Consider the following 144,179-nt stretch of genomic DNA (forward strand, 5'->3'; position numbering starts at 1 on the left):
TGTGGAGAAGACCTGTGAACCCTTCTGGAGCACCTGAGATCACCATAGTTGTTTTTTTTTGGGGGGGGGGGGGCGTAGAATTAGTTTTGTATGTTGTGTATTGTGTTCTATTATTTGTCTCTGTCTTTTTCTTTTTAAGCCATTGTATTGTCAGTTTATTTTTTGATATATGAGTTTGACTGTCCTTCTGGTATCTTTCAACCCTATTTTACATGTTCATGGATATTTAATTTCGTGGTTTAGCCAAAAGTCTGCATACAACCCTATATAAATGAGTTTTTCACTGTACATTTAATTTCATGGTTAAACTATACCAACAAAATCGATGAAAATTGGTATCCAACGAATAATAATGAATCAACAGTATTCAAACATTGGTAAGCTGCTGTTGTCACACATTTCGGTTCACCACATGTTGTGTATGTTCAAAGCTTATATATATGGACCATGTGTTTTTGTTATTTTCATTACTGTTTGTTCTTGTTTGTATGTAGGCTTCAGGAGTAGTTTGTTGTTGTTGTTATAGTGATATAAGGTGAGTTACGCTGTTCACTATTGTGGGTTATCAACTTTGGCACAACTTTTTGGAATTTTGGGTCCTCAATGCTCTTCAACTATGTACTTGTTTGGCTTTATAACTTTTTTGTTCTGAGCATCACTGATGAGGTTTATGTAGACGAAACGTGCGTCCAGCGTATTAAATTATATTCCAGGTACCTTTGATAACTATTATCTAATTTTCTTTGTTATGCATTATCATTTTCTATATAAATATCAGTGCAGTAAAATTTCAACATCAAGAAATATATAATTTATTTTTTTGATCACAATTAAATTGTATATAACAATATATATCAGAGTACAAGGATTATACAGACCTTTCTCTTTGTAATGAACAAATAATATGCATGTAAACTTAGAAAGAAAAGGACAGAGGTGTTATTAACCCTGATATCAAAGGGAGATAAATATGTTTAATGATTTGCTGACAAAAACTATAAAATGATAATGAAAGTATATATTTCACTTCTAAGCAAAGGGGTAAAACATAAAATCACTGATGTGTTTGTATAAACCATTTACTAAAAAATAATATGAGCTTCTAAGTAACTTATATAATTGTTTCATAAGAATGAGAGTAGTTAGGAATGGAAAATCCACTACTAATAATTTTAAGTTATTCCCCTTTTAGCTTTTACAAAACAATTGGCCCCACAACACACTTTTGTGTGAAAAGTATCTAAATAAAGCATGGTGGTCAAGAGGAGATAACAAAGATTGATACCATAGAAAAGAATAAAGTGGCTTTCATGGCATACCATGTCCTTTTTATGTCTCAAAGCAAGGTTTATAAGACATCTGAAGTCGGTTTCTCAAAAATACTTAGGGCTAAGATTTATCATAAATTTACTGATTTGTTCATGAGTTACGATCAATCTTAATCATAAAATTTTTCTTGTGAATCAGACTCCTGCTATTTTCAGTAGATATATATAAAGATTTAAGATATCAATTTTAAAAATCTAAGATATCAATTTAAAAAATCTAAGATATCAATTTAAAAAATCTAAGATATCAATTTAAAAAATCTAAGATATCAATTTTAAAAATCTAAGACATCATGTAAAGGAAAGGAAATTTCTTTTAAAGTTAAATAAGTACAAATACAGCATGCTATAGGTTTTATCTTTTATAAAATATGATATCAGCAAGATAATCAATACAAATATTGATAAAATAGTATAATATTTCTAATTTAGAATTTTTATCATATAGGGAGACAGACTGTTTCCACTCCATGCAAACCTTACTTATTCCCATATATCCGTCAGATACGTCGTTTCCATTTTCAAAATATTCTCATACCTGCCAACTTTTCAAAATGTCCATGGGGGTTTTATATGCAAGATGGCTCTTGTAATTCTCAAAAAGCTTCAAGGGGGTCTTCAAATGAATTTGTATGTTGTTTTTTGGGCTTCTTCATACTTTTATAAGCCTTTAGGCATTGTAAAATTAATTGTTTTGTTTAAAATTGTGGACAAAATTGCTCTTTCAAAATTTCCATTTAGGAGCCTCCATGGGGAAATTCCCAGCAAATGGTGACAGTTGGCAGGTATGTATTCTCGGTTATATTCAGAATTTTCTGAGTGCATCCACACACATATCGTAACACAGGTGTTTACAACTATTTAACGATTAACATGCATTCACATGTGTTCATAAATTTCTCAATATACAATAAAACATATAAACAAATATCAATAATTTTATTCCATATAGATTTCATGTCATGAAAAAAATTAGTTTGATACCAGCTGACTAAAATTCTTAAGAGACATAAAGCTTGTACAAAATACTAAACTAAAAACTGTTCCTAGGTACAGTGCAACCTGTGTTATCCCACACACTTGGTTCAGGGAGATAACTCTTTAAATCATTAATGTGTTTGTAAATGTCAAGTTTCATCAACGTATTTTAAGCATTTATCTGAAACAGATTGAAAATAATCTATGTAAAATAGAAGCTTAGAATATATTTATGATGATGGTTGACACAAACGTACTGATGATTTTAAGAGTTATTTCCTTTAACCTAGGTCTACCTCCTTTAATCAGGATGTTGGAATACACAGGTGTTGGATGAGGCCGGTTACACTGTACAATGTGTACCAGTTTATTACAAAACATCTTATGTCATGTAAAGCTTATGAGTACAATTTAGATAATAATTTTAAGGACTACCCTTAATCTCATAAGCATTACAACATTGTTGGACTACCATTTTGATCCTTAATCTAAAAACTCAAATGAACACAATACTGTTATAACAAAGTAAATAGAGCATGACTGAAGTTATGGGGATGATTTTAATCTCATGATCAGCATGTATTTCAATAGGCAGATCCAGGGGGTGGGGGCCTGGGCCTCCTTTTGTTGGAAAAATTTGGTTGATTATATAGGGAATCACTGAAGCATGACTGGAGCGGGCCCCCCTTAGGTCAGTCACTGGGCCCCCCTTATGAAAAGTTCTTGATCCGCCACTTATTTCATAGCATACTAAATATCGAGTGAAGAGTTGCCTAATTGACAATCACATCACATCTTATCACTGTAAATTGAGAAATTATTGCATGCACTTATAATGGTGATTTTGTCATTTTAAGGTGGTACCCAACACTTTAACTAAAATGAATTTGGCTTGTTCAAGTTTTATAAAATTTTAATAAAGTATTTACTTTGAACCTTTGACAAAAATATAAAACTTTGAAAAAATTTGAACCAACCATTTTATCAGAAAAATTACACTTTGACAAACACCTATTTTGATCATTGAGAAGCTTTATATTCCCTTAACATCACACGTTAAAAAACGTTTAGCTGATTTTACAGAGTTATCTCCCTGTAGTGTAAGATACCACCTTAAACAAGAATGCGATTTTAATCTTTGCAAATTGAGAAAAATCCTGTTTGATTCATATAAATAATTTCAAATTGCAAGTTTAAATTATTGCAATTGTAACCCTGTCACATTTTTCACAAAATTAAAAACTCCACAATAATTTCTGAATTTACAGTAACTATCTTTGGATGACAAAAGTTTAAATATTTCTACATCGCCATCACTGAAAACAGTCAAGACTGTCATCAGAGTACCTTTAAACTATCTCTTTATTTAACTTTGAAACCACACGAGACAAAATTTCTGACTAGATCTCTTTTTGGCACAAAGCTTGAAATATTTTAAAGCAATTTCTTAACTACTCTGGATTCATAATAAGTATTTTTACTATCTATATTCATGCGTAGTAATTTTCATGGATATAGTGGGTTATATACCACTAACTTTGGCATTCCATGAAATAAAATTTTTCTAAAGAGTACATATAATTTTGTCAAAAACATTGTATCTACCATAATAGAATTCTAACTCAATCCATTGGTTAGTACTTATCAAAATACATGAATACACAGTATACTTTCATTCTATTACACTACAAATTATACAAAAATAAGAAAATTTGTCTTGAGCAAACCTAAGCTGTCATCCATTTCTCATCAAGTTTAACACAACCATGATTAAATCAGATCTTATTTTGTAAAAAAAATAAAAAGATGAATGAATAAAATGATCACATGTCATCCATTTCTCGTAAAGTGGCATACAACCATTACTTTACCAGGTCTTGTCTCATAGAAAATGAAATAATGAATCTATGAAATTTGACATTTGATGTTATAAAAGAATATTATCCACATTGAATTGCAAAACAAACTTATGTTATCATATTTGTATATTCAAAAAAATGTTTTGGTCTAAATAAAAAATAACCTGAGAGGAGAAATATTTCCCAAATACACATCTGTGTTTGTTGAATGCAATTGGATAATAATTCAATGGAGGGGATATAATTTATGCATGAAAATTAGACAACAAATGAAATGACCGTAGCTACCAATTAAGAGATAACTGTATTGTCTTTGAAGCTTTAAGGACGTCCATCGGTAGTTTTACTGTCGCAAATTTAGTTTACCTGGCGACGCAGAGCGGAGACAGGTAAACGGGTATTTGCGACAGTAAAACTACCGATGGACGTCCGAAAAGCTTCAAATACAATACAGTTATCTCTATTCTAATGCAAAACAAGTTTATAATTAAATTTCAATTATTATTTCAGTGTAAAATCTTCATAAAAGAAAATTCCGCGAAAAAATGTTATCTTCTTTGGTCCCTACACTAGGTGACGTCATAGGTATGCTTCCGGCGTCAAACATTAACACCGGGTGTTTTCTGGCTTCTGTGCCGCTTCAGAATGTAATAAAATTTGATAAAAAGAAGATTTTTAGGCGCAACAAGTGAGTTTTTTGTTTATTATTGTAGAAATAACATGTCAATATATTCCGAAATTCAAATGTCGGCTTCCTTAGTTACAGACAAGGAGATAGAGAATTTTACGCTTGCTGTCATCCAATCAGAACAATTGTTACAAAATAATTGCATTAGAATCATACATGAAAACAATGACACAACTTGATCTAAAGACAGATGATGAAAAATGATGATGATCAAGACGAATAACATCTCATTTCTACAATTTGTAAACATGCTGACCTCACCCATGACACACTCGTTCAACTTTATCTTGGTACATGCATCTTGTCAGGGCTTTGGCCTTATCCATGTCTTATAGAAATTATTGATGAATCACAGACATTTGAGAAGTTTTGGTGAACAATTTAAAAAAGAATGTGTCCATAGTACAGGGATGCCCAACCTGCACAGTTTAGTGGACTGTGAAATTAGGGTCATGACTCTAATTTGGGATTAAAATTAGAAAATTAGAAAGATCATATCATAGAAAACATGTGTAGTAAGTTTCAAATTGATTGGACTTCAACTCCCTCAAAAACTACCTTGACCAAAAACTTGAACCTGTAACTGAACGGGACAGTTGGACAAACAAACAGTCCAATAGACCCAAAAACATAATGCCCCTAAATGGGACTGAAAAGAATGATAAGTAAGAATTGCAGTAAGTATAGTAAGGTAAGTAATAGTATACACAAACAGTAACAATGGCAGGACTGAGTACAACAAAACAATAGATAATTTCAATACCACTGAATATTGTTATATAACAAAACCATGAACATTAAAATAACGAACGCTTCACATATAAGCACTATCGGATAGAAATTAACCTTATATAAGTGCTTATGTTAACATGTTTAAGACTTTGATTAATTTTTGTCCTTTTTTATAGAGTTCTTATACTAAGAACTCCATTTTCAAACAGTTAGACTTTCAGTAGTGATTTTAAACCTAAAATAGGTTAACAGATGTTTTGATATTGATTAGCATAAGGTCAATTTCTATCCAAATGCAGCTTATATAAAGATAATTGTCATTGACCACATGTCCAAGAGTTTAATGATGATCTAATGATTAAAGTAAATAATTGAAAATGATCAAGTATTCATCAATTTTAACAACCTCACAACATGTATTATGTGACCCCCAGGGCCTTATTGCACCTTGGTAGCATGCTGATATTTTTAAACTGTGATGATATTTAAATAGATTTTATATCAAAATTATTATAAATGTGGTCATATAGCTTCATGGAAATAAATCCCATTATTGAATTTATTTATTCCAACATTTAAAAAAAAAATCTTGTTTCAGTTAAATTTTTAGATAACAGAGTTCTTGCAATATGTTCTTCCTCAAAGTGAGTTTTATATTCATAAAATATTTACTAATATTGTTGAATTTTCCACAATTAATACAGCTGAACAACAACAACATTCATGCATTTTAAAATCTACTACAATTCAAATAAAAGCATTTATTTTATTTTTTCTTCTTCTAATTAAATTATATTTGGACCTTTAGGTCACATCATAACTCATAAAATTTGTTCGCAAAAAAATCTAAAAATAAAAATATCCCATTATAAACTGTTGCTGTTTGATAAAAAATTTTGGGATGAAAAACAGATTAGAACCAAATTTGTATTAAATATTTGAAACTATATGATAAGGGACAAAACAGATAACCCCACATGTTGTTAAATTCAAAGGACAATAATTGATCATAATTGGTAGATATCAATCAAAATTCAGCTCAATAACATGAGAAATAAAAATTCTGGCAGCTGTTGGATTTAGGAATACAGGACTGACTGATTGGCAGACTTTAAAACACCCACTAGATTTAAATAAGTTGAAGATATTAAGCGAATAAGCCACATGTAAATTACCCTCACATATTATAATATAAGTTAATAAGTTTTACAAATACAAACAATATTTTTTTATCAGTGAAACAAAACACAAAAAAAAATATATATTTTGGTTCTTTAGCTCAACCTTCATAGAAAAAGTCAAATATCTATTCATCACTGATACAATAAGTTTGTTCTTGAGCTCAACCTTAGAAAGAGTCTTGTTTTTTTTAAATATTTATGGACAATCTCATTGAGTGTGTAGGTAAAAGTTATATCTTTGGTTAGCTTGTTTTCTAGGTGAACCATGAAGTAATTATTAGGTTAAGTAAACTATCCTCCTTAGAGTAGACTAGCCCTATAGCTAACCAATCTATCTGTCTGTAGGACTAGTTTACTTCGAAAGGAGAGTAGTATACCTAACCTTATAACGACCTCACAGTTCAGCTAGCAAACAATCTAACCAAAGATATAACCTTTACCTACACACTCAATGCGATTGGCTGTAGATCTTATAACAAAATAAGTAATCTCTTATAATACCAGGTTCCAGGTATATGTTTAATTTGTACAGGTACATGAGTACTTTAAATGTGTAATTCAGACAACGACATGTACATGCATTTTCAAGGTCATGAAGGTTAACAAATGGCTACCTTGAGGAGAAACTGTGTTAGTTATTCTGGTAAGGTCCCTTTTTGATTAAATTGCTCCTCATAAGTTCATGAAGTTTATAGATCTTAGGTGATAAGTATTCCTTTTGAAGTGTGAACCAGATTCCAAAAGGGACATTTCATGATTCCTAAGTAGAAGTTATTTGTAAATTATACCTATGGGTAAGCCTTGTATTACACTTGTTTTGACATAAACTATACATCTCAGATACACTTTCATTTGCGGATTTTTTGGCATATCTCATTTGATTGTAAAAAATATTATCTTTTTGGTGACACTATGTACACAATTTAAACAAGAGATTTACCCTAAAAGACCCCAAACCCTTCATGTTACCAAAACCGCAATACCACAGCTTTTTTCTCACAAAATCACAAATACAATATAGGTTTAACATAAATGACAACTGGAACCACATTTGTACAATTTTCATCAACTTTTTTCTGTATGTCTTTTTCTTTGTTTTTGTTCAGATTTTAATAATTCTTCTTCTTTTTTCCTCCAGAAACCCTCATTTTGATGCATGTGCATTGTATTGTCTGCCACATGAGGGTCTGGGGCTCCATAGTTTGGTGGATTGGACTCCGGATCATAGCCAAGAATTCTCAACATTGGAGCAATGGTAGCCATGTCCTTGATAACGTCTGCTGGTAAATGTCCTACCCACTTGGCCATCGCATCAATATTTACTGGACGTATTACCTGGTCAGATGACTTTTCTGTCCTGAAATTAAAATAATTTTGCAATTAATTCTTCCATTAATAAAGCTGCGATTAATAAAAGAACAGAGTTCTAATATCACCTGAGTCGCATATATTTTATCTATACAATAGGAAATTATATCTTTTTTAGGTACAGCTATTTACAAAAATAAATTGAAGAAATACAAGCTTCAAATATAGGGTCGGGTTGTTGTCTCTTTAAAACATTCCCCAATTTCCATTTTCAATTTTATTCAGAGCACAACATGTATAAATATTTACATGGGGCATAACTCTTAATTGTACAAAATTCTATGAACAGTTTTATTGACCAAGATTGGAAATTTTTTAAATTATAAATGGCTGTCTTGTTGAAGTCTGTCCTTTGATAAAGTTTATTCATATCTCTTACCAAAAAGTACTAAAAGTATGTGTACCGTGGTACAATCAAAGTACTTGTACAAGCACTGAAGGTTAAAGATTGCTTTAATTTGTCAGGTGGAAGTATATCCAAAAATTGGTTGTGGTTGATTCATCTACAATTCCTGACAAAGGGATGACTGCCTTTGTCGAATAACAAAAAAATAAAAAATCAACCAAAATAAAATTTGAACTTCATTTGAAACTTGCCATGATATAACAAATAACAAACCATTATCTTAATGCCTGAAGAAAAGAGTTTAAATCTGATTTGCATGACTGGCAGATGGACAGACAGACAGACGGAAATGAGTGCAAACCTGAAGTACTATTTTCCATTACAACTATACATACTTAGATAGTGAGATCTCTTTTCCAATATAATCTTCATGATGAAGAACTGTATCATTCCATGGAATTTCTAAAAATCTTAGAATTCTTTTCATCCACAATTCAGGGTGCAATGTCAACTGTTCATAATACACAGGTAAACAGTGTCTAGCCCCTACATGTAAACATTGAGCATACATTGACTCCATGGCGCGGTTCCACTTCGACAGACAATTTCTATAACTTGTTAAATCAAACCCTGTAATGGTTATCCTACGTGAGATGATAGAATGTACTGTTGCCCGTCCATCACGTATCATAAACAAGAACTTTGAATTTGGGAATATTTTTTTTAAGTAGACACTGGATTTCAGAGTAAATGGATCTTTATTACACAATCTTGGAGCTGCTTCACCATGCTTTGCTATCACTTCTAACACAAAAGCTGAAATAGCAGAATCAATTACAAAATCTGAAATTCCTGCTTCTTGTAACCGTCTTTTTTCAGTTTCTGATTTATACCATTGAGCTCGCATTCCAAGTATTCTTGGAACAATGCGTGTTTCTTCTCCACAGCGTACATCTGGATGGGCATCTATCATAGCCCTCATTAGAGTTGTACCACTTCTCGGCATCCCACCAATAAAGATTAAAGGACTTTCCCTGCCATATTCGATTGCCTTTCCTTGTTGGGTATAGACATATTTCTCATGTTCTGACGGGACCATGATCATATTTGGCTTTTTATCACATTGTAGAAAATTATAACAAATTAGAAGAACACTGATAAAACAAACAACAACATAACACATGGATTTCTTCAACTTCATCCCCATCATACAGTCACAACATGTTTGTTCATCTCTGTCTATATTGTACCTACAAAATAAGTGTGGAAACATAAAAATACCATCTTACTTGATCATTAAAATAACAACCAAATTAAACTCATAATAAATTCTTACAAACAGGATTCAAGATGAACATAATTTCAATTTTCAAAATACTTTTTTTTTAATTATTATAATTCATGAAATTGGTTGTTTAAATCTACACTTTTAAAACTATGTAGTAGATAAAGGGATTCATTTTATTCACAACCGTAGATGGTTTTCAATTTTTATGTTTTTTCTTTATTTACTAGTATGCACATTGTAAGATTTGAAATATTCAAATTTTAAATATAAGTTTATTATTTATTAAATGTTTAACTAACATATTCATTTATTCTTGTAAGAATAAGAAACACAGTTTTTACTATTTATTTATGAAAGCGCTAATGTAACGTTGCGCTCTTTTGAACAACACATTTTCCCGTTTCTGTTTTATGACGTTACGCCTTTGACGTGCGCTTCGTCGTCTAGACTTTATTTTGATAACATACGGATGCACATTATTTTATTAGACAGATCAAAGTTGGTAAGAAACTTTTTATGTATACTATCTTTTTATTATATTAAAACTTATTTAAAGAGAGAAAACATTGTATACTATTTATTAGAAATATGCGTAACTTTTAATTATTATTTTAAACGTAATTTAGCTTACGAGAGAAATTATGATACATGAATGAAATGGTTTTTATTGTTTGTTTAGTTTAATATGAATACTTAAACTTTAACATGTACATCTTATTATAATTTATGTATTTTTACTTATGTGAAACTATTCTTTATTTGTAGAGAATCGATTGTTAGCGACCAAATGATTTTTATAAAAGAATAAAAGATAGATACATGGTTAACTCGCATACTCATCTCTTCGCCCTAAGTTAAACTTTATGTGATTCGTACACACATTCCTTACATCATGTATGCCATGTATGTTTTTCTTTTTATTTCATTCATTTATTTCAAATTCTTTAATTACCGGTACTTTTTTCTGTGAGGTTGGACAAGCTTTGACAAATGTTTATGAATTTAAATAGATTATTTAGGGGTCAGCTGAAGGACGCTTCCGGGTGCGGGAATTTCTCGCTACATTGAAGACCTGTTGGTGACCTTCTGCTGTTGTTTTTTTATTTGGTCGGGTTTTTGTCTCTTTGACACATTCCCCATTTTCATTCTCAATTTTACTATTGTTGAAGATCGTACTGTGACCTATACATTTGCTATAATGGTTTTCTTTTACAAATTGTTACTTGAATGGGGAGTTGTCTCACTGACACTCATACCACATCTTCTTATTCGTGCATCTATGATTAAAATAAAAAAACATTTAAAACTAGAGGCTCCAAAGAGCCTGTGTCGCTCACCTTGGTCTATGTGAATATTAAACAAAGGACGCATTTGAATTCATGACAAAATTGTGTTTTGGTGATGGTGATGTGTTTGTATATCTTACTTTACTGAACATTATTGCTGCTTACAATCATTCTATCTATATTGAACTTGGCCTAAGAGCTTCAGTGGGAAATGTTAGTTTAAATTTACAAATTTTATGAAAATTGTTAAAAATTGACTATAAAGGGCAATAACTCCTTATGGGGTCAATTGACCATTTAGGTCATGTTGACTTATTTTTAGGTCTTACTTTGCTGTACATTGTTTCCCTTTACAATTTATCTCTATCTATAATAATATTCAAGATAATAACAAACCAGATGCTCCGCAGGGCGTAGCTTTATACGACCGCAGAGGTTGAACCCTGAACGGTTGGGGCAAGTATGGACACAACATTCAAGCTGGATTCAGCTCTAAATTTGGATTGTGATTAAATAGTTGACACAGCATAGGTTTCTGACACAGAATGAATGTGTTCTAATGAACTTAAAATTTTGGTTTTCTCTTAGAGCAATTCACTATGCTGTTGAATATTAATCCTCTCAAAAAAATGTTTGAAGAAATTTTCATTTTATTTATGAAATTTCATTTCAAATGAGAAAATTGAACCCATTTTTTTTTTATTACATCCCCCTTTCCCTTATTCCAAATTAATCTCAATTAAATTTCTAATGGAGTTTGCAACAATAACTACTCATTTAAATACATCATAAAATATTAAGATGAAAAAAAACTGCTTGTTATCACTGAATGGTAAAGATTATTTTAATTTATCAGTTGGTAGTAAAAAGTGAATATACATTGTATATAACAAAGATTTGAGTTGATTCTGGACAAAGAAAGATAACTCCAATTAAAAAAATATATTGATATTTCACAATATTGTGCAATTAGATATTTCTTGCTTACTATTCTGGACAAAGAAAGATAACTCTTATTAAAAAAAATATTGCTATTTCACAATATTGTGCAATTAGATATGTCTTGCCATTGTGCAATACTGTGCAATTGAAAAGACTTGCTATTGCACAATACTTAATATAATATTTTAGATCCTGATTTGGACCAACTTGAAAACTGGGCCCATAATCAAAAATCTAAGTACATGTTTGGATTCAGCATATCAAAGAACCCCAAGATTTCAATTTTTGTTAAAATCAAACTAAGTTTAATTTTGGACCCTTTGGACTTTAATGTAGACCAATTTGAAAACAGGACCAAAAATGAAGAATCTACATACACAGTTAGATTTGGCATATCAAAGAACCCCATTTATTCAATTTTTAATGAAATCAAACAAAGTTTAATTTTGGACCCTGATTTGGACCAACTTGAAAACTGGGCCAATAATCAGGAATCTAAATACATTTTTAGATTCAGCATATCAAAGAACCCAACCGATTAATTTTTTGTCAAAATCAAACTAAGTTTAATTTTGGACCCTTTGGACCTTAATGTAGACCAATTCGAAAATGGACCAAAAATTAAGAATCTACATACACAGTTAGATTCCACATATCAAAGAACCCCAATTATTCAATTCTTGATGAAATCAAACAAAGTTTAATTTTGGACCCTTTGGGCCCCTTTTTCCTAAACTGTTAGGACCAAAACTCCCAAAATCATTACCAACCTTCCTTTTATGGTCATAAAACTTGTGTTTAAATTTCATAGATTTCTATTTACTTGTACTAAAGTTATGGTGGGAAAACCAAGAAAAATGCTTATTTGGGTCCCTTTTTGGCCCCTAATTCCTAAACTGTTGGGACCTAAACTCCCAAAATCAATATCAACCTTCCTTTTGTGGTCATTAACATTGTGTATAAATTTCATTGATTTCTATAAACTTAAACTAAAGTTATAGTCCAGTCAATCTAGCATAAATTTGACCCTAACCCGAAAGTAATTGCAACAGAAGATTTTAAAGTTTTAATGTTTAGCATTATACCTCAAATTTACACAGAAAAAAAGTCCCATAAAATCTAACTTGAGGAAGACTAAAAAAATCACCATTTAAAATTCCTATGGAGATTTGCATTGAAAAGGGAGATAACTCTTGCAAAAAAGACAGAAATATCAATAAAAATTGATACAAAATTATATCTTTACCGTTTCTTTTCATCAGAATGTATTTATTCTTGATTTTTAAGCGATCTTTAAAGTATAACAAACAACTCTTTAGGTGTTTTCAAATCTTTTATCAAGCTATAATCTAAATTTCGTACTTCAATAGTTCACCATTTATTGAGTTTTTCAACATGTCAAGGTAAAGAACCGCAAATTTAATCAAAATAATTAAGCATGTATTCTTGTTTTTGTGGTTTAAAGTTTCTTTAGATAGGTAAGTTGCTGAAACAATATAATATGCAGATATAAACAATACCAAATTTTCACATTATTTTTTCAAAATGGTCACAAAGCTTTAAATTTGCAATTTCTTAAATGGAAAATGCATGAAAAAAATTAAACTACCCATAACTCTTCAGTTTTGTACATTTAATGAGTAGAAGATTATATCATTTAGTCAAATACAAACTTACAACCCCCTTCAAAGTATCTTACTATATATAAATTTTATGAAAAACAACCAAAATCTGACAAAAAAAGACTCATTTTTGTAAGAGTTATCTCCCCTTCCAATGTTAATTTCCATAGGAAATTAAAAATGTTGATTTTGAGTTTTCCACAAGTTAGATTTTATGGGACTTTTTTCTGTGTATATAAAGGGCATAATGCTATAGACTAGAACTAAAACATTTTCTGTTGCAATTAGTTTGAGGTTAAATCTTAGATTGACTGGACTATTATTGTGCGAAAACCAAGAACAATGCTTATTTGGGCCCTTTTTTGGCCCCTAATTCCTAAACTGTTGAAACCAAAACTCCCAAAATCAATCCCAACCTTTCTTTTGTGGTCATAAACCTTTTGTCAACATTTCATAGATTTCTATAAACTTAAACTAAAGTTATAGCGCGAAAACCAATAAAATGCTTATTTGGGCCCTTTTTGGCCCCTAATTCCTAAAATGTTTGGACCAAAACTCCCAAAATCAATACCAACCTTCCTTTTGTGGTCATAAACCTTGTGTTAAAATTTCATAGATTTCTATTCACTTTTACTAAAGTTAGAGTGCAAAAACTAAAAGTATTCGGACGACGACGACGACGACGACGACGACAACGTGATAGCAATATACGACGAAAATTTTTTCAAAATTTGCGGTCGTATAAAATGGCAAAATTTCCTTAAAATGACTAATTCAGGGGCAGCAACCTAACAGCAATTTGTCCAATCCATCTGAAAATTTCATGGCAAATAGATCTTGACCTGATTAACAATTTTACTCCCTGTTAGATTTGCTCTAAATGCTTTGGTTTTTGAGTTATAAGCAAAAAACTGCATTTTACCCCTATGTTCTATTTTTAGCCATGGCGGCCATCTTTGTTGGTTGTCCGGGTCACGCCACACAATTTTTAAACTAGATACCCCCATGATGATTGCGGCCAAGTTTGTTTAAATTTGGCCTGGTAGTTTCAGAGGAGAAGATTTTTGTAAAAGATTACCAAGATTTACGAAAAATGGTTAAAAATTGACTATAAAGGACAATAACTCCTAAAGTGGTCAACTGACCATTTTGGTTATGTTGACTTATTTGTAGATCTTACTTTGCTGAACATTATTGCTGTTTACAGTTTATCTCTATCTATAATAATATTCAAGATAATAACAAAAAACAGCAAAATTTCCCTAAAACTACCAATTCAGGGGCAGCAACCCAACAACAGGTTGTCCGATTCATCTGAAAATTTCAGGGCAGTTAGATCTTGACCTGATGAACATTTTTACCCACGTCAGATTTGCTCTAAATGCTTTGGTTTTTGAGTTATAAGCCAAAAACTGCATTTTACCCCTATGTTCTATTTTTAGCAGTGGCGGCCATCTTGGTTGGTTGGCGGGGTCACGCCACACAATTTTTTAACTAGATACCCCAATGATGATTATGGCCAAGTTTGGATTAATTTGGCCCAGCAGTTTCAGAGGAGAAGATTTTTGTAAAAGTTAACGACGACGGACGCAGGACGACGGACGCCGACGGACGACGACGGACGCAGGACGCCAAGTGATGAGAAAAGCTCACTTGGCCCTTCGGGCCAGGTGAGCTAAAAAATATTTGATTGAGAGAACAATCTTATGTATTAGCATGATTAGTTTAACTTACAACAGACTTAAATAAAAATTAACATGATTAATTTATACATTATAATATTGAGAATGGAAATGGGGAATGTGTCAAAGAGACAACCCCACAATATAGCTGACAACAGCAGAAGGTCACCAACAAGTCTTCAATGCAGCGAAAAATTCCTGCACTCAGTAGTTCAGTGATAATGAACGCCATACTTTTAATTGTATACAAGAAACTAAAAGTTAAAACAATACAAGACAAACAAAGCCCAGAGGCTCCTGACTTGGGACAGGCAAACAAATGTGGCGAGGTTAAACATGTTTATGAGATAACAACCCTCCCTCTATACCTCTAGCCAATGCTCAAAAGTAAACGCATAACAATACATACATTAAAATTCAGTTCAAAAGAAGTCTGAGTCTAATGTCAGTCTAATTGTTTATTAGTTCCCAATTTAAGGCTTTCTACAGTCAAATCTTTACCTATCATGATTTTCAAGAAAAAAAAGATATCCCTGCATTTTACCCTTTACTTTATCCAAACTTTTTTCTTTTTATAATCATCGTAATGTAAACTTACATGACACAAGGCAGGGGTGGATCCAGCCATTTCAAAAAGGGGGGGGGGGGGGGGGGGGGGGGGGGAGAGGGGGGTGTTCCATCTACATGCTCCCATTCAAAATCAAAGCGCTGTAAGCACTGTAGGCAGTTAACCAAAAAACCAAGGCAAACATAATTATGAAAACTGTGGCAATGTTGCTTCAACTTTTTTTAAAGATTTAAAAGAACAAACATTAAACATTCTAATGCAACAACGTTTGTAACGTTCATTTTGATTGGATAACGTCACCTTTTTACATGGCATCAATTGACAATTGATGCTATGGACCATATGCGCAAGTGCAGACGGCATATGACAGATTTTAATAACATGTTTAAACGTTGTTTTCTATCAGTTTCATTAAAATGGAGATAACAATATTGTATTTTAAGCTCCAACGGCATCAATTCGGGATTTGATGGTCGCAAATACCACCTATATTTCATATGATTTGTTATATTGTCCCATACATGAATATATATGGTTAAGGGGTGGGGATCTTGATCATTACCAAGTTCTCAAACTTGAGGGTGTACAGTGACCCTAGGGACCCCCTTATAATTCTTTTGATTTGTAATACTAGTATTGTCCCATACATGTTCATTGTGTCTTTTTGTGACGGGATGTATAAGTACCCGGCCATGTCCACTTGTATATTTTGTCTATCTGATGAGTTGAGCCTTTTTCAACTGATTTTTATAGTTCGTTCTTATGTTGTACTATTATACCAATGTCCAAGGTTAGAGGGAGGGTTGGGATTCCGCTAACATGTTTAACATTATTAATGTATGTGCCTGTCCCAAGTCAGGAGCCTGTTATTCAGTGGTTGTCGTTTGTTTATGTGTTACATATTTATTTTTCTTTAATTTTTTTTACATAAATAAGGCCGTTAGTTTTCTCGTTTGAATTGTTTTACATTGTCTTATCGGGGCCTTTTACAGCTGATCTATGCAGTATGGGCTTTGCTCATTGTTGAAGGCCGTATGGACTGGTGACCTATAGTTGTAAAGGTTTGTGTCATTTTGGTCTTTTGTGGGTAGTTGTCTCCTTGGCAATCATACCACATCTTCTTTTTTTATATGAATATATATGGTTTAAGATTGGGGATCTCGAACGTTTTCAAATTCTCAAACAGTAGGGGAAGCGTGACCCCACAAACTTCACCTATATTTCATATGATTTGTTATATTGTCCTTTATATGAATATATATGATTTAGGGTGGGGATCTCGATCCATTTTCAAGTTTTCAAATAGGAGGGGTGGGGTGACCCCCAGGGACTCCCCCTACATATTTCATTTGATTTGTTATATTGTCCAAAACATGAAGTTTTATGGTTTAGGGGTAGGGATTTCAACCTTCACCAAGTTCTCAAACAGGAGGGGTGGGGTGACCCCCAGGGACTCCCCCATGTTTCATTTTATTATATATATTGTTCCATACATGAATAAATATGGTTAAGGGGTTGGGATCTCGACTGTTTCTAAGTTCCTAAACATGAGGGGTGGGGTGACCCGAGGGACTTCCCCTATATTTCATTTGATTAGTTATTTAGTCTCATACATGAATTTATATGGTCGAGGGGTGGGGATCTCATAAGTTTCAAAGTTATCAAACAGAAGGGGTAGAGTGGCCCAATGGACTCCACCTATATATCATATGATTTGCTTACATTGAGGTGTCATATAATATAGTTGCACTAGTTGTGCCTGTCCCAATTCTGAAGCCTGTAATTCAGTGGTTGTTGTTTGTTTATGTGTTACATATTTGTTTTTAGATAATTTTTTTATATAAATAAGGCCGTAAGTTTTCTTGTTTGAATTGTTTTACATTGTATTATCGGGGCCTTTTATGGCTGACTATGCGGTAAAAAGCTTTGCTCATTATTGAAGGCAGAACGATGACCTGTGGTTGTTAATGTCTGTGTCATTTTGGTCTCTTGAGGACAGTTGTCTCAATGGCAATCATACAAACATCTTCTTTTTTATATAAGAAACTTCCAGCTATTTTAACTGACCCATCAAAATTGAGAAGAAAAAAATACCTCTTGAAATTGCAGTAATATGTTTAACTTTAAAAGCATCTAACATGCATTACTAACATTTATCACTGATAAAGAAAATTTAAACTGTCACCAGGAACATGTATATTGTTAGGTATACTGTTCCCAGCTGTCACATTGTATTGGATTTTGACATTAAAATTTGTCAAAAAGTATCATTTTGATTGTCTGTATGAAATATTTTCTGCTGTTTCTTTCTTTAACATTTTTCTTTTGCATTTCAATTCTAGTGTTTATATTCAGTTACTATGCATAGATGTATTTTGTCACATGTCTGTTTTTTTTGTAGTTGACAGCCAAACCCGGAATTTCCCTTATCCGCTTCCGGAATCAGATCCGATATTTGTCTTCACGGCAGCCATTTTTTTGTGTTCACAATGTTGTTTTTGTCAATCAGATACGATTTTAGTCGAATTTACACATTATTTGTCGGCGATTTTCTGTCTAAAGCTAGCGGTTGAACAAAATGAACATCTCTGTCATGAAAAATAATGATGAAAATAAGTTGAGATCGATCTATTAGGAGACTTTGGTAAAAATATTTGCAGTTATTTTTTTATTTTCTTTCAAGGTCCGTCGGGCGTAGTTAGTAACCAAGTAGAAAGTCCGACTGCAAAAGTGGGAGGTCGCAGATCTCGGACAACCGCTTATCTGAAACCCTGCGTCCAAATTGAAAAGATACGAAAATTTCATCTTCGAATTCAAAATGGCCGCCAACAGCGTGAATAGTTGAACTTATTTTCAGACTACTGACATAGTTGACTACGTATTGATGACAAACAATATTCCTACAACTTCTGCCATTTGGGAAATCTAACTACTTGTCTTTAGAGATTTTCGGCGATTAAATATCAAATACATTTGTTCTTTGACATATTAGCCAAAAGCTCAGGGGATAATAAACTACATAAGGATTCTTAATGTGCTCTACTTCCTATGTGCAACTTCAAAACTTTTGGGAAAATCGACGATCATTTAAGGTTTTTCTGGTAATATTTTTTATAAACCAGAACTAAAAGTATGAATAAACTGTCCAATAAGTGATAAATAACATAATATCCAGCTAGATAATAACAATGGCACATATTTCAGCATTTTTAGGGAAGAACACAAAGCCAGGGTGCTCGCATAAGGCAGCTTAACTGCCTAAAAATGCATTAATCCGACCCCCCCCCTCAATCTGTCAATGCACATGATGCAAGGTTCCAATGTATAAAATGGGTGTTATTGTATTTATGAAGTATTTTATTATTTCCTAGTGCTACTTTTAGAATATATGCATATTTTTTTACAAATATTAATTACATGAACTATGTCACAACAAATGTTACAATGTGTACTGCCCTGTCATTAATGTCTACATAAACAAATTATACAATTAATAATGTGATTTATTTACTTTACTTTACATTTTCTATTGGGTGTTTTTTTACTTTAATAAGGTGATGAATATCAACCTTTAAGTATTAAAAAAAAAGTTTTATTAGTTAGGTATATAAATAACAATGAGGTTTCAAAGGGCAGGATGAATATTTGACTTTAATAGGTTAACATGTTTGAAATCCATTTACATTCTAACATATAAAAGTTAATATGTAACCAGAATTGTACCTGTTTTCATACAAAAAATATTTTGTTAACTGAGCAAAAAAATAAAGCAACAAATGTAATTAAGTTGAAATTTAAAAAAATGCTTCGCTAGCACAGCCTGATACGACCACAGAGGTTGAACCCTGAACAGTTGGGTCAAATATGGACACAATATTAAAGCTTGATACTGTCTGAATTTGGATTGTGATCTAATTTTTGACATTATATAGGTTTCTGACACATAAAAAATGTCAAGATCTTCCAAATCTATTGTGCAATACTGTGCAATTAAAGATTTCTTTTCGATAATTTTCAAAAATTAAAAATTAAAAAAAAATTGGAACCCAAAAACTTTGTGAATCCCACCCTTGGAGCAATCACCCCAACACTCCATCCCTGTCTTTCCTTTGTATTATGGAACCTTGTAGTACAGTTTCAGAGAGATCCACACACTTAAACACAAGTTATTGTCGGAAACTAGAACCAGATGCTCTGCAGGGCGCAGCTTTAAAGGACTGCAGATTTCTAACCCTGAACAGTTGGGGCAAGTATGGACACAACATGCAAGCTTGATACAGCTCTGAATTGGAATTGTGATTAAAAAGTTGACACAACATAGGTTTCTGACACAGAATGAATGTGGTCTAAGAACTTATACTTAAAAACTTAAAATTTTTAAATTGAATATTTACCTATTCTGGTCCAATATCCAAAATCTAAATACATGGTTAGATTCAGCATATCAAAGAACCCAAAGAATTCAATTTTTGATGAAATCAAACAAAAGTTAAATTTTGGACCCTTTAGACCTCAATGTGAACCAATTTGATAACCAGGCCCACATATCAAAAATCTATAAAAAAATGTTTAGATTCAGCATATCAAAGATCCCCAAGGATTCAATTTTTGTTCATATCCAACAAAGTTTAATTTTGGACCACAATTTGGACCAACTTGAAAACTGGCCCCATAATGCAAAAATCTTAAAACATGTTTAGATTCAGCAAATCAAAGAATCCCAAGAATTAAATTTTTGTTAAAATCAAATCAAGTTTAATTTTGGACCTTAATGTAGACCAATTTGAAACAAGACTAAAAATTAATAATCTACATACAAAGTTAGATTTGGCATATCAAAGAACCTCAATTATTCAATTTTTTTATGAAATCATACAAAGTTTAACTTTGGACCCTTCGGCCCCTAATTCCTAAACTGTTGGGAACAAAACTCCCAAAATCAATCCCAACCTTCCTTTTATAGTCATAAACCTTGTGTTTAAATTTCATAGATTTTTATTTACTTATACTAAAGTTATTGTGCAAAAACCAAGAAAAATGCTTATTTGGGCCTTTTTTTTACCTCTAATTCTTAAACTGTTGGGACCAAAACTCCCAAAATCAATCCCAACTTTTCTTTTGTTGTCATAAACCTTGTGTTTAAATTTCATAGATTAATATTTACTTATACTTAAGTTATAGTGCAAAAACCAATGTGTTTTCAAGTCAATGTATCCAGAAGTTTTAAATGTGTCCAACAATATACAAGGATGCAGTTTTCCATGTGTTCTAAGATATATCCGAATGATAATAACCTGAATATCTGAATTTGATACAAATTAGTTTTCTATGTTCCAATCATAGTCTGTGTCCATCTAATTTAAAATAACTACTGTTTCTTACCTGAATTTGTATCGATGGAGTGTGCCATCAGTTCCCCACTGTTTTCCACTTTTGGTTTTCATTCAATTCTAAAATGAATTAAACATTGTTAAAATGGTCATTTATTTTGTGTAGTTGAAGCATGTATGATAAATAGGATGTATTTACCTTTATGACAAGAGGTGTTCCTGTGTCATACTGATCATTAATTTCAGATGTGCTTATATACTTGATTACATGTTTTAATTAAACTTTTTGTTTTTACCTAAGGGTAAAATTAACCTGTATTTTACATATGTCATATGTAAATTTATTCATGGTTCTCAAATATCTGGAGCAAAAAAATTGGCAATTACATTTTTTTCATCCGATCTATATCATGCATGTTAATTGTCCAAATCTTTTATGTAATTGTATATATACTGAAGATCTTCAGGTAGACACATCTTTATTTGTATTGTCATAATAGCATCGATGATATGTAAAAATTTCCTTTTGAAAAATATACCGTGGATTTATTATCATATTGTGAAGTTTTATGGGTACAGGTGAACAGCAAATTTTAAATTTTCATAGAAATGAAAAAGAATATCTACGTTTGTAATCAGACTTTTGTAAAACCATGAAATTAAATATCTATGAATTTTTTTTTGGGTAAATTTAACCTTTCTGATCCTATGAAAATAAATGAATCCTCTGTAAGCATGATAGGAAAAACATTGGCAGCCAGGTTTGCTAATAATACGACTAAAAAAACAAAACACAAAACAGATTTGAAAAAAAACATTTGTTTGGCCTAAGAATTTTCCATGTGTGTAATATAATTATCCTTATTCCAGGTTGGCATTCTGATTTTTGTTTGGCCTAAGAGTTTTCTACGTATGTAACATAACCATATGCATTCTAGGTTGACATTCTGATTTATAATTACTATCATGACTATAAGAACCTTTAAACTCATATTCCTAAGACGTGTTAAAAATATGATATATACTACATGATCTTGTTTATACATTGATATCTGTAATTGTTTAGTAGTGTTCATTTATAACTACATGTATATAATGTCACAAATAATCAAACTTAATATATATAATAGTAGATGTGGGGTAAATGACAGCCACCAAACAGCAAAAATACATATAAAGGTTAATGTCTTTAGGTCTCTATGTTTTACAATATGTCAAAATTAAGATCTCAAAAGTGTAGAACATTTGATAACTAGTCAGCTACCCAAACAGGCGGCATAACTCTTGAACAGAAACTGTAAAACAAATCAAGACTATTACTATTATCCAGAAACCAACAAAAACAATAAACAACAATTATTCTTTTAAAGATATTTTAGGGGCATAACCATGATAATACTGAATCAGGAATTAACAAATCAGATAAAATCTGAACTCCCTTTTAGATCATGTAATTTAGGCACTGGGGGGGGGGGGGGGGGGGCTATGGATTTTTTTTCTGTACAACCTTTTTTTTTCGCCTGTGGCGAAAAACAATCTATTTTTTCCGCGACAAGTGAAAAACAATTTTTTTCTTTCAATTTGTGCATTACATATAGTGGCAGCTGAGGGTGTAACAAACAATTCAAATTGTTTTTCTCCAAAAACTAGAAACAAACTTTTTCTTATCATTTTTAAAATATCAACATGCAAGTGACAAAACTCTTGAAAGGTACAGAAAAAAGAAATCAGAAAAACAGCAGGCAATTAATGAGCATAAAATATACTTACAAGAAAAATAAACAAATAATTATCCATTTTTGTTTAAACAGAAGTTTATCCCATCAGTAACCATTCTATCATTACCACAGAGTATTACATTGTGTATCATCTGCAGCAACAGCCAATCAATATAACTGTTTCACACAGAGTTGTATCAAATTTGACACTGTTAAACAAATCAATATCTATAAACACAATGTCACAATTGTTACTTCATAGTCCAGGTGCTGTCTTTACTGTACTTTTTACCTGAAAGTTCATATAATCGTTTATAAATGACTTCCTTAATCATGTTAATGGCACATTTAGAGATCAACTATTTATCATTTACACTAAATTTTGAGAAAAAAAAAAATCCGCTTTTGTAAGCTTCATTAGGAATGTTTGATATTGGTTTAGTTTATCAACACTATTCTCTGATCATTTATACTTATGTTCCCACTATTCTCTATTCTTTAAATTTAGGTACCACTAAATTCATTTTTTGGCCTATTATTCTCTAATATTTTTTTTAATTTTGTTTTTTAATTTATTAAGTTAAAATACAGAATAGGAAAGTGGTGTTAATAAAAAGCTATAAAAAAATCCAAATGACTATTCAAACTGAATCATTTTCTATCTTTACAAAATTTTGTATAAACATAAAACATCAACCATTCTATTCTTTTTGACCTTCATCGTGCTCATATATTACATGTACTTTAAAGTATGTAAACTTGTATCAATGGCAATAAGTCATGTTATCCTGTAATTAATATTACCTGAAGTTAAGAACCTTTTTACATGTATGAACTGCTATTGAATTATTCAATAGGGAAAGAGACAATCTTAATTTCAGGCCACATTAATTAGACGCAGATTAATTGCCATTTATTATAATATGTTTTACATATAATATTTTATGTACATGTAATATACATAATATATAGGGGTCAGATTTGTTTTGGAATACAGAATAGATGTTAGAATGAAAGTACAATGACTTTAATGACAGTGCCTCAAAATAGTCGTCAAAAGGCTCTGTGTTGAAGGCCATAGTTTGACCTATAATGGTTTACAAATTGTGACTTGGATGAAGAGTTGTCTCATTGCAGTGGCGGATCCAAGGGGAGGGTTCCAGGGTTTGGAACCCCCCTTTTTTTGGACGTTCAACGCATTTGAATAGGGACATATAGTTGGAACCCCACCCTTGTTGTGGGTTGGGAACCCCCCTTTCAAAATGGCTGGATCCGCCCCTGCATTGGCACTTAGACAAACCACATCTTCTTATATCTATCTATCTATGTACTGATAGCTATGAACCTATATAGAAAATACCATTGATCTTTCACAAGAAGTTTTTATCAAACTAAAACTTACATTCAAAATTGCTAATTACCTCTCAGTTGCTGAACCATGACCTCAGGGCAGAACTGAACCTCCAACTAGGCATACTTTTAATATGATCAAGATTCTATGAAAATGAAGAACTGTGGATTCATTATTTATGAAGATACCAATTTCGTTGATTATAGAAGTCATCTATGTTCATGGAGCTTTAATTTCATGGTTTTGCAGAAGTCTGAATACATTCCTCTGGAAAATGTGTTATTCGTCAAACATTTAATTTAGTGGTTCACCTCACACCTGTACCCACGAAAATAAGTATCAGACGAATATAATGAATCCACAGTAACTCACATCTTCCTATTTTTATAAACAACAGATGAACCAAAGAGAGACATGTACACCTTGACCAATGAACCATGAAAATTAGGTCAAGGTCATAGGAACCCTGCCAGACTGGAATACCTTACAGTAATTTCATACACGAAATAAAAGAGGTCCTATCACTTATAGTATCTGAGGAAAAGATAAAACCACAAAATAACTCTATTATAATTTTGGTCCAATTACTAACTTATAGATCTTATTCTACTGAGCTCTTTTGTTATTTACTGTTTCCATCTCAATTTATTATTAAGTACTTTATAACACATATGGGTGTAATTATCTTTCAAGGGAATTAACACCTGCTAAGACAAATAACAATTTGAATATACATATGTTGCAAAATTGAAGAAATTAAATTGCTGAACCTTTTTGCTATATATTTTTGTTCTTTATCTACTTCAGTTTCTAAAAAAACACATTAAATAGTTATGCATGTTCAATAACTCCAATAAGGAATCAGTTGACAATTATTGCAATGTTGACCTATTTGTATTTATTATTGTGCTGAATACCTTTGTTATCTAAAAGTTCTCTCTATTCATTATGGATATTAAAAACAAATCTTTCAAGGGCAATAACTCCTATAAGGCGTAAAAGGAAAATTTCAGCAAAGCTGACTTATTTGAAGATTCTCTCAAAAGATTGTCTGTTGTGCCGAACATTTTTTATATTTACAATTTCTCTCCATTATGGGTTTTGCAAAAATGGGTAAAAATCATCTTGAAGGGCAATAACTCCTACTAAAGTACAGGTTTCATTCCATATTTCAAACATGTTTTATCTATGAATATGGTTAAATATTTAATCAATCCATTGCATAAAATTCACTTAAAATTTCAGGATTTCTAAAATCAAATCTCCAAGATGTCACTGAATAACACATAGAAATTGTATTTTTTCATCTTTTGATTTAACAAAGTATGTTTTCACAGCTGGACCAAATTGTTATTTTCCAATAGTTCAAAAAGAAAGCTTTCACTGTTTAGTAATCATTAAAATTTACATGTATGCCGTCTTTTGAAATCTGAATCTTTAACATGTTTAATATTTGCTTTTAAAATGGAAAAATCAATTATTTGCTAATATGTCAAGAAAATAGAATGTTAATGAAATATAATTTTCTAAAATGACAATTAAAATGTTATTCATAATTAAGGGTTTCCTCCTTGAAAAGGAAGATTTTTTGGTTGCTTTTTTTTCCAACGTTTATTCTGTGAGGAGACCTGCAATTTTGTCCAAATTCAATATGAATAGGGCAAATAAAAGTAAAAGGTAGACATAGTGAGGTGTTCTTGTGGTATGGGTAGGCAAGTGCTAAAAATCAAAGTGATAATAAACAGCTGCGCCATGAGCGCATGATACGCCCCACGTCTTGTGTGGAAGTTTTATGCAATAATCATAAATAGTTTCTGAAAATCACTCTTGAAAAGAATGGAATAGTAGTTTCAATAATTCCATATTTAAGGTATGGTGTGGACAAAAATGAACATTAGTATAGCAGACAATAACAAATACTACAGGTCTTTAGTAGGAATTTGAAAAGCACTTTATCAGTCGAGTTAAATATGAATTAATGAGAGTGGGTCAACAATTTGCTTAAATTGCAATTAAATCTGAACTAAATACATGATATAATGTTCCCTGTTACATGCTTCACCTTTCACATAATTATAATTAGAAACAAAAGTCACCAAACAAAGATTCTTCAAATAAAAATATCATTTCTCCTTGTAGGACATAGGACCAACAGAAACTAAGATCTTTATTGTCTCCAAAAAATATTTTTCAAAGGTTGTATTGGGGACATAATAAATTTGTAAGTTGATACATTCTAAAAGGGTTGTTTTGGGACATATTATAAATTGAAACATAGGGATACTAATTTCTTCTCCTTTAGTTTAAGAATTGCTTTAAAATGGTAAAATACCTAAATCCATTTATCAGTAAAATACGAAAAACCTACTTTTTTTAAAATAAAAAAAAATATTTTAAAAATTTTGCCCTTGATATTGTCTTTTGGTCATAAACAATCTTCTGTCCAACTTTCCTACAATTCCACGAAGGTTTGAGAAAGTTATTGATGTCTAAAAAAAAATTTAACATATTGACATCATGTGGACATAGAAAATAATAAAATAGCTCACATATATTTTCACTAGCAACAGTTTGAATGGAACTTTTTGTCTGATTTCTTTTCTTAAAGGATTATCATGAGAGGAATGGTAAGAAACTGACTGATGATCTTATATGTTAAATCATTCTAATGAAATTGGAAATGGGGAATATGTCAAAGAGATAACAACCCAAACCAAAGAGCAGACAACAGCCGAAGACCATTCTTAAAATATTTATAAAATGTTTTATTTCTGAATATGGTTGACAAATAAATCAGCTGTCAACAAACATGACAAACCTCCCAACACACCAAGACAAGGGGAGACTCCGCCCAACACATCAAGACAAGGGGGAGACTCTGCCCAACACACCAAGACAAGGGGGAGACTCCGCCCAACACACCAAGACAAGGGGGAGACTCCGCCCAACACACCAAGACAAGGGGAGACTCCGCCCAACACACCAAGACAAGAGGGAGACTCCACCCAACACACCAAGACAGGGGGAGACTCCGCCCAACACCAAGACAAGGGGGAGACTCCACCCAACACACCAAGATAAGGGGGAGACTCCCTCTTTTTTATTTAAAGAAGAATGTGTCCCCAGTCCACAGATGCCCCATCCACACTATTATTTTCTATGTTCAGTGGACCGTGGAAATGGGGAAAAATCTCTAATTTGGCATTAAAATTAGAAAGATCATATCATAGGGAACATGTGTACTAAGTTTCAAGTTGATAGCACTTCAACTTATTAAAAACTACCTCAACCAAAAACTTAAACCTGAAGCGGGATGAACAAACAGACGGACGGACCAACAGACCAGAAAAAATAATGCCTATAAATGGGGCATAAAATTTAATCGCCCCTTAGAAGTTATTACCAGTCATGCCTGTGGTGGATCCTATGTGAAAAGGGAAATGAAAACAAATCCCCAATGTTAACTCAATTTCTGATTTCGATTTACACTGTCATGTATCATGTGTATTGCAAAAAAAAAATCTTATAAATTGAATAGATCAAGGGATTTGTATAGTAAAATCATTGAACAGATTAAAAACATCCAAGTTCAACAAGAAAATTAACACAGTTGTACACAAGAAATGAGGTGTAAACTTGACAGTCAACCATGAAAGATGAAAATCCTTGATATTGAACTTGACCTTGATTTTGCCATCCGTAACAATATATTCAAAAATTCATGATAGTATAATTTGAAAAGTATTAGTTCAATTGTTCAAAGCTTATTGTATGAAAATGACATAAAGTGTTTATTTTCTAGCTATATATTGCATACATGTATTTAGAACAATAACTGCCCTGATCTTTTCATCAAACATAACAAATCAAAATTTGAAAAGCATTGGTTTATAAGTTCTTACACTTTTTAGCTCCAAAATGTTGGAAGGTAGGTAAGAATTTCATATGGGACCCAACCACATTTAAAGAAGACAATAATGTATTACATAGATATAGGAAGATGTGGTGTGAGTGCCAATGAGACAACTCTCCATCCAAATAACAATTTAAAAATTAAACCATTATAGGTTAAAGTACAGCCTTCAACACAGTTTATTTTGTGGGGTTGCCATATGGAATGCTATATGAAAAATATGCATCTGTTTCAAGAATATCATTATGTACATGATGTATTGCATCATTTTACAAAATCAAGATCTGAAACATGTAAATTTATGTTTAACATGTTTAACACAAAAAAAAAATGCAATTTATTTATCTTTTGATTTAATCAGAAATATATTTTCACAGCTGCAACATATTTTTGTTTTTAGATTTTTAAGATATCTTTCCACATTTAAACATTCTACATGTATCATTTGTCTTTGAAATGTAAGTCTTTGATGTTTGCTTTCAAACAAGAAAAATCAATTGTTTGCCTATAAAAGGGAAAGGCAATGTTGTTTCAAAACTAAATGTAGTTTTTCTAATAGGAACAATGATATGACCAATGAAATTAAGTATATATGTATTAAAACTGTTTAATGTGTCCTCATTAAGAAAAATCAATTGTTTGCCTATACATGTTATAAAAGGAAAAGCCAATGTTGTTATGAAATTAAATGTTGCTTTTTCTAATAGGACCAATGAAAACAAGTTTATTAGGTATTAAAACTGTTAGACATGTTAGATAGCTGTCATGAAGTTCTTTTTATTTTGCTCATGTTTTCTCATGATTATATGTGAAGACCTGCTAACCCTTATTGAATATGTCAATCTGAATCAAAACATCAGGAGGTCATTAAGAAGTAAAAAATATAGAAGGTACTAGGTATTTTCAAAGTTTGTACTACCAGTATCTATTATGGGCGTGGCCACTATAACTTATATTCTCCCCACCTTTACCACTATTAAAATATTGGCATCTTATTAAAGTTGATTGATTCAATGGTGTATGCTTATTTTCCAGTGGCAAATGTTTCATTGATATCAGGAAGGCAAGGAAACTACAACTTACCACTATTAGTCTATTTCTATAAATACAAAAGCCAATATAGGAAAGTTTTTACATCTGTCAGGACAATGCAACATGAAACTCTGGAAACTGTATGTTGTTCCTTTAATTTCCACAACACCTTGCAGGTTAACATTGCTTCAAGGAATAACAGACTTACTGAAACATCCTGTAACCAGATGCTCCGCAGGGCGCAGCTTTATACAACCACAGAGGTCAAACACTGAACAGTTGGGCAAGTATGGACACAACATTCAAGCTTGATACTGTCTGAATTTGAAATGTGATCAAATTTTTGACATAACATAGGTTTCTGACACAAATTAAATGTGGTCAAAGATCTTACAAATCTATTTCTCATTTTACTGTCAGTTTGCAAATGAAGATTTCATCTTGAAAATTTTTGAAAAAATAAATATTAATCCCGTTAAAAAATTGTAAACAAAAAATCCCCCCCCCCCCCCCCCCCTTGGAGCAATAACTCAAAAACTCAATTCCAGCCTTTTCTTTGAAGTACAATTTAAGAGAGATCCATACACTAAAACACAAGTTTTTGTCTGGAACTAGGAAAATGCTTCTGTTGGCCCTTTTTTATAGCCCCTAATTCCTACATGTTTGGGGCATTGAGCACAAAACTCAATTCCATCCTTCCTTTTGTTATATGGAACATTGTGGTACAATTTTAGACAGATTTATACACTTACAGACAACATGGACAAGTTGGAAACTAAAAAAATGCTGGTTTTGGGCCCCTTTTTGGTCCTTAATTCCTAAACTGTTGGTCCCATAACCCCTGAAATAAATCACAACCTTCTACTTGTGGTATTTAACAGTGTGGTACAATTTCAGATTAATTGAAATGTTCATACACAAGTTATTATCCTCAAACTAGAAAAAAAATGCTTGTTTTGGACACTTTTGGGCCCCTAATTCCTAAACGTTAGGGACCATCATCCCCAAATTAATCCCAGCCTTCCTTTTGTGAGATTGAACATTCTTAAAAAAAATTCATAAAGATCCATTTACTTAAACTAAAATTATTGTCTGGAAACCAATGTGTCTTCGGAAGCCGAGGACGACGCAGACGACAACATGATACCATTATACCATCCCAAAATATTTTTTTGCTGTCGTTTAAAAAGTACAGACTTAATTACTGACAGATCCACTAAAATTCAGACTTACTGACACATCCACCCTAAATCAGAATTTCTAACAGATTCACTCAAAAATATAGATTTACTGACAGATCCAATAAAAACCAGACTTACTGACATATTCCCTCAAAAACAGACTTTCAAACAGATTCACTCAATAAGGATCTTTCTGACAGATTAACTCAAAAACAGTATACTGAATAATACACTCAAATACAGACTAACTGACACATATACTCAAAACAGAAGAATTACTGAAACATCAACTCGAAAACAGACTAAGGAACACAGCAATTCAAAACAGACATGTTCACTCAAAAACAGACATACTGACTACTGAGACATTCATTCCAAAACAGAGTTACTGACAGATACACTTAGACATTCACTCAAAAACAAACTTACTAAAGGGGACAAAAAAACCAGAGAGACAGATACTCTGAGACATTCACTCAAAACCAGACTTACTGACAGATACACTTAGAATTTCACTCAAAACCAGACTTACTGATGTACACACTAAGACATTCACTCAAAAACAGACTGCCACATACAATCAAATCAAAGACAGATTTACTGACGTGACACATTCAATCAAAGACAGGTTTACTGACACATTCAATCAAAGACAGGTTTACTGACACATTCAATCAAATCAAAGACAGATTTACTGATGTGACACATTCAATTAAAGACAGGTTTTCTGATATATTCAATCAAAGACAGGTTTACTGACATATTCAATCAAAGACAGGTTTACTGACACATTCAATCAAAGACAGGTTTACTGACACATTCAATCAAAGACAGGTTTACTGACATATTCAATCAAAGACAGGTTTACTGACATATATTCAATCAAAGACAGGTTTACTGACACACGTAATCAAGGACAGATTTACTAACAAAGACAAAATCAAACAAAGACAGATTTACTGACACATTAAGTCAAATACAGGTTTGCTGACAAATTCAATCAAAAATCAAAGACAGATTTACTAACTTAGACACATTCAATCTAAGGCAGATTTACTGACACATTAAGTCAAATACTGGTTTACTGACACATTCAATTGTAGACAGATTAACTAACAAAGACCCAATCAATCTAAGACAGATTTACTGACACATTAAGTCAAATACAGGTTTACTGACACATTCAATCGTAGACAGATTAACTAACAAAGACACATTCAATTAAACATGTTAAAGACAGATTTACTGACATATATTCAATCAGACAGGTTTACTGACACATGTATTCAATCAAGGACAGATTCACTAACTTTCAATAAAGGACAGGATTACTGACACATTCAATCGAGGACAGACTTCTGACATGTGCAATCAAGGACAGACTTAATGACAAATTCAAGCAAAGACAGGTTTACTGATAGTCCAAATAAGTATGACATCTTGAAAGGCTATTATATTTTTTTCCTTTGACATTGCTGGAAGGCGTCAAAGCAAAATTTTAAAATAGTCTTTCAAGACATCATAATTATTTGGACTCTTTTACTGACACCATTGATAAAGGACAGACTTGCTGACACATTCAATCAAGGACAGACTTACAAAATGACTTACTGACACATTTAATCAAAGACAGACTTACTGACACATTCAATCAAAGACAAATTTATTGACATGTTTATTTAAAAAGACTTACTGAAACAAAATTTCAACATTCACATCCAATATTGGACAAGCACTAGTTGTTTGATTTGTTTCCCATAATCATACCCATGATTCAACAACGTTTTGCCTTCATTCATTCTATTACTATGAAAAACGGTTTGCCTTTTACTTGTCCCGATTCTAAGCATATCCCCAGACATGATAGAACCACAGAAATAATTATTGGTAAGAATATGTATGCCCTGACATGACATGAGCCTGACAAGTGACTTGTCACTTGAAGTGTATTTTGTCATCATGTTTTAACCCCACTCACATTCTTTACCTGTTCAATATGCCCTAGACTATGTTACTGTATGACCACCACATGTAAACCATTTTCCATAATGACATGTCTTGGAATGTGTGTGAGCTCTGATTTCAACATATGATTAATTAATTCCTTTTGTGGCCAATTACATACAAAGGTACACAACTCTTTACTAAAAATTTTAAAGTCTAAAATAGGTAAAGTATGACCCGAACTTATGTTTTTTTTCTTTCTGAAATACAGTTTGTGCTTTATCTTTCAACCCCAAAAAATAATAAGTTTTAAGTCAATGGCTTACCATCTTTATTTCATGTAAAAAATGCTTATATACTTTTTAAAATTAAAAGGAATGAACTTTTCCCATTTGGAACATCTCAAGCTTTTTCTTTACCTTTATGTAAAAACACGTGACCGACGCAGTATTTACGAAATCCGCCATTTGCCGAACACAGCACGTTGAGGTACTTTTCATTACAAGCTTCAAGTTTAGATGTGTGCATTTAGTGTTAAAAATCTCTTTGTACTCTTATTAAGTACTTTTATCAGGTTGTCTGCATCAGTGTTTTAAGAACGAAATGAAGTTCAATTCAATATTTCCAAGCTTTATTTTTAAAAGTCGGCATGTCCCAGAACAATAACACAAGCTCATTGAGCTTTTATAACCAACAAATACATGCATAATTTTACACAATACTAATATTAAAACATACAGGACATATTCATATACTTCATACACATGTTGATTTATAGAACTTTGATACAGATTTTTGATTTATCCTACCGTGGTCTAAAATCGGTCATCTTGCTGGTTCGTTAGGTAATTGTGTTTGAACTTAACACTCAGGGAAACTATGCATTGACGTCACTACGCTACTTCTGGAGTACTTAAAAAAACAGTGCAGAATACATTTAATGTTTAATATTTGATTGTGTTTGTTAGTTTGTACTAACATGACTAACCAGATTGATTACACTGACAGTTTAAAAGAAAATGTTGTATCCTAAAGGGTTTTTATTTTAAGATATGGGACATGGAAGTGAATATGAACAGACAAAATGAATTGCGTTTTTAAATCCATTAAAAAAATAAAATATTCAGGTATTACATGCGCCCCCAGCACTCAGTTCTGGATCATTTAAGAATTCGGTAACTCCTCTGTATATTTGGTTTTGGCATTTAATCTTATAAATAAAAAATGGCATGCTAGTAACAATTTCTAACAATAAGCATTTTACTTTAAAAAATAAATATGTTTGTCTGTATGCATTTTCTCTTTTACTGTAAAATGATAGATAGAATGCCTTTATTATTTTACACTAGAATGGAGATATATGTATTGACGTTTAAGCCTGTCACAACTGAGAATACCTAGAGAAGGCTTCAGTATTCAGTTTTTTCCCCCACATGTGCCATATCTACAATCCCAACTTCCTAAGTGTTATAATATTATAATGTTACATTTATTACAATCCCACTTGTCATTCAATTAACAAGTAATATTTATTACAACCCCACATTTTATCCCAATAAAATATTACATTTATTTTAATCCCACAAATTATCCCATTAATATTTTATATTTATAACAAACGAAGTGTTTTGATAATAAAATGTTAGTATTTATTACAATCCCACTTGTTATCACATTGTTTTGATTAAAATGTTATGTTTACAATCCTGTATCATATGTTACACCATCAAAATGTTTAATTGTTATATTAATAACAATCCCACCCGTTTTACTCATGATACTATTGAAATTATATTAACCATCCCACATGTTATACCATTAAAAAGTTATATTCATTACAATTATTTCAGGTGCTGTAAATAAACGTTTGGCAAGATGGCTTTCCCCTACATGATAGGGCCTGGTGGGCAGCCATTTATAATACAACAAGTTCCGTTGATGCCCCAACCATTGATACAGCAAGTCCCCATACAACAGCAGCAGCAGCAACAACAGCCGCCAGTGCCACAACCTCAGAAGTTACCTGATTATATGTCTGAAGAAAGATTACAGGATAAAGGTAACTAAATGTAAACCTACATACACATAAGACAAATCTCTCTGACATGCTGTGTATATAACAGCCTCCAGTGCCACAACCTCAGAAGTTACCTAATTATATGTCTGAAGAAAGATTACAGGATAAAGGTAACTAAATGTAAACCTACATACACATAGTCACATACATTCAAACTCTCTGACATGCTGTGTATATAACAGCCGCCAGTGCCACAACCTCAGAAGTTACCTGATTATATGTCTGAAGAAAGATTAGTACACTAAAAAATAAAAAAGCAAGTGGTTTTGACTCAATTTTAAATGAAATGTTAAAGTCCAGTCAAATATATTTAGTTTCTTGTTTTCAAAAATTGTTTAATAGTATCTTAAACTCCGGAAATTTTCCAAAAATTTGGGCAAAAGGATATATAGTTCCTTTATTTAAAAGTGGTTCAAAAGATGATCCTTCAAATTATAGAGGAATTACCATTGGAAGTTGTTTAGGCAAGTTATTTGTGAAAATTTTAAACATTCGTTTAGAGAAATTTTTGGCAAGTAGAAATATTATTAAACCAGAACAAATTGGTTTCTGTAAAGGCAAGTGCACCAGTGATCATCATTTAGTTTTGAGAACTCTTATAGAAAAGTATACTCAACAAGGCATTGAATAAAAAATTCTTTACATGCTTTGTTGACCTACGAAGAGCCTTTGATACTGTTAATCATGATGGACTTTTTTATAAACTGAGAAATATTGGAGTCAGTGATTTATTTTATAACACTCTAAAAGATATGTATAATAATACTGAACTTTGTGTAAAGGTAAACAAATATTCTATGACCGAAAACTTTACATCTAACATAGGAGTCAAACAAGGGGATAATTTAAGCCCCACTTTATTTAAAATTTTTATAAATGATATTCTTGACTCTTTTGATGAGACATGTAATAAAATTGAGAATGGAAATGGGGAATGTGTCAAAGAGACAACAACCCGACCAAAATAAAAAAACACAACAGCAGAAGGTCACCAACAGGTCTTCAATGTAGCGAGAAATTCCCGCACCCGGAGGCGTCCTTCAGCTGGCCCCTAAACAAATATATACTAGTTCAGTGATAATGAACGCCATACTAATTTCCAAATTGTACACAAGAAACTAAAATTTAAATAATACAAGACTAACAAAGGCCAGAGGCTCCTGACTTGGGACAGGCGCAAAAATGCGGCGGGGTTAAACCTGCTATTTTAAATTCCTTACACCTTAATTGCTTATTGTATGCAGATGACTTAGTATTGATGTCAGAAACAGCTGATGGTCTACAGCAGTCTGCACGGTTAGCCACTAGTCCGATGCCCCAGACTAGTAAAATTTCATTCGGACTAGTAATTTTTTGCCAAATTTTGTATGGCCCAATAAGAAAAATGTCAGAATATTGGTCTTTGGACTAGTAGTTGAAAAAGTTTTTGGTGCAGACTGCTACAGAGGTGTATTGATAAATATATAATTACTGTGATAAATGGGGGCTCCAAATAAATATAAAGAAAACTAAATCAGTAGTATTTAATAAAACAGGAAAACTAGATGAAAAAATATTTAATATTAATAATATACCTATTGAAAGAGCTAGGGGCTATAAATATTTAGGAATTTATGTAAGCGCAAGTGGAAGCTTTACAGAGGCTAAAGATGATTTATATAAAAGGGGACTGAAAGCTTTATTTAAATATAAAAAAAGTTTTAACTTATATAAACCTAAAATTAACACACTTTCACATATATTTGATCATACTGTGAAACCTGTGTTGTTATATGGGAGTGAAATATGGGGATCTTCAGTAATAAATAAACTAAATAAAAATGAACATAATCTTTTTAAACTATGCAAGGACATGAAACAAGAAAGTGTTCATGTCAAATTCTGTAAATTTTCTTTGGGTTTAGGTAAAAAATCTACAAATATAGCTGTATTGGGTGAAATGGGAAGATTTCCCTTATTTCTTGAGGTAATTTTAGATATGTTTAGATATTATAAATATATATTAAAGTCTGATGATATCCTTCTCTCTGAAGCCCTGAATGTCTCTAGATCACTAAATAGTTTAAACAAAAATAGTTGGTATAGTTGTATTGCTATTCTTATGAAATATCTTGATATAGATCTTAAACTTATTAAAAATTCAAAGATGGATTTAAAATCACTAATTTACCGGAAATTAAAACAGAAATATTCTTGTATTTGGAAATCTGAACTTTATAATGATAGACAAAATAAACAGCATGGAAATAAACTAAGAACTTACAGATTATTTAAAGAAAATATTTATATGGAAAAATACTTATTAATTTTAAATGATGATGAAAGGCGACTGCTCACTAAGTTTAGAGTCAGTGCACATAAACTAGAAATTGAAAGAGGCAGATATGTGGGGCTTCGAGTGGAGGATAGAATATGTAAATTATGTAACACTGAAGTTGAAGATGAAATTCATTTTCTTCTTCAGTGTCCTGTTTTAGACAATAAAAGATCTGAATATATAGATTACTTAAATAAGGTTAACAAAAACTTTAAAAGCCTCCCAAATAAATCAAAATTAATATGGTTAATGTCATCTGAGGATAATGTTATAATTAAAAAAGTAAGTTTATTATTGTGTACTCTATTCAAAGAGAGAAAATCAATTCTAGATACAGTTTAGTCACTGGTAGTTTGTCCATCTATATTATATTGTAAAACTATATATATATATATATATATTCATATTCATCTATTTTGCAGATATTATTTGGGTGAAAAAGACTTGACTTTGTTTAATTGTTAAATAATCAATGTAATCAATATGTAATCACTTGTATGAAATTGAACTTAATTGTACTGCTCAAATTATTGGGTGTCATAATTGACAATAAAAAACTTTGTATTTGTATTTGTATTATTTGGATAAGGGTAACTATATATAAACCTACATACGCATACATACAAATCTCTCTGAAATGCTTACTAACTATATTAAACACTGTTAATGCTACATCATGACCTTATAAGTAAAACAGTTGCAGGAAAAAGTAAATACACATAAAAATGAACATGGGTATGCTACTTGCTTTTATTTACACATGTGGGAGAGAAATCATTTTTTTTGACAATTACATTCTTTATTTTATACATATATTTTTTGTATGGGAATTCTTCCTTCGTGTCTAGAGAGTGGAGGAAGCATGGCAGTAGATTTTGTCTAATTTATACATCTCTTTGTATTTATTTAGCAAGAAAATGGCAACAATTACAGTCAAAAAGATATAGCGAGAAGAGAAAGTTTGGATTCATTGATGCACAGAAAGAAGAAACACCCGCAAGTCATGTACGGAAAATTGTGCGTGACCATGGAGACATGACAAACAGAAAGTTTAGACATGACAAAAGAGTTTATCTTGGGTAGGTTTACAGAAAAAGAAGTATAAAAGACAGAATATTTAATAAAACAAGTATATTCTTCTGAAATAGTTATTTCAATCATCTGCTCAGATACACAATTTGTGTAGTGACTTGAATCTGAAATCATATACTTCAATTTTGTGCACTGGAACTTGGACCCGGGTTCCGCCATAAGTTTTAGAAACATGATTTTGAGATCATCTTATTGATTTTGGGAAATGTTTCCAAAATCTTATCTACAACAAAGGATTTTAACTTCTTATCTACCACAGGCGATCATAGAGTTCACTACTACACACATCTTATTAGTGAATAGTATTATGAAATTTATGGCATATCCGTCAACGCAACTGCGCATGCATTGTTTACAGCGGATAGATCAGTCACTGCGAATACACAGGTGACCCGGCAAGCGGATTTATCAGTCACTACGAACTAAACGGTGTTAATTACCGCTTATATATCCGTCAGTGGTAGATAAAGAGTTAAAGTAATTAGAAAAACATTCTATTTAAAAGAAAAAAAATAGGATTCATGTTAGGTTTTGATACGACCGCAAAATTTGAAAAAATTTACGTCGTATATTGCTATCACATTGGCGGCGTCGTCGTCCGAATACTTTTAGTTTTTGCACTCTAACTTTAGTAAAAGTGAATAGAAATCTTTGAAATTTTAACACAAGGTTTATGACCACAAAATGAAGGTTGGTATTGGTTTTGGGAGTTTTGGTCCCAACATTTTAGGAATAAGGGGCCATAAAGGGTCCAAATAAGCATTTTCTTGGTTTTTCGCACTATAACTTTAGTTAAAAATAATAGAAATCTATGAAATTTTGACACAAGGTTTATGACCACAAAAGAAAGGTTGGGATTGATTTTGGGAGTTTTGGTTTCATCAGTTTAGGAATTAGGGGCCAGAAAAAAGGGCCCAAATAAGCATTATTCTTGGTTTTTGCACAATAACTTTAGTTTAAGTAAATAGAAATCAATGAAATTTAAACACAATGTTTATGACCACAAAAGGAAGGTTGGTATAGATTTTGGGAGTTTAGGTCCCAACAGTTTAGGAATAAGGGGCCAAAAAGGGACCCAAATAAGCATTTTTCTTGGTTTTCGCACCATAACGTTAGTATAAGTTAATAGAAATCTATGAAATTTAAACACAAGGTTTATGACCATAAAAGGAAGGTTGGTATTGATTTTGGGAGTTTTGGTCCCAACAGAATAAGGGGCCTAAAGGGTCCAAAATTAAACTTTGTTTGATTTCATCAAAATTGAATAATTGGGGTTCTTTGATATGCCGAATCTAACTGTGTATGTAGATTCTTAACTTTTGGTCCCGTTTTCCAATTGGTCTACATTAAGGTCCAAAGGGTCCATAATTAAACTTAGTTTGAATTTGAAAAAAAAATGAATGGGTTGGGTTCTTTGATATGCTGAATCTAAAAATGTACTTAGATTCTTGATTATTGGCCCAGTTTTCAAGTTGGTCCAAATCGGGGTCCAAAATTAAACTTTGTTTGATTTCATCAAAAATTGAATAAATGGGGTTCTTTGATATGCCAAATCTAACTGTGTATGTAGATTCTTCATTTTTGGTCCTGTTTTCAAATTGGTTAACATTAAAGTCCAAAGGGTCCAAAATTAAACTTAGTTTGATTTTAACAAAAATTGAAATCTTGGGGTTCTTTGATATGCTGAATCCAAACATGTAGTTAGATTTTTTATTATGGGCCCAGTATTCAAATTGGTCCAAATCAGGATCTAAAATTATTATATTAAGTATTGTGCAATAGCAAGTCTTTTCAATTGCACAGTATTGCACAATGTCAAGAAATATCTAATTGCACAATATTGTGAAATAGCAAATTTTTTTTTAATTAGAGTTATCTTTCTTTGTCCAGAATAGTAAGCAAGAAATATCTAATTGCACAATATTGTGCAATAGCAAGATTTTTTTTTAATTGGAGTTCTCTTTCTTTGTCCAGAATCAACTTAAATCTTTGTTATATACAATATACAATGTATATTCACTTTTTACTTCCAACTGATAAATTTAAATAATCTTTACCATTCACTGATAACAAGCAGTTTTTTTTACATCTTAATATTTTATGATGTATTTAAATGAGTAGTTATTGTTGCAAATTCCATTAGAAATTTTAATTGAGATTAGTTTTGGAATAAGGGAAAGGGGGATGTGATTAAAAAAATTGGGTTCAATTTTTCTCATTTGAAATTTCATAAATAAAAAGAAAATTTCTTCAAACATTTTTTTGAGAGGATTAATATTCAACAGCATAGTGAATTGCTCTAAGAGAAAATAAAAAATTTAAGTTCATTAGAACACATTCATTCTGAAAAGTCACAAGTCTTGCTTAGAAAAAGTAAAAATTGTTAAATGTCAGAAATTTGTGGTTAACTATTGTAGCATGATTTATTGCCTTACAGAATCCTAAACTGCCATAAGAATAATAACATGTTTTATTTTTCAGAGCGTTGAAGTACATGCCTCATGCTGTTCTTAAACTACTGGAGAACATGCCTATGCCATGGGAGCAGATCCGTGATGTTAAAGTCCTGTATCACATCACAGGAGCCATTACATTCATCAATGAAATACCATGGGTTGTAGAACCCATATATGTAGCACAATGGGGGTATGTAGTTTATCAATCCCTTTCACTTTGTTTCAATTTTGAAATTTTACTTCACTAAATTATCATTCAGCTTTTTCTTTTGTTTTCTTGTTACATTTATAAATATACAAAATATGTCTCAAATAGAATATAAAACGAGTAGAAGTGTAAGGTTTTGATCAAAAAAAAGATTATCAATATCATTTTTGATATGTTCCCTTTCAATTTTTAAGAACCATGTGGATCATGATGAGAAGAGAAAAGAGAGATCGACGTCATTTCAAAAGAATGAGATTCCCTCCCTTTGATGATGAAGAGCCTCCACTTGATTATGCTGACAACATCCTAGATGTTGAACCCCTTGAGCCCATACAGATGGAAGTTGACATGGAAGAAGACAAAGCTGTTTATGGATGGCTGTATGATCATAAACCACTGGCTGACACAAAGTAAGTAGAAAAGGGGAGGAGCCAATGAAAAATTAAAACACAAAGTAAGTAGAAAAGGGGGAGGAGCCAATGATAAATTAACACTGGTTGACACAAAATATGTTGAAAGGGGAGGAGCCAATGATAAATTAGCACTTGTCGACACAAAGTAAATAGAAAAGGGAGGAGTCAATGAAAAATTAACATTGGCTGACACTAAGTTAGTGGAAAAGGGGAAAGCCAATGATAATTTCACACTTTCTGCCACAAATATAGTAAAAAATGGAAAGAGCCAATGATATATGAACACTTGCTGACACAAAGTAAGTAGAAAAGGGGAGGAGCAAATGATAATTTACACTTTCAGACAAAGTTATTAGAAAAGGGGAGGAGTCAATGATAATTTACACTTGAAGACAAATTTATTAGAAAAGGGGAGGAGCCAATGATTAATTAACACTTGCTGACACAAAGTAAGTAGAAAAGGGGAGGAGCCAATGATAAATTAACACTTTCTGACACATAGTTTGTAGCAAAGGGGAGGAACCAATGATTAATTTTAAACACTTGCTGACACAAAGTAAGTAGAAAAGGGGAGGAGCCAATGAGAAATTTACACTAGCTGACACTTAGTATATAGAGAAAAAGATTGATGCTCACAAGCTACTGATTGACAGGAATAAGATTTTGAAAAAAGGAACTTAATTAAAGATAGGAAAAATGTAATATACTGATGTGATTACAAATTACCTTTCAGGGATTTAAGAATAAAATGTAACTTTGCCAATTGTATCTCTTATTTTAAATGCATAGATAATATAAAGATGTTTTATTATTGCAGATATGTTAATGGTCAAACCTACAGAAAGTGGAACCTTTCCCTGCCGATGATGTCAGTCCTGTACAGAATGGCTAATCAGCTGATTACAGATTTAGTAGATGAGAACTATTTTTATCTGTTTGATTTGAAGTCCTTCTTCACAGCCAAAGCTCTGAACATGGCAATACCAGGAGGACCAAAGTTTGAACCACTGGTCAAAGACAAAGAATTACAGTAGGAATTAAATTATTGCATACTGGGTGTTTATTTATTGTTGTGGGTACCAATTTTCGTGGATGAAAGAAAACTTGCATGTTCATGGCTATTTAATTTTGTGGTTTTTCTGAATTATGCAATCAAGCCTATTAAAAAGTTTATTATTTGATTTCATTGTTCATCTGTACTCTCGAAATCCATGAAAATTGGTATTCAACAAAAACATAATGAATCCACAGTATATCACAGAAAAAATGATTTTATGGGGTATTAATCTTTGCATTAAAAAAATATATATGTATTTTTACCTCATGAATAGTATTTTATTACAATACACACGTAACAATTTACTTTTGTCCTAGATTTCTAAGAATTGATTGTTGAAAGTTTCTCAGTTAGTTGCCATAGGACTAATTATAGAACAGTTAAAATGTTAATGACTGGATTAAAAATAGATCAACTCTGTTTATATGAGGGATATCTGGTCAACCTGTCAATAATTAATGTGTGATGCTTTTTTCTCAGAATTGAGAATGAAATCTGGGAATAAGACCTAGAGACAGCAACCCTAGCAAAGAGCAGAAAACAGGCCAAGACTGTTATACAAAGTTGCAAAACATAAGCAAATAACATTGACCTGAAAAATTTCCATTCTTTACACAACCAATAAGTATTGTAGGATTTTTTTGGTGACTTTTGTATAATGCATAAAAACCAAATGAACTATAAACACTTTTTGTAGTTCTTATTCACTTTTATTCTTTAAATTTTCATTCAATAGCTAAAAAAAATCAATCTTGAAATCAAAATCCTTGCTAACAATTCAGGTTTTATAAGTATGTAACCTTGAAATTAAAATTCTTGCTAACAATTCAGGTTTTATAAGTATGTAACAGATGCCATTTCTATTTGCCAGGGATGAAGACTGGAACGAGTTTAATGACATCAATAAGATCATTATACGTCAGCCAATCAGAACAGAGTATAGGATTGCCTTCCCGTACTTGTATAACAGTATGCCTTTTAAAGTGCAGTTATCATGGTATGTATAGTTTCTGTTAGTCTTCTGACACTAAACACTTACATGATATTTTTCTGTTGCCGTGCAGTGGCATGCTCAACCTGAGTGTACGATCTGAAACTTGGTCAAGATGCATAATTCATTTCCCATAGGCGGAAATGGTAACATTTTCCTCTCTCTGCTGTATAAATGTTTTAATGACAATCATACTGTATCTTATATTTATATATTTTTTTTAACTTCTAGGTATCACACACCAAATGTAGTTTACATTAAGACAGAAGATCCTGATCTACCGGCCTTCTACTTTGATCCTTTGATTAATCCAATCTCACACAGACACACAAACAAGGTAAGACAGTAACACACACCTTATCAATCCAATCTCACACAGACACACAAACAAGGTAAGACAGTAACACACACCTTATCAATCCAATCTCACACAGACACACAAACAAGGTAAGACAGTTACACACCTGATCATTCAAACAAAATACAGACACACAAACTAGGTAAGACAGTAACACACACCTTATCAATCCAATCTCACACAGACACACAAACAAGGTAAGACAGTTACACACCTGATCATTCAAACAAAATACAGACACACAAACAAGAAGAGGTCAATAATGATGCTCAAACAAGACATCAAAACTGATGAATTTAAATCAAGTTTACAGACAAAGATACCTGTTCCATAAACTCACTGACATGCTTATAGACATACATACACATTAGGTGGTGTTACAATTTACAAAGTCTAAAACTAATTTTGCAAAGAAATCTGCTCAAGACAGTGCTATGGGCTGTTGTAAACTTGCAGTGAGGTGGAAGTTTTTTTTTTTGCTCTGTGTTAAAGGCCTCACTGTGACTTTGAGATGCAGAACAGCAATAAAAGCGCTGTTCCTTTGCTTTTTGTGTGGTTTTTTTGTTGTTATGCATGTACTTATTTTGTGTCATGGATAGATACCCCATATACAATGTGTACATACAATTTTATAGTCTCATTATCACAAAAAGGTAAAGATACTGTTTTATCCAGCTAAAAACCTGACAATCAGTGTAGATGATGCTTACACATTTCTATAAATGATGTTTTGAGTACTCCATTATTTTCTATTGGAAAAAAAATGAATGCTATCAGAATGTCACATTAACTTGAACATCTGTTTTATCTATACAGGGAGGAGAGATATTACCAGAAGATGATGAGGAATTTGAGCTACCAGAATTTGTTCAGCCATTTATGAAGGACACACCTCTTTACACGGATAATACAGCTAATGGTATAGCACTGCTGTGGGCCCCTCGTCCATTCAACATGAGATCAGGACGCACTCGCAGAGCAATAGATATTCCACTAGTCAAAACATGGTCAGTTTTTAAAAAAAATCTTCTTGTCAAGAAGGGCTGAATAATTAAAAAAAAGTTTTTTAAGTTTGACAATGCTTCTTCTTATTAAGGTGGTACCTAACACTACAGGGAGATAACTCTGTAAAGTCGGCTTAACGTTTTAATTACGTTGTGTTGTAAAAGGAATGTTAAGCTTCTCAATGATCAAAATTGTTACATAACCAGTGTATTTTTTCTGACAAAACGGTTGGTTAAACTTTTTTAAAAATTTTATTTTTTTGTAAAAGTGTCAAAGTAAATACTTTGACAAAATTTTATGAAAATTAAACGAGCCAAATTAATTTTAGTGAAAGTGTTAGGTACCACCTTAAATATTGTATGTTGTATTGATTAGATTCAGACAGACGTCAAATTTGATATTACCATTTGATGAAAAAAATTGTATTGTCTTAATCAATAGGGAGCATAAGGAAAGAAGAGGACGTTTAAATTGAGCATACTGTGTTCAGCCGCCGCAGGATCTTTAGCAATTGTTGAAGTTTCTATTTCTGTAACAGAAACAGGACATATTCTCTTAGATCAGTCCAAATTGCTGCCAGTTCAATATTGTACTGTGTATTGAGAAGTCTTGCATGTGTCTAATTTTCTCTTTGTTCATGACTTTACTGTTCGTCTTAAAGAATTTTACAAGAGCATAATTCGCAAATAATAAACTTGCCAATAGACTTCCAAAACACAAAACAAAACCCCTTTGCAAAAACAATAATATTAAAGTGTATTTTTCTATTTGTAATACAGGTATAGAGAGCACTGTCCAGCCAACATGCCGGTCAAGGTCAGAGTGTCCTATCAGAAGCTTCTCAAGTATTATGTACTCAATGCTCTCAAAAGTAGACCACCAAAGGCTCAGAAGAAAAGGTAGGTCCAAAGTCCATAGAGGCCTTTGTAGATTAAAAGTCTTCTGTATGATGACACGATATAAAGTTTGTGAAGTTATGGAAAAGCAATAATGTGACAACAAAGGGATGTTTTTAACAACCTTGACTGGCTATACAGCCCTTGCATGGTCGGGTTATAAAAAATTGTGAAAAAATGGCCATGCAAATTGAAGTATTTCTAAAATCTTCAATTTTCAGAGTTCCAGTTAAAACTTTGTACTTCATTTAAAGTTTACAATTTAGAAGTTTTCTGTTTCATGATTTATACCATTAGAAATTAATTGGGAATTTTGTAAAATAGCAAAAGTTACACGAATACTCAATGAAATTTCAAGTTGTTTATTATTTCATTATTTTTTTCCAGATACCTGTTCAGATCTTTTAAAGCAACAAAGTTTTTCCAGCTGACACAGTTAGATTGGGTTGAGGTTGGATTACAAGTCTGTCGTCAAGGTTACAACATGTTGAATCTGCTGATCCACAGAAAGAATTTGAATTACCTTCATTTGGATTACAACTTCAATCTGAAACCAGTCAAAACTCTCACTACAAAGGTAATTTACCTATTTCAATTCAGATTGAAATATTATAGATAAAATTGATTATTGAAATTGGGTTGATGTCAAGGAGACAACAACTGGATCAAAATGCAGAAAATAGCCACCAATGAGTTTTCTATACAGCGAAAAATTCCCGTACCCAGACATGGGCCTCAGCTGGCCCTTAGTACTAGTTCAGTGAAAAATGGACGTCCAACTTAACTCAAAAACATATAAATGAACTAAAATTAAAAGACATACAAGACTAACAAAGGCCAGAGGCTTCTGACTTGGGGAAGGTGCTAAAAAGTGGCTGGGTTAGCCATGTTTGTGTGATCTCAACCCTCCCCTATACCTCATAGCTAATGTAGAATAAAGAAACACAGCAATATATTTCTATATTGAACAAAATTATCTATCTAAATTTCATAATCTTGTATCTATGCATCTGTGTTTATTTTATTTTTTCAGGAAAGAAAAAAATCCAGATTTGGTAATGCTTTCCATTTGTGTCGTGAAATCTTAAGGTTATCCAAGTTAGTGATTGACAGTCATGTACAGTATAGACTGGGAAATGTGGATGCTTTTCAGGTTTGTTTAAATCTCAAGATAGATACCAAATGATTGAGGACAAAACATTTTGGACAGGGAGAATGTAACCCTTATATAAATAGGTCATGTACAATATAAACAAGAAAGTGTTGATGTCTGCCAAGATTGATATAAATATATCTTTAGAGAGAAATGTCAAGGAAATTAGGTTCATATGGATATGTTTTAATTTTATATGAGGTTTCAGAGCATGTTAAAAGAAGGAATAGATCAATGAATGCATACAGTTATTACGATATGAAAGATTTCATTAGGAAGTATAAAAAAGAAGATGTGGTATGATTGCCAATGAGACAACTATCTACAAAAGACCAAAATGACACAGACATTAACAAATATAGGTCACTGTACAGCCTTCAACAAGCAAAGTTAGCTATAAAAGGCCCCGATTAAAAAGTCACGGAACAATCATTTATTTGTTTTTCAGTTCATATTTTCTCTACATTTTGTTTTTATACTAAGCTGATATTTATCTACATTTTGCTTTACAGTAAGCTGATAGTTACTCTACTTTTTGTTTTACATTTATCTGATTTTTACTTTACAGTTTGTCTTTACTTAATGTTTTACAGTTATCTGATGGTATACAGTATGTCTTTGCCCACGTAGGACAGTTAACAGGAATGTACAGATATAAATATAAGTTGATGAGACAGATCAGGATGTGTAAAGATATCAAACATTTAATCTACTACAGATTTAACACAGTATGTATTATTAACTACCGGCTATTCTTTATTTTTTTTGTGGATTGAAAGGATGGGAATCAATATTTGACATGATTCTTTACCCAAAGTCTTCATACAAGCTTATAAATAAAATTGTGTGTAATTGAACATTGGAATTTATTGTACACCTATACATAAAAACTGCAGAAAATTTGGATCCCACAAATAAAAATGAATTCAAAATATATGTAACATAATTGCAAAAATTCTTAATGCTAGCTGTAAATACACAATATTTATCAGACCATCTCACAGATTTATCATTACATTTATTTTTATGTTTGTATTTTTAACAAACCCAGTCAATAACTGATTCATATGACATAATCAGGAACTTTAAGAAAAAGAATCCAGCATAATGTTTCTGTAACAGCTAGGCAGTCTCATGAAACATGTTAAACTATCATGGATATTTTGCAAATTATGAAAATCTGTTTGGTTAAACTTATATTTGTTATATTTCAGGGTGCTGTTGGTAAAGGACCAGGATGTGGGTTCTGGGCTGCTGGTTGGAGGGTGTGGCTGTTCTTTATGAGAGGGATTACCCCTCTACTTGAGAGATGGTTAGGCAACTTGTTATCCAGACAGTTTGAGGGACGTCACTCTAAAGGTGTTGCCAAGACCGTGACAAAACAGAGAGTTGAGAGTCACTTTGATCTGGAGTTAAGAGCAGCTGTGAGTAGGATTTAAGGATATTTTCAGTGGATGTCAGGAAATTGCAAACAATGGATGATTAAAAGTTTAATGTAGCTTGGAAAAAATATGAATATATTTGTATGAGCTTTTATATGAAGAGGAAAGGAGGTCTTTATGCTTTTCTCTATTTTGATAGCAAGAACGAATAAATTGTGTATTACTTGACAAACAACATGTTTTTATTCTGAAATGAAACTTGAATATTTTTTCCTACCATGCATATCTTATCTTTCTTTAAAACCCATCAAATTAAGCCAGAAGTGCTATTCTACATTTGCTTGTAGCTGTATAGTATATATGCATTGGGATTTACTCAAACCTGTTAATTAAATTGTTAAATTTCAGAATATTGTATAGTATATGTCTATATTTTAGGTAATGCATGACATCCTAGACATGATGCCAGAAGGTATTAAACAGAACAAGGCAAGAACTATCTTACAACATCTGAGTGAGGCTTGGAGATGTTGGAAAGCTAATATTCCATGGAAGGTAGGTCAATATAACTTTACCATTTCTAGCCGAGTTGGTCCAAGTAAAACATCGAATGGTTATTTAGCACAAGCTCTTTTCATTATGGAGTTGTTTAAACTGTTGTATGTCTATGCAACCAGGTCATTTGTATCTGAGTCACTTTAAAGCTAACAAATATTTCCAATATATATATATAGATGTAAAATTATATAGAGATGCTGATAGTGTCTTTCAATTGTAGAAAACCATCTAATCACTCTTTAAAGTCTTAGATTACAATGTTAAAACTTTGTGAAGTCTTTAAACCTTTAACTATCTGTATACAAAATTTTTACACATTTTGAAAACTGAATTTTTTCTTATGGATATGTATTGTTTTATGTTCCTAATATGTCAAAGCCAAGGCTGATTTTTGGACTAATTTTTAACATTATGCATATTATATTTTATTATTTATAGGTTCCTGGTTTGCCTATCCCTATAGAGAACATGATATTGAGATATGTCAAAGCAAAAGCTGACTGGTGGACAAACACAGCTCATTATAACAGAGAGAGAATTAGAAGAGGAGCCACCGTATGTTATATAAACACAAACTTCCTTTAACATTGCTTTAGTATTGATATAATATTTATAATGTATAAGGATTGAAGCAGTGTGTTTTAATCACTGTTCAAAAATCAAATGAATTCATAGTTGAATGAACAAATAATGTAAACCAACTTCAAAACATAGTGTTTAAGCCATATTGCAGAAAAGAAAACAATCGTAAAGTAAAACATTACTACACAATACCACCAATAAGTTGCTTAAAAGGATTAAAATGACAATTTCTTTAAGTTTAAGTATCTGGTATAGCTATCTCTTAAACATAAATTTGATTTTTCTAATTTTGAAATATATGGTTGTTTTAGGTTGATAAGACTGTTTGTAAGAAGAATCTGGGTCGGCTGACACGTCTATATCTGAAGGCTGAGCAGGAGAGACAACACAACTATCTAAAGGATGGACCCTACATTACAGCCGAGGAAGCTGTGGCTATCTACACTACCACTGTCCATTGGCTGGAGTCCAGAAGATTCTCACCCATTCCATTCCCTCCATTGTCCTACAAACATGACACTAAACTTCTCATTCTGGCTTTAGAACGACTAAAAGAGGCTTACAGGTAAGGTCTTTATAATGTATCTGCCATATTAAAAGTACTTTATATATTGGAAAATGAATAAAACTAGTGTATCAGTTGTGGGTGGGGGGGCAGCCGGAGGGAAATTGTTGCCCTTGTCCGTCCCTAAGTATGTCCCAAATTGGTTTCAGTTCTTTTACTTTAGTGTGCCTCAACTAAATGTTATGAGACTTGAATACAAAATGTGTATTACCACAAAACAAGGATCAAGTTTGATTCTGGGTGGTTCTCTCTTCGCTGTTCTTGAGTTATGCCCTTTTATAATCGTAAATTCAAGCGGGCACAAATTCTTCATTTATTTGGATCCTATTCCTTAAGATTGGAAAAAGAGAACAATAATTTGCTAACAGCTGCAAAAGCATAATTGTGCCTATCCATTTAATACATATTCAGGTCGCATCCTCATTACTTTTGGACAAAAGAACAATTGTTTTATATAAACATTATTTTTACTGTATAATGATTCATTATGAACATGTGAACAAACGTCTTTTACAAAGAAACAACATTACTGATACTTTTTTCCTATGTGTTATATTTCAGTGTTAAAAGTCGGCTGAATCAGTCCCAGAGAGAAGAATTAGGACTTATAGAACAGGCCTATGACAATCCTCACGAAGCCCTGTCACGTATCAAACGTCATCTTCTCACACAGAGAGCATTCAAGGAAGTGGGTATAGAGTTCATGGACTTGTATAGTCATTTGATCCCTGTTTATGACGTGGAACCACTGGAGAAAATCACTGATGCTTATCTAGATCAGTATCTGTGGTACGAGGCTGACAAAAGACGTTTGTTTCCACCGTGGATAAAACCAGCTGATTCAGAACCTCCACCATTACTAGTATATAAATGGTGTCAAGGTAAGTGATTAATACAGTTATATTTGTTTACTTATGTCATACGAGGGAAGGAAGAGGATACGTTGGAAGATGTTTACATCCCTATCATGCTAGATGATGATGGGTTGTTGTCTCATTGGCAATCTCCTTGTAATATATTTAGAGTAAGGTTTCTACCTTATCAAGTGCATGAGTGTTTGATTCTTACCATGCTTACTTAATGGTGTATGAAATTGAAATTTGGAAAAAATATGGATAACCTTTATACGATATATGGTTTGAAGGAGGGAGGGGAAGAGTCACACTAATTAGTTTAGGATCTGACAGCATAAAGAATTGACATTTATCTTATTTATAACCCTTAATACATTCATTGTACCCCTCTTCAAAGAAGGGAATATTTAGTTAACTGTCTTGTCAATCCATCCATCTGTTTTACAAGTATCAATAATCTACATATGTCATGTATGTATTAATATTGAGAATAGAAATTGGGAAAATGTCAAAGAGATTACAACCTGACCAGATAACAGTCGAAGGCTTCTAATCGGTCTTTAATGCAGCGAGAAAATTCCGCACCAGGGGCTGGGCCTCAGCTGGACCCTTAATAAAAGAATGTACTAGTGAAGTGAAAATATACATCATATTAAACTCCAAAACATATAAAATGAATAATAATTAAAATACATACAAGACTGTTGTTAATGTAAACAACACATGCAACAGAATTAGTATGTAATGACCAGAAATAAACATTATTTGTATATTTAACAGGTATTAACAATCTACAAGATGTGTGGGACACAGGTGAGGGGGAGTGTAACGTTATGATGGAATCATCGTTTGAAAAGATGTACGAAAAGATAGATTTGACTTTACTCAACAGATTGTTACGTTTAATTGTGGATCATAACATCGCTGATTATATGACAGCTAAGAACAATGTTGTCATTAATTATAAGGTAAATATTGTTTACAGTTGAAATTGATCGATCCCTTTATTTCTTTAATTTCCATCACCTCAAAGAAAAGCTTACTTCAGCAATATTGTAGAGTAAGCCATGATAATTTATGCTTTGGAAACCTTTTGGTCCTTAGAATGTTAATTACTGGAAACTTTTCTTTGTAAGTGCTATATTGTCAACATTTCTCATTAGAGTTAAATTACTGTGAAATTATTGTGATTTAAGGAAAAGCATGTATATCTATCACATACCACAATGTCGGTTCTGATTATTGCAATATTCACCAAGTTGCGTTATTACATTGATAAAAACCAAGCAAGAATTTCTGAATTAACTGCATGTCAGCAAAATCTCCTAAAAATCAACAAATATTTTTTGGGGAGCTTTAATCCTTGGAAATTTTAGTGATATGGAATATTCCATTATAGTAGAGGGGAAAGTTGACTATTGTGTCTATTGATCTATTGACAGATTGTCTTTCTGAAGAAAATGATCTGGCTTCAAAATTATCTATCTTAATAAATTATCAAGAAAAGCCAATTATCTTGCTAAACCAATTTTTCTAGGTAAACAACATGAACAAGTTATGAATTGTTTTACAGGATATGAACCACACCAACTCCTATGGTATCATTCGAGGTCTACAGTTTGCTTCCTTCATAGTCCAGTATTATGGACTGGTGTTAGATCTGTTGGTCCTTGGTCTTCACAGGGCCAGTGAGATGGCTGGTCCACCTCAGATGCCTAATGACTTTCTAACATTTCAGGTATGATTACACATTATGATTAATTACAAGTTTAGAAGTTTGTGGTCAATCATTGTGATCTAAATAATTTTTGGTTGCCACAGAATGCATGAGTGTAGGTAAAGGTAATATCTTTGAGTTAGTTTGCATGCTAGTTTAACTTAAATGTCATTATTAGGTTAGGTATTCTATCCTCCTTTAAGAGTGAACTGGTACCATAAAAAAACAATCTGATTGTAGGACTAGACTACTCGAAAGGAGGGTACCTAATATGATAATGACTTCATGGTTCAAGCTAACCAAAGATTCTACCTTTACCTACACACTCAATGCAATTTTCTATAAAAAATTTCTGGCTAACATTGAGTTACAGATATTTTATCTTCAAATTGATTTTCTATGACTATTTCAACATCTAAGAAAATGAGAAAGAAATCTGGTGTTTATGGTCTCTTTTCTGACACCTTGACGGAGACAGGATATATTTCAAAGTAGATAAAAATGTGTTCTTTCTTGATATGATGTAGATATATACATGTACATTTATCCTCTTCTTTGATCTACAAACATAAATATTGAACTAATACTGTGGATACCAATTTTTGTGGATTTTAGAAAACTTTCATATCATGGATTTTTAATGTTGTGGTTTGCCAAAGCTTAGATACAAGCCTATAGAAAATTTGTAATCTGTGGAACACTTAATTTCGTGGTTCACCTTTACCCATAAAATCCAGGAAAATTGTAATCCAATGAATAATAATGATTCCACAGTAATGTGCAATTCAAACAAATGCAACATGGAATGAGAAATCTAATCAGTATTTTTTTTTTCAACAAAAGAATGATCTGTAATTGGAAGATTTATATGAACACTGAACAAGTCAAGGCGTGTTAAAATATTGTTACAACACAATTAACAAATTAATTTATTTATGTTTGTCTAATTTTGTTATTCTAGGACGTTGGTACAGAAAGCAGCCATCCAATTAGATTATATTCAAGATATGTAGATAAGATTCATCTCTTCTTCAGGTAAATATTAAATTGATAAAAGGGGGAGGGCAGTAATCTAAGTGAAGAAGAACCTCTTTTTTCCAGTGAATGGTGAATATTTCAATGTAAAAAAAAAGGGGGGGATTTAATTAAGGAAGAACCTTTTCTGCAGGTGAACATTAGATGTGAAAAAGAAAAGGGGATCTTATTAAGGAAGAACCTTTTCCGCAGGTGAATATTAGATGATAAAAGTAATGGGAGAGAGGTACAGGATTTCACGGTCCACTGAACATAGAATATGATAGTGCTAGTGGGGCATCTGTGTACTCTGGACACATTCTTGTTTGTTGTTTGGTTGCTGTCTTATTGACATATACCAAAATGATCTTTATTGATATTGACTATATTTGCAAGATTCTCAATGAACAAAAAAAGATTGTTTGCTCTTAAACATGACTCATATTTCAATAAATGTCCTCCTCGTTTCAGATTTTCAGCTGATGACGCTAGAGACTTGATACAAAGATATCTAACAGAACATCCTGATCCTAACAATGAGAACATTGTAGGATATAACAACAAGAAATGTTGGCCAAGAGATTCCAGAATGAGGCTGATGAAACATGATGTCAATCTGTAAGTATATCTGGTAATTGCGATTAGTTGACAACTTTCTATGATTTTGTATCCTAGATTGATCCCTTCTGTTTCACTGTCACAATTTTGTTAACAACTTTGAAGTCACTATATGTAATTAAACCTAAACTGTCAAACCCTTTAGCTTAAGTTTGTGTTGCCTTAAAAATATAAAAAAAGAAGATGTGGTATGATTGACAATGAGACAACTCTCCATTAGAGACCAAAATGACACAGAAATTAACAACTACAGGTTACTGTACGGCCTTCGACAATGAGCAAAGCCAATACCGCATAGTTTGCTATAAAAGGCCCCCTGAAAGTCCACTTTCAAAAATAAAAGTGAACTATGTTTAAATATCTTGACTGATTTTAACAAAATTTAACAGATTCTTTATCAGGAAATGAAGTTGTGTATCTGTTATGTTATGATTAGGGTGAATTTTTGTTTCCTATATAAACGAAATACAGATTCAGTGCTTATTTTATTTGGAGATGACAGTCAACACATGTCCTTTGAATATTCAAATACTTTCATTTTTGATTGCCAGAAATTTTATCAGCACATTTCATGGAATATTCTGTTATTTTTTTAAATTAACTGTATATTCATATCAACTCTCTTTTATTTTAGGGGTCGTGCTGTGTTTTGGGACATTAAGAACAGGTTACCGAGATCAGTGACAACCATCCAATGGGATGGAAGCTTTGTGTCTGTGTACAGTAAAGACAATCCTAATTTATTATTTAACATGAGTGGGTTTGAATGTCGTATCTTACCCAAATGTCGTACAACAGCTGGTGAAAATAAACAAAAAGACGGTATCTGGAATCTCCAGAATGAGGTCACGAAAGAGAGAACAGCTCAGTGTTTCCTACGAGTGGATGACGAGTCCATGTCACGATTCCATAACCGAGTCCGACAGATTCTCATGGCTTCAGGGTCCACTACTTTTACCAAGGTGAGACAATATTTTCATTAGTTGGCAACAAATTACAGAGAGTGTAGAAAATACTTAAAGAGTAAAAAAAATGATTCCAGAACTTGAAATTGAGTATTTAACATTACACATACTAAAATTGCAAATAGTCAAAATCACAAAATCAAGAAGAAATAGTTAAAAACAATTTGTATTCCTGAAATAAGAATTAGTACATGTGCATAGAAACCTTATAATTCAATTTGAAACACCCAAATTCCAACAATAAGCAGATTTGAAATGAATTGTCACCATAAACAAGCAATGAAATTGCATACCACATCTTATTTATATATAAAAAAAGAAATACATGTAACAGATAAATTAACATCTAATTGACATTTTGTGTTGGGTTTCCTCTAGTTAAACTTAACCCAGTACTGGGAGTACAAAACTTGTGATTGAAACACCAAATCGATTTTGATTGATTGATGAGTACAATAATCTTGTTCCAAACCTGACTATTAATAATTATTAATTCATCATTATAGATTGTCAACAAATGGAACACAGCATTGATTGGATTAATGACATATTTCCGTGAAGCTGTTGTCAATACGCAAGAGTTATTAGACTTGCTAGTCAAATGTGAAAACAAAATCCAAACACGTATTAAAATTGGACTAAATTCTAAAATGCCTAGCCGATTTCCTCCAGTTGTGTTTTACACACCTAAAGAGTTGGGAGGATTGGGAATGTTGTCTATGGGCCATGTATTGATACCACAGTCAGATTTACGATGGTCCAAACAGACTGATGTGGGGATCACACATTTCAGATCAGGGATGAGTCATGACGAAGATCAGCTGATTCCTAACTTATACAGGTATGACATAGTAAAAGATTTGTAAAGGCCCTGTAGACAAGGCTACTTGATTATAGGCTGTGTCCTTAAATTTACACTGAAAATCTTACATATTGAGACAGATAAGGCCGTAGATGGGTATTAGAATCTTTTTCTATAAATAAATAGAAAATTTTAAAAGTTGGGATACAACAACCTGCATATATCTATTAAACCTGAAATGTAAAGAGAATTTCTTTGATGTTTGTATTTTCAACCAGCTTATGTCCATCTTAATTTATTGTTTAGAATAACAAATTTATTGTGTTTAGATAGAATGCAATAAAATACTAAGTATAATTAATTGAAGGAAAAAAAACCGTGTAGAGATATATTCATTAAGGTAGAGAAGCAAACAAACTACTATTTAAGTAAGAACCCCCCTCCTGCTAAAAAAAATAAATCTAGAAAATTTGTATTTATTCAGAGAAATAATAATTATATATTTATATATTGTAGATACATAATGCCCTGGGAAAGTGAGTTTATTGACTCACAGAGAGTATGGGCTGAGTATGCATTGAAAAGACAGGAAGCTAATGCACAGAACAGGTTAGTTCATCATCACTTGTGTTTAATAAATATGAGGGCATGTTTAGAAATAAATGTAAAGACATAGTATGCAAAAAGCATTTAAGAAAAAATAATCTTTCAGCATATTTTGTGATTGGTTGTTTTCTCCTCAAATATTTATACCCCCCCTTTAAAAAAGAGGGGTATACTGTTTTACCTCTGTCTGTCCTTCCGTCAGTCAGTCCGTCCGTCCCATGAATATTTTTCGTCGCATTTTTCTCAGGAACTATAATCCAAGGATTTCTGAAATTTGGTTTCATGGTTTATCTAAGTCAGCTATACCGTGTGATGCGTTTTCAGATTGATCACTCAACAACTTCCTGTTTACCGAACACTTGTATGATTTTACACATGATAGCCAAGTTGAAAATTTTCGTCACATTTTTCTCAGGAACTACAATACAAGGATTTCTGAAATTTGGTTTCAGGATTTATATAAGTCAGCTATACCGTGTGATGCGTTTTCAGATTCATCACTCGACAACTTCCTGTTTACCGAACACTTGTATGATTTTTACACTATTAATATTATCCACTTGCGGCGGGGGTATCATCAGTGAGCAGTAGCTCGCAGTTTCACTTTTTCATTCATAATAGATAAAATAAGTTGGGGGTTAGAGTATTTCATGTGTTTCTTTAATAGTTTTAAGTAAATTGTGAGCTTCATTGTCAATTAATTTTGTAGACGTCTGACTTTAGAAGATTTAGAGGACAGTTGGGATAGAGGTATTCCTAGAATCAACACACTGTTCCAGAAAGACAGACATACACTGGCCTATGATAAAGGGTGGAGAGTCCGAACAGAATTTAAAGCATTCCAGGTACTTTTATGATGAGGTCAACATTTTTATGAGGAAAGTGTGCTGTGTTTGGAATAATTATGTCCTGAAGCAGGCATATCTAGGAGCATGAAAAATAATTATTAGAATACATTACTGGTAAACTCTTTACCTCAGATTTTCTTTTTAATCAAGGACTTCTGGATTATAGGTGGAATTTTGATTTTTCATGAAGATTGGGACTTTTGTGAATATGTTTTGATTGGTGATTTCCTTCTGAACACAGAATTTGAGTACATACTTTTTAACCTCTTCCTTTAATTTGGAAGCAATACAAAATTTGTAAAGTTCTTTGATTACCATGATTACACATTGAGTCCAAAAGAAATGTTGCAAAGTAGAAATAAATTTTGATAAATTTATGAAAAAAATATCTGATTCAGATAATTATCTGATAATGTTTTATAAGGCTTGCTTTCATCGTATGTTACATTAAATTGACATTTTTTTATGATGCAGGTATTGAAACAGAATCCATTCTGGTGGACTCATCAGCGACACGACGGAAAATTGTGGAATTTAAACAACTATAGGACTGACATGATCCAAGCATTAGGAGGTGTCGAGGGAATCCTGGAACACACACTGTTTAAAGGCACGTACTTTCCTACGTGGGAAGGTCTGTTCTGGGAGAAAGCCAGTGGATTTGAGGAGTCTATGAAATACAAAAAATTGACAAATGCACAGAGATCTGGTCTGAATCAAATTCCAAACCGACGATTTACTTTGTGGTGGTCACCAACAATAAACAGAGCTAATGTAAGATTTTATATAAGATAGAAACAACTTTGTTTTTTTAGGGAAAAGATAAAATATTTTTATACTTGTACAAACACAATAAGTTTTTTTTTGTCAATTTAACAATGATGCAAAAAATGAGCTACATAACTCATTAAATTTCAAACCACTACAAAATGTGAAAATAATATACATAAATGTACAAACTATTACGTATTGTATGAGTATGAAGATTCTTAAAAGAAAAATTAAAAGGATAGGGTTAAGTGTGACAACCAACCCATAATTATCTTATATAAGGGTGGATTAATATTTATATTCATTAAAATATAGGTCAAAATTCAAAGTAAGAATATCAACCCTTCTACAATGAGGCAATAAATAATGATGTTCTCTATGATTGCTCTCTGTATAGTTTCTGTCTGAGAAATATATATATCTAAATGAAAACCATAGTTCTTTTCGTCAAGATAATTGACAGATGTATAACATTATAATTTCAGGTATACGTAGGTTTCCAGGTGCAGCTGGACTTGACTGGTATTTTTATGCACGGTAAAATTCCTACACTGAAGATTTCACTAATCCAAATATTCAGAGCTCATTTATGGCAGAAAATTCATGAAAGTGTTGTCATGGACTTGTGTCAGGTTTGTGATTATGTTATTTGAGTTCCACACCATATTAGTTGTTTAAATATTTGTTTGTAATGCCCTCTGTATGAATTAAAGGTAGATTTTTTATCAATGACAAATGCAAATGTCATCAAATTAGATTAATCGTTGTTTGTTCAACACCAAGTGGCACAAACAGATGTGTGAACAGGAGTGTAGCCAACTAAAATTGCTACATTTCAGCTCCATGAATATAAACTTCTACACAGTATGGAGGTTTACCTGGATTTAGTCTTGAACCAAAGAAACCCTCTTGTTCAATTGTAACGATACCTATGCATTTTGATCCTCAATTCAATGGTCACCTCTGATTGTAAGGCTAATTTTCTTTCGTTTCAGGATGACCTATATATCATGGTTTTATTTAACCCCTGGTTCTGTTCTTAATATTTTTGTCTATTGAGAGGTTTGTTTTGTTTTTATGAATGACTATTTTTGTTTCATTAGAACTCTCTTTATGACAGACTTTTATGAATGACTATTTTTGTTTCATTAGAACTCTCTTTATGACAGGTATTTGATCAAGAACTGGATGCTTTAGAGATAGAAACAGTACAGAAAGAAACAATTCATCCCAGGAAATCATACAAAATGAACAGTTCATGTGCTGATATACTCCTGTTTGCTGCTTATAAGTGGAACGTTTCAAAACCATCACTGTTGGCAGATTCTAAGTAAGTGTAAAGGGGAACAGCTCAAAACCATCACTGTCAAAGCATTCTAAGAAGTATAAATTTTGTGTCCCAAAGTAGAATAGGGGATGTATTAGAAGAACTAGATTTAGTGTTGATATTGTTTGAAATTTTGTATGAAAAGATCATTATTTTTTATAGGGAATGTCTGTAAAGGTTGGAACTTATCTTGTTTTTAAACTAATTTGATATTTTGACTTTTATAGAGACGTAATGGATAACACAACTACCCAGAAATACTGGATTGATATACAACTCCGATGGGGTGACTACGACTCTCACGACGTGGAGCGTTACGCACGTGCCAAGTTCCTGGACTATACCACAGACAACATGAGTATTTATCCTTCGCCTACAGGAGCTCTGGTTGCCATTGACCTAGCCTACAATCTACACAGTGCCTATGGTAACTGGTTCCCAGGGGCCAAACCACTGATCCAGCAGGCTATGGCTAAGATCATGAAGGCTAATCCAGCTCTGTATGTACTGAGGGAGAGAATACGTAAAGGTCTACAACTGTATTCCTCCGAGCCGACTGAACCGTACCTGTCATCACAGAATTATGGAGAACTGTTCTCCAACCAGATCATCTGGTTTGTGGATGATACTAATGTATACAGAGTTACAATTCACAAGGTATGTCATGTATATGACTATAAGCCCTTGGCTTTGTATTATTCCAGCTTACTAAGTCTCATACTGAATAGTGGCATATTTCTTTATTTTGAGATATTTAAGATTGGCTTCTGCCAAGTCTCGTTCTATATATTACATGTTTCTTCTTTAAGTTATTAAAGATTCGCTTAGTCTCATTCTGAAAAGCAGATGATTCTAATTCAGGGTCATGTGAGCTGAGCTTAAGTTCAGATTGCTAAACATCTTAAATTTATAGTTTGTATTGTTACAAGTTAGATGAATTGTAAATTCTCTATAGGTATTGAAAAAATGGCTTATAAGAAAAATATTGTTATTTTTGCATCAGTAAAAAAGGTCCAAAAGTTTAATTTACCTTGAGAAATCTGGCTTACAGAAATTTTAACTGTACGAAATTATTTCTGATGACACTATAATGTATCCTCTTATTATGAACATATTTGTTTTCTTTTCAGACATTTGAAGGCAATCTAACCACCAAGCCAATTAATGGAGCTATTTTTATATTCAATCCACGAACAGGACAGTTGTTCTTAAAGATCATTCATACATCTGTATGGGCTGGACAGAAACGTCTTGGACAGGTAATTAGATAAAAAAAAAATTGAACATTATGAGGTCCACATACTAACTTCACAGTTCTATAAGTAGTCCTCAGTCTAGAAAAAAAGGCTCATACATAGAATTATATGTCGACAATGTGAATGTGCTGTATACTGGTACCCAGAAATTTTTGTGGTATTTTTTTAATATGAAAGTTGTGACAACATAGGATTTGCAAAAAAAAAGAATTCACAGCTGAAATTTTAATAGCATTATTTGTATGTTGCATTTTATGAAATTCCATAATAAATCTTTACTTTTGTGGTCCCTCGTTATACAACCACAATAATTCATGCTTGCAAAATTTCGGACATTACTGTTTTTGTTTTATGATATTTAAAAGATCTACATAAATTATATCTGTCCCTCACTATCTACACTGATTACATCCCTGTCATTTTCCTAATGTAGTTGGCCAAATGGAAGACTGCAGAAGAAGTAGCTGCCTTGATTAGATCCCTTCCTGTGGAGGAACAACCTAAACAGATCATTGTCACTAGGAAAGGCATGTTGGATCCATTAGAAGTACATTTGTTAGATTTCCCTAATATTGTCATCAAGGGTAGTGAACTCCAGCTACCTTTCCAGGCCTGTCTCAAGGTAGGTTATTAATTACCAGTCTGGTGATGCAACATTTTATTACTCCAAGTGAACTCTTGTTCTCATGAATATAAAAGTCATTATGACAACTATGCAACCATTAGTTATGAGTCAAAGTAGATATAGGGTAGACGTCAATAAGACATATCGATTGCTGTTTTAACGCCACATTTCGTGGCAGCTAGTTTTTATTAGTGGAGGATGCTGAGTGTTTGGAGAAAACCATTGACCCTTGATAGGAAAATTGATAATCCTAGTCAATTAAGATAGGAGTCGAGTGATCACACACACACAATGCAAGTTTGAACTCACAACCTCATAGTTGACTGGCTAGTGATTACAGTAGTAGAACAATTTAGACCACTTGGCCACTCATGCCCCAGCACATCAAGGAGAAGACATGCTGTTTGAAGGAATAGGCAAGTGTCTACAATATGCCTATCACTAAATTGCCCTGAGATTATAAAAAAGAATTGAAGAAAAAACTGAGGTATATTATAAACATTAGAATAACAAAATTACTACATTAGACTGTAGACAACCAATTATGAGTTTTTGAACAGAGTAAGATCAGAATGAAGGAAGAGATCAGGTACTTCCCAGATTTTAATGTTTGTATTTTTATGTTTTTACAGGTAGAAAAGTTTGGTGATCTGATTCTAGAAGCTAAAGAGCCACAGATGGTACTATTTAATCTCTATGATGATTGGTTGAAAACTATTTCATCTTATACAGTAAGTATTTGTAATATGATTTGCAATTATTAACCTTGACAGTTCCAGGTCAAAAGTTTTGACTAAACTTGAAACTTATAATTTATCTAGGTAAACTAAGTCAAAATCAACCAAGATCTACTTTCAATAAAAAATGCAATACTTACTAACAGCTAGTCTTTTTTAATGTTTACACTCATCACGCTCAAGATGGTTAGAACTCATCAGCCATTTTTCATAATCTGACGAAAAAAAATTACTCTTTAATTTGTAGGCTTTCTCCCGATTAATTCTGATTCTGCGAGCCTTGCACGTCAACAATGATCGTACTAAGATCGTATTGAAGCCAGACAAGACGACCATTACTGAACAACATCACATCTGGCCGACTCTGTCTGATGAGGAATGGATGAAGATTGAGATGCAGCTTAAAGATCTCATTCTGGCTGATTACGGAAAGAAAAACAAGTAAGGACTGTGCAATTAAAATATGAAAAATACGCTTTATTAGTTTATTGGGTGCCAGAAACTTTTCTGGATCAACCTTAATTAGGAACACTTGCAACTAAAAAATTGTAAGCCAAGGATCTATAAATACCCAAAAATGTAAGGAACTATATGTCTAGATAAACTCATCATATCCAGGATCAAAATTTTGCATTTACCCCAGACCTTATTCTTGCTGAATATGTAAAAAAGAAAAATAAGTAAGGAATGTTCCATTCAAATAAGAAAATTACATTTTATTAATTTGGTGAGGTGGAAACCTTTCTGGATCAACTTTCATCAGGAATACTCAAAACTCAAAAATTTTAAGCCAAGGATATATATAAAACAGGCTATTATTTGAACTTGGAATTATTTTTAATTATGGAATTTGCATAATTTCTAGTGTTTAAAATTTAGTGATAAATTCCATGTTTATTTGGTATTATAGTCTTTTGAGGAGTTATAACACTTTCCATACAATGTATTTTGGTTAGATAGTGTTGTGCGCGGCACATTACATTCTATTGAAAATATACTATTTTCTTTGTAATAGAAAGTGTTGTGCGCAGCACAGAACATTTCAGTACAGAATAAACATGGAATATATTAAAAAATTCAATAACAAGAAATCAAGCAAATTCCATAATTAAAAATAATTCCAAGTTTAAATAATAGCCTGTTATATGTAAAGTTCTGCCATTTGCCATTTCAGAATCAGAAGAATTCTGGGTAATTTATAAAGAAATCATTCAAATTGGTTAACAATGTTCAAAACATTGAAAAGTCTATCATTATTACATGTAGGCTTTATTTAGATTCTAAATTGGAGAATTGACACTAATTCATTCTTTTTTCAGTGTGAATGTAGTTTCTTTGACCCAATCAGAAATAAGGGACATAATCCTTGGTATGGAGATATCAGCACCATCAGCTCAGCGTGTACAAATTGCTGAAATTGAAAAACAGACGAAAGAACAATCACAACTTACAGCAACAACAACACGAACAGTTAACAAACATGGAGATGAAATTATTACGTCCACAACCAGTAATTATGAGACCTCAACATTCTCTTCTAAAACTGAATGGCGTGTTAGAGCAATCTCTGCCACCAACCTCCATCTGAGAACTAATCATATTTATGTCTCTTCAGACGATATAAAAGAGACGGGATATACTTATATTTTACCAAAGAATGTTCTGAAGAAGTTTATTATTATCTCTGATCTAAGAGCCCAGGTGAGATATCAAACTTAACATTTATGATCAGTGCATTGGTGGTGGGAGCCAAGTCTCTGTGTTGAAGGCAGCACTTTGACTTATAATGATTTACTTTTACAAATTGTGACATGGCTGGAGAGTTGTCTCATTTGCACTCATACCACATATTTTTATATCTATGTATATTCAAAAGGGGTAAAATTTCTTCCACTCATTAATTGTGCTTAATAAATTACTTGAATGAATGTTTTAGGAATTTGCAAGATTTCAGGATTTTCACCTGTTTTGTTTTATATATTCCTTCATATGATATGTATGTATAATTGGTACATTTTGTATGTTCACCCATAATAGCATTCATAGGAATCCATGGGTTATGGTTTTGTACTATCTTGGTATAATATGCTGTTTATGCCAAAACAGCAAAAATAAATCAGCTATAAATATTACAGTGGTGATTCTATTCACACATTCACAACTATTGTTAAAATGGACTCTCATCTGTGAAACTTTACTCAGTACTCAGGAGAACAAATTTTGAGCTCAATACACCAAATATAGCATTTTGATTGGTTGAACTCTGGGACTGAGTACGATAATTGAACTCCGAATTTAATGACCACAAGGTCTGGAGTCTTAAAAGAGGATTTCTTTATTACATTTTTTTTGGCCTTCTGGTTTGTTATTAAATTTGTTAAATCATCTTTAAAATATTAAATTCTGTATATATTAAAATATGAATTATATCTGAGTTGAAAAAGAATGTCTCTTCTGCTTTTTAGATTGCTGGATTTTTATATGGAGTTAGTCCCCCTGATAATCCACAAGTGAAGGAGATTAGGTGTATAGTGTTACCACCACAATGGGGAACTCATCAGACCGTTCATCTACCAAACATTCTCCCTGAACATGAATGTCTTAAAGTAAGTATGGATAATAATCCACAGAAAATAATTGATTGTATGGGAGGGTCAGATGTCAGAGCTATAAACAAAAATAAAAAAATCAACTGGAGCATGAAAATTCTACTAAAATTATATATGGAGTTATTTCCATTGATAAAACTTTCAGATGGGAAATCCTCTTGTTTTGTAACAATAGAACAAAAACTTTGTTTTTTTAATATTTGGTTTAGAAAACACACTCATATTACATTAGTTTATACATGTGCCTTTTTTCAACTTGAACAAAATGAAAAAAAATCTCAAAACATGATCTGAAAAAAGAATAAATTAACTGTTTGTCTTAATTACCTCAGATTGTATTTTTTTTTTATGAAAAGAATTTATTGAGCTTTCTACTGTAATTAAGTAGAACATAAGAAGAATTGGTTGTATACTCAAAAGAAGCAAAAGCCTTAAACAAAGTTTAATCTTGAATAATGATGTTATTTAAATCTTCTTGAATTGTATATTAAGGATTTACTTAGTTGAGTTTAGGTGAAAATTAATTAATCAAGAAATTAAAATTGATACTTTAATCTGGTAGAGCATTCTTTAAGGACAAAAATCAGCTAAAAATATTGATAGGTCATGGACCTCCTTTTTGGGATATTTGAGATTCAAAATATGGCGGGAAAAGTGTCTCAGACTTTTACCTTATATTTGCATTGCCAAGATTTCGGTCTCAAAACAAAACTAAGATATCAAGAATCTTCTAAAATTTTGGTAAATGACCTTTCATGAGCTATTATTAAAGTCTTATATGAAAAAATAAATGGGTGTTATGGCACAAAATATTTTACATTGTATTGTATGGAAAAACGCCAAGAAGTCTGAATATATGTCATAAATTCCAAAACCTCACCTAAGTACATCCTAATGTGATTTGTGATTGATTTTTTGTAGGAGATGGAGCCATTAGGATGGATTCATACACAACCTAATGAATTACCACAGCTGTCTCCTCAGGACATCACCACTCACGCTAAAGTCATGGCTGATAATCCGTCATGGGATGGAGAAAAGACTGTCGTAATAACATGCAGGTAGGCTTTTATTTATCAAATCGGCTCACAAAATCAATTTCTGCAGGTTATGTGTAAACAATACATGTAATCTATATTTTTTTATGCCTCACCTAGAGTTATAAGGTTTTTTTGGTCTGCGCATCTGTACGTTTGTCCGTCATTCTGTCCTGCTTCAATTTTAAGTCCAAACACATGTTCCCTATGCACTGATCATTCTAATTTTAAAGCCAAATTTGAGTTTTGACCCCAATGTCAAGGTCAATTGAACATAGATAATGATAGTGCAAGTGGGGCATCCATGTACTATAAACACATTCTTGTTTAATATAAATTGAGATCAAAGATAACCATGAAAATCCATCTTATATTGTTATAGGTGCAAACATGTACATAATGTATGTTTACTTGTCAGTTTATTTTGTATATTATTAACAGTGTTTTGTGGGTCATATCAATAGTTTATTTAGATGTCATGCAGTCTGGAATACAGAAAAATGTTGATACTTTATATGGAGTCCAGACTGTATTGTTTATTTAAGGAAATTTTGGAGTTCTGAATTATGTTTTAGCACACATTAAATAAAATTTGAGACTGATTAAATTAGGTGCACATAAATTTGGCATCTAATGCCCCTTTAAGAGTTTTTGTCACTTGAGCAGTTCAACAAAACATCTTGAAAATGAAGAAAATTTTGCGTTCATTTATTATTTCAAATTCTGAGGAATAGACTAAAATAAGAAATTAATTATTGTGATTTCAGGAAAATCTGCATACAGCTGTATTTTTCAGACATTTTAAAATTATTGCAATATTCATTCAGTTGCAGTATAAGCATTTATAAAAACATCACAATAATTTCTGACTTTACAGTATATTGATATAATTTCTTTTTCTCTATTCCAGCTTCACACCAGGATCTTGTTCATTGACAGCCTATAAATTGACCCCCACGGGATACGAGTGGGGCAGACAGAACACGGACACTGGTAACAATCCTAAGGGTTATCTCCCCTCACATTATGAACGTGTACAGATGTTATTGTCAGATCGTTTCCTCGGATTCTTCATGACTCCGGCTCAGTGGTCGTGGAATTACAACTTTATGGGTATGTATTACTGATAACACATTTGATCACAGGTTATGATAAGAATGAGGAGAATCTGTTTTATTTACTTTTCTCTCATTTTCATTCTATGTTCACATTTCTTGATCTGTGTGAGAAAATGTGAGGAAAAAAAAAATACATTTTCCTGATTTCTACTGACTTTTCTATTGTGACATCATGAAAAAATGCTACGATGCCTGATGACATCAAATTTAAAGTACATAACTTTCTGAAAATCTTTGTTAAGGAAGGTTTCGATATCATCTTTAATGCATAAGACAAGACCAACAGATTTCAGTAACTTGTGTATTATTTCTCCACTTTCAAAAGTTAAATTTTAAATATTCAAAGCTCAGCAATCCTTAGACTTTAGATTATAAGATTTAACATGAGTGTAGAAATATCAAAACACATAATGCAGTGCTGAAATTGCTTTTTAACCGTGTTGATAACAATTGTGATATGCTGTAGTAATTTATTTGAGTATACTTTGCCTTTCATATCAGTTTATTTGTTATACAAAATGTAATTATATTTTTACACACATTTAATGTCATCATCCTGAAAAACAAAAAATCTTATTTCTGACATTTTACTCATTTAATTTTATTTTATTCAGGTGTTCGTCATGACGCTAACATGAAGTATGAATTACAGCTAGCAAACCCCAAGGAATTCTACCATGAAATACATCGTCCATCTCATTTCCTTAACTTTAGTTCAATGGAGGAGTCAGAATTGATCGGGGCTGATAGAGAAGACATGTTTAATTAGATGTACAATTGTTTAACAAGGACCATCATATTAAATAGATTGGTGCAGACAGACATTAATGATCTTAAAGACATGAGTCTAAATAAACTTGCTGAGGTTTTTTTTTTTAGGAAATCTGGACTGCCGAGAGTAATGTGAAAAAAAATAACTTGATAATTTTTAGTGCTTTTGAAAAATAAGATATCAGTTGTAAAGTATGATAAAGAAGAAACAAGTGTGAATAGTAATGATTTATTTTTTAATGTATTTAATGATATTTGATGATGAATATTGATAGAAATACAAAATGTAAATATTTTATTTAAATGAGTTAACTGTGTATAACTGTAAACGTTAAAATGTACACAAGACCTTCTGATGATTTTTTTTTTACAGACTATTTCCTAAAACTGAATTTTATTTTTGCAATGAAAACTTTTACGTCTATAGTCTATCAGTTTTCCACGGCAGATTTTCTGGTTCAATGATTTTTTTTACTTTATTTAAAGTGAAAAAAGTCTTTTTGAATGTTGCACTGTTGCCTAAACATGTTATCTCTATATTGAATCTGTTTGATGCTGTAGAATAACAACAATGTCAAAATATGTATTCTTTTTAAGTAGATTATAAATCAAAATAATGATTAAAAAATAGTGGAAAATATGAAAGAAAAAAATTGGTAGGAAAACATTGCCTATATTTTTCATTGGAAATGTATGAAAATGTATAAAGATTATTTGAAAGTATTTTGTTGAACAATTTTTGTATTAAATACATGAAGTGTTAATAAAATAGATGGATTAATTGTCTACGGAAAAGGTGTAAAAGTTATTAAGTTTTAAATGACAAAATGACCTGTGTAAAAAAAACGTCTTTCTTTTTTCTTTTTATACCTTAATATGAAATATAAGGGGGAATTTTTATCTCCATAATTATTTGCATAATTTCATTTTAAATGTTGGCATTTACATAAATCTATCAAAGTTTTCTAGACTTTGTAATGACATTACATTTCCTGATTTAAATCATTTAAAACTACTGTCTTTAAACCCTTAACCTTTTAAAAATATAACAGAAATAATCATTAACTATGTTATAAATTAGCAAAGGGTTATAATTAAAACAGCCCTAAATTTTTTCAATCTGTTGAAATGAAGGCATTTTTCAAAATGATTGTAAATTTATGAAATTCATGAAGAACATATATTTATACTTTTGAAAGGAATAATGTGTATTAATGAGATCAGTGTTATCATACTTGATTTTACTGGTCTACATGAATCTTTTATTATAATTCATTAACATCTTGTCATTCATATAGATTGTCATATTTGGATTTATAAGTCCTTATCGTATCATGTTTTTGAAATGGATATTTTCTGTATGTTCAATGTATAAAGAATAAAATTCTGTTTCACTTATTTGTTAAGTGTTATATATAAATAAAAATGAATGTGGGGTATACATCAATGACAAAGATGCAGTCGAAAGTAGTTGTTTGGTCTCGCCAAAAGTAGTTGTTTGGTCTCGCCAAAAGTAGTTGTTTGGTCCCGCCAAAACTACTGTTCAACCAATGAATTTAACCTCTGATGAGTTGAACTAATGTTGATTGGAATTCATGGTTGAGGTGAATGAATTTTATAGCTATGATGTCAGTATGGTCAGAATGGTAGTAGAAACTAAATAACCACAGTGTATGTAGTATACAAAGGGACTATTGTGCTGACAGTCATGGGGTTATCTGAATCAGCTGTTATTGATTACAATTTTCAATGAAATCACATGTAATCACTCATTAATAGTGCATTTTCTGCTTACATGTAATTGTAATGTAATCTATTACAATAGTATATATAATGGTCTAGTTGAGTAGTTAGGTAGTAAACTAAGGAGTTACTTTGCATTATTATATATAAAAGAAAACAGGTAGTATGCATCAGTGAGACAGCAAACAAACACAAAAACAAAAATAGTCAGAAGATATTTAAAGGTCAACAACTTTTGGGTATTTGTTATTACTAGTATTTTGTTTGACACTAATTTGTGGGTTAATCATAGTGTGTAGTGTATACTACTTTTTGAACCTAGGATAGTCACAGTAGCCCTAACTTTGACTTGGAGATTAATACATTTATCTCTCTCTATTCCCATGGAAGAGCTCAGTGGTCCTCTTTGATTACTTCAGCTTCCTCCACCATAGTAAAACTTCCTTGATGTTGTGTAAACTAGGCTAAATAAAAAAAATGTATATAAATTGTATGTAAGTTAGTGACAAGTCGCCATTAATCCTTATTAGGATCAGATGAACCCTACTTTACAAACATGTTCACCTTAAAATCTTTCCATGTATCTGACCTATTGCATACAGTATAAGAAAAACAGACCAAAGCACACAAACTTAACATTGAGTAATGAACCATGAAAATGAGCTCAAGGTCAAATATTTGCCGCATGCCAATAACGATTTAATTTGTTGGGGTAAAAGCTTTTATGACCTTTTTCAAAATTTATAAAAAAGAATACTGGACTGTCCGTCCGTATCACACTTGTGAACAGGACCAACTTGGTGTTTATCCACGTTTTTCCTTGATGAATTTTGAAAAAAAGTTATAGTTGACCCCTCGTTTCAATGTTACAACATTTAAGCAGTGATTGGTGAATACAGAATTCAAGTGGAACACCAAATAAGTGAATTGAAATGATAGACAGTATTGAGTACATTATGGAGGCATCTAAGGCCAAAACTAACAGACATGTGCCGCCCTTGTCAACCGATATAATCATTGTTAAGGGAGCTACCATTTGATCTTTATGGGGGGGCTAGGATGAAAAATTTTGTCCTGCTTTTTTTTTTAGTCGTAATCTCTGTCCTGCCTTTTCATTTTTAGCTCACCTGGCCTAAAAGGCCATGTGAGCTTTTCTTATCACTTGGCGTCCGTTGTCGTCGTCTGTCGTCGTTAACAATTTTTCAAACATCTTTTCCTCTGAAACTACTGAATGGATTTGAATGAAACTTAGCATAATTGTTCCTTAGAGTATCTTGCACAAAGTGTGCGCTTCGTTTTTTGATCCGTCAAAAAACATGGCCGCCGTATCTTAAAATAGAACATAGGGGTCAAATGCAGTTTTTGGCTTATATCTCAAAAACGAAAGTATTTAGAGCAAATCTGACATGGGGTAAAAATTATCATTAGGTCAAGATCTATCAGCCCTGAAATTTTCAGATGAATCAAACAAACCATTGTTGGGTTGCTGCCACTTAATTGGTAATTTTAAGGAAATTTTGCAGTTTTTGGTCATTATCTTGAATATTATTATAGATAAAGATAAACTGTAAACAGCAAAAATGATCAGCAAAGTAAGATCTACAAATAAGTTAATATGACCAAAATTGTTAATTGACCCCTTAAGGGGTTATTGTCCTTTAATGGCAATTTTTCACAATTTGTTCATCATATTTGCTAACTTTAAAAAATCTTCTCCTCTGAAACTACTGAATGGATTTGGATAAAACTTAGCATGATTGTTCCTTAGATATCCTGCACAAAGTGTGTGCTTAGATTTTTGATCCATCAAAAAACATGGCCGCTGTTACTTAAAATAGAACATAGTGGTCAAATGCAGTTTTTGGCTTATATCTCAAATACGAAAGCATTTAGAGCAAATCTGACATGGGGTAAAAATGTTCATTAGGTCAAGATCTTTCAGCTGCGAAATTTTCAGATGAATCAAACAAACCATTGTTGGGTTGCTGCCACTTAATTGGTAATTTTAAGGAAAGTTTTTGGTCATTATCTTGAATATTATTATAGATAAAGATAAACTGTAAACAGCAAAAATGATCAGCAAAGTAAGATCTACAAATAAGTCAATTTGACCAAAATTGTCAATTGACCTCTTAAGGAGTTATTGCCCTTTAAAGACTTTTTTCACAATTTGTTCATCATGTTGACTTACTTTAAAAAATCTCCTCCTTTGAAACTGCTGTATCAATTTCAGCCAAACTTAGGCTAAATGAGTTTCAGAGTTTCAGAGTATCTAGTATAAATTTTATATTTCATTTCCTTGTATGTCAAGAAACATAGCTCCTATGACTAAAATAGAACATAGGAGAAAATGTTGGTTTTTGAAGAGAATAGGACAATTTAAAGAACATTTAAATAAATTGAAAAGCCAAAATAATCATTGATGAGAGATTAAACCAAAAAAATTCAGGTGAGCGATTCAGGCTCTTGAGAGCCTCTTGTTATAGATAGAGATAAACTTTAAACAGCAATATTGTTCAGCTGAGTAAGATTTACAATTAAGTCAATATGACCAAAATGGTCAATTGACCTCCTAAGGAGTTATTGCCCTTTATAGTAAATTTTTAACAATTTTCTTAAAATTTGTAAATTTTCACTATAATTTTCCACTGAAACTAACTGGACGTAGTTCATTACAGATACAGATAATTGTAAGCAGCAAGAATGTTTAGTATAGTAAGATCTACAAACACATCACTATCACCAAAACACAATTTTGTCATGAATCCATCTGTGTCCCTTGTTTAATATTCACATAGACCAAGGTGAGCGACACAGGCTCTTTAGAGCCTCTAGTTTACTCTTTTCGGTCCTGCCTTTTTTTTTTACTAGTTTATCCTGACTTTTTTACACAAATTGTCATCCTGCCTTTTTTTTTATACCAAGTTGCTCATCCTGCCTTTTTTTTTACTCAAAACTCCTGTCCTACCTATTTTTTTCAAAATTCATCGCAGGCTTGACTAAAAACTGACATCATCATCATCATGAAATATTTGCCACTGAACGTTAAGCAATCAACCTATTCAGTTTGACTCAATAACGAATATGTTAAATCTGGATTTATTTTATGAAAGTCTACATTAAAATCGGTTGAACTTTAGAAAATAAATTTCCAAATCGGCAACAAAAAACTATTAGACAAATAAAATTTTGAAGTAAATCATAGATTACACAGGTCATTATTTTATGCCTGGGAGCATATACCATTGAAACATGGTATCGTCCAGGTTGATTCTGAAAAAGAATGACCTGACGTTCTGAAAGGAAATAACTCCATATAGGTATATAAAAAAAGGTTCAATACCTCAAAAGGAAGGTTGGGATTGATTTTCGGGATGATGGTCTTTACCGTTTTGGAATTAGGGGCACAAAACAAGCAATTTTCTACTTTCAGGATATCAACTTGTGTATAAAGAGTCGATGGATCTCTATGAAATTTTATAAAAAGGTTCAATACCTCAAAAGGAAGGTTGGGATTGATTTTCGGGATGATGGTCTGTACCGTTTTGGAATTAGGGGCACAAAACAAGCAATTTTCTACTTTCAGGATATCAACTTGTGTATATAAGCATTTCAATTGCTCTGCAATTGTACCATCAATGTTTAATACCACAGGTAGAATTTTTGTATTAATTTTGGGGGTTATGAAACCAAATGTGTAGGAATTTGGGGCCAACATAAGCATTTTCTTAGTTTTCAGTCAATAACTTGTGTTTAAGTGTATAATTCTCTCTGAAATCATACCAAAAGTTTCCATACTACAAAGGGATGGTTATGGTTGGGGGGAATATCAAGCTTTAAGGACAAAAAAGGGGTGACTTTGAACTAGCTGTCAGTAACTGCGAGTACTCTCAGATCTGTACATTTACTGTTGGGATGTACAAGTACTCGTCCACGTCCACATGTATTTGTAGTATTTGTATTTTTATCCATAGGATGAGTTAAGCTTTTTTGAACTGAATTTTAAAGTTCGTTCTTATGTTGTACTGTTACATCACTATCCCAGGTTAGGCGGTACCACGATTTCCCGAGAACTACGAGAACAACATAATATCCCGAAAACAAGATTATGTATCCCGATAACAAGATTTTTAATTGTGTTATAGGTGTTTTTATTGTGTTTTTACTACTTTTTACAATAATAAAGAATACTAATTAGAGATAATACTCGTTTTTATTCAATAAAAATGCAATTTTAGGTCAAAAATTCGATTTCTATGTCTTGTATGCAAAATCCTTGTTGAACACAATATGGCGGACATTCTTAAGGTAGACAACTTAAGAAAATCAAAGTATTAGAAGATCTACAGGTTAGGGGAGGGTTGGGATCCCGCTAACATGTTTAACCCGCCACATTCTATATGATTGTGCCTGTTTCAAGTCAGGATCCTGTAAAAGGAGCCTGTATTTCAGTGGTTGTTGTTTGTTTATGTGTTACATGCAGGGGCGTGTCCAGGATATTTTAAAGGGGAGGCGTAGAATAAAATATTTCGCCGAGCGAAGCGAGGCGAAAAATTTTTTGGACCTTTTTTGGGCTTAAAAACATAAAATAATAGAGAATTGCACTAATGTAACGGTTCCTGACTTGGAGCATGTATATTTTATAGTTAAAGTGTCAGGGTGTGACATTTTTTATGCGAAGTTCTCTCCATTAATTGTCTATGGTATATTAAAATGATTGGATGGATCTTAACAGCAGTAGAGAGGGGGGATAGGACCTTTATCGGGACTCCGGGATCGGGTGTTTTTAAGCTCGGGATTTCGGGATTGACCCTTTCGGGATCCGGGACACGTTTTTTTCGGATTTCGGGACGTCGGGATTTACTTTATTTAAATTCGGGACCTCGGGATTTCGTTTTTTAAAGTCCGGGATTTCGGGATTAGGACCCCTCCTATCCCCCCTCAGTAGACCAATAACGAGAAATTCCAAACTCAAGGGTATAAGGAGTAACCAAGTGAACGAGAAGCGTGATTACGGTTGAGGGTCCATGGGGAAGATCAGAAGCTCCTGAATTTCAACAATTTAGCATCAAATTATGAAGAAATCCCTCTAGTTTTTATTAAGTTCGGGTTTCGTTGAACGACACACATGATACAAGACAAATAAACACTGAAGAATAAAGTTCTTTCGTTCTGAGTATTGCTTTAATGTGGAAATATACATATTTCTAGTATAACTAGCAGATTATAACGATATTTTTTTTTATTTTTTTTAATTATTTTTTTATAAAGGGGGGGCGTACGCCCATTACGCCCTTACCTGGACCCGCCCCTGACATGTATTTTTTTTGTTCATTTTTTGTACATAAAGTTAGGTCGTTAGTTTACTCGTTTGAATTGTTTTTCATTGTCATTTCGGGGCCTTTTATAGCTGACTATACGGTATGGGCTTTAGTTTAAACAGTATTCATCAATGAAAAATTACAAGATAATATATTACAATGTTATATAAAGTTCAAATATGGGATTTGGAAATAAGTTTGGAAAAACTAAAATAAAATCTGTCTCCTTATTTGCTTTGCTAATTGTTGAGGGCCGTACAGAATTTGTCTCTGAATTTATTTTTCCTATATACCTTTATGAAATTTATGGCGAAAATAAGCACCTCTCTCCAGGGGCGGATCAAGCCATTTTTAAAGGGGTTCACAACCCAGGAATAAGGGGGGGGGTCCAGCTATATGTCCCCATTCAAATGCATTGATTGATTATTATTTACGGAGATTTATACGTGTCCACCAGAATAGATATAGTTAAAAAAAAAAAGTCAAGGACAAGTCGTTTCATTCCCCAACCTTTATGCTATCTTTGACCTTGCCGGTGGCTAATAAAACATAAATAAAGACACATCACAGCGGACGCTAACCACAAACCGTGCAATATGGACTCGCTACACTCTGCATATTTATCAGCGAAACCAATTTTGGTGCCACATTATATCACGAACATAATATTAAGCATTTCTTACATATTACTAAAGACTCTTCCTCCTGTATGCGAATTGTTATTTGAAGATTGCAGTTTAGATTTGGTAAGTGAAAAACCGATTCAATATGGATTTGTTGCAATTTAAAGCACGGATACTGCAATGCCTGCTTCTTTACTGTTTTTAAAATGAATAAAGAGCTTTAGGAAACAACATGATCATGATGATGATTAGTCAAGCCCAAGGAAAAAACATTCGACAAAGCAGATGCAATTTCAGTTCTACAGTCTTGAGGGGGTAGGACCTTTATTGGGACTCTGAAATTGGTTTAAGCTCTGGATTTTCGGATTGATTCTTCGGGATCGGGGAATTTTTTTCATTGAATTTCAGGATGTCCCGATTTTTAAAAATTCATGACCCCTCCAACCCCCCCTCAATCTTTGCAACTCTTGGGAAACATCCTGTTCCTGTTCAGCAGTTGTATTAGGAGTTCTACAGCTCAGTCACAGACACTGGCTTCTATCTGTTTATGACTGGGAAGGTTGATCAATCCAATACTGATAATATATATTTATGAATAGTCACCCTGCCCATGGATAAAAAACAAGTCAGTGGCAGATCCAGAACTTTTTATAAGGAAGTGGCCCACTGACTGACCTAAAGGGGAGGGGTGCGCTTTGGTCATTCTTCAGTGCTTCCCTATATTAGGGACCAAATTTTCCCCACAAAAGGGAGGGGGCTGGCCATGGTCACCTGGATCTGCCTATGCAAGTGCCTGTGTTCTACAGAGCGCAGTCTTGGGCCACATCCTTTTTCTTGTCTGTATATATAAACTGTCTCCACCAGGGATGGGCACGATTACTGACAAATGTAATCGATTATTAATCGATTACATGAAGGATTTTTGTGCAATCGATTAATAATCGATTACTCAAATTTTGGTATGTAATCGATTACAATCGATTGCTTTATCAAAAGTAATTACATTACTTTTCGATTACTGTCAATTATATGCTCAACATTTCACCAAAAAAATAGCATGAATAAATACAATTATATTGCTCTACATTTGTATAGTGGAAATTAAGAACTTTACCAAATGCATCATTTAAAGCATTGTTTCTAAATTATAAGTTAATAGCTGGTTTTTTTTATAGATCAAATCTCTTAATGAACATTAGAAATATTTAAAAAATCTTGAAATTTTTACTGTCAACATAAATGAAAGGTGTCATCACATTGCAACAATCACTTATTCATAACTAATTGTTTTTCAAAAGTTTTGCTTTCTTACTGACTTAATTACGTTAGCCTTTTTGTTTTCACTCTTTAAAAAAAACATATTTTAGCATAGTTAATTATAATGGTTAAGGAAATATGAAAAAAAGTAGAATAATTATTTAGTTCAGCTAATTTTTAAGATCAAAATTTATTTTTATAATGACATGCATAATTTAAACCCTTTTGTTTGAATAACCACCCTAATTACAGATTATTTAACTGCCATTTGGGTACAATTTATAACCTGGGGCTGAATACTGTAAATTTCCTTCTTAATTAGACATAAGATAATTGAAATAAAAACAAGCTATGTTTGTTGTTGATTAGAAGACTTTGATCATCTTATTGGGAAAGGCAAGAATGTTCTTAAGATTTGTTGACTTCTCCAATCAAATTATATACAAAATATATTTATAGTGTCATAGGGATACATGTATCTATTTCTAAAAAGAATTGCAATGCGTTGCCGTTGGTTCATTAATGTAAAAAGGATTTTTTATTCTTTTTTTAATTCAATTTATATACATGTATATCATAACATTTAAGAAATCAACTGATTATCTATTCTAAGCTTTAATTTCAACTCTGATTGAAAATGGTGTTTTCAGGAAATATAATTCAAATAAACTTACTACTTTTAAAAATACAGTACAGAACTTAACGAAAGACAGACACATTTCTTATTTAAGATCTATTTTGTTATTTCAAATTTATTTTAATATTAAAGCTCTTGAATAATTGACAAGCACATACATCCATTTGTTTTAAAAAGCTTGATATAAAGTAAATTTAGATAGGGGATCTGGTTGCTCATAATGCAGCTTGAGACAATAGATAGAAATAAGGCAGTTGCTTAACTCTGAAGTATTGTTGATGCATAATATTTTATCTGTACTTTAAAGTGATAACATACATATTTTCCTCTGAAATAGGTTGTTTTTCATCAAACTATTTTACTAAAGTAATCGAAATGTAATCGAAAAGTAATCGATGATTACATCCAATTTTTTGCTGTAATCGATTAAATTACGATTACATGTAATCGAAAATGTCTTCGATTACAGATTACTGTCGATTACTTGAAAAAATGTAATCAATTACAATCGATTACGATTACAGATTACGATTACCCCATCCCTGGTCTCCACCTAACTGTAAAATCCATTGTTAAACTATTAGTCTGCTTGCTTATGATTGTAAACCTGTTTTAAATTGAGTCCTTTTGATCACAAGCACTTGTTTCTATACCAAAGTGTGTTAGTGGTTTGGCTGAAGTGCGACATATTACAAAATGTATATAAACTGTTAAAGAAATCCCAATTTAAACTACCCATATGATGATCATGAGTTGTACAGACCATTGCTCATCTGACAGGGAAAGTACTATCATACTTAAGCGTCCTCATTGCACCACCAAGGCCTACATATCTATTCCCATAAGCCTCAGTCAAAATACAATGTAGTCTGCATTAAAGCTTATGGCTGATGTCTCTTCTCTATTGGATCTCAATAATCTACAAGGCAGCCTAAATTAACTTGAGAGTTTGAAAAAAAGCTTGGGAGAATGCATGGACAATTTTCTAATTTGTGCACCTTCATACATTTCCTATGTCATATTGCTTATGTTATTACGTCACTGTAAGAACTGATTGTTCAATGATGTCACTTATGTCGACTGACCTGGTGCCAATCTGTATAACTCATTCATAAAAAAACAACTTGAGATTGGTCTATTCCACCTACAGTAATGTATCACCATCCACTTATGCGAAAGATACCAGAGATACTCATAGATTTAAAATAAACTGACAACGCCATGAATAAAAAAGAAAAGGACAAACATCCAAACCATTGTACTAAAAACACAACATAGGAAAATATGATCTAAGCAACACAAACCCCACTAGACCCTTGGGTGATCTCAAGAAATGAAACTTAATCAGTCCTACAGTTGGTGTCTTCTGTGTCTCTTATTGTCAGTAATTTTATATTACTGTAAATTCAGAAATAAATGCATGCATTTATCATGTTTATTATTGCGATTTTGTTATTTTAGACTAAAATGCCATTTTTACCTTTGCGATATCGAGAAAAAACGTGTTTAGTTCATATAAAAATTTTCAAAATGGGAGTTAAGATTATTGCGATTATAACCCTGTCACATTTTTCACAATAATAAAAGCATCGCAATAATTTCTGAGTTTATATAAAAAAAGAAGATATGGTATGATTGCCAATGAGACAACTCTCCACAAGCATGACAAGAGACCAAAACGACACAGAAATTAACAACTATAAGTAACCGTATGGCCTTCAACAAAGAGCAAGGCCATACTGCATAGTCAGCTGTGAAAGGCCCGTAATTAACAATGTAAACCAATTTAAACAAGAAAACTAATTACCTTATTTACACATTTTATATAAAAAAATGTCAGAACAAAAAACAAATATGTAACACATAAATAAATACAGTATATTAATAAACTTCTCTTGTTCAAAGGCTCCATTTTGAAGACAGCAGTTGACTTATAATTATTTACTTTTCATACATTGCCACTTGGAAGGAGAGTTGTCTCATTCGCACTCATACCACATCTTCTTATTTCTATTGAAAGAAGTTTTGTGTTTTTCAGAAAGAATGGGAAATGTTAACATTCCTTGGTTGTATAATTGTAATGAAGAACAGAAAACAAGGTAAATACATGTAACCCAACAACAACAGTAGACTAGGGTCTTTTCGATGTGTTACAGCTAATTTCCTAATGCATGTAGAACAAAACTTTGGTTAGCTTGCTTGCTTTGTTTGTATATTGTACAATCATTAGAATAACAGCCAATTAAATTCAAATATGATATATATACAGGTAAAACCATGCCTATATAAATTTTTTAAAGATGTCAATCTTATTTACAAAGCTTGAATAAACAGTTATACAAACAAAGCAAGCAAGCCAACAAAAGTTTTGTTCTACATGCATTAGGAAATAAGCTGTAATGAATAACTCCAATTTGGGAGTAAATTTAAGAGAAACATTCTTGATTCAAAATTTGTAATAGTGTTTAGAAAGTTACAATGTACATATACATTAGGTAGGAGTAACCACAATAAGCCAAATTATAGAAGCTTAGATAATAAAATTAAATGAAATACTATGCTAATTTGTCGATTTGTTGATACCATGATACCTTGTACATGTAAAAACTCATCATTTTAAAGGATAATTCTATGTGTTAGTTAATACTGGCATGACTTGATTGAATGCATATAATCTTTGTTTTGTACGTCAATAAAGTAGTAATTTTTCTCCCTTGAATTTTCTAACATTTTTTATGTCAAGGCCTTTCATAGGTTGCTATGCTGTCTGAGTTCTGCTCATTGTTGAAGGCCATGCAATGAACTATATTTTCGTCATGACGTCATTTGGTCTCTTGTACAGAGTTGTCTCTCTGGTAATCATACTGCATCAATTGATATACCAAAGTACATGTAGTTTGCATCAATATCGCAAAATTCTCCGTCTTTTATCAATAGAATAGAAATTTATAGGAATATTAATGAAATGAAGACAACAGAATTATTATTGAAAGTGTGGTCAGAGAAAATGTCAGACTAGCTACATTGGCTGAATCACAACTTCCATGATGCTTTTATTTCAGCAGCAGTCCCTTTGTAACTTTTTCATGAGAACAATAACTATTTGACTGTATTATTTTTTTTCAATGGCAGCACCTTCCAAGCTATATATCATGAGAACAATAACTATTTGACTGTATTATTTTTTTCAATGGCAGCACCTTCCAAGCTATATATCATGAGAACAATAACTATTTGACTGTATTATTTTTTTCAATGGCAGTCTCTTTATAGCTATTTCCTGAGAACAATAACTATTTGACTGTATTATATATTTCAGCGGCAGCAAGACAGTACATCAGCACTGTGTGTTTATTTGCTAAAGTATTAGCTGGTTATATGTTCTTCAAGACCAACTCAGCCTACGGTATCATATTTGCAGTTTTTTGTTTAGGTAAGGCAACTTCAAAAGTTTATTTGGGAAAAGGGGGGCCAGGGGGGGGGGGGTAGTGAGCGATTAATCAACCCAATATGTAACAGTATGGTGATGTTATGAACTCCAAGAAGCGATTAGAGGAAATATGATTTAACACAACTTTAAATGCAATAATATACATATTTGAAATTTGCTCATTGTTGAAGGTCATGCCTACCCTATTTTTTGATAATATCAGGCCAGAAAAAATAATACATGTGTTTCTCTGCTAACTTGCTGAAAAAAATAGGGTAGGTAGGTAGGCAATATCATTTTATTTGACAAACATTTTTTAGCTGGTCACTACTACAAATGTAATAGGGAATCAGCCTGACTTCAACAGTACTTGTTCCAAAATGTCATTAAAAGTGTTAGGGTAGGTAGCAGAAACACATGTTTCATTTTTTTTGGCCTAACCCTAAAAAAAAAAAAATATCTTTTTGGCCTAATGCTGAATAGAAATAAATCATAGACACGATAGATAGAGAGATCATGCATAATATTATTTTCAAATAGATAAATTTTTATATTCAAAGTTTGGGACGTTTTTAAAAGGAATCTTGACTTCAATTTCAAAAATATTTTGTAATAAAGACTTTAAAACATTTCGACTTTAATATTCAGTATATATTTTTAATAATATTGAGAAACAAATATTAAAAGTTAATTTGTATATTAATTGACACATATCCTGGTTTCCTGTTTTTCAGAGACTTTATGATAATTAACTCAAAACACTTATGTCTGGTCATGAAATTTTGTCAATTTCCTTATAGAATCATATTTGTGATATTATTAATAGATTACATTTGACAAATATTCTAGTTTCCTGTTTTCACAGATTTTATGATTAAAATCTTAGTTTTAGCCTCAAAATACTAATATCTAGTCATGAAATATTTTGTCAATTTTCTTATGTTACACAGTGGTGGATCCAGAACTTTTCTGAAGGGTGGGCCTGCTGACTGACCAGTCATGCTTCAGTGATTCCCTATATAATCATCCAAATTTTTCCCACCAAAAAGGGGGGGGGGGCTGGATCTGTCTATGTTACAATCATCATCCTAATTGTGATGTTTCACATTGTGTTACAATTAATGAAAAATTTTGCCCAATTCACATGCATGACATGAATAATAAAAAATTTCAGTTTCATTGAATTTTATTAAATTTTTTTTTAACCCAAAGTCATTGATTTCTCACATTATTATCTTGGAACATTTATCATATAACCAGTATGATGACACCCTGTACATAAAACACTTGAGTTTCTGTTTTAATTTTATTGATGGTTATTCATTTTCTACATAAATAACTGAGCTATTAAAACATTTAGCCGGATTCTAAAAAGGATGTATTTGAATGTATTGAAACAATCCATAAACTACTTTTTTACCAGAGTGGCATGATTTTTACTAACAAGCTAACAAAATTGATAAATAAAATTTAGTTCCAACAGAATACAAAGAGGAACTAATTTCAGTAATTATTTATGTGCAAATATGTCAAAGAAGTCACTTACAAGTTTGTTTGCCATCATACTTATAAATTACAAGTTTGTTTGCCATCATACTAGTTTCTCTTTAACTTATGAACAATGGTTATCCCCTTGATATCCTTACTTTTTTTTCTGTTTTGCTTCATTTAGAATAATAAACATTTTAATATTTGTTAGAAAAGAATGATCAAAAGTAAGAAACTGTCTAACCATGTTGCATGCATATCCGTTTTACACTTTGAATACTGTGGATTCATTTATTTTCGTGGGTACATATTTTCGTGGATAAGGGGAAAATCATATGTTCGTGGATATTTCATTTTGTGGTTTTGTCAATGTCTGCATACAAGCCTATAGAAAATTTGGCATTCGTTGAGCATTTTATTTCATGGTTTACCTGTACCCACAACATCCATGAAAATTGGTATCCAACGAATAATAATGAATCCACAGTAGTGCATTTGTAAAATGATGATTGATGTAATAAATCATGTACCCAGAAATGGGCCTCAGCTGGCTCCTGAATAAATAGGGTACCAGTTCAGTGAAAATGGACGTCATACTAAACTCTTAAACATGTAAATGAACTAAAATTAAAAAACATACAAGACTAACAAAGCCGAGAGGCTACAGACTTTGGACAGGCCCAAAAATGAGTTCAGGTTAAACTTACTTTGTGAGATTTCAAACGTCCCCCTTTATGTCTAGCCAATGTAGAATAAAGAAACACACAGCAATACGCACAGTAATGAATACATGAATGGATAAACTGCTTTTTATGATCAAGTCAGATTGACTGACTGACAGCACTTGCAGTGCTATTATTATTTTTATTTCTTTTGATATTTCAGTGCAGATGATTGTCTTCCCAGAACCTGTATACAGAGGGCCTGAACAGATAACATACTTCAGAGGACCTCATCTTGAGGTAAAGTTTTGATCCCATAATCATCAGGTCTATGAACAGTTGATTTTAAAACTGAATCAAATTTATTAGAGAGGATTAAAACAGGTTGAATTTTTAAAAAGTTAAATGTTTGAAATTAGGGAAACATATTTTGCCTAATCTATCCATGGCATATGCCTGATATGGTCATATTTGACTAATTTTGCACATAGGGCCATGTTAGTTTTGCCATCATTGGCTTACTTTGCACATTGGGCCATGTTAGTTTTTGCCATCATTAGCTTACTTAGCACATAGGGCCATGTTAGTTTTTGCCATCATTGGCTTACTTTGCACATTGGGCCATGTCAGTTTTTGCCATCATTAGCTTACTTAGCACATAGGGCCATGTTAGTTTTTGTCATCATTGGCTGACTTTTTGCACATTGGGCCATGTTAGTTTTGCCATCATTGGCTTACTTTGCACATAGGGCCATGTTAGTTTTTGCCATCATTGGCTTACTTTGCACATAGGGCCATGTTAGTTTTGCCATCATTGGCTTACTTTGCACATTGGGCCATGTTAGTTTTTGCCATCATTAGCTTACTTAGCAGATAGGGCCATGTTCGTGTTTGCCATCATTAGCTTACTTAGCACATAGGGCCATGTTAGTTTTTGCCACTTTTGGCTTATTTTGTCCATTGAGCCATTCTAACGGGAAAACCAACAGTCTTATAATCTATATAAGAAACAAGAAATACTTATGAACCACATCAACAAATGACAACCACCGAACATCAGGTTCTTGACTTAGGACAGATTGCAAACAAATGTAGCAGATTTAATTTTTTTCAATAGATATCAACTTTCATCCTTATCTGAATTAATAGTGTAACATCACAACATAGGTAGACACAGTATGAAATATCAATGGAAATGGCTAAACTCAATCAAAAGACATAATAACACAATTTAACATACATTGAATGAATATAATTGATCTATGACACAATGTAACTACAAATAAATAAAATAAGGGGGGAGATATTAAACAAATTCAGAAAGACATCCATAAGACCTGATTAAACAAATTATACCATTGAAAAGTGGTATACCACCCTTTACCCTTACCTTTATTTATATCTGACAAAATAGAAATGCTATAATAATAGTTATTATATAAAAAATAAGAATATAAATATATATTTCAGGAAGAATTAGAGAGAGACAAGAGAGTTACATGGGTTATAACATTTTTTGCTGCCTGGTCTCCTCCATGTGTATCTTTTACTTCTGTTTTTGCTGAATTATCAAATGAGTAAGTATAAAACTGACTTATTATGCTATGGTGCAGATTAAGAAGGGGGCGTTTTGTTGTAAAAAAATGTTTGATTATCAAGGAAATCACTGAAACATGACTGGAGCTAGCCCATTTTAGGAAGTCAGTGGGCCCCTACTTATGAAAATGTCCAGATCTGCCCCTGATGCTTACTGTTGATGTTTATTGTTAAATTAAAATGATTAAGATCAACCCTAGAGCATACAGATAGACAGTTATGAACAGTTTTTGTGTAAAAAATAGTGTTAACTTTCCCTATTTCCATTATTTGTGATCAGATCATATTAATAGGAGATAAAAGTGTATTGCTTTTTAACTCAAATTTTGCAATGATCTTTTTGTCTGATAATTTCCAACTGAAGCCACTGGACTGTGAATGAATTACTCAATTGAATAGGGTGAGAAAACAAAACAACATCATAAGCAGACTTCACATTGCCTTGGAAAATATTGATAACATATATAACAGTATGTGTCATTGTTATGCGAGGTGTTGAAACCAGATTTTTTCCCCATGTACTAGAAGCACTTGAATAATAAGGAGTAAACTTGTATCCCAATTTTAAGGGTTAAAATCTCTTAGAGTTGAAGGACGAACTTTGTATGTTTATTCACCACCACCAGTATGGCACAATGTGCGGCCTTAACTCAATTTATATTTGAACCATTTTACTTATCATTTCCAAATCAATGTCCCAGGGACACACATTATATTGTGTTCAGTGGCAGCACTTTGAGACATTTTACAGGTACACATGTACTATTGGGTTTGGTGGCAAAATTGGAAGAAATTTCACAGATAATAGATACAGGATGATGTGGTATGAGTGTCAATGAGACAACTCTCCATCCAATTAACAATTCATAAAAGTAAACCATTATAGGTCAGGGTACTGCCTTGGCACACAACGAACAGCAAGCTATAAAGGGCCCCAAAAATTAGTAATGTAAAACCGTTCAAACGGGAAAACTAACAGTCTAATCTATATAAAAAAGAGAAATGAGGAACTAGTATGAACTTCATAAACAAACGATTACTACTGTACATAAGATTGCTGACTTAGGACTGGTGCAGCATTGCTTTCAGAATTAGTTTTCCAAGTATGTGACAAATGCATTATTTGTTTTTTCAGCTACAGTTTAGAAAATTTGAAATTTGGTAAAATAGATGTTGCAAAGTTTCCAGATGTTGGACAAAGGTAAGTTTATATAAGTTTCTACTAAAGGTTTCATTCAATGGTTGTATGCAGGTTTTCAGGTTTATAAAGGATTTTTATAATTAAAATCAGTAGGAAAGCACTGGCTTCTGAGATGACGATACCATCAGGTACTGACAATCCACCATGAGTTGTATATACCTACTGCTAGTCAAAAGAAAAGAACACTTCATAACATATGTGTCTGAAGTGTTTTTTCTGAATTTAACTTGGTCAGGATCACACAAACCTAACAATTAAAAAGCCAGGATGTATAAAAATAGCTAAAACATTGCTACCAAAAGGGACGTGTAAAAATAACCAATTTCATTTAAGATCAACTTTGCCCCTTTTATCAAAAATATGTGTTTATGTTGTAAATCACAGTAATTATCTAAACTAATCATTCAGATCTTTTGCAATATACCAAAGAATTAATGAATTCTAACTTCGAAAATATTGACGACATTATGTACATACTTAGATAGTTATTCTATGTGTAATAATGATAGTGGAATGCTTTTACAGTTATATGTATTTCAAACTTAGAACTGATAATGCATCTCTAACCAATAGAGTATTCAATATGTAACTGTTTTCTACATAAGAAAATGCTTGTACCAAGCCCCGAATATGACATTTGTTATCCACTCATTTGATATGTTTGAGATTTTGTGTAAAGAGTTTTCCTCAGAGTTGGTATGTTTCAAATTTTTTGTTTATGTATTTCAATGGTTTTGCATATTTTAGGTTTAATATTGATAGTGGATCATTCTCCAAACAATTACCAACACTCATATTGTTCAGAGATGGCAAAGAAGAAATGAGGAAGCCATTTATTTCACCGAAGGGAACTGTTGTAAGGTACAGTTTTGTCAAGGTAAGCCATCTTTGTTCATTCATACAAAAGGGAACTGTTGTAAGGTACAGTTTTGTCAAGGTAAGCCATCTTTGTTCATTCACACCAAAGGGAACTGTTGTAAGGTACAGTTTTGTCAAGGTGAGCCATCTTTGTTCATTCACACCAAAGGGAACTGTTGTAAGGTACAGTTTTGTCAAGGTAAGCCATCTTTGTTCATTCATACCAAAGGGAACTGTTGTAAGGTACAGTTTTGTCAAGGTAAGCCATCTTTGTTCATTCACACCAAAGGGAACTGTTGTAAGGTACAGTTTTGTCAAGGTAAGCCATCTTTGTTCATTCATACCAAAGGGAACTGTTGTAAGGTACAGTTTTGTCAAGATAAGCCATCTTTGTTCATTCATACCAAAGGGAACTGTTGTAAGGAACAGTGTTGTCAAGGTAAGCCATCTTTGTTCATTCACACAAAAAGGAACTGTTGTAAGGTACAGTTTTGTCAAGGTGAGCCATCTTTGTTCATTCACACCAAAGGGAACTGTTGTAAGGTACATTTTTGTCTTGGTGAGTCATCTTTTTTTTTATTCACATAAGATAGATAATACATGACGAGGATAACAATTGAGTCAGTGATTTGTATAAGGATACTGATTTAAATGGTATAATTACCTTAATAAGCAGTTTATAATCAGAGTTTAAAACACCCATATATGAGCAGATTTTTCCTATGAGGCAAAAAAAAAAAACCGCAAAAAAAACTTCCTGTCTGCAACTGAAATGGGATATCTGATCTTTAATGTCAAGATTGTATTGCTTCTCGAAAAAAAAAATCAAGTAAAAGCATTTTGTGCCTTTTTAGTAGACAGCAAATCATATATCTGCTGACTTATATGAACAAAAAACAAGAGATCATCTACAAAATTTGCAACATTTTGATTTATACCATAAGATACTAGAAATTCTTCATGTTTATGTTCTTCTTTTCAGGAGAGCATCATTAGAGATTTTGAAATGTCCACAGTTTACAAGAAATGTAAAGATAATCCACTGAAGTCCAGAAAACTTAAGGAGAAGAAAGAAAATTGATGAAGATCTGATTATTACAATTTGTTATGACATTGAATCTCAGAAAAGAGATAATTGCAATATACATACCATTTGTCTGAATTCGAAATATCTGTTGATACTTGGTTAAATAAGGAATATGTTACAATGGACATCACAGGAGAATTTGAGAACAACAGAACAATATAGATATATCCTTCTATGTGGCTTTAAACACATTGGACATTGTTTTTTTTTATAATTTTGCCCTAGATATATTAAGCTATGAACTTTTTTTGTCATGCAATAAAACAAGTCATTCAGAATATACATTTTGGATCCACATCATTGAGTTTTGTTTCTTTTGCTTTATTTATGAAACGACAATATATTGAAATATATAAAGGAGTAGGTCCCGTAAGGACCGATTTTGGCCTCAAATTTCAGGTTGGTCTGAAGAAAGATTTTGACCACTTTTAAGTGTCTATATAATTTGAATCAATTAGTTTCTGTGAAAGATTTTAACTGATTTTAACTGATTTAGTCATAAAAAATGTACCGATTCAAGCTGAAATATTAAAATTCTATCAAATATGCTGAAAAATTACACTTTTAGGATGGTTTTTGTCAAAAATGAAAGTGGCCACATCTGTGTTCATCCTCAACCTTTATATATGTTATGTATTAGCATAAAGTAATCTTACATTTCAACATTAAGGAAGAACAGGAATGCAGCCACTTTCGTTTTACACGAAAACCGTCTAAAATTTAACTAAAATGTTAGAATTATAAAGATTTCAGTAATTACGCAGGACTTAGTGGTGTTAGTACCCAATATATGTGCATTATATCGTCAAAAACAGCCCATATTTATGTAGCAGAAGCATTTTACTGTCCAATAAATAACTAAAAGTTTACATTTTAACAATTTGTAAAACTGCTATATTTTGGGGCCCAAAAAGGAGTCTTACTGGACCTACTCCTTTGTTTCAAATGACAGTTAATACAGGTTTTGATGTCTTTCAGGGCAAAATATAAAACTTAGAAACTTTATTTGAACTTGGATTAACAGTTGTCTAATTGAAAGTAAAGACTGAGCCACACGAATCCCAACAATACCTAGGGATTATCTTAAGGGCATACGATACAGTTTTGATCCTGTATTTACAAGTTCATGAAAATTTGCATATATAGGCTTTTTTTTTACCTGATTAAATGAAATATGTAATAAAAAATATACCTTCATGTGCTACTTTTTGAGTAAAATGAGGTCGAAATTTTGTATATTTGCTCAAAATTCAGATTTGTGGCCTTAATTTCTTTTTTCGAAAGAAAGACATTACTTTTTTGTTATAAAAGATAAACATAAATTGTTTTTTGCTAAATAATCGGTAATTTCTGTATTTTATAAGTATCCTAAAAAAGTATGCATGTTTTTATTCAGGAATAACTCACATTTACCAAATGTTCATGAATTGAGGAAAAAAACATCATTTTTTACTGCATGTTTAACGAAATTAAAAAAAATCCTGTATTTACAGTTTTATAAAATTTGGGTCACATAATCTCCCTGCAAAATGAAACAAAATGCTGTTTTGAAAAATAGGGGTCCATGAACTCGATTTCAAATTAAATCAGTTTGAATGATAAAAATCAGTCGAAAAAATGCATCTTTTCCTGATGTGTCACGGTTTGACGTCGCGAAAATAACATTTTACGTTAGCAATGTCATGACCTCCCCTGTAACTGTATTGTATGCCCTTAAGTCCTCTGTGTTCTGCTCCACAAGTGCAGCTGTCATGTTACTCCTGGTTAGTCCAAATAAAGGGAAACAGATGACAGGATTGTGGTTACTATAATTGGAACATATTCGTAATGTCAGCAATATAAATGAATCTAGCATATCCATAAATACCAGTGAGACGCAATTGGCTCTTCTGATATTTTGAGTTTGCTAACTTAAGAATACCCAAGTCCTTACTACATCACTTTAAGGACGGTTACATGTTTGAGATATGAACTAATCATGAAATGAGTTGGACAGACATTGTGTTGCTGACTACAAAAAAGGGTTGGAAGATACAAAAAGGATAAAAACTGAATATGCCATGGCAAAAAACGAAAAACTGATGTCATAAAATTATGTTGAGGAACCTGTCTGATTTTTGTGGTTGCAAAACAGTATTTCTGATAATTGGCATCTACATACCTTTGCATGAGTTGAAAATCCGCCTATTGTTATATAATGCACCTCTTTCTAACATCATCATACATTCGATGAGTTTTTGGGATACGATTGCTGTCAAGCAATCTGTAGACTTTTACCGTTGACCCTATGATACACTCCCTCACGTCATTCGTTTTATTCTAAACAGTCAGCAACATCTCAGATTCTTATGATTGTCTTGCTTTAAAAAGTAAAAACAGTTAAACAATTGAACATAAACAACTTTCCTGTAATGTTTTACTCATAATCTTCATGTGTGATATTTTCCTTGACTTATATGCGTGTTTTTAACAATACGGAAAATCAGAATTAAACAGTATTAATATTTAGTGTTTTTATAAATTTAGCAACACGTCAGAGGGAATTCCCAAATTTTGATAACTTGCGAGAGTTCTCTGAAAGCCGATCGATAATTCTATTTCTGTCACAAGTACTGAAGTGGAGTATTTCTATATTTTACCGTTATGAAACTGATATTTGATACTGTACTCTCATAAAGAAATGGAGAACCATTCATCATATCATTTAATAAACGTTCTTGTTCCAAATCGCAAGTCGCGGTTTGTTTATGTATTAATGCCCAAGGGTGGTCTCACTAATTAGAGACAAAAAGAATTGTAGAGACAAGAAGAATAATATTAGCGACAAGAAACTATTTAGCGACAAGAAAACATTTTTTTATTTATATTACTTATTCGAAATAAATATTAAAAAAATATGCAAAGGAAAATAATTTCAACGACAGGAAAGTTAATTTAGATAGGGAAAAATCTAATTCATTTGCTACATTTATTTACATGATATTTTATAAGGTATCACAGGAAGTATTACCTTTACCCTGTCGTTTTATGGTATTACTTTTACTTGTGTTTTAGAAAAATAATATATTTTGTCTTTTTATTTGTTTTTACAATATATAATTAACTTGTAAAATGCATTATTTGTGCATAATTGTCCAGAAAATACATACACAAATTGTGAAATACAAATTAAGAACTGAAATCAAACAAGAGGAAAACATAATTAAAATGGTAATATTTTTCATCATTTTATTTAGTGTTTTGTCTCATTTAACGATATTTATCATGTTTATGCATATAGATTGAAGATTAAAGGAAACTGATGACAATCTTGAGTTTTCTACAGGTGTTCACTATTCGGTACAATAATTGTATATTCTGGTGCGTGTAATTGATGAAGGTGTTAATGGATGTTATTGTAGCAATTAAACAAAGGACACACACCTAGTTAATCTCATTTGATGCTCTTAATTGTGTATTTCCTTAGAGTGAAGCCACAGCCAATGTTGGTCCTATCAGGAAAAAATAATTGTATAGTTAGGAAGGAAATAATATTTCATGTTTTTGTTTTATTAAATCCTTCAAAAGGAAGGTGACAAATCTTTGTTTTTATTTTCATTTTATAGCATTTACATTTTCTTTGCTCTTACACATGTTTAATTTCTTCATCTATCAATATGATAATAAAAAGTACACAATCTCTTCCTCAAATTTTTTTTATTTCTTCATCTTTCAATATAATCCTAAAAAAATATTTTGATATATATGTGATAACAAAATGTATTCTTGTCGCTAAATAGCTTCTTGTTGCTTTTTGTCACTATTTGTTTTTCTTCTTGTCGCTTCTTGACGCTTTTTGTCGCTAATTAGTGAGACCCCACATGCGTGTAGTTTTCCTGATTTCAAGGGGTATCAGATTGAGTGATTCCCCGCTTCATTGATTAATTTGAAACTCATAGGATTCTTTCTATGTCTGTCTGCATATGGAGGGCTATTGTTGTTGCATTATTTTAAATCATATGCATAATTTAAATTAAAATAATGTTTCATCGTAAAAATTACCTATAACACCCCTTCAGCAGAAATGGAATCTTCCATATTATCGTTTCGAGTTGCCTCCCTTTTCGAAGTATTCGTCAAGAAGAATTAACTCGTTAATGCCGATTAACGTCGTATTATATTAAGAACGATCTCAATGTAAACAGAGGAGTGTGTACGGAAAGGAGTCATGCCCTCTGACCCAAAGGAACTTCAATAATTAAAGAGTAAGAAAGGGGGTTCCTCCTACACTGGTTCGCCGTTCTATATATAGCTTCGCACCGAAGGTCAGTGTAGCGATAAGTGAACACATCAGGGTTCCTCCTAGAATTACGGCGATAAGATACGGAAGCAAGTTAACTCGTACCACGGCATTGGAACAAAAAAGTTAACTTGTACTACTGGGAAGTCGTACCATTCAGAAAATATACAAAAAATATGATGTTTTATGGGTTTCTGCAAGGATTTGTATCACTATACAAATCCTTGGTTTCTGTTTGTAAACTTAATAGAAATAAAGTTGAATTACTTGAATTTTACACAGAAGTTAATTGAAAAATTAGACAAAAATAAAGAATGTTTTAAAGCATTAATGTTTTAACTGATCTTTCAAACTAGAACATAGGCGGATCCACCCCCCCCCCCTTTTTCGTGGAAAAAATTTGGTTGATTATAAAGGGAATCATTGAAGCATGACTAGAGCGGGCCCCCTCTTAGGTCAGTCAGCGGGCTCCCCCTTAGGAAAAGTTCTGGATCCGCCACTGTAGAACTTAATCCAGAGGAAAGTTAAAACATTGCTTTAACTGTATACCTTATTAAAATTGAACATGTTGAAAATATATATATCCAATTTAAGTTAATTAAAGCTGTAATCCATGATCACAAATTGAATGCTATGTTTACAATTGTTGAAAGCCATGTGCTTTTTTTGCGGGGAAAATGCGGACCCCCTTAACAGGAATCAGTTACATTTCATTGTTATTTATAGACAGTAAAAATAATTTTGGCAATCATTTTGACTAACTGCTAAGATTTAATTATTCATGAAAAATTTTCTTCGAGTGAAACTGTTTATACTTTAATTATCTACATCTGCCACGGTATTTTCTATCCAATATACAAGGAACATTAGCTACAAATTGGTCATTGTACTTTCAAATTATATACATTTTACAGACTTAAGAGGTATTGGGTGAAAGTAACATATATCATGTATATTCATCATTTAAAACCAATAGACCACTTTCGAGTTCATCCATCACCGGAAAAAACTCGTCAATTATACGCGCCTTTATCACCGTCATTTGTGCGTTTAGGGGCGTCGTCACTTCCTTCCAATGTTGAGCGAGTGGTTGGAAAACTATAATTCTATATTGTACGAATTATTCGGCAAATTGAATTCTCAAAATTGACAATCAACACTGCTGTCATTAGGGAATTGTCAGTAAGTACCTATAGAGCAACCATTATGTCTAGTTTATCCCGCACAAAGACGATCACTAAGACGCTTGATGAACGTAAATAGTGCAGGGATACAGGCGAGCCCCTCTATCTGGTAAATGACGTTATAAAGGCGTGCATAATTGACGAGTTTTTGCCGGTGACGGATGAACTCGAAAGTGGTCTAATGCATTTAAATAAGTTGGTACGAGTTAGCAATGGTACGAGTTTGCATTGGTACAAGTTTTTTTTAGTGGTACGAGTTTACAATGGTACAGGATAACTATAATTCGATAAAACACAATAAGTACATGGCTCATACACTTCATCTTGTAACGGGGATTGGCTATTCTTTAAGTTGAGTGACTATTTAGATTGTTACATTTTGCATGTGCAGTTGAATTAGTTTAGAGAATAATACTATCCAGCTATACCAGGGTTACTGGCCAAAAATGCTTGAGACTCACGCATGTTCCTGCTTTTTTGCGGCAGTATTCTTGGATCTATTTTTTTCCTCTTTGATCTTTTCAATTTTGGCCAAATCTCATGCATTTGTTTAATGAAAATTTGGCAGAACTGCTATACATGTGTCAATGAAAACTATGGCAATCGTATCCCTCAGAGCATTCTGCTCTTTGATTACAACCACTGGGTGAATGTTGCTATATTGACAGACATTTCATACCGATGATTTCACAACCCCAGGATTCAGCACTTCTGTGGTGACATATACTACGCTTGATAGAGCCATTTTATATGATGTTGAATTCTTCGAATGCTAAAATATAAATAACGTTCTCCCAAACAGCAAAATTAATATGACCTCAATCGTATTTGTCAAAATGCATTTCTATACCCTTCAACTTAGCTTCTGATTTCGCATTCCATCTTTTTTAATTCAAACTCATCTGACAAGCCTTATGTAGGCAAAGCGAGGGTCTGAAGAACACGATTATCAGTTTGGTATCTTTGATCGTTGCCATCGCTGGTTAAACAAGCCATAGTCACCACATCTGACAAGGCGAAGCCTTATTTAATAGTCAACACGTGTGTGATGAAAAGTAAAATCACAAAAATACTGAACTCCAAGTAAAATTCAGAACGGAAAGTCCCCGATCAAATGGCAAAATCAAAAGATAAAATAAATCAAAGAAATGGACAACAGCTGTCATATTCCTGACTTGGTACAGGCATATATACTATCATTTAATGATTACTCCTCCTGTCGTCATTGTTATGAGCCGTATTTGGGATAGATTTTTAGATATTTATTTCCAATGCTTCTCAAATTTATTGGCTTTCCAACTTTGATTACTCAGCATGCGCACAACCTGGTATCTTTGATTAGTTCTTTTATATTTTTCTTGAAAGGGGAATAATAACTACTTATAGGCCTTATATATTTGATGCGATTTAGTATGGGGAAATGGGTTTCAACTTCATAATGTTTGGTACATTTACTATAAGATTTTTGAAGGTATTAAATGTTAGAAAGTATTAAGCAGCATACATATCTGGACGAAGAAGATCAAAAGAAATAACAAAAACTGACACTTAACACTTGTATGCTTAAAGTTTTCTAAACAAATCTTTGACCGTTCTTAGAAAAGAATCGTACAACCACATATACATGCAGTCAGAACTCTTATCATTTGTATGTAAAATATTTTATTTCGCAAAATTCCTATACATTTGAAGGAGACCCAGCAAACATGTGCGCTGCAATGTTTTGCATGAATTTTGTATGTTGATTTCCATGAAAGAAGTTTCTGCTTACAGGGATGCCATACACTGTGCGCCCTAGGGGTGCGCTCGGTTGGCGAGTTCCAGACGATCGGAATGCACGGAATCAACCGGACGTTCAATAAAACGAGACACAAAATTAAAATTGAAGTAAAAAAATATTTTGTTTGAAGTATTTATGGTAGTTTAAACAGGTCTCACTAAGAAGTATCATATATGGTGAATTGTTTAAACAGGGTCCCAGATACACCTTATCGCTATTTAGTCCATTCCGGGAAAAACAAGCATTTTTACAACTTCCTGTTTAGGTCACCGGCCGAAAAATGGAGGTCATCAGTAGTGAGCTGAGGGAGAAAAATCTTTAGAAAGTGATCCACAAGAAACTTTAATATAGTATGATCCACTTTGTTCGAAATTAGAAATGAAGTAAAAAAATATTTTGTTTGAAGTATTCACGGTAGTTTAAACAGGTCTCAATAAAAAGTATCATGCATGGTGAATTGTTTAAACAGGGTCCCAGATAGCTTCAACTGGATGAAAAAGTTGTGTAATTTTAGAACTTATCCGGAATGGAATAAATAGCGATTAGGGGTGCGCTCGGTTGGCGGGTTCTGAGCAGGTCCCGTTCTGAATCCAGACGTAAATCGAACGAATTGGAACCGGATGTATCTCACTGCTGTTAATTTGGCCTAAAGGAACAAACTCGTCATATCGAAAACTCGGATCATAATAAACTGGGCCTGATAGTATTTATGTATATAGATATATATATAAGAAAATAAAGTGAACAAGTCACTTGTAGATTGCTTTTCTTTTTGTTTTTGTTTAATCATTAATTTAATTTTACTTAATTTATAACAATATAAAAAAATTATAAAGAAATGATAACAACAAATTTTATTTTGCGAGTGGCAAGATATACGTACTAACGTAGGCTGAATCTTTGGGCTTTCCGATCAAAACATTACATTTTTGTCCAAAAAAAAAAAAAAAAAGACTGACTTGAAAGTTGTCATGATTATCATTTATATGATAAAGACACCAGACGGCAACTATAACGTTTTATTCTTACAGAAAAAGAGAGTTTTATTGCATATTTCCCTAAAAATAATGCTTATATGATCAAGTACGTTGAAATATATTTAACCAATAATTTGTATCTACTATACTACTAACGAACTATAATATAACAATGGCCTATTTCCTGACTTGGAACAGGACATTCTTTTGATAACTATTTGGATCCTCAATGCTCTTCAACTTTGTAATTGTTTGGCTTTATAAATATTTTGATATGAGCGTCACTGATGAGTCTTATGTAGACGAAACGCGCGTGTGGCGTACTAAATTATAATCCTGGTACCTTTGATAACTATTTACACCACTGGGTCGATGCCACTGCTGGTGGACGTTTCGTCCCCGAGGGTATCACCAGCCCAGTAGTCAAAACTTCGGTGTTGACATGAATATCAATAATGTGGTTATACTTTATAAATTTCCTGTTAACAAAAGTTTAATTTTTTCAAAAAACTAATGATTTTCTTATTCCAGGCATAGATTTCCTTAGCCGTATTTGGCACAACTTTTTGGAATTTTGGATCCTCAATGCTCTTCAACTTTGTAATTGTTTGGCTTTATAAATATTTTGATATGAGCGTCACTGATGAGTCTTATGTAGACGAAACGCGCGTCTGGCGTACTAAATTATAATCCTGGTACCTTTGATAACTATTTAGACAAAATGGTGGGTTGAACCTGGTTTCGCGAATAGTCAAACCTCGCGCTTTTATGGCAATGTTAAATATAACATTAAAATGACAACATTACACAACAGGACTACAGTACAAATAAATGCAAAAACATTCAAAACAAAGAAATACACAAATAAACAATACAATAAACATCGACGAAAATCAAACAAATCATTGATTTTAAATCCTTTAAACTATTTTTAAGCACAAGATTGTATTTGATACTTGCAAAATCCTTAAAGCTTTGAAAGATACCCAGCAAATACAATTATTGCATTTACTGAAAGCTGGAGTTTCCACTCATACTTTACGTGATAGAGGCTTTCTGTTTACATGGAAGTCATTCCAGCATGGTTTCAAAAAAGCAAAATTTAAGTCCTCTCCAATGAAAGTGTTACTAGCATTACAATAGTTTATTTTCTTTTGTCTTAACAGAAACATGTATAAACTGCATACTTAGAAATATTCTGAAATGGTACAAAGACGAAAATTAATATTTATTACATTTTAATTATTATGAAACACTAAGAAATTAATTTCAAATCCATTAAAGGTTTCATTTAACCACGCATTGTATAGTACAGGAATTGACCACTTCACACACTTTTGTGAGAGTCTATCGGGGAACATAGAAGAGATTACTAGACCAAAAAAAATAGACAAACAAATAATGAACAATGAGGTGTTGTAAATAAAGTTTTGATAATAAAGAGAAAATATTTCTAAAATAGAAAAATAATGGAATTAAATATCATGCATTCAGAAATGATCACCCTTTTCCTGGCCCTCTACAAGGTTGTTATGAGGAAGTTTTTTTTCTAAACATCTTTATAAAAGTTTTCCCAGTTAATATATATATAAATTATCAATGATAATGGATATAAACAACAAATAGCAAATTACACGTCAAAGTTTTTAGGATGGGTTAGACAATCATCGTTACAAGGTAAGGTTTAGTTTATGTTTTATCTATATTAATTTAGATAAGCGTAAGTAAGCTTAAAAGATCATTAGCACCAAAGCGTCCATCTTTAAAGACCCTCAGGTCAAAGAGGAGTTGTCTTGCCTCCATGAAAAATGTGTTGTCGTTCCAGCTGACAAAGCCTCAAACATTATTGTTTTTGTTTGTAAGAAACACTACATTGACTGCCTGACTAAGGAACTCGGGATAAATAACACACTTGGAAATCCTATCTATACAATAAGTACGCTTACGAAGCGGGATATCCTGGAAAACCACAAATCTGTTCTAATCTCTTTCGGTGTTAATCCAAAGGACGAAAACCAGGATCTTCCATCCTTATATTGTATTCCTAAGTTTCACAAGAATCCTCATAAGGAAATGTATATTGCAGATTCTTCCAAGTGTTCCACTATACCCCTTTCTTAAGTTATTACTGCCATACTCACTGCAGTCAAAGAAGGACTTCAGAAATATTCCGAAACCGCATTTTCAAGAAGAGGTTACAATCAGATGTGGATACTGAAAAATCTCAAAGAGTTATTGGTGAATGTACAATCTCAATCATTAAAACATTGTCCAAACATTAAAACCTTAGATTTTTTAACTCTATATTCACTATTCCACCTACTTAACTTAAAGCTCGACTGAAATAACTCGTCAGCTTATGTTTTCGTTAACAAATAGAGCACTAGACGTTTTAGATATCTAGTTTTGGGCAGAAATTTAGCTTACTTTGTGAAAAATCAAGGAGTCAAGGAAAATATACACCGAAGAGGATATCACTGTCATGCTTAACTTTTTAATTGACAACCTATTTGTTTAATTTGGAGGTTTGGTCTTCCAATAGACTATTGGAATCCTAATAGGTACCAATTGCGCTCCTCTACTTGCAGATTTGTTTTTGTATTCCTATTAAGCAGAATAAATCCAAGGGCTTGTACAGAAAGGAGAAAAGAAATTAACCCAGTCTTTTGATTTCACCTTTCGGTATATTGATGAAGTACTGTATCTTAATAAAAATGAATTCAGTTATCACTTACATTTTAAATATCCACATGAATTTTAATTTTCCTATAGTCAACTTTCCATTTCTGTGTAGCAACATCCATGATACACCAGCATATGGAGTATATTATCTCAACTGATACGTTACTCTAGAGCTAGCTCAAAGTACGTTGGTTTTGTTGAACGAGGACTACTGCTTCTCAAAGTTGATAAGACAGGACAATGAATCAATCAAATTAAAATCATCACTCAAGAAATTTTACGGTCGCCATCATGAATAGATTACCTTAGCTGTTTTTGGCAAAACATTTAGGAATTGTGGTCCTCAATTCCCATCAACTACGTTCTTTATTTGGCCATTTTAACTTTTGGATTCGAGCGGCACTGATGAGTCTTTTGTAGACCAAACGTGCGCCTGGCGTAAATACAGAATTTAATCCTGGTATCTATGATGAGTTTATTTACGTATCTTTCAGGAAATCTCGAACATTATACAATTATTTCCCAATACTCGTCCAAGCAAATTTTATGACAATGGTGTTATTTAAAGCATATTTTTTGATTATTTGGACTTCAAACGATCATGTAACAAATGATAATACAACCGAAACCATAACAGAAACATGGAAAAATACATAGATGTTAGATGAACAACATAACAGACACGTCGTATAGTAATGCAATTTTAACACTCGTAATAACAGTCATATTAGGACAAATGACAATAATGATACTGAAAGGCAATGTTTATATTTATTTGGTCAACAAACGATAAGACTTAACACATTTTTCAACCGAAACCATAACAGAAACATCAAACATAAGTTTGATAACAATAACATTTCAAGAAACTCGTTCCATATTACTTTAATATTTGGTCAAATACAAATATAGCAATACTTAGTTCTGAAAACCAGACAAAGTAGCAACTGGTAGTTGATCATTATAAATATGATCATGAAACAATAAACTTTAAAAAAAGAAGAAGTGGCATGATTGCCAATGAGACAACTATCCACAAAAGACCAAAATGACACAGACATTTTAAACAACTATAGGTACGTATAACTATGTACGGCTTTCAACAATGAGCAAGGCCAATACCGCATAGTCAGCTATAAGGCCCCGTTAAGACTTGTTCATGTCTTTTCAAACTGAAACCTGTACGTATGTTAACTGTAGTATTATCCATTGCCGACAGGTATGGTCAGAATATTAAAAACAAGAGATGTTAGCAAAATCTGAACATTTAAGTGTGTCAAATGCTTTTAAAAAACCCAACACAACTACAAAAAAATAAGTTGTAGCTTACGGATGTTTAGAAGTTTAAAATAACTTTTAATAGACAAGTTTTCAATACAATCGCTGGACTGTACTTTGGATCTAAATACATGTACCCTTAAATGGGACAATACTTGTTTTGAAAAAAGGAGGATTATATATCAATAAAACAAAATCGTCTACTAGAAGAAGAGCTTGGTTGGTTCAAATAATAATGTCTTTCTTTATCAAAAACATCTAACCCGACATAACAAATATGCTGTAAAAAAACCCCAGCTCTCTCTTTTCGATGAAAGATTTTCCCCACTTTCTATATAATGATCAATGTAACTGCTGAATGACGTTCCATTCTTGTGTAGCTCAACAGCTCGGTAGTCACATGAGCTATCTGTTAATCGTCATATTTTATGGATTCGTTAATGTCATTTCACCTCACTAAATATTTAAATAATTTATTGTCTTATAAAATATCACGCGGTGTGAATCGATTCTGACATTTTATCCACTCGAAAAAGCCATCGAATAACAAATTATACACTCCGGGGAGAAGCACTAGTATTCGACGCCGATAAGGTCAATATTGGTTTTGCATAATAAAACATAAACGGTTCTATTCGTCGGAAAAGAACCCTCGGCAAAATAACTCATAGTAGGGTTGAACATTTCAAGTATCCTCCTCCTAAGAAAGCCGTCACTGTATATCATGTTGTAATCCATGTTTGTGGTATATGAAACACTTGATATACATATGAACGGGGTTTCCGCTGGCGGTCGCCATTTTTGGAATTTGAGAAAAAATAATAATGTGGCGATTAAAATTCGTCATTGGCGAAAGAATTTGCCGAAAGAAATATATATAACAATTTATTTTCAGCAATCTTGTTTATTTACTTTTTTTCGAGTTTCTCTGACTTTACTGATCAGACAATACGCGGAATTCACCTTGAACTCGTTAAGATTTTGACAGAAAATAAATAATCAGCTAATTGCATTTATAGCTTTGGTCAGCTACAGACATCAAAGGACTAATTAATAAAGGTGTTGATTGTATGATATGGTTAAATGGCTTCTGTCACATGTCACAAAAGGGATTTATAACCGCGTTGCGACGCACGTGTTAGAAGCAAAATTTTAACGCTTCCTCTCCTTCTTTTAATGATAGTCCAGAAAAGAAAACTGTTGTTATGAAGAAAAATGTTCAAAAGCAAGGAAGGTCTCTGATTTAAAACTTAATCATTTAACTTTCATATAGATCTTTGATTTGAGTGGGTACTTTAAAGTCGTTTCAGTGACAAACGTGTTTCAAGCATATAGTTTGACTTTATAACGATGGTCTAGAAGTAGAAAAGAAAACTGTCGTTATGAAGAAATCTATTCAAAAGGTTGGCATGGGAGTAACCCTTCGATGTAATGACTACACCTTGCAAGAGGGATCAATCTCAAGTGATAAGGTGTTTTGTTTTGTTGTAAAAACCACTTCTTTTTTTAAGGAGGTGGGGACTGGAAAAAAGGTAAAATATAAAAAAAAAATAATATATACTTGTGTTACCTGGCGAAAAAAAATAATAAAGTGTCGAAAGAGGTGGCGAAAAAAAATAATTGACACAGGGGAAACCCTGCATATCAACGAAGATGAACATATACAGTTTAGTCATTTAATTTATCATGAGTCTTTTGTATCCGAAACGTGCGTCTTGCGTAAATATAAAATTGCAATCCTAGTATCTATGATGAGTTTATTTACAACCTTTGGTTCGTTGGTAATGCTGGTGAAGTTTGTATTCCCCAAGGGTATCACCAGTCCAGTAGTCAGAACTTCTGTGTTAACACGGATTATCATTGTTATGGTCATAATTATAAATTAACTGTTTACAAGACTTTGAATTTTTGAAGTACTAATAAAAGATTCTCTTCCTCAGGAATATATTATATTAGCTGTATTTGGCAAAACCTTCAGGAATTTTTTGTCTTCAATGATCTTCAAATTCGTCTTTTATTTGTTTTTTTAATATTTTTTATAATAGCGTCACCGATGAGTCTTTTGTATACGAAAAGACGAAAATATAAAATTACAATTATGGTATCCATGATGAGTTTATTTACCCAGTTTTGGAAATCACTGATTGCCTTTTCCACAAAACCACGTATGTTGGTATCCTACAAATAGTGATGAATCCACAGTGTTTTAAACTTTAGATTCAAAAACATTTTGAGCATTAGTCGCAATACTAATATTCTTTTTTATTTGAAGTCATAATTTGCCTTTACTGTAATTTGAAACTAGAGGATTTCACTGCTGCTTAATTTCCTAGTTGACTTAAAATATAAATTTTGTTGATGCAACCGCAAGTAAGTACTAACAATTGTCTGGTATCTTTGATGACTTATTTGTTTATGTTGAAGTACGTCTTTATACTAACAAGCCAATGTTATTTTATGGTTTAAAACTTTAGTTACAATTCCCTCCAAATAAGTAATAAGTTATGAGTGACCCGCCTGACATTTCTTGTGTAGTACAACGGACAACGGTACTGAATGTGTTGACTCACTCATTATCTTCTGAAATATACTGTTTGTATTGTTTCCTTTTCATATGTAAAAATACATTTTGTTTTATTGACATCTTAATTGAATAAAACCATCACAATTATTTGTATCAACTTTGATTAAACTGTACATGGTCTGCTTCAAAAGAGGCCCTGATTGACAAACTTTTTTTTATTATTGCTGTTGCCATCAAAACGGTTTTCTAAAAAAGATTTGACACACGTGATTAACGTGTATGCTTATTTTATAGATAAGAGATGGACGATTGGGAGCTAAATTATGTAAGTTGTAATTATGTACGTTGTATTCAAATGAGAGAAATCTTGTTATTCGTATTTGTTATAAATTGTTATCCCTTTTCATTAAACTAAAATCAGTTATATCCAAATTCAGGTGTTGACGAAACAACAGTTTTATTTTAATTCATTAGAGTTTATACACCTATTCAAAATATCTCTTTTGTAGTTAAAGATTGGCATAAATTTATATACATTTATATATTATTCATTGGGAAAAGATGATGACCGTAACTCGATTCACGGTCTTCCCGAGATGTCGGATGAAAAAATAGGTCAGTATTGTCTCCTAAAGTGTTTTTACATCATTTTCTTTACAAAGCATACATTGGTATTATGTGAATTTATAAAAAAATTACACGGAAATCACAAATTACTACGGAGAAATGTACATGAAACAGGAAATATGATATGCAAAAATCGCTAAGATGACCGTAAATCATCATTAAAATCTTTACAAGATAAATGCGATTATAACAAAAATGACCGTGATTGGTAAAAAAGATGACCGTAATTTATAAAGGATAGCGGTAGCTTCTTAGGAATGATCGTCAATTCTAAGATATATCCGTATGTGTATTCATAGCTTTTTGTTGAGTTTGTCACAATAGAACTTAGGTTAGCTAAAATGAATATGTTAAATCATTTTCGTGTTTCTAATTAAATTTATATGATAATTACAAACCTTGTAGGATATAACAGTCATGGTATTATGTGGTCTGCCTTTTGTGTTTCTTAAATTTGTATTAAGTAATGCAAGATTTAGAGGTACACTCGACTTTGTTATAATGTTATTTAATTCATAACTAGTATTACATTCTAGGAAAGTGTTCTTTTTCTTCATTGTCATATAAAAGGATAATAGGTATTATTATACTTCTTTTTCTGGTAAGACAGTGCACTTTTTTCAACATCCTGCTTCCTGGGCAGTTGGTTTTAAACGCAAACAGGAATTTTCTGTTTGCATCCGAGGAAATTGTAAACGGGAAATTTTTGGAATAAACAAATATCTATTTAAAATAAAAAAAAAAGTATCCATTTCTTTTTAACTATGTGCCGTATTTTGAGTTCATGACAATAATAGTATATTTCATATTGATCGTAAACAATGAAATATTTATTGATAACAACGTTAAATTTTTAATACAAACTAACAGCGATATGACAACAAAATTGGAAAAAAAAATCATTAACATGATTAATTAACATATGAATATCTGGTAATCGAGGCCATGTGTAAGAAATTCCAGAAATAAAAAAATCTGTTGGCTTGTAGTTGGAGGCTGTGCATCGCAGGTTTCCTTTTACTTTAATCGCGCTTTTGTTGCATGTTTTCACCAGTTATTCATATGCATGTCTTGTTGTATGTTGATTTTCAAAATTATATTCTTTACCGTTAAACAGATGCATATGATAAACTATGTATTTGAAGCATGTCTTATATCCTTCCACGTAAGGATAAAACTCTCTCAGCAATACGTTTCACAACAACAAACAACACGATTAATTATTTGATACAGAAAAAAGGTAGTTATACAATAGTAAATACAAATACAGATATTTCTTAGGATTGACGGTTATCCTTTAATAGTTATTTAAGGTACCAGGATTATAATTTAGTACGCCAGACGCGCGTTTCGTCTACATAAGACTCATCAGTGACGCTCATATCAAGATATTTATAAAGCCATACAAGTAGAAAGTTGAAGAGCATTGAGGATCCAAAATTCCTCAGTGACGTTTATATCAAAATAGTTATAGAGCCAAACAAGTCAAAATTTGATGAGCAGTGATAATCCAAAAGTCCAAAAAATTGTGCCAAATACGGCTAAGGTAATCTATGCCTGGGATAAGAAAATCCTTAGTTTTTCAAAAAAATCAAAGTTTGGTAAACAGGAAATTTATAAAAAAAAAGACCACATTATTGATATTCATGTCAACACCGAAGTGTTTACCACTGAGCTGGTGATACCCTCGGGGACGAAACGTCCACTTTTAAAAGTCACGGTCATCTTTTAGAAATTACGGTCATGTTTTAACCTATTACGGTCACCCTTGTTATGAGTCGCTGATAATGTTATGAACGTTTCGATTGTGATTTACGGTGATCTTATCCATTTTTTCAAATTGAATTTCCTGTTTCATGCACATTTCTCGGTAGTAATTTGTGATTTCTATAAGAATAAGAATCTAATCTTTTATAAATTTTCGGCATACCAATGTATGCTTTGTTAAGAAAATGATATTGAAACGCTTTAACAGACAATACAGATACTACATGTAACCTAATGTTTAATCCGACATCTTAGAATGGCCGTGAATCGAGTTTTCCCCAGTGATTATTTAAGAAGTTTCGTTTTCATTCCAAAACATTTTGTTCGCATCTTCCTTTTATCGTTATTATTATTTTACACAACTATAATTTATTTCATGAACCCCTTTTAAGATTGTGTACTTTGTAAACATTGGAAATGAATCATTGCCTTATTCACAATATGTTTTGTTTAAAGCTAAGTTAACGAAAGTCCTTACTTATAACCACTTCTTACAATGAAAACCTTGCACATTATTGTAACTTGAAACAAATAAGATTTGCTATATTTCTATTGTATTAACGAAACATGTGCCATTCAATCCAGTCCTTTTGAACTACCAGTGAAGCTCCTTTGAATTTCTTGCATGTTTGATTGCGTGGCTTATGTCATGGATTGGTACCTGTCAAATATGTTCTAGTGAATACTTTTGTGACAAGTTAAGGCAGTTAGTAAACATATTGCTTGTAGAAATAACAATTTGGTTAAACATGTGATTTATGTCAGTGATTATTTAGTTATACATCCTTGCCTTTACAATATTTTGATTTGAGTGTTCCTGATTGAGATAAATTCAGAAAAAGCGTTTTAGACCCAATCCATATTTCAATGCTACTCAAAGTATTTGGTGAACATTTGACAGTATTTCTCAAAAATACAATTCTAATTTTTGAATTGGGGTAGTTCTTGAAGTGAACTGATTTGAGTTTCAACAACCACGCCACGAACACCGCAACAAGTATTGTTTTAAACTGTTTATAAACCCCATTATATAAAATGTAAATATTCTCAACATTTGTATAGGTAACGATTAAAACCAAACGTGACTTATAATTAGGCTACACAGCCAATTTTGCATAGGTACAATTTTTGTACTTAAAATCTGTAGTACTGAAATTTTACTTTTGATATTTAGTACTATTTCTTTAATTAAAATTATTGTACTATTTACGTACCTCTATTTTACAGTACTTGATTTGTAATTAAAGTTTTGGTACAGCAATATTAATAATACCAAAAGCGATCACAATATTCAATGCTTGAAAATCATAATTTTAAGAGTTTAAAATAGACATACTATCAAAATGCTGAAAATGTAACGTTGTAACCAAAAATATATAGTACTTATATTTTCAAGTACAAATCAATTACTGTAAAATACAGATACCTTCATAATTTTAGAGTAACAAAATAGTACTAAATATAAAAAGTAGATTTCTAGTACTACAGATTTTTGGTACAGTCATAATATTTATGCAAAATTGGCTGTGTATATCTGGTTAGAAACACAACTTGTGTCACATGTTAGTGACATGCATGCTGTGCATTAAAGCTATTAACGCTTAGCTGATTTGGAAGAGTGAAACTCCCGTAGGTGTTATGTACCCCCTTAAGTAATTTCCTGTTGTCTGTTGGAATATGTGTTTAGTATCAAACATGAATGTCCGTTCTGGTTATAATTGTTCGAGAGAATTGAGATAGAAATAGGGAATGAATGTATTAAAGATACAACAACCAGACCACAGAGCAGAAAACAGCGGATGGTCACAAATGGTTCTTCAACGCAGCGAGTTACGCCTCACTTAACTCCGTCCAATAATAAACAAACATTTATGTCGATAAAATGTCCTGTTTTTTGTACACAATTCTTAATTTATCACTTCTTTTAAACAAATCTTCGTTGTCGTTTACTTCGGATATTGGAATTTTGAATAACGAATAGGCTTCGTACTTCACGTTTGTAGTTAAACAAACAATATTGCATTTTTTTTTATCGTAAATAATACAACGAATGGTTAGATATCACACTTTTAAGTTATATCTTTGTTTTCCTCATTTGCATGCTCGTCTCTATGCTTGATCTTACACGACAATGTAATAAGAAGAGCAGGGTTTGCTCGTTTATCCAAGTTCATCGGACCACATCGGTATCTGTTTTGAATGTTGATAAATTTGTATGAACTAGATTTGGATGCTCAGACGCCAATTTTGAGCAGCTTTTAACTACTGTTGCTTTTGTTTATTAGTATTTAAATGAACTGAACATTCATTTTTTTTGTCTATCTGATGAGTTAAGCCTTTTTTAACTGATTTTTATAGTCGTTCTTATGTTGTACTGTTATACCACTGTCCCATGTTAGGGGGAAGGTTGGGATATCGCTAACATGTTTAACCCCGCCACATTATTTATGTTTGTGCCTGTTCCAAGTCAGGAGCCTGGAGTTCAGTGGTTGTCGTTTGTTTATGTGTTACATATTTGTTTTTCGTTCATTTTTTACCTAAATAAGGCCGTTAGTTTTCTCATTTGGATTGTTTTACATTGTCTTATCGGGTCCTTTCATAGCTGTCTATATGCGGTATGGGCTTTGCTCAATGTTGAAGGCCGTACGGTGACCTATAATTGTTAATGTTTGTGTCATTTTGGTCTTTTGTGGATAGTTGTCTCATTGGCAATCATACCACATCTTCTTTTTTATATTAAAAGATTTGATATAATTTTGAATCGAAATTGTGTTTTATATCATTCTAAAATAATATCGTACCAGACTTATATGACACTGTTGATGCTTTAATCATTGGCTTTAATGCATATGTTACAAACTTAAAAAACATATCTCGAACAGATGAGAGTTTATTGTAAACAGATTGTGAATTGGAAAACAATCGATGGACAATTGAATTGTTTAAAATGTATGTAATGTAATAGTTATTTAGTTGCGAGAAAATACCGTGTACCCTGAACATCTTTAGTGTGTACAAAACTTTCGTGAATAAGGGTATAACAAGTATAAAATGCAATAAGTGTCAAGATAAAAAAAAAATGATCTAGGTAGTCTTTGCTATTGCAAGGAGGACCAGTAAACATATGTGCAAATACTGCATTTGTTTTAACAAAAGAAAGACACAAAATATATATGATACTATTGTATAAAAAAATGTATTCCGAAAAGAAAATACTTGTTCAATTGAATATATATGTTTTTCTTTGCGCTTTTGTTGTATGTTTTCACCAGTTGTTCATGTGCATGTCTTGTTGTATGTTGATTTTCAAAATTATATTCTTTACCGTTAAACAGATGCATATGACTATGTATTTGAAGCATGTCTTATATCCTTCCACGTATAGGACAAAACTCTCTCATAAATACGTTTCACACCAACACGATTAATTATTTGATACTGAAAAAAGTAGTTAATCAATAGCAATACAAATACAGATATTTCTTAGAATTGACGGTTATCCCTTAATAGTTATCATAGGTACCAGGAGTATAATTTAGTACGCCAAACTCGTGTTTCGTCTACATAAGACTCATATCGAAATATTTATAAAGCCAAACAAGTAGAAAGTTGAAGAGCATTGAGGATTCAAAATTTAAAAAAGTTGTGCCAAATACGGCTAAGGTATTCGATGTCTGGAATAAGAAAATCCTTAGTTTTTTTTGTCTAGGTAGTCTATGCTATTGTAAGGAGGACCAGTAAAAATATATGCTAATACTGCATTTGTTTTAACCAAAAAAAAAAAAAAAAAATATATTTTATACTATTGTACAAAAATATTCCGAATAGAGAATACTTGTTCAATTGAATATATATGTTTTTATTTGCAGTATCTCCGTAAAGCAGTTACATCTGGTGATTTAGAACAGGTCAAGGATTATATTTCTAAAGGCGCAGATATAAACTATTGCGAGTGGGTGAGAATAGTACCATAGACAGCTTAATGAACTAGATATAATTAACCGGGAATATTGTATTGGACAATAACAAAATATCAAGCAATTGACAAAAAAGCAGTAATCTTCATTCTTCCAATTAATTCATCTATACATTTTCTTTTTTTCTAAATTTATATGTTTTTTGGATCAAATGGTGATTGTTTTAATGATGGCCATTACTTGCAATAGTCCCCGAATATATAAAGTTACCTCTTGCAAAAGTATGAATTATTCGAAATACGATTTTTTTTTATCCCAGGCGTAATGTACCTCATTCGTATTTGGCATCAATTTGAAAATGTTTGGGTCCTCAATGCTCTTTAAATTTGTACTTGTTTGGCTTTGAAACTATTTTGAAACACTGATGAGCCTTATGTTAACGATACGCGCGTCTGGTGTATAAAGTTTTAAGCTTGGTTCTTTTGATAACCATTTACACCACTGGGTCGATACCACTGCTAGTAAAACTTTCGTCTCCGATAGTACCACCAATCCAGCAGTCACCACTTCCGTGTTGACAAGAATTTCAATTACTATATGTTATTTTTATAAATTGACTGTAAAAGTATAAATTATTAGAAATACTCAGGATTAAAATAAAGCGAATCCAAATGTCCATGGCTTCCCTCTTCATCTTCACACAATTACTATTATCGTTTTCATAGAACATTGTTAGGTTCATTTTCGGAACCATATCGAGACATATTGGTTTCACTAATGTCCTGCAATCATCATGTCACATAATCTATAATTATGTTTATATATCATCTGATCAGAAATAATCAAGTTTGTATTATATATGCTATTTATAAATTTTATATGTTTGCATCAATCCTACACTAATACTAGTATAGTGTTTCGACGGTATTTTTTATGATAAAAAAATATTGTTATATAGGACAGCCGTCATAAGGGATTATCCTATATATTTAAAAAAGCTATGGTTTCTTTACCTTGTCGATGTCAGAAAATCTGTGCCTTTATAAGCAATTATCGGTGTTTTTGTGAATACTTCATTGCAAACAGCATTATCTCTTATGAGATGCCAATGTTTTAAAAGGTATTTCCGTAATTTGCTTATGCAAGGATTATGTTTAGTAGCCATTACAAGAGGAATTTCCTCTCTATGTTTCCCATCCTTAGTTGAAAACAAATGTTTTCTCTCTTTGTGTTAAGGCTTCATTGAAACAAGACATTATTTCAGTGTCAGTGTAACCCCTATTTATCAAATTCTGTTTGAACTTAGCTTTATTTCGATTGCCTGGACTGAGACCTCTTTTTTCTGAAATCTACCCGTTATGATACAAATGGTTATACAAAGAGTGTAGGACAACTTACCATGATGTTGTTGGTGTATTTGGTTTGTTGGAGTATAAAGCTTTTTTCAGTTTGTGTTGGGGTTGACAATATAGTACACAAACAGAACACACAACTTTCTGTCAAATTAAATGGGATTCGAATACACAGTTTATTAGCAGTTTCAATGAAAATGCGATTGAGAATTTTTGTTTTTGAAAATCACCATTCTCGAATGGTTGGCCAATGTTTTTTTTTGTACTTTAATCATTTGTATGACATAGTTTGTTTTATACGTCTGTATGATAATACGAACATTGTACCCTTGGCTAATGTTATTATTTTTGTACTCTTTTCATTCGTATAAAATAGTATTTTTCATATCACTGAAGGATAATACGAACAATGCAAATTTTGTATCTCAGTATGTTGGTTCGCCCTACACGCAACTGCTAAAGGTGAATTCATCAACGTAGTTAAATTTTTATTGGAAAGAGCAAATATAGATCAAAATAAAAAATAATGGTATGGGAAGACGCTCTTTACAGGATAGTTCAACTTTGTCAAATCTTTCATCAACCAAATAAGAATAAAACTAAAAATGTTTTATCGAAATCAAAAATCCCGCAAAAACTTTGGTATGAACAAATTAGTATAGTAGTATAACTGCTAACTCGTTTGAAACATCCAACAAAAAGAAAGAAAAAATATATTTTCATTACACATATCATGATACATTTAAAAAAGGTAATTGTGATACGATTGCTTACAAAACAACTTTTAACTACGTCACACATGACGTAGGTGTAAGCAGCTTGTCTGTTTCTGTTATATGATTTTGACAACTTTTAACTATTTCTTGTCCTATTTCGATTGCCTTTATTGTAACCTCTTTCATCAAATCTGCCCGTAATGATATCAACTGTTATACTATAAGTGCGATACAACAACCAATGCTATTTTTGTGTACTTGTTTGTTGAGTTTGACGCTACGGACAATAATGACCATATAAAGGCGATCAGGTTTTGTTGTGGAGGATGGACAATCATCCATACAGAACAACTAAACTTCTGGAAAAAAGGCAACCTTTTGTAAATGTAAATGGGATTCGAATACAGATCACCATGAGAATGTTTAATATACACATTTCTTCTCAGTTTTATGGTACTCCCTTTAACGTAGCTATAAGTGATTGATTCATTGACATAGTTAAATCGTTATTAGAAAAAAAAAGATATATATCCACATAAACAAAATGAGGTACATGATGACGTTCTTTACATTGTTAAATCTTCAATAAAAATCAAATAAGAAGCAAGGTGGATTTTTTTTTATTAAAATATATCAATAAAAAAACAGTATGAAAAGACCAAATAAAAAGAGAAAAAGTATGTTTGAATTACAAATATCCTGATACATGTGATATGATTGCCAATAAGACAACTTCAACTTACACGATGATGACTGCTGTACCCATATTTTGACTGTTTTATTTATTATGTCTGTTTAGTTCACACATCATTGTAAATATAACAGAATTTGATGAGACTGTCATCAAAGTGAGAGGCTCAGCGCTATAAAACCAGGTTAAATCAACCATTTTCTTTCATTTGAAAATGCCTGTGCCAATTCAGGAATATGACAGTTCTTGTCAACTTGTTTTTGATGTGTTTTGTCATTTGATTTTGTCATGTGATTAGGGACTTTTCGATTTGATTTCCTGTGAGTTCAGTATTTTAGTTATTTCACTTTCAACTACATCACTTATGACATAAGCAGCTTGTTATACAACCATACAATAGAAGATAACATATTTTGCCCAATAACACCTATTTATCTTTTAACATTATATAAGACTTAATACATGTAGCTCATAAAAGGTCATTTGACAAAATTTAAGCAGATTCTGGATTTTCTTTCTTTTGATTTGAGACCCAAATAATACCATGGCAAATATAAGGTAAATCTCCGAGTCAGCCTTTTCTAAAGTTTTAAAGAAAATAAGGTACGTGATGACGGTTTGTACATATTTGTTAATCTTTGTTGAATCTGTCATCAAAACCAATGTTAACATAATGTTACTATAGAACCAGGTTTAATCAACCATTTTCTACATTTGAAAATGCCTGTACCAAGTCAGGAATATGACAGTTCTTGTCCATTCGTTTTTGATGCGTTTTGTTTTTTGATGTTGCCATGTGATTATGGACTTTCCGAATTGATTTTCCTCTAAGTTCAGTATTTTTGTGATTTTACTTTTTATACACATCTCAGCAAAGTACTTTAATATTCAGAGTGAAACAAAAACGTTATGTATTTAGAAAATTCGAAATGCCAAAGCATGGTCAACCCAAGTATACCTAAATCATTGAAATTTAATAGGAATCAAAGACAAATAATCAATTAAGAATCATTTTCTTAGTTTAAGTTTATTTTGTATTCCAGTTGCACAGACACATTAAAACAAGGCTTTGTCATTAATGAACGCATGTATATACAACCACTCCTTTTTCTAATAAAGTCTGACGATGGGAATCCTCGCGGATCGACGACAGAAGATGTTGAATTATTGAAAAAAATATGTTAATTAAATGCACCAACAATTTATCATATGATTCCGATTATAATAAATTCCATGATGAATAATCAGCTGTTTTTCAAATTCAAAGGAAACAAATTGCGTTTAACTTTGTATATTTAAAACTGCATAAATTACTATTGTGTTTTTATTCACCTAGTCTGAATAAAAGAAAGTTTTGCTTACTTTATTTTCAAATAATAAAAAAAACATTTAGAACGTTAACCAATAATATATTTTTTGTGTGTTTCATCTATCAATGTTTAACCTTAACTGTTATTGTTTTTAAGACAATCAAATATATTAGTCTTACAAAACCATATGACATTAGTGATTTTTGTTTTATATCTTAAAATGTCATTTATTTTACCTAGTTGTCCTTATTTACCTTGTTCAACGACTTATCATTCAATTCAATTCTTACCAGGAAAGTATTTTCTAAAAGTAAATTTTACATCCATCAATTTGAGAGAGAAAAAAATGAATATATCCTAAGATGTATAATCGAATAATTTTGTAAACCTGATTAGATTATATTTTATGATATTAGTGAGCCCCAATTCTTTTTAATTTAATTACAAAAACTGAACAACATATAATTATAAAAATAACAAAATGGAATTATGAAAAGTCAGAAGCAACATGAATGTTTATCACTCATATTCACCTAGAATGTCTTTTTATGGATCGCTGTAGTGCCTCAGTGTGGGAATGGGTATAGTATTATTCAAAATCAATATCTTGTTCAGGTTCCATGTGCATCGATGACAGTTGTTATTGTGTTTGCATTCTATTTAGTATCTTTAGATTTTTCCGTTTTGGAATTTCATTTCATTTCAAAATCAGTGCATTTTCAAATTCTTGTAAATTCTGGAAATCACGGGGATTTTTACGGATGTATCGGTTTAACTGATCCCATATTTGTTCGATCGCATTGAGGTCTTTGGATTGTTTTGGACAATCTTTTGCTATTCCAGTTTGTCTGTTTATGTGTCTCCAAACTGTTGACCTATGCACATTCCATCGAGCCTTGACATCGGCAACACTCATTCCTGCATCAACCATCCCAATAACTACCTGGCGTTCGTTTTAGAGAGGGCTGGGCAACGGTTTAGGCAATTGTTTTAAACGTTTATACGTTTTCTTACCAATGGCGTGACCTAAACGTCAATGAAAAATAAATTTCATATAAGTACAGGTAAACAGGATAATCATTGATTACACGTGCATATAGATAGATAGATATAACAAGTACAACTTGGTACATATACATGAAATACAATATATTATAATTTTAAACATTAGCAGTCAATTAACATGTATATTTATACCAACCAGCCTTTAGAGGCTTATGATGCACTGTCATTTATGCACGAAAAATTATATCAATAGATTTCAAATCCATTAATCATCTTAATCCTTATTATATCAGAGGCTTAATTCTTATTAGATACAATGTAGTTTCAATATATCAGTTGTGTTTGTTAATTAATTGAAAAATATGGATAAAAGTAACTTATTAATTTTGGATTGATAATGTATGAGGTGTACATGGATAATTTGGAAGATAAGAGTTGTCTCTCTTTGTACGTGTCCACATTATATTAGGGTAAAAAATAGAAATTAACATAAAAGATAAAAATTTATTGATTGAATTCTGACAGTTGATTAATATAATAGTGATTTATCCCAAATGCTGTTAAAGCAGAGAAGTAGGTAGCACTATGGCTAATATTTGAAAATGTAAACTGGTACAATGTACATGTAAATGCATACAAGATCATACAAGTAAGAAATAGATAAAAAAAAATATGACATAATTTAACACAATAAGTACATAACAAGCATGTATAACAAAGAGCTAACCAGACCCTACTTAGACTTAGTTAAATGCAGCTCTAATAAAAATATATTTACAATGACTAGAGTTTGTATTAATGTGTACTTTGCCTTTCAATCTTAGTGTTACTTTGGGTTATCTCCCTTTATCAAAATTGAAGATTTGACATTTGCTTCTTATTTGGATAAATTTTGTTTGCTTTTTTTTTATTTTTTAAAAGGTATCTTTGTTAGTGCATAAAGTTGTTCTATTGTGTAAAAGTGAATTTGTATTATTGTGAATATCATCGTCTCATGTGTGCCTGTTCCAGTGATCATACATGTATTTTCCACAAAGTGTTTTGTCATGAGTTAGTTTGAAACATTTATAATTCAAGCTTTTTTCAACAGTAAAATGATTCACATTACATATATTATGAACAAATTGTATGCACTGTAAATGTTGATATGTAACATCTCTCACTTTTACATTTATCTTAAAAATTTACATTGCATTCACATAACCACATAAAAATAAAGCGTTCATGTACAATTTTCTCAAATTTCTTAGCGGGTCTAAGCAAAGGTTATCGAACTCAAAAGTGTGAATAGAATATTTATTGTACATTATCATGTAGAAAAATGTGTGTTACTGACTGATGAAAAATTTGACAAATAAATGAGCAGACTTTGAACATAAATATTCATATATTGATCAGCTTCAAACTTTTGAAATAATTATCATGATTGTGTAGTATAATTATCTTCGGTAGAAGTAGAAAAAAAAATTGTGACTTTGATGTAAATTAAATAAATTTCAAAATTGCTTTAAACATTTGGCAGTTAAAAAATGCGTTGGAGCTAATATAATATAGCACACGGCCAGATTTACATAAAGATCTTTTATACTCATAATCATAATTTCACAAAATGCTTTTATAAGTGTTAATTTAATTTTACAGCAGTAATTGTTATCCTGACACTTCACAGTTTTGTTCTGATTATGTTAAGCTGCATCTTTTGTCCAAAGCTACCAGTAGAAAGTTGGTGACCTCACAGATTGTGTCTGGTGTTATTAACAACAATTTAAACAGTTCATCATTGTCAAGTTCCTGTGTGTGTATGTTCAGCTTGCCTTCTACTGTAGAAAAACAATGTTTGTCTATCTGCGGAATAGGCAGGACACTGAATCAAAACATGCATCTCGTCCTCAAAAGCTCGATTATTCCATGCTTTGTAGAGTCTTTGTGATATAGGTTTTTGTCGGTAGCGACCTATTTCTAATTCTATAGGAAATGTACCACTTCTTAGCTTTGAAATAACAGATCTTTGCTTTGATGACATAGTCTTGTTAACAACTGGTGCTTGGCAATAATTTTCTGTAATTTTGATATATGTCCTAAGTTTCGGCATACCGTTCACATTGGTTTTCATTTTGGCCAATTTATTTCTATTCGAGTTTGTCCGTTTATGTGTTTAAACTGTTGACCTATGTATATTTAAGCGGACCGCGACCTAAGCAACAATCATTCCTGCATCAACCATCACAAAAGCTTCATAACGGTCTTTTTCGGGGAGACTTGGTCGACGCTCCATGCAATTTTTAAAAACGTTGATGTGTTTTTGTTTACCAATGGTGTGTTCGAGAACGTCAGTGAAAAATAAACTTCACATTTTGATTTAAAAGTACAGGTAAACAAGGTAAAAAATCGATTACACGTACAAAGCATAAAACGCGTTAAATCAATCACCTGGACAAAAGTACGACTGTTTAAAATTAGAGGTAGACCTAAAGATTATATCAATGATGCTTATTTTGTTGTTGGTAGAAGCGAAAAAAAACCAAACTTGTTAACTCAGTATAATTAGATTTTTAGACTGATACATCATACTTTATTAAACGTCACAAGTGTCGTAGCAAAAAGTTGATAAACCAGGTTTATGTCATAGAGCATCTCGTGCTGTTTTAAAATAATTTATTGGCAGAAACAATGACCTTGTTGATAAATATACCGTATCAGCTTCATAAATGATTCGTAATGGTCCTGAAGTAGATATTTTAGGTACTGGCGTTATTTATCATCGACGTTATACGTGTTCTATTGTTGATTGCTTATTTTGTTATCTTAACGATTTGTTTTAATTGGGTGAAAGCCCCTTTTCGTAGAGATTTGTTCTGATTATTATATGTTTTTTTTTCTTCCACCATATTTGTTTCCTGTAGAGTTTTTTGGCTGTTTCGCATTATGTCGTTTAGACATTTTACAAATGATGTCGAACAGTTATTATGCTTTTTTATTTTTACCCTGTCTGAACACTTTTCTTTGTAAGAGTTATTTTCCCGAAAACTGTTTTTCGTGTAATAACTACTCTTTTAGAAGGCGTCATTCAATTTAAAGCCTTTGCTTCGTGACCTGAAACCGGAAGTGAAATTTTGTAACCGGAAGTACATTTTTTTAAGCAAAAGTATAAAAAAAAACTTGATAATTTTGAAATCAGTGTACTTTAAACTACCATCTGACAGACAAATTGACATTTTAAACTTTTAGTGAATATTGTCATACCAAATTAATTACAGTGGGGTAAACAAGGCGTTCAATTGTTATCTAATCAAGTGATTTTTAAATATTATATTTCGCCTAATTGTTTGATTGTTTTATTGCGCAGTATTTTTGTTTCAACAGTTATCACTTTAATATTTGATATATGATATCGAGCAGTTTAAATATATATATTCAACATTGTACTTGTTTAGCTTTATAAATATTTTGATATGAGCGTCACTGATGAGTCTTATGTAGACGAAACGCGCGTCTGGAGTACTAAATCATAATCCTGGTACCTTTGATAACTATTATACGCTTTTAAAATTACATTGTTTAAACAAACACTTTACTTTGTCGTACGAATTTCTCCAAACACTGATTGATTTATGGGGACTACTTCTATGCAACCGTAACCAAATTGCTCGTTATATCGATCTTACTGATATGGAAACTAATTGTTCCCGAAGAGATCCGGAGACTCCATATGAGAGTTACTTCCCCATATGCATTTGATATAAGTGATATGCATTTGTAACCGATATACCATGGATAAAGGAAGGGTCTTTGGTTTGAGGTCCTTGTTTCATTAAAATGAAAATAAGGTCGAAATCAAAAGTCAAGGTCATGTTTTTTTATTTTGTTTATTATCACTTTAGATATTGACAATTTTTTTTATTTTTAAATTGTACGTGTCGACACATCATAAGACATACTATCTTGGTTAAAAGTGTACGTTGATATTTAATTGGATTTGTTTCTCCTTTTTTTCAGCTGTGTTTTATTATAACACATACAATATATATATTTTTGGACAGTAGAGACTATAGTTCTTTTGATTTAGGCCCTTGCTTGATGACCTTTACATTGAGGAAATTTGACGTTCTACATTTTAATCTTTGCTGTATATTATTATTGGTACATGATAAAGTCATTGTGTATTTTACCTTGATTAACAGATGTTAACCGGAAGTAACCTTTCTAGCCCGGAAGTTGTTATGTTTGCATTATCTTTAATGTTGAAATGTTATATTTTTAAAATCAGTAAAAAGTAAGAGTTACATAAAAACAAATGTAAAATTTTGTTAACCAGAAGAACCTACCATTTTCCCTTATTTTTATTAAAAGTATATAGAAACCATATTTGACTCATAAAAAACAACGTTCAATAAGCTAAACTATATTTTGTAACACAAGAATTGACATTTTAAACGGAAAGAAAGTATTTGTCTATCAACATATGTGCATATTTCAGTTTGAAGATCTTCAATTGTTCTCTGCAAAATTGGTGTTTAATACATTTTTTCTTTGTAACTAGAAATTCAAAAATTATCGCGTGCATTTTTTATAGCGATTTTGTCATTTTAGACGAAAATGCTATTTTGATTTTTGCGATATTGAGAAAAATCAAAACAAAAGTTTATATAAAAAAAAATGCGAGTTTAAATTGTTGCGAACATAGCCCTGTCGCATTTTTCGCATTAACTAAAACATCGCAATAATTTCTGAATATTTCATTAAATATATACAGAAATTTCCTCTTTTACATATTCTAACATCGGACTGTGCAAAAACTAGATCATCTTGCCTTTGTCAGTCTTGTATGTTTTTTTTTTATGTTGATTCATTTATCTGTTTCGGAGTTAAGTGTGACGTCCATTTTTCCTGAACTAGTATACATTATTGTGAAAGACCAGCTGAAGCTTACCAACGCGTAGGGGATTTTATAGTTATGTTTAAGACCCATTGGTCGCTTGGACTGTTTTCTGTTTGTGTTTTGTCTCTTTGACACATTCCCCGTTTCCATTCTCAATTTTATTCAAAAAGTTATAGAGCGATATTCATAGTTGTTGATATACCATGTACTAGTTTAAACATATTTATTTATAGTGGATTGGGAAACAAGTTATTGCAACTTATATCAATCCCTGTCCACTCTGTAGCTGCGAGTGCTGCATGGTAGCCGCATTAGCCTGCTCTATTTCGAAATCTACAAGGGAGTTTTTACGTGCAAGATATATATATATATATATAGCTCTCTTTTAACACTGGTCAGCCTTTATCGCCCCTTTCCGATGGACTATCATGTACTAAGTTTTTGACGCATTGGTTCCATATTGCATGTTCAATTTTTTAACTTTAAAATAAATGAATAAAAGCAACACTGATATGAATAAAAAAATATGTTTATATTACAGAGACACTTGAGTAAAACACTCACCTATCAAATAAAACAAACAATCAAACAATTTGGATGAGGAGTTGGATTAATGTAAAGATCAAACCTTTTGTCTTTGTTGAAGTGTAAACTATCAAATGCCGTTATTATCATATTGCAGTATTGTATTCTTACCTTGTATCTCAATATCCTACTATGATATGTTATCGGTGGTATAAAGTCTGGTTGATGGGATATTGGAATGTCGACAGAAAAAAAAACCAAAAAAAAACCAAACAAGAAACGAGATTGGTGCTTGGATTAAAGGTCAAACAAAAAACGAAAAGTATTGTCTCAATTTATTTCTACTATAAGATACCTATACCTAAGTAATTGTATTAGGTGTGTGTCTTTTAAAGGGAACATTCGCGAATTTGTACTCATCATTTTATTATGTTCAGAATAATCATTGATAATACAATAAAACAAATATTTACTAAGTTTTGTCTGGATATGAAAACTAATAAAGAAAAAAATTGGGAATTATTAATGTTATTTATTCGAACTTCCTGACTTCTGTGACGTAGTTTAAGTCTTTTTGCATGCCGGGAGTAGAATTAATCTGTTTTAAGTCTTGTTCGTTAATCATCTAAAAACACGATTTAAAGCCCATCGACGACTTTTGGTGTAGCTTTTAACCAACTAATAATTTAGAAAAAAAAGTGATCAGCCGTAAATCTTTTAAAATTAAGATGTACGATTAATACTTAAGGATTTCTTATATGATTATAGTATTTAAGGTAAATCATACAATATAATGTTTTTATGATTGGTAAATGCGTGGTAAACTGTACGGTAATTAAAAGATTAGCATTATGTAATTTTAATCTTTTGATCTTCTCTAGAGTGTTGTTTGCCCTGAAGGCTTCACCGTTGAAGGTGTGAAAAACATGAAGAAAAAAGAGGATAAAATACAAAATACCTGAATCGCCGTTATATGTATTTTTTTAAACATTTTGGGTTAGCTCATTTTTTAGATAAATATTTTGTTGAATATTTTGTTGTAACATCAAAATTTTGAATTACTATAAATTAAATAATTTCATAAATAAAAATGACACAAGAAAACAAGTGTATAAATCAAAACTGTTCTACTTTGAATTATCATCGGTAACCTTGAATATTAAAAATGTGCATAGATTGATTGATTGATTGTTGGTTGTTTAACGTCCAATGGCAAATATTTCATGCATATTCAGGACGATGCATATACAAATTATAATTAAAATATATAGTTTGGTCCTTCCAAAGCGATCTATATTTATTACCTTATCGGGAAAGTCCTTATTGAAAGATTCATAAACCCACTCTACACAAGAGACATATATACGTCTGTTTAAACTGACAAGCATGCGCATAAAGAGGACAATCAGTATATTCTTTAAATTTCTGTGATTTAATACCAAGCAAAAAAGAAAAACCCGAAATAAATTTAATGCTCAACATTTTTCCTGGAAAATATTCACATCCTCATTCAGTCTGAAAATAAGAAAAGAATTTGGCATACAGGACATGCAGAACTGTGAATGTCATACAACCTTGTTATATCAGATACTATTAAAAATGTGAACCTGTATACGTAGGACCCCATGGGACGTCACCTTATCAAATATATAGGTAATATACAAGTAGGTCTGTTATACACGGAAATATCAGGTCAATCGGAAACTATTTTGAAACACTGATGAGTCTTATGTAAACGACACGCGCGTCTGGCGTATATAGTTTTAAGCTTGGTACCTTTGATACCTATTTACACTACTGGGTCGCTACCACTGCTAGTAAACTTTTCGTCTCCGATGGTAGCACCAATCAAGTAGTTCACCACTTCGATGTTGACAAGAGTTTCAATTACTATATGGTCATTTTTATAAATTAACTGTAAAAGTATGAATTATTAGAAATACTCAGGATTAAAATAAAGCGAATCCCAATGTCCACCGCTTCCCTCTTCATCTTCACACAGTTACTATCATTGTTTTCATAGAAAATTCATGTGTAAGGTTTATTTTCGGAACCATATCGATATATATTGGTTTCACTAATGTCCTGCAATTATCATGTCATATAATCTATAACTATGTTTATATAATATCATCTGATATGAAATAATCAAGTTTGTATTATATATGCTTTTTATAAATTTTATATCTTTGCATCAATTCTACACTAATATAGTGTTTCGGCGGTGTTTTTTATGATAAATAAAATATGGTTATATAGGTCCGCCATCACCAGGGATTGTCCTATATATTTAAAAAAAAAACCTATGGTTTCTTTACCTTGGTCGATGTCAGAATATCTGATAAATTTCTGTGCCTTTTATAATCAATTATCGGTGTTTTTGTGAATACTTCATTGCAAACAACATTATCTCTTAAGAGATGCCAATGTTTAAAAAGGTGTTTCCGTAAATTGCTTATGCAAGGATTATGTTTAGTAGCCATTTCAAGAGAAATTTCCTCTCTATGTTTCCCATCCTTAGTTGAAAACAAATGTTTTCTCTCTTTGGGTTAAGACTTCATTGAAACAAGACATTATTTCAGTGTCAGTGTAACTCCTATTTATCAAATTCTGTTAGAACTTAGCTTTATTTCGATTGCCTGGACTGAGACCTCTTTTTCTGAAATCTACCCTTTATGATACAAACAGTTATACAAAGAGTGTAGGACAACTTACTATGATGTTGTTGGTGTATTTGGTTTGTTGGAGTATAAAGCTTTTTTCAGTTGGTGTTGGGGTTGACAATACAGTACACAAACAAAACAAACAACTTTCTGTCAAATTAAATGGGATTCGAATACACAGGTTATTAACAGTCTCAATGAAAATGCGATTGAGAATTTTGTTTTTGAAATTCACCATTCTCGAATTGTTGGCCAATGTTTTTTTTTGTACTTTAAACATTTGTATGACATAGTTTGTTTTATACGTCTGTATGATAATACGAACATTGTACCCTTGGCTAATGTTATTATTTTTGTACTCTTTCCATTCGTATCAAATAGTTTTTTTTCATAACACTGAAGGATAATACGAACAATGCAAACTGTTTATCTCAGTATGTTGGTTCTCCCTACACGCAACTGCTAAAGATGGGTTCATCAACGTAGTTAAATTTTTATTGGAAAGAGCAAATATAGACCCGAATAAAAAATAATGGTATGGGAGGACGTTCTTTACAGGATAGTCCAACTTTGTACAATCTTTCATCAACCAAATAAGAATAAAACTAAAAATGTTTTATCGAAATATACACAACTTTGGTATGAACAAATTAGTATAGTAGTATAACTGCTAAATCGTTTGAGACATCCAATAAAAAGAAAGAAAAAATATATTTTAATTACACATATCATGATACATGTAAAAAAGTAAATGTGGTACGATTGCTTACACAACAACTTTTAACTGCGTCACAAATGACGTAGATGTAAGCAGCTTGTCTGTTTCGGATGTACAATTTTGAAAATTTAATAATATCTTTTCCTATTTCGAAATTGTCTTTATTTCAACCTCTTTCTTCAAGTCTGCCCGTTATGATACCATTTATATACTACAAGTGCGATACAACTAACTAAGATATTGTTGTGTATTTGTTTGTTTTCATTTCAGTATAATGGTAATACTCCTTTACATTCAGCTGCTAGTGGTGGACATCTCGACATAGTACAATTTTTATTAGAAAGAGCAGCTATAGATCCAAATATAAAAAATAAGGTACGTGATGACGTTTTGTACATATTTGTTATTTTGTTGGATCTTTCATCAAAATCAATGTTTACATAATGTTGCTATACTCATCTCAGCAAAGTACTTTCATCTTCAGAGTAAAAAAAGGCTTATACATCTAGAGTATTCGAAATGCCAAAACATACGTTTACCCAAATTATTGAGATTTTATAGGAATCTTAGATAAATAATCATTTAAGAATCGTTGTCTTAGTTTACGTGTATTTGTTATTCCAAATACACAGACTCGCCAAAACAAGGCCTTATCATTAATGAACGCATCTATATACAGCCAAAACTTTTTTTTGTAATAAAATCTGAAGATCGGATTCCTGTCAGATCGAGGTAGAATTATTGCAAAAACGATGTTAACTAAATGCGCAAACATCTTATCATATGATTCCGGTTATGACAAATTCCAGCATTGTTTTTTAAATTCAAAGGAAACAAATGCCGTTTTTTTGTTTTTTTATTAACTAGTCTGAATAAAATAAAGGAGTTTTGCTCAATTTGTTTTAAAATAAAAAAGAATTTACACGTAAACAAATGATATATATTGTGTGTGTTTTATTTATCGAATGTTTAACCTTAAAGGGAAAATTCACGATTTTTTACTTATGGTTTAAATATGTTCATTATGACATAAAATATATATTCACCAAGTTTTATCGCTATAATAATGTGCAGTAATAAAGGATAAATGCAATATTTAATGAAAAAATATAAACTACTTCCTGTAGGTCGTGACGTTTTCTCCTGGTTTTTCCATGCCGGGATTTAAAATACAATCATTAAAAGTCTTGGTTTTTAATCATATTTTAACGTAATCGTAAGCGCGCCGATGACTTATGCTTTATCTAATAACCATCCGATAATAAGAAGATAAAACGCACAGATGTTCAATTGTACATATTCATGAGATAAATTTTCTATGTTAAACGTACATGTTCGAATTATTTTTGTAGACAACACAAAAAGTTATAAATTTATTTTTAATTAATGTATTTTCGGACTGATAAGGTGAACAAAGTAAAGTACAATAATCTGTAAAGACAATATGTTGGTGTACTCTTATTGACCTTTTACTATCTCTGCTATGACTTGGTTGATACGATGTGTGTATTCACGGTTCTGTGGCAATACTCGTAGATGGCTTGTTGAAAGGTAAATTGTTATTTGCACTTCGGTATTTAACCACGCCTCTCGGGCACACCTTGCCAGGTGTGACTGTCTATTCGGATCAGTGAATTATAAGACAAGGGAGCATTCAATACACATATTTAAAATATATATTCAAGTTGGTGACAAATAAAAATTGATCGCCGTGGAATTATTTAATATGTTTGGTGCTATTATTATTGGAAGATAACTCTACCGAAGCGGAATATAATATGAACGAATAAAGAAAACATCCTTTTGTAATCGAGAAGTTTTAAAAAAATGACAGCAAATATAAGGTCTTCTTTGAATGGAATCGAACAATAAAATTACGAATAGATATTCTTTATCAAGTGTGAAAAACGTCAACCAAATTTAATCATAATCGGGGACGTCCTTATTAAAATGTCTTCGTCTCACAACGTATATACTTAATAACTATTTGACCAAAGATGTTTAAAAACAAAAGACAACGAATTTAATGTCATCTTTCTCTATTTTTGAATGTAATTATAAGTCTGTTCAACTGGCAAGAATACCCATAAAGCGGACAAATATCTGACAAGCAGTTTATTCTTTAAATTTGCTGTCATTGAATATCAAGAAAGAAATAAATCCCGAAAATGATTGTAAACTTTAATACTCAATAGCTTTCTTAGAAAATATTCACATCCCTCGGGGATTATTAGTGTACGTCCAGTTGCATATGTCGGAACAATTGTGGTGATGACGAATTTCTTTCTTTATTCGAGAACCATCTAATTGATATATAAATCTGTGATTTTACTATGTTCATAACTTCGATGAACCAAAGCAAGTTATAGATCGAGCTGTATTTAAATCAAATTGGTCCTCCTCTTCTTCTTCTTCTTTTGGTATACAATTATAGTCTATCGAATTGGATGATTACATACTGTTGGTATACGTGGACTAGTCTATTTACAAAACTTTTACCCCAATTTGCACAAAATGTATGTTTCTTTCTTATGTTCAATGTATACATGTATATATTTTAAATTGCGCTGTAGTTCCGTAACTTTCTATCCGGGCGTATAAACGAATCGTCGACAAGTGCGCATATTTTTTTAATCAACATTTCTGGAATGATCCAGGTATGTCCTTTACTATTGACAACGAGTAAATATTACATTTTCCCAGAGACATATAATACAATTATATGTCTCTGATTTTCCTAAATTAACCCTTGGAAAAAATACGTATATTTGAATATCTTCAATTTTTTTTTTTTTTTTGGTATCATTTTTTTTTTTTATAAATAATATTCTTTACACCAGAAATTTTATTTATAAACAAGCGTATGAGTTGAGTAATGACTAGTATATTATATCACTTTCGGACACGCAAGACAGAGATGTATATTATACATGCACCTGATAGTTCAAAATGGAAAGTTATAAGTTATCGGCAGTGTACACTGATCAATACCTACAGAAGTGAAACGATGCATGAACTTGCAAGCCCGACAGGAAATCGCTTGAATACCGGGACGTGTCACCTTACACCCCTCACAATACCTTCGGGAGTAATACCTTAAGCCATTAGGGTGATCAGTGGAGCGAAGATCCTAATTTATTTGAATAAAGTATATTACTTTAAAGAATTATGAACGAATTAGATTTTCGAAAACAATTTTCACGGAACACTTATTTATGATTTGAACTTTGACTTTTTAACTAATTCCAATATTAACAGTTTAAAAATAACAGACTATATGGTTATTAAAAAAATAAGAACATTTTCCGTATCAAGTTAGTTAGTCAGATAAAACAACCGTACGATTGACAAGATATCGACACGTAATTACGACTACATCGGTTACTGTAGTTTTGTTTCTTTGTGGTTTATAGACATATCGTGATTTTTATTTGGACAAGATAACAAAATGGCGGAACGCAGATAACCGATACTCAAAATTTAAAATCGATGGTGATCTCTTATCTAGCGGAATAAAACTTTAATATTTATAAATTTGAGCATTTTTATACATAATGGACAGAATATCAATTTTTGATTTTTTTGCGAAGTTTCCCTTTAATTGTAATAGTTTTCAAGACAAACAAATATAATAGCAGTTTAACAATATGACTTACATTGTAGGTGATTTATTGTTTTATATCTTTAACATGTCATTTATATGATCTATTTGTCCTTATTTATCTTGTTCAACGACTTATCATTAAATCTAATTCTTATCAGGAAGGTATTTTCTAAAAGTAAATTTTACATCCATCAATTTCAGTGAAAAAAAAGAATATATCCTATGATGTATAATTCAATGATTTTGTAAAACTGATTAGATTATATTTTATGATATAAGTGAGCCCAATTTTTTTAATTTTTTTTTACAAAAACTAAATAACACATAACTATAAAATAATAAAATGGAGTTATGAAAAGTCAGAAAAACAAGAATGTTTATCACTCATATTCACTAGGAATTTAGAGCGCTGTAGGGTCCCAGTGTGGAAATGGGTATAATATTATTCAAAATCAATAACTCGTGCCTGCGCCAGTTGTATCGATGACGGAATATTATTGATTTAGTATCTTTTCACCTTTTGGAAATGGAGTTCATCTCCTTATCAGTGCATTTTCAAATTCTTGTAAATTTTGGAAATCGCCGGCATTTTTACGGCTGCGTCAGTTAAACTGATCTCATACTTGTTGGATCGGATTGACGTTTTTGGATCATTTTGGCCAATATATTTCTATTCGAGTTTGTCCGTTTATGTGTTTAAACTGTTGACCTATGTATATTAAAGCGGACCGCGACCTTAGCAACACTCATTCCTGCATCAACCATCACAAAAGCTTCATAACGGTCTTTTTCGGGGAGACTTGGTCGACGCTCCATGCAATTTTTAAAAACGTTGATGTGGTTTTTTTTACCAATGGTGTGTTCGAGAACGTCAGTGAAAAATAAACTTCACATTTTGATTTAAAAGTACAGGTAAACAAGGTAAAAAATCGATTACACGTACAAAGCACGAAACGCGTTAAATCAATCACCTGGACAAAAGTACGACTGTTTAAAATTAGAGATAGACCTAAAGATTATATCAATGATGCTTATTTTGTTGTTGGTAGAAGCGAAAAAAAAACCAACTTGTTAACTCAGTATAATTAGATTTTTAGACTGATACATCATACTTTATTAAACGTCACAAGTGTCGTAGCAAAAAGTTGATAAACCAGGTTTATGTCATAGAGCATCTCGTGCTGTTTTAAAATAATTTATTGGCAGAAACAATGACCTTGTTGATAAATATACCGTATCAGCTTCACAAATGATTCGTTATGGCTCTGAAGTAGATATTTTAGGTACTGACGTTATTTATCATCGACATTACGTGTTCTATTGTTGAAAGCTTATTTTGTTTTCTTAACGATTTGTTTTAATTGGGTGAAAGCCTTTTTTCGTAGCGATTTGTTCTGATGACTATATGTTTTTTTTACTTCCACCATATTTGTTTCCTGTAGAGTTTTTTGGCTGTTTCGCATTATGTCGTTTAGACATTTTACATATGATGTCGAACAGTTATTATGCTTTTTATTTTTACCCTGTCTGAACACTTTTCTTTGTAAGAGTCATTTTCCGAAAACTGTTTTTCGTGTAATAACTACTCTTTTAGTAGGCGTCATTCAATTTAAGGCTCTGCTTCGTGACCTGAAATCGGAAGTGAAATTTTGTAATCGGAAGTACATTTTTTTTAAGCAAAAGTAATAAAAAAACTTGATAATTTTGAAATCAGTGTACTTTTAACTACCATCTGACAGACAAATTGACATTTTAAACTTTAAGTGAATATTGTCATACCAAATTAATTACAGTGGGGTAAACAAGGCGTTCAATTGTTATCTGATTAAGTGATTTTTAAATATTATATTTCGCCTAATTGTTTGATTGTTTTATTGCGCAGTATTTTTGTTTCAACAGTTATCACTTTAATATTTGATATATGATATCGAGCAGTTTAAATAAATATATTCAACATTGTACTTGTTTGGCTTTATAAATATTTTGATATGAGCGTCACTGATGAGTCTTATGTAGACGAAACGCGCATTTGGAGTACTAAATCATAATCCTGGTACCTTTGATAACTATTATACGCTTTTAAAAATTACATTGTTTAAACAAACACTTTACTTTGTCGTACGAATTTATCCAAACACTGATTGTTTTATGCGGACTACTTCTATGCAACCGTAACCAAATTGCTCGTTATATCGATCTTACTGATATGGAAACTAATTGTTCTCGAAGAGATCCGGAGACTCCACATGAGAGTTACTTCCCCATATGCATTTGATATAAGTGATATGCATTTGTAACCGATAAACCATGGATAAAGGGTCTTTAGTTTGAGGTCCTTGTTTCATTAAAAATGAAAATAAGGTCGAAATCAAAAGTCAAGGTCATGTTTTTTTATTTTGTTTATTATCACTTTAGATATTGACAATTTTTTTTTTAAATTGTACGTGTCGACACATCATAAGACATACTATTTTGGTTGAAAGTGTAAGTTGATATTTAATTGGATATGTTTCCCCCTTTTTGTTTAGGTGTGTGCTGTTATAACAAAAAAATCATATACATTTTTGGACAGTAGAAACTATAGTTCTTTTAATTTAGGCCCTTACGTTATTACCTTGAAATTGAAGTCAATGTTAAAATTAAATTTGACGTTCTACATTTAATCTTTGCTGTATATTATTATTGGTACATGATAAAGTCATTGTTTATTTTACATTGATTTTGACTTTAAGCGGAAGTAACCTTTTGTAGCCCCGAAGTTTTTATTACTGCATTATTTTTAATGTTGAAGAACGTTATATTTTAAAAATCAGTCAAAAGTAAGAGTTACATAAAACCAAATGTAAAATTTTGTTAACCAGAAGTACCTATCATTTTTTCCGTATTTCTATTAAAAGTATATAGAAGCCATATTTGATTCATAAAAAAAAACAACGTACATTAAGCTAAATTGTATTTTGTAACTTTAGAATTGACATTTAAAACGGGAAGCAAATATTTGTCTATAAAAATATGTTCATTTTGCGGTGGAAAGATATCCAATTGTTCTCTGCTCAATTGGTGTTAAATACATTTTTTGTCTTTGTAACTGGCAATTCAAAAATTATCACGTGCATTTATTATAGCGATTTTGTCATTTAAGACTTAAATGCAATTTTGGCTTTTGCAATATTGAGAAAAATCGTAACTATAATTTATAAATAGTAGGCAAAAAAACAACGTTACATTGGTTTTTAATTTGAAAATATCACATATATTAATTTCAAATATGTTCGTGATTAAAACTAGTAACCTGAATGATTTATCTATCAAATTTACTCATTTATAAAAATATTGGAAATGACGTGACGTCATTTTCTGATTTCAAACAAATAACCATTTTTTTTTTAAATTTACCTGTATAGAGTTGGAATCGAGTTGTCCTTTTTGACATTTATTGTGTCGAACACGATTGTTAACAAAAGGTCACATTAAAAAATTGGAAAAAGTTACACGTAAAACAATGCCACGGGATGTTGGCAGCAGGAATGACTCAAGTGCAGGTTGCAAATCATTTTAATGTCTCCAGAATGACTATTGCAAGGCGTAAGACTCGTCTCAGAGATACTGGCACAACAAATGATCGCCCCCGTAGTTGCAGGCCACGTGAAACGACGTTACGTCAAGACAGACACATCCGCATCATTCATCTCCGGAATCCATTTGTAAACGCGTCACAAACTGCACGACAAACCTACGGAAGACATAACAACAGAATATCTGCTCAAACAGTTTGTAACCGATTGCGTCAAGTTGGTCTGAGAGCTCGTCGTCCATTGAAGGGACCTATCCTTACGCAGCGTCACAGGATGGCGCGACTTTAATGGACACTTTAATGGAATAGGCAAACATTGAGACAGGTTCTTTTTACCGATGAATCTAAACTCAACTTGAAATTTAGCGACGGCAGAACCAGGGTCTACCGGAGACGCAATGAACGATTTTCTGATGCGTGCGTGCAAGAAACAGATCGGTTTGGTGGTGGCGGAATCATGGTATAGGGCGATATAACCTACCAGGAACGCACCGAGCTCAAAATCATCGTTGGTAACCTAAATGCAACAAGGTATAGAGACGAAGTTCTGGCTCCAGTTGTTCTCCCGTTTCTCCGAAGACATCGTTTTAACCATGTTTTTCAACAGGACAACGCCCGTTGGAGCTTTTTGGAGAATAACCATATTCTTGTGTTGCCTTGGCCAGCAATGTCTCCAGATTTATCACCAATTGAACATCTTTGGGACGACCTTGGACGACGTATCAGAAATAGTCAAAATCCACCGGAAACGCTAGCCCAGCTCCGAACAGCACTTTTCAGGGAATAGAACAACATCCCATAAGATTTTATTCGACGTCTTATTGATTCCCTGCGACGGAGGTGTCAGGCGGTCATAAATGCAAGAGGTGGTTATACAAGGTATTGACATGTTAACCCGAATTCTGTACTCGTCCTGTTAAAATTGTCCGAAAATGTGCAATATTGTTTTCAATAAAGAAAACTTGTTATTGTTCTCTTCAAAATCATGTTAGCTAACTATTCCGTTAATTTTTGTTATCAATTTTTTGTAATAAAAAATTTAAATGATCTTATAAGCATGTAACGTTTCTTTTTTTGCCTAGTATATAAAAAATAAAAAATGCGAGTTTAAATTGCTGCGCATATAACCCTGTCTTATTTTTCGCAGTAATTACTGAAAACACATCTGAATTCTGAATTTACAATATTTCATTCAATATATGCCGATATTTCCTTTTTTTACATATTCTAACATCGGACTTGGACAATTTTCAGACTGTTCAAAAACAGGATCCTCTGGCCTTTGTTAGTCTTGTATAATTTTTTTTAAATGTTGGTTCATTTATCTGTTTCTGAGTTTAGTGTAACGTCAATTTTCGATGAACTAGTATACATTAATGTTAAGGACCAGCTGAAGCTAACCACCGGATGGGGGATTTTATATCTATGACATGTTCACCGTAAGCCGATACCGAAACCGAAACCGAACCCGAAACGATACCGAAACCAAAAATAGTGATGAATGGTAAATGTTTATAATGTTAATTAGTTCAACTTTATTACTCCATTATATTGTTTTAAATTTGACAGAGTGGTTCATAGATTCACATGAATCTATCTAAAAAGTTAAATCAAACCATTATTTAAATACCCCAATGCAAGTAATATACAATTTGAGATGTTGATACAATTTATTTATGATGTACACTAAGCAGATTTCGTCGTAGGGAAATAACTGCACATAGTTCTAAAACAGGTGCAATGAAGTTCCGACTATGTCTATACAGAGAACCTATTATTTAATAAAAATATTCGTCTTATGGAATGTTCTACACAAACTTTTCGACACGAATCTTTTCATCGACAAATTTGTGTTTATCTTCTTCCAATTCTTGGCCAATCACCCATCATAGATTCCCATTTTTCAGGTGACGGATATCCTATTAATGATCAGCAAGCTTGATGAAGAATTGGCTAAAATATCACGGATAGCTTCATGAAATTTTGAAGTTTTGCTAACACCAAGAACAAATAATAAACAATACGTTGAAAAATATAAAAGGCTACTGTAAATAGTATGTCCGCCAAAAATGTGTTAAAGTCAGTTTTTATTTTCTTGATTACAACTTAAACTATGTAATAATTTGCTTAAAAGTTGAGGAAGAATATTGAAGAACCTAGCACATCAAGAGGGGCAATCCAATGTGTTCAGGAAAAAGAAATGAAAAGGAAATTGAGATAAAAACATTAAAATGTAGAACAAACTACTAAACAAATTTTGCCAAAAGTACACGAGCTTTTTGAATCCCCTTCTTCTGATACAGATTAACAGTAGTCACACTATTATAATAAAATAAAAATGTTTGCCTTTATATGCATTTGTTTTGGTTCTTTTGTAAATTAAAGGTTCCCTATATATATTGTCGGAACGATATTGCACATATTGCCGAACTATGAACAATTCTTTACCTGGGACGAAATTTGATTCATGATTAATGTACATCATCAATAATAAGTCTTACTTGTAGATTACTTACTTTAGTGTATTCAATACTCGTTGAATACAACTATGCCTTTTTGATAGATTCATGTAAATTGTGGAATTGAATTATTACTCCATCTAGTGTTTTAAATTTCAAACAATAAAAATGGTTGAGTTAATTAAACATTATTAACATTTAAAATTTACCTTACTACTATTTTGGTTTCGGTTTCGGTATCGGTTTCGGTTTCGGTATCGCCTTATGGTGAACATGTCTAATAAGACCCATTGGTATGTACTAATATTTGTGAAGCTGATGCTTTGGTCAATTATTTGGATGTTTATGTTAAGAATTTCCCCTTAATGTTGTTTGATTCTGTGAACAAGAAAAGATTGGAAAACGTTTAGTAGTAAGCACTGACATGAAATGTATTTTGGTGCATTAATCTCAACCTTTTTCAACATACATCAACATGAATATTTTTTTTAAGCATTGCATATATGAAGAAGGTGCAGATTCGTTTTCAAACAATTATTCTGAATCAACTGCTGAATCTACTATGACATTTAACAATATAGAAACTGTTCATACGCATTGGCTTCATATTGCATGTTCAAATTTTGAACTTTAAAATGATAGAATAAAAGCAACAGTTATATGAATAAAAGAATATGTGTATATTACAGAGGCACTTGCGTAACAACACTCACCTACCCAATAAACAAAGTTAACACTATGGATGTAGAGTTGGATTAATGTTACAATTGAAGTTTTTGTCTTTGTTGAAGTGTAAACTATCAAATGTCGTTATCATAGTGCGGTTCTGTATTCTTACCTTGTATCTCATTATTGTACTAATGATATCTTATCGGTGGTATAAAGTCTGGTTGATGGGATATCCGAATGTCGACAGAAAAAATCAAAAAAATCCAGGAAATGAGATTGGTGCTTGAATTAAAAATAAAAAAAACCTCGAAAAGTATTGTTTCAACTTGTTTCTTATAGGGTACCTTCATCAGTAATTGTATTAAATGTATGTCTTTAAATGAAAAAAAATCCTTTAAATATATTGTAAAATTTTCTACATAACTTAAGGTAGATCACAAGTATATATTTTTTGAGACAGAATTTTTTCATAATTTGACAAAATGAAGATTTTACTATGCTCTTTTCAAAAATTTAATAAAAAGTATGGGTCACCGTGCTATTTTTCAAGCTATGAGTCGTTGATAATTGCCAAAATTTGGTTAGTTTGTTCATGAAAAAACACATTAGTGTGCATAAAAAAATTTCTATGAGATAGAATTTTGATATAAATTGTGAGAAGAAAGGTTTCATAATATGTTTTAAGAAAATAAAAAGGAAACATGGTGTCACCGAACTTGTTTTCTTGCTAGCAGTAAAAATAAAAAAAATCCCTATTAGACCAGTATACATTTTGTACTTAAAGAGTTATCTCCCCTTAAATGGCTCATTTGAAAAAAATGATTTTAAAACCAAAATAAATTCTATTTGTTAAAATACTTTGTATAATACGATTAATCAACAAGTCTTCTTTAAATAGAAAAAAACAGTCTAACTATTGAATTGCAAATCTGTCTCTAAATTTGCAGATTTAGGCAAATAACCAGACCGATTTTGTACTGTGATTGTACAATCCAAGATGGCGGTATACCATGAATCTACCTTAAGTCTGGCCCTAAATGTAAATGCTTGAAAACAAATTATTTCAATTCTTTTGTGAAAATAACATCTGTTATTCTGATGAAAAACCATATGACTTAGGTATTTTATTATTCTTAATTTGACAATTTAAACAATATTACTACCTCTCCTAAATTCAACTGCTTAGCCAACGGTATCTTAAAATATAAATCTTTCTTAAGCAAACTTTTACATCTAGAACTACTTTTTGATATATTCCTATATTTCAAATATCAAAATAGTAGGCAATACATTTCTCATCTTTCTTTTTGAAATATAAACATGGTATGCTTAATAATTATGATTAACACAACTGCCTTTTTTGCCTATTATAACTGAATGGTTTCTTTTTGAGACTTTTAATCAGTAAAACTTTATAATTAAGCAGATCAGTATCCACAATAATATCCATATTTACACATTCTACAGAGTTATTCTAATCAATAAGTATCTATTTTGAATTAAGAAAATCTAACTCAAATTTTGATTTTAATCGTTATTAAACCTTGCACTTGTGAAACACAACCGTATTCCGCTTAAGCTTTCTTTAAGAATTGTAAACCTTCATTCAAATGTGAAATTGTATCTTCAGCAAAACTTATATGATATCAGTGTAACATTTATATTTGTACTATTCTTATTGCATAACAAATAGAATGGAAATTGGGAATCTGCCATCTTTTGATTATCAGGAAACTTAATTTATCGCATTTTCATGTTTTTATAATTTTCTGTTCTTGGTTTTGAATTTAATACACTGCCTGAATTGTTTATGACAATATTTTGCACATCTGCAGTCATTTATGTTCCAATAGGAAATGGCTGCATAAACGAGTGTTCATTTCACTCTACATTTGTATACGTTTTAGGACATACGATTGAAATAAATAAAAAAAATGACCGGGAATGGATGGATGATATTCTGATGTTTATGAAAATATAAAAGATATGATTTGATTGCCAATGAGACACTTTTTTCACAATATATCAAATTGACGTAGATGTTAGCATGTAGTGTCTTCCTACAATATCCTGTTGACAACTTTCATTGCGTTTTATCTTATTACACTATCAGTATACTTTAAACTATCATCTGACAGCAAACCATTTAAGGTTAAAGTGAATATACCAATATATGTGTATAGGGTGGAAAGACGTTCAGTTAAACAAATGGTTTTTAATTCTTATATCTTTATCCGTCTAAGTTTTTCTTGCGCAGTATTGTTGTATCAAAAGGTATCAACATAGAAAACAAAAGACTAAGCAACACGAGCCACACTAAAAACTAGGGGTGATCTCATGTGCTCCGGAAGGTTAAGTAGATCCTGCCCGACATGTGGCACTCATCGTGTTGCTCATGTTATTATAAACCCGGAAAATATTCTAATTCGGTAGGTCACATACGTCAGAACACTTTCACTTTGTAAGACTTATCTCCACGTACTCTAAATTTGACTAAATTGTAAGTTTCGACATATCGTTAGCTATACGACTGTAAAGGTACGTTGACTTGTAATCGGAGTTGGTCCCCCTCTTTTTTAGCTGTATGTTGTTATAACACATTTATCATATACAATAAAAACTGTTTTGATTTGAGGTCATTGCTTTATGAACTTGAGATCAAGGTCAAACATAAATTCTAGATTCTCGATTTTAATCTTTGCTCTAACTTATTATTGGTACATGATAAAGTCATAGTGTATTTTAAATTGGTTAGCAGACTTTGTCTTTAAAAGGGACCAATTGGAAGTAACCTTTTCTAACCTGGAAGTAACCTTTTCTAATCTGGAAGTAACCTTTTCTAACCTGGAAGTAACCTTTTCTAACCTGGAAGTAACCTTTTTCAATCCGGAAGTTGTACCAAATTATAATCCTCTGGCCATTGTTAGTTTTGTATGTTTTTTTGGTAAATGCTGGTTCATTTATCTGTTTCGAAATGTATTTTGGCGTCAATTTTCGCTGAACTATTACACATTAGTGATACGAACTAGCTTAAGCTTGCCACCGGGTGAGGGATTTTTTCGTTGTGTTTGATACCCATTGGTATCTTGGTCAGATTTCTGTCCTTTGCTGAACTTTTCCAGTAAATTACCGGGATTTTTACAGATCGGATATAAATGGATGATATTCTTTTTTTTTATGAAAATAACAAGATATGATTTGATTATTAATGAAACATTTTTCACAAGATACCAAAATGACGAAGATGTTAGCAAGTTGTGTATATATATACTGTCGACAACTTTCATTACGTCTTATATTATTTCTATTATCTTATTGAGACAACACTCTTGATGTCTGCCCGTAATAGGAGCATAAGACATCGTACAATTATATTGTTAACTTGTTTATGAACATTTCACAAGTTATGTTCTTATTATAGTTGTTATCTAGTCGTTTGATGTGTTTGAGCAAATGATTTTTACCGTTTGATTAAGGACTTTCTGCTTCGAATTTTCCTCGGATTTCAGTATTTTTGAGACTTTACTTTTTACGGTTTAAGAGAAATGTGATACTGTTGGCGAATGCTATTTTTTGTTCCCAAATCATTTCCAATAACTGTTATTATACCAACTTTCATTCTATTCAAACCAATATGACTTTACATTTTTCACGTACCTTATAAAAAAGAAATATCGTTTTCACACAAATTTTGATTAAATGTATGTTTTGATATACAAGGCTTCTATTTTAAACCTGCCGTTTACTACAGCTGTTTTGTAACAGATATTTTGTGAAGTCTGCTTAACGGTTAATTTCAAATGTTGTGAACAAAAGTTCATGTTTAGTCTCTATCACAGTTTTATTTGGTTCAGGCAAGCTAATGACGAAATGATTTCGGACAGGTATGATCAATGTTTAAATATGTCTTCTTTAAGTCTTTAATCCTTTTACTGAATATTTTGTTTACCATATCTAAATGAGATTGTAAGCTGTTTTCACTTCATGATTTGATTCAGATCAACCTACAGAATAATATAAAATTGGTACATAGTTATAGTAGCCCACAAAACATATGTATTTCAAATCAGACAATATTAACAAGTTTTTAAAAATTCAGTGCTTGAATTAACATCAAGGCCTAATTTGGTTGCATACAATTCTATTCCGTAAAAGCTTAAATGTATATTTGATTCATTATCAAACTATCTCTGGGACATCGCTCATTTGTATACGTCTGTAAAATGAACATATCAAACCGTATATTTCAGTTCGGTTACATTCCCTTATATTGTGCTGTTATGAATGGACATATCGACATAATTCGTTTGTTATTAGGACGAACAGATATAGATCCAAACAAAGTGAATCAGGTAACGACAATTATTTGTAGCAGGAATCTCTACGTTTTTTTTCATCGGATTAGACAACAATCACATTCATTTGTAAAACAATGTTCTTGGCTAATGATTCACACCCCGTTACAATATAGCTAAATATTAAAAAAAAAATGGAATAAAATAAGAAAAGTAATTGAAATTCTATATTTCACATTTGACATCGAAGATATTGCTTTTTACTTTCAACCTGTATGAGTGAACACTTTTCTTTGTAAGAGTTATCTTCCCGAACATTGTTTGTCTAGTTATTAATACTCTTAAGCAACCGTAAAAGAAACCGACACAATTTGTTTTCCAAATAGCTCGTTATATCGCCAAGATAATCTATTCTGATTTGTTAGAAGCAATTATCAGACTCAATATACGAGGTATGTTTCCTTCTGAATTTGATATAATTGATATGCAAAGTAACTGGTTACCAAAACGTGATAGAGCCCTGGGTCTTTTGATTGAAAGGTTACGTTGAAATTTACAGTTTTCTCTACTTTTATATTCCAAATTGTCTTATGTTGATATTACTTGTTACAAATAGAGTATGGTCTTTAGATTTAAGGTATTTGCGCCAAAACCTTAAACCGGAAGTTAAATTTTGTAAACTGGAAGTAACTACTGAACTCCCTGATTTTAACAAAAGTATATGAAAACCAAATATTTTTGGAATCAGTATACATTAAACCATCATCATGATCATATGACAGCATAATTTACCATTTAAACTTAAAGTGACTATTTTCCTACCAATATATGTACATACGGTGGAAAGATATTCAATTATTCACTGTACAAATGGTTTCCAATTAACTTCTTTTTAATCCGCCTAATTATTTTCTGGCGCAGTATTTTTGTTTTAAAAGTTGTCATTTAAATAGTTTATACGCTTTAAAACTGACACTGTGTCTGAAACACTTTACTTTGTAAGACTTATCTCAACGAACACTGTGTTTCTTGCGCGGAGTACTCCTTTGCAACCGTAAAACATCACGACAAATATATTTTACCAAATTGCTCGTTATATTATACGGATATGGAGAATATTTTTTATTGAAGTGATCCAGAGACTCCATATAAGATATGCATATATGCATTTAATATAAGTGATATGCATTTGTAACTGGTAAGACATTAGTGATAGGGTCTTTGAGTTAAAGCCATTTTTTCACCAATTAAAAATAAGGTCAAGGTCAAAGGTCAAAGTCAGTTTTATTTTTATTTTGGCTCATTTTTATCATTTTTCAAAAGAAACCAAAGAAGATAGCGACATTTCATTTTAATAAATTGTAAGTTTCGACATATCGTTTACTAAAGGTTTCCCGATTTGCTACCGTACCAACCGTAGTACGAACTGGGAGCCGTTATTAACTCTTAGAAATAATTGATGTATTGACTCAATATCAACGAATGTTTTATGAATCATATGCAGAACTAATTTAAGAATTTTTAGCTGTAATTTGATACTAATTTCATGTGGTTACTTCTTGTATTCATAGTAAGCAATATTGTGTGCACTCGATTATGATTTCAAGCAACCGTTGCAAGTAACCGTTTTACGAAAGGTTTATAGTTAAGAGTTGTTTCCCCCTGAAACTTCATAGACAAAATGAAGCTAAATTACAAAACAAATTTTGAACCTATATAAATTTTGTTCAGATCAATATAAAATGTTTAAATTTTGTATTTTATTGGTAGGTTTGTAGAAAACATAAACAAATACAATTTATTTTAACAAAATAAATTTACCTAAATAACAAAAAAATAATGATAAGATAAATTTAAAGTCAAACTTATTGGATATTGTATATTCACTGATAGTGCAAGGGCTGTAAAATTTGCATTATTGTTTTACATACAAACGTAAAAATGTAAAACACAGATGGAATGTACATAGATACAAGTAGTTAATAACAGGGTATTCTAAAAAGGTGAAAAAATGTTCCAAATTTAGAAAGATACGCGGTATATGGGAAAACAAACAAGATCTGTTTCATGCGTCAATTAATTCTTTAAGGTTTATGACCCCTTCTGTAGCAATTTGTGTACGAATTTTTCAAACTTCAATTGTGTACATATGCCAAGGGGAAGGCCCGAAACTTGATGCAAAGCATTATTATTTACTGTTTTGTTGCATTTAATAGAAAAAGAGGACTTTGTGGTAAATAAACCAAGATTTTAATAGAAAATCCACAGCCTTTAATACAGAGATTTTTGTTATAAAATTTGAAACATGATAGATTACTCACTTGCTTTCTATGATGTGTTAGCGTTTATTGTTTACAAAAAGTTCTAAGCAATCTTTAAATTCCAAGACACCTCGTGCAAAGTCACCAAAGTCGAGCGCACCCTAAAAGGTGTACTTGCTTTGGTCCATATTCATATTTGTTTTAACAAACAACTACATCAATAAACTTGTTTTAAGGAAATCAATGTTAGCACTGCATGCAATAATCCTATATCTATCAGTCATCAAATTGACAAATATGAGAGTACAAGGATAAAGGCTGTGGATTTTCAATAACATTTCCATATGTTTAGCAATGCATCAACACAAGGGTACATAATCCTTAATTATAATTTTTATGATGTTACAAAATTGGATTTGGACCCAACCGCTTTTTGTTAGGACTTAATACATAACGCTGGATTGTAAGATGTTTTTCTAGCATTGCTGTACGATAAAAGAAATAACGACTGGATATTGTTCAACATTATCCCTCGTAAAATATACATGACATATTATACTCGTGAGCTCGTGCAGTACTCAAATTTAATCGCGATAAAATTTACCAATATTGATGTTACAACAATATTTGATGATATAATAATAAACGATCAAGATGAAATAATATCGCAATGTTAAATATTTCGACTTAAGAAATGGGTTTCGTTAGTGTCATATAATTTATATTCATTCAACAACTTTTGTCTAATAATTACATCCAACCCAACTCCACAAAGTTCAGTGACAAAATATAAGGAAAAAGATAGATCGATATTTTTACAATGCGGTTTGCGTTTAGAGGAAATGTTGCTCTAATTTTCGAAAAGATAACTTAATTAATAACAAATGATTTTTATGAGAAGTCAACATAATATTAACACACTTTTGCCATAGTTATAACGACCCAGTAAGATGATATTATTAATAAATAATTTCTAGTTATTCCAAATTCTATCTAAGTATTAGAACATTCTTTATTTTTGTCTCTCAATATAATACACAAAACAAAATTAAAGCCAAACAAACAGAAACGCAAATCTATATTTAGAATCTAAATGTCGAGGCAACTCAGTTCCAGTAAGGACGGTTTGATTCATTCTCTTGTGCACAAAATAAATATTCTCATATAAAATCACAAACAAAGTGTTCTAGAAGCAGATAAATAGTAATTAGATTAAAAAAAATTATCGCTGATATGCAATTTGATTTCTTTAATTTCATCATGATGATTACAATAATCTAATGCATTAAATGATACCTCCAAAACAGCACCAACGATTGTGTTACGTACCAACCGTACCTGATACGTAGCAAATCGGGAAATCTCTAATATACGGTTGTAAAGGTACGTTGATATTCAATCGGAGTTGTCTCCCCTTTTTTATTTGGCTGTATGATTTTTAAGAAATAATTCATGGCAGCCGTAGATTTGTTTTCATTTAACCACGGGTTGGGCATTTATGTTCGATTATTTTACCCTGAGCGTTAGCGAGGGGTAAATACGAATATATATGCCCAATCCATGGTTAAATGAAAACAAATCTACAGCTGCAATGAATTATTTCGGTTCTTATAGGACAAATTCGGTAATTTTGTTAACCTTGAAAGCCCTATACCTACGATACTGTTTTGGCTGTTCCGTTTTACCCAATTTTGATAACATAAGTAATAATATATAATTCAATGATTTTTTTAATCGCATTTTTCATCTATACATTTTCTTCCACTGGGTTTACATTTGATTTTTTGTTTACGGAAACATATTTCTGACGTCACCTTGTTTCGGTGTCATGCCAAGACATTAACATCATGTCGCTGATTCGTTTTATGAAAATTATCGGAATGTTGATCTTCGTAAACTGGGGATTTTGATGTCGAAAAATTGAGAATGTCAGGCCGTATAAAAAAGTTGGTCGTAAAGCGGAACCGCCGTTTTTGTGTATTACTGCGTTTGCGCTAAAGCTAGATATATTGTGATCATACATGTTGACGATAATAGGCCGCCATCTTAGAATATAACACATGTATCATCTACATTAAAACTATTTTGAGGTCAAGACTTTATGAACTTTGCATTGGGGTCAAGGTTAATAATTAATTTGACATTCTAGATTTCAATCTTTGTTTTAACTAATTATTGGTACATGCTAATGCCATAGTGTATTTTACATTAGTTAGCAGACTTTGACGTCAAAAGAGATTAACAGGAAGTGAACCTTTTCTTATCCGAAAGTTGTACCTAATTAGGATCCTCTGGCTTTTGTTAGTCTTGTATTTTTTTTTTAAATGTTGGTTCATTTATCTGTTTCAAAGTTTATTATGACGTCCATTTTTGGCTGAACTAGTATACATTATTGATTAGGATCCGATTAAGCTTGCCCCCGAGTGATGGATTTGTTCGCTGCGTTTAATACCATTGTTACCGTAGTCAGTTTTCTGCGCTTTGTCCGTTTTTTTTGTCTATTTGACACATTCCCCGTTTCCATTCTAAATTTTATTCAAATAGTTTTCAAACGAAATTCATTGTTATCGACATACGATATACTAAGTTTTGGATGTTTGTAGAGACAACGTTAACCCATTATCCTTGTTTTTGGTATGTACTCATATTTGCGAAGCTGCAGCTTTGATCAATTATTTGAAAATATGTTAGGAATTACCCCTAAACGTTGTGTGATACTGTGAACTAAAGAAAAGATTGGAAAACGTTTTGAAAACAACCCTGACATGAAATGTATTTTGGTGAATTCATCTTAACCTTTTTCAATAGTTATCAAAGATACCAGGATTTTGATTTAATATGCCAGACGAGCGATTCGTCTACATAAAACTCATCAGTGACGCTCAGATCAAAACCTTGAAAAAACCAAGCAAGTACAAAGTTGAAGAGCATTTAGGACCAAAAATTCCCAAAAGTTGTGCCAAATAAGGCTAAGGTAATCTACTCCTGGGAAAAAAAAATCATTAGTTTTTTCAAATAATTCAAAGTGTTGTAGACAGGAAATTTATAAAAATGACCATATAATTGATATTCATGTCAATACCGAAGTGCTGACTACTGGGCTGGTGATACCCGCGGGGACGAAACGTCCACTAGCAGTGGCATTGACGCAGTGGTGTTTATAGTTATCAAAGTAAACAGGATTATAATTCAATACGCCAAACGCGCGTTTCGTCTACATAAATCTCAATAGAGCACTCAGATCAAAACATTAAAAAAGCCAAACAAGTACAAAGTTGAAAAGCATTGAGAACCGAAAATTCCAAAGAGTTGTGCCAAATACGGCTAATGTAATCTACTACTTGAAAAAAAATCCTTAGTTTTCCCAAAAAATCAAAGTTACAAAATACATCAACATGCAAGCTTGCATTGTTTATTGAAAAGAGTGCAGATTCGTTTTCAAACAATTATTCTGAATCAATTGCGGAATTTATCTATGACATTTAACAATTTAGAAACTGTGTATACACCTTGAACCCAATTTGCATGTTCAAAATTTGAAGTTAAAAATGGATGAATAAAACGCAACATTTATATGAATAAAAACATATGTGTAAATTACAGACAATTGCGTAAAAACAGTCACCTTTCAAAAGAACAAATAATCAAAATGTTTACCTTGTATCTTATTATTGTACTATGATTTAGTATGTAGTTCTCATAGAAAAAGTGCGACATAATTGGTTTGAATCCCTCCCGGATCAAACCATGGTTGCAACAAAGGATTATATATCATATCATGTAATAAAGTTTTTTGTAAATGCGGCTTATCGTTAAACAGTCACCTTCCAAAAGAACAAACAATCAAAATGTCTTACCTTGTATCTCATTATTGTACTATGATTTAGTATGTAGTTCTCATAGAAAAAGTGCGAGATAATTGGTTTAAATCCCGACCGGATCAAACCAAGGTTGCAACAAAGGATTATATATCATATCATATAATAATGATTTTTTTTATATTCGGCTTATCGTTAAACAGCTACCAAATCATTTATTTCTCAACTCTGTGTTGAATTGAAACAAACAAAAACAAATTAAGGTGCGATACTGTATGATCGTCAAGTGATCAGTTGTCACGTTTTATATTTGAATAAATAACTAGAGCTAATCTGTAATTCGTAATTGTATGTGGCCTTTCATTTCCATTTCGAACTATTATTAAGAATATTAAAGTGAGAATATTAAATTATGTATACACTTCTTAGATAAGAAAGACAATATTTGTTTTAATCATTTGGTCAAATAATTCATAGGGGATAAAAAAAATCTTAATATCTACAAATGTGATTTTTCACTGTTTAATAAGCACAAGTTCCTAAAATACATTTATTGTCGCACCTCTACTGTTATTTTGTATATATCTGGTGCTTTTAGTTATATTAGTGGGAAACAACGTTTGGTTTATGAAATATTAGTAAAACAATTTTGTGCATTCAACTATAAGGTACCATTAAAACTAATTGTATTAGGTGTATGTTTTTGAACATTTATAATTGAAAATATATATATATGAATAAATGTCAATTGTTTAGTGACATATGCTATTCTAATGAAATAATCATATGACACAGGTGTTTTATTATTTTTCACCATGACAATTTAATTGATATTACTACCTCTTTTCTAAATTAATCTGCTGCACCACCGGGTTCTTACAATATAAATCTTATAAGGCTTATTCTTTTTTACATTCATTATTAGTTTTTAAATATATTCCTGTTTTTAAAAGATAAACATGGTTTGCTTCAAATTTATCATTTACCTTACTGTATGTTTACTTATATTCTAATTCGCCAACTCAAACGAATATAAATTATTTAATAAATAAAACAACACATAAATAGGATAAGTGTGCCTACAGCTGTAGCAGCCTTTAATATTACATTACATTCAATTTCATTCTCAAAACTAAAGTCCTTCACTTTAAATTCAGGCACACTACCATCAGTCCAATCATACAATAGCACAGTTATATACAGTAACAGTAACACAATCAAAAACTATCTACAAAAGAGGAAAAATTCATATTAATATAATGTACTAATGCATATACTCCTATTAACGATAACCATCTCATAAAAGGGGTGGGTGGGTGGGTAAACATAATAACGAATGCTGCTACGTCGTACTATAGGCAAACTTCGAATAACTTAATTTTCTCAAGCTACCCCCTTAAGTAATACTTAATCATGCTTTTCACGAAAATCATGAGGGCATATACCCGTAAAACCGGCAGTACGGGTATATGCCATCCAATCAAATAGAACGTAAACACACACCATGTGCTTGATATAAACACACACACGTGTTTATAGTAAACAATCACTTGACCGTTACAACGTCATGTGACTTAATACCTTTAATAAATATATTTAT

At 31.9% G+C, this 144,179-nt stretch overlaps 3 protein-coding genes across 5 annotated transcripts; 2 read left to right on the forward strand and 1 right to left on the reverse strand.

Moving 5' to 3' along the window:
• Window positions 1-796: 796 nt before the first annotated feature.
• LOC134681128 (protein-tyrosine sulfotransferase 2-like) lies at window positions 797-32,551 on the reverse strand. 2 transcript variants are annotated; one of them, XM_063540574.1, is made up of 5 exons: window positions 32,381-32,551; window positions 22,969-23,208; window positions 21,251-21,318; window positions 8,876-9,730; window positions 797-8,123 (listed from the first exon to the last, which is right to left on the reverse strand). In XM_063540574.1, the coding sequence occupies exons 3-5, from the start codon at window positions 21,310-21,312 to the stop codon at window positions 7,832-7,834; spliced, it is 1,209 nt and encodes a 402-aa protein (XP_063396644.1). In that variant the 5' UTR covers window positions 21,313-21,318; window positions 22,969-23,208; window positions 32,381-32,551; the 3' UTR covers window positions 797-7,831. The 2 variants fall into 2 exon arrangements, with proteins under 2 accessions (XP_063396644.1, XP_063396646.1); XM_063540576.1 differs by lacking the exon at window positions 22,969-23,208.
• Window positions 32,552-32,764: 213 nt separating this feature from the next.
• On the forward strand, window positions 32,765-68,520 carry LOC134681129 (pre-mRNA-processing-splicing factor 8). 2 transcript variants are annotated; one of them, XM_063540577.1, is made up of 39 exons: window positions 32,765-32,826; window positions 34,188-34,396; window positions 37,642-37,810; window positions 40,305-40,469; window positions 40,682-40,897; window positions 41,718-41,930; window positions 42,829-42,954; window positions 43,180-43,285; window positions 44,123-44,313; window positions 45,091-45,210; window positions 45,595-45,784; window positions 46,241-46,360; window positions 46,954-47,088; window positions 47,575-47,784; window positions 48,181-48,297; window positions 48,739-48,855; window positions 49,194-49,447; window positions 50,009-50,328; window positions 51,082-51,269; window positions 51,875-52,039; window positions 52,980-53,053; window positions 53,504-53,650; window positions 54,285-54,612; window positions 55,122-55,456; window positions 55,934-56,026; window positions 56,733-56,868; window positions 57,346-57,645; window positions 58,128-58,274; window positions 58,812-58,972; window positions 59,197-59,626; window positions 60,100-60,228; window positions 60,659-60,847; window positions 61,483-61,581; window positions 61,835-62,028; window positions 62,907-63,288; window positions 64,053-64,193; window positions 65,118-65,257; window positions 66,144-66,346; window positions 66,966-68,520. In XM_063540577.1, the coding sequence occupies exons 2-39, from the start codon at window positions 34,213-34,215 to the stop codon at window positions 67,118-67,120; spliced, it is 7,089 nt and encodes a 2,362-aa protein (XP_063396647.1). In that variant the 5' UTR covers window positions 32,765-32,826; window positions 34,188-34,212; the 3' UTR covers window positions 67,121-68,520. The 2 variants fall into 2 exon arrangements, with proteins under 2 accessions (XP_063396647.1, XP_063396648.1); XM_063540578.1 differs by having other exon boundaries at window positions 32,811-32,857.
• A 6,151-nt stretch (window positions 68,521-74,671) lies between these two features.
• Window positions 74,672-87,322, forward strand: LOC134681130 (thioredoxin-related transmembrane protein 2-B-like). The gene is made up of 8 exons (XM_063540579.1): window positions 74,672-74,932; window positions 78,742-78,802; window positions 80,023-80,136; window positions 82,507-82,583; window positions 83,754-83,860; window positions 85,015-85,080; window positions 85,828-85,957; window positions 86,921-87,322. The coding sequence occupies exons 1-8, from the start codon at window positions 74,783-74,785 to the stop codon at window positions 87,017-87,019; spliced, it is 804 nt and encodes a 267-aa protein (XP_063396649.1). The 5' UTR covers window positions 74,672-74,782; the 3' UTR covers window positions 87,020-87,322.
• Window positions 87,323-144,179: the final 56,857 nt, after the last annotated feature.

The sequence above is a fragment of the Mytilus trossulus genome, chromosome 8 (assembly GCF_036588685.1).
Source record: "Mytilus trossulus isolate FHL-02 chromosome 8, PNRI_Mtr1.1.1.hap1, whole genome shotgun sequence".
In the NCBI taxonomy this organism is placed as follows: Eukaryota; Metazoa; Mollusca; class Bivalvia; order Mytilida; family Mytilidae; genus Mytilus; species Mytilus trossulus.

Excerpts from the sequence above, each read along its gene's own strand:
- LOC134681128 (XM_063540576.1), bottom strand. The coding sequence starts at position 21,312 with ATGAAAACCAAAAGTGGAAAACAGTGGGGAACTGATGGCACACTCCAT. Across the intron at positions 9,731-21,250 it reads CTCCATCGATACAAATTCAG|GTACAATATAGACAGAGATG; the intron begins GTAAGAAACAGT and ends CTTATTTTGTAG. Across the intron at positions 8,124-8,875 it reads AAAGAGATCTCACTATCTAA|GACAGAAAAGTCATCTGACC; the intron begins GTATGTATAGTT and ends TTTTAATTTCAG.
- LOC134681129 (XM_063540577.1), top strand. The coding sequence starts at position 34,213 with ATGGCTTTCCCCTACATGATAGGGCCTGGTGGGCAGCCATTTATAATA. Across the intron at positions 58,275-58,811 it reads TTGTCATGGACTTGTGTCAG|GTATTTGATCAAGAACTGGA; the intron begins GTTTGTGATTAT and ends TCTTTATGACAG. Across the intron at positions 65,258-66,143 it reads ACTGTCGTAATAACATGCAG|CTTCACACCAGGATCTTGTT; the intron begins GTAGGCTTTTAT and ends TCTCTATTCCAG.
- LOC134681130 (XM_063540579.1), top strand. The coding sequence starts at position 74,783 with ATGGACTCGCTACACTCTGCATATTTATCAGCGAAACCAATTTTGGTG. Across the intron at positions 74,933-78,741 it reads AAGATTGCAGTTTAGATTTG|AAAGAATGGGAAATGTTAAC; the intron begins GTAAGTGAAAAA and ends TGTGTTTTTCAG. Across the intron at positions 82,584-83,753 it reads TCAGAGGACCTCATCTTGAG|GAAGAATTAGAGAGAGACAA; the intron begins GTAAAGTTTTGA and ends TATATATTTCAG.